The sequence below is a fragment of the Danaus plexippus genome, chromosome 19, assembly GCF_018135715.1.
Source record: "Danaus plexippus chromosome 19, MEX_DaPlex, whole genome shotgun sequence".
Lineage (NCBI taxonomy): Eukaryota > Metazoa > Arthropoda > Insecta > Lepidoptera > Nymphalidae > Danaus > Danaus plexippus.
In genome coordinates, this window is record NC_083549.1 from 8,044,234 (window position 1) to 8,178,513 (window position 134,280).

A 134,280-nucleotide genomic window follows, 5' to 3' on the forward strand; every position below is an offset into this window, starting at 1 on the left:
TGGAAAAAAAGAATCTTCACCTTCATGTAAATGAAGTGGTTTTTAGAGGTCAAAAAGAATTACCGGAGACGATTACCAGATTGGACACACCTTATAAATGTTTCCGTTACTTTATGAACGACGCCCTGTTTGACCATCTTGTTGAACAATCAAATTTGTATGCAAGGCAAAAGAACATAAGAACAAACTTCAGTGTCCAATCCGTTGATTTGCGAAAATTTGTTGGCATTCTATTGTATATGTCGGTTTATCGCTATCCAAATGTGCGATCATATTGGGGAAATAATTCCTTTGAGGCAATTCGCCAAACAATGCCCGTTTTGCGATTTGAAGCAATACGCCGGTACCTCCATTATAACGACAATGCAGCAGTAGTTACACGAGGTGACCCAGGATATGACCGTCTTTATAAAGTTCGTCCCTTGGTAAAACATTTCAATGAAAGATTTCTATCAGTGCCCATGCCTTCTAGGCTGTGCGTAGATGAACAAATGTGTGCCACAAAAATGACGGGATCCCATTTGCGCCAATATATGCCCAATAAGCCACATAAGTGGGGCTTCAAATTTTTTTGTCTTTGTGATACTTCCGGATTTTCGTACTCTTTCGAAGTATACACTGGTGCCGGAGATAACGTGATTTTTGATGGTATGCCAGATCTTGGGGCTGCGTCAAATGTTGTAGTTCGCTTGTCAAAACAAATACCAAATTTCGTAAATCACATCCTATACTTCGATAATTTCTACACGTCCCTTGGCCTGCTTACGTATCTCCGAAGTAGAGGAATTTACAGTTTGGGAACTGTGCGAGTAAACAGAGTACCCAACTGTAAATTGTCTAGCGATGCAATTTTGCAACAGAAAAAGGTTGATCGTGGTTACTCAGAAGAGTTTGTAGGTACTGCATATGGTATTGATATATCCTCTGTGCTATGGAATGATACGAAAACTGTGCGCCTATTGTCTACCTACGTTGGAGTAAAACCATTTGCGTCTAAAAACATAAACAAACAGATTTCAAAAGTAACACGTTGGGATAGAAAAAAGAAAACCCACTATGACATTGACTGTCCACAAATCATCAAAGAATATAATCGGCATATGGGGGGTGTCGATTTGATGGATGGCTTATTAGGCCGTTATCATATTCGTATGAAAACCCGGAAATGGACCAACCGAATTTTTTATCATATGGTCGACGTGGCAATGGTGAATGCTTATATACTTTATCATCGGTTGCATCCCCATGCAGATAAAATTGAGTTGCCAACGTTCAGAACACAAGTCGCAGAATCACTCTGCGTGTGCGGCACTATTCCAGTAAAACGAAGCGTTGGCCGACCATCCAATACGACACCGCCACCAAAGATACCAACAGCGAAACGAGCCTATCTGCCAACCGATGATATTCGTTATGACCAAATTGGCCACTGGTGCGTTTTTAGGGATCGGTCTGGCAAGAAGCAGTGCAAATACCCTAAATGTAAATCGGAAACTCAAGCATACTGCACTAAATGCAATCTATCTTTGTGCAGTTCAACAACAAAGACATGCTTTTATGATTTTCATAACAAATAGTAATTGTAAAATACAGAAAGTCTCACTCAATGTATAATAAAGGAAAAGTTTTTTAATACTACTCACTGCATGCGTCCGCCTAGAGGCGGATGATTGTTTTTTACCTATAACAGCCGCACCTGATAACAAAATCAGTTTTCTTCTTCATATTTGTTGTTCTAAATATGAATCTAAAATTAGCTGAAATTTTCAATACGATAGAAAATTCATGCATTAGAGGGTTAAACTAAATTTCTGTAACAAGTTAAAGTATACAAACTGTATCTATTATTGTCAGTTTCATCCCAAACGTGTGAACTGATTTCGATGCGGTTTTCTTCATTTGAAAGTCAATTTCCTTGCGGTAGGACTCGGTTATGTTTGGTCAATGGTGTAGGAGTAGGACCTCTTTTACAAAATGATGTAAGGAATTTTGGCCTATTAGTACTCGATTAAATGACTGACGCGTGCTAATATAATAGTTAAATCACAATGAATGAGTAGGGAGTTCTTTACTTAATATTTAATCTTTTTTTACTACATACTGATAATATTTTAAATTTTTCCGATCCACAAATAATTTAGCGTTTTTATTTTTTTTTTCACAACGATTTACTCTAATAAAATATAGTTTAGTCGGATACATAGCATTAATTATTCACATTTATCATTAACGGACAACACGATATTAGTTTCATGGTATAGCGACGTAGGGTTACATATATTTATAATATTGCAACACATATATATTTTCATTTCATGCTGACCGGTTAATGAAATATGAAAGGAATTGAAAGTTTTTTTATTACCTCCTTTCCTACCTATTTGAAATTGGCAGCACATTCTCAACTTATTTTCGTTGGAAATATCCGTGGGAAATGAGACTAGTCTCAGGCCAGTAAATCATATGAGAAACTTAAGATATAATTTCATATCAAAATATAAATAAACCTCATAATCATTATTTATGTGGTATTTGAGCAATATTTCAGTAAATGTGTTAATATGTCTATATACTACCATACCATAAAGTAAAAACTTTTAAAATTAGACATATAAAGTTATTGCTCGGTATTTTTTATTTTTGATTTAAAAACTAGTAAACTATAATTATTACTAAAGTTTGTTACTTGTTACAAAACTACTATGTAATGTATCTGTCCTTAAAAAAACTGTTTGTCAAATGTCTTATGTCATGAGCTATTGTCAGACGTCACTATTGTCATGACTTGAGTGATAAAAAATTGTTGAAGTCTTGTCTAAATAAATATATAAACAGACTAGTATTGTTAGGTTTACGACTAACGATTCATTTCCAACGTAATTGTTTCTTTCCCAATTAATGTCTCTGACAGTTTTTCGTTTTGGTTTTTAAGACGATTTGTCACCAATCGGCCGGCTATCTATGTTATGATTGTCAGTGTTCTGTAGGTAGTTATGGCTTCGGTATCAAAAAATGATTTTGTGAACAGATTGTTGAATTTCCGTCTCGAAGAAGGAGCAGGCGAGGAACAGCCACCGCAAAATATGCTGCCCTCGAACCAGCAATCCAGGCAAGGAAGCCACGTCGATGAGGAGACGGGGCACGCGAGCGAACCTATGCCTTCCTCGTCAGCCATCGAGAACCTCCAGCCGACGAACAACAATAATGGCCGTCTTCACAACTGGCAGGCGACTAAAACCACGGTGAAGGAGCGCTTGTCATTTCTGTTCAATAATGAAATACTGTCTGATGTTCACTTCATAGTTGGTAAAGACACAAACCAGCAAGTGATACCTGCCCATAAGTTTGTACTCTCAGTTGGGAGTGCAGTATTTGATGCCATGTTTAATGGGGTGCTAGCAACAAAATCTGATGAAGTAGAACTCCCAGATGTTGAACCAGCAGCATTTCTACATTTACTCAAGTTTCTATACTCAGATGAAGTCAGGATTGGGCCGGAAAGCGTCATGACAACCCTGTACACCGCTAAGAAATATGCTGTTGCAGCACTGGAGGAACATTGTGTTGATTTTCTTAAGAGCAATCTAGGTACGGACAATGCATTTCTATTACTGACCCAGGCAAGACTGTTTGATGAACCACAGCTGGCCGCTCTCTGTCTGGAGATGATCGACAAGAACACAACGGACGCACTAAATGCCGAGGGCTTCACTGACATAGACCAAGATACATTGAATGCCGTATTAGAAAGGTACTTGTTTTTATTTATATTGAAGTAAAATAAACTGATTGTAATATTTCACTGGTATATCTGCAAGGATAGCCTCTGGATATTATTCTGTCAACAAGGTTAGCAATATACATTATAATTAAATACAGTCTTTTATAAGCCATCAACTGTTTAAATTTCATTTTGTCCTTATTAGTAACAAAATATAGTTAAAATCAGTGTTATATTTTTCAACACATCTGTGTGACTGGTCGGAGGCCATCTTGAATATTACCACCAAAATAAACTTTTTTTTTTTAAATATTTCTCTGATTGATATAAATCCTACTTCCAGAGACACTTTACGAATCCGCGAAGCGAAAATCTTTGCTGCGGTGCTTCGGTGGTCGGAGGCGGAGTGTATCCGACGACAGCTGCCTGTCACACCCAGCAACCAGAGGATGGTGCTGGGCAGAGCCTTCCACGCTATCAGATTCCCTCTCATGTCAGTGGAGGAATTTGCGATGGGTCCAGCTCAAAGTGGACTATTGGACGACCGAGAGATAGTCCAATTATTTCTATACTTTACAGTCAATCCCAAACCGAATGTAGGTTTCCTGGACACTCCACGATGTTGCATGACCGGTAAGGAATTGACCGTGAACAGGTTCTCGCAGACTGAATCTCGTTGGGGCTACAGTGGAACGACTGATAGGGTCAGATTCACAGTGGATCAGAGAATTTTTGTCGTTGGTTTTGGGCTGTATGGATCGTATTTCGGACCTTCGGAATATGAAGTGCACTTACAGGTAAGGTTTATATCAATAATAATTCTAGACCTCTCAGTAGCTATTATAAATACCAGTTAAATCAGCCTCGTCCAAATTTTTATCTAGACTATTGTAAGAGGATCAAACGAAACAACTGAATTAAAAAGTTTAGTGTTATCTTGTCTGGTTAAAGTGTAGACGTTGCTCTCGGGCAATGATCAATACAATTATTGATGATTTGTCCTATATTGTACTGGCGTCGATCGCCTCAACGACAAAGAATGATCTTTTGACATATTCTGATTGGGACTTAATCCAGCGATACACATTAAACTCTGTATTAAAATTACTACCAAATAACAACGTCCCTCTCTCGATCTATAACAGATAATTCACCTGGCCACCAAGAAGGTGTGCGGCTCCAACACGACCACGTTCTGCTGTGACGGCTCCGACGACACCTTCCGCGCTATGTTCAAGGAACCGGTCGAGATACTCCCTAACACCTCGTACATAGCCAGCGCTAAACTCAAGGTGACTAGTATACTGACTACATCCAGCTATTACCTAGATACAGACTAAGAACTAACCTAAAACTTACTTGATGAGGGTTAACAGCTCTAAGTACTAACCTTTGAGCTGGAAGCGCCTATGATAACCTTACTTAGACTACTTACTGGATAAACAGTAGTCATCAAGCGAGTAGTTACCCGCCTAGTCTTATATGTGAATGTGGACTTAAGGAGATGTTCACTATTGATGCCATCAGCTTTCACCCACAAGGACATCTATACTTTGAAAAACACAAAAAGCTTAATTCATATTGTTCAGAGAACATTATAAACGATAATAACTCTGGTTAATACTCTACTACACTAGTATCGAATAGAATAAAGGAATTATATACACGCTCGGGAGTATGACACCTGGAGTATGAACAGATCTTTGCATGAGCAGCTGCTATTTACCACCTTGTCTTTAAACTAAGCCTGCAAATAAGTTTAAACTCCAACTGTGACACCTAACACGAACTGTTACAGCCTTAGTCCAAAGTAATATAATGAAAACTTTCCGTCAATCTATATTACCATAAATGATATTTATATTTCCAGGGCACCGACTCGTACTACGGTACTCGCGGCTTGAGGCGAGTCACGGCTGACTGTAACAACGGGGAGAAGGTGGTTTTCCAATTCTCATACGCGGCCGGAAATAACAATGGGACCTCGGTGGAAGACGGACAGATACCGGCCATCATATTCTATATATAATACAGTATTCGACCACATGGTCGGTCTAGACTAGATCTCGTTAGACTAAAGCTCCTTCACATTAGACTTGTTCCCAGAGAGGGTTATATAACGACCGTCTGTGTGGAAACGCACTAATGTTCCTCGCTGTTTTAACATTTCTATCAACTATCATATGTTCTGTAATGTTATGTGTAATGATTACTAAATTACTAATAATCATAATTATATCTTGTATGTATATTAGTTGTTGGACGGAGTGAATGAAATTTTAAAGTTTTACCTTGTAATAAAAAAAAAACAATATGTCTCATGGTCTATAAATGTAAATTTGAAAAATGATTATATTATCAATTTGAAAAAAGAAATATAAATGATAATGTATTTGTATAGATTTAAGTTAATTTTTAAAACATAAAATATATCGTTGGAAATTCATCGAACTCGTATTATGTAATCAAATTGAAACAATCCTTTTATATTAATAAAACTCTTATATACATCAGAACATATACATACATATATATATATATATATGTATAATTTGTACATAATATATCACTACAGTTTCTATCAGCTGTGCCTAAAGGAAGTGCCCACCAAATCACATATTATATATGGATCTAAACACATATATATTTATATATATATATTTCTAGTCATTAATATCTCTGTTGGTGTACGGGGAGCGTTTAGTTTAGACAAGTTCCTTTAGCACATTTAATGTTATGTAGGAATTGAGCCGTGTACTGTGTAAGCATATTTTTCAAAACTTTTATATAGACGCTTAAATTATAATAAAGTATAGAGAATAATTTTTGTTTTCATTTCATAGATATCACTTTGGATGCAAACACGAACTGTATACCATATTTTGTTTTTTTTTATGTCAAAGAGGCAACCGAGCAGGCGGCCTACCTGATGGAGGTAGTACCGTCACCCATGGACCTCCGCAAAAAAATTCACGGATGCGTTGCCACCGTTATGTGGGGAAGAGGGAGAGGAAAGGGTGGGAAAAGGGAAAGAGCATATATTTAAAAAATATATTCAATAAACCTTTTATAATATAAATAATAGTTACTCTACAGGCAATTATTATACACAAGAACACACTGTAGTACCTGCAATGTTCATTAGTGTTATAACACAATTTGAATTAAAGCGAGTGTACCTTTCTGTCTCCATTCAATCAATTAAATTTAACTTAATTCTAAAAAAATTAAGTGAAAATTTAATTAAATTTTCAGTTTCATTAAGTTACTAGTATATCACACGGGAAAATCGAGAATTTGGCAACATTTATAAAAATATGTATTTTTCATTTAGAACAATGCCCTCCCTAATTATTGTATATGCTAGTTGGAACGAAGTATCTGTTTGTGTTTTCAACCTATTAATTTATATATTTTCTTGTTGCAGTTTATGTGTTTTAAAAACTTTGGAAAGAATATCAAGAAAAAGATTTTCCATCACATTTTTGTATTAGTGGAAATCAACATTAAAAATGTGAAAAATATTAGATATTTTGTTGCCATATACATTAGTTTAATTGTTAATGGCACAGCTTATTCGTGAAACCTTATAATAAAGAAATAACCTTGGTATACTAAAAATGCTTTATAATTAACATTTATTGGTATTCATCATCATCATCATCAGCCTATACTGGTCCACTGCTGGACATAGGCCTCTCCAATTGCACGCCACTGAGATCTATTTTCGGCTACTCGCATCCAGCTCCTGCCAGCCATCTTGCGCAAATCGTCACTCCACCTTGCCTGAGGACGTCCTGCACTACGTTTGCCGAGACGCGGTCTCCACTCAAGAACTCGTTTACCCCAACGGTTGTCGGTTCTGCGGCTAATATGGCCAGCCCACTGCCACTTCAGCTCGCTAATCCGGTGGGCTATGTCGATGACCTTGGTTCTCTGCCGAATCACCTCATTTCTGATGCGATCCCTCAGAGAAACTCCGAGCATAGCCCTTTCCATAGCTCGTTGGCGACTTTGAGTTGGTGAACTAGCCGTACCGTTAGTGTCCACGTTTCGGCTCCGTAAGTCATTACGGGAAGGACGCACTGATTGAAAACTTTCGTCTTTAGGCATTGTGGGATCGACGATGTTAAGACTCGGCGTAACTTCCCAAACGCTGCCCGACCCAGCTGAACTCTTCTACTCTATTGGTATTCTGTGCGTCTTAAACAAAAAAAAAAACAAAAATGACAATGTCATTTGTCAACGTAATAGTGACTGTCTTAAATCTTGGCCGCAAACTTCAGTTCACTTCACACAAATGACATTTCTGATAGTTATAAAACAATTGTAAATAATAAACTAACGAATAGAATAATTGTGAAAACGTGATGTTCCAAATTTAAATAAAACTCAAAGGAGTACAATGGATGTAATTATATACAAAACAGTGAAAATTCCTTGACAGAGTGTAAGGATGTATTCAAAGATGACATTAAATAAGTTATGGTGTAACGATCCCTCGGCCGTCAGGCTGATCCCATCTCATTCTGCCAGTCTTCGTGTTTCTTTTCCAGGCTTTTGGAAACGGGCTTCGTCTTTTCTATGGCTGTCAATATATCCGAGAGAGTTATTTTATCCTTGCGACTATTGAAACCTGAAAGGGTTTGCTAAAACTGTTATATTGTCCGTAGAATATATATGAGAGATATAAAAAAATAAATGTCTTAATGAAGAGCCGTCTTTGTAATGGCTCAATAAAGAATATGCGTTTAAATAGATCGAGCATTATCCTGTACACCTTTGACTTGTTTCGTCCCCTTCACATGAATCATGAAAAAAAAAGTTTTATAGTGAAACTCACTCTTGTTCATATGTGGCATCATTTTCCTGACGCCGGCCATGAGAGCCTCCTTGCAGACAAGCTTGATGTCACTCCCTGAATACCCCTCGGTCTTCGCAGCCAACTCTTCGAAGCTAACCTTGGGCACCAGCTCTATGTTGTCGCTACTCAGATACATCTCGAACAGTTCAGTGCGCGTTTTAAAATCTGGCAACGGTATAAATATTCTCTTCTCCAGTCTTCTCAGTATCGCCGGGTCGATTTCCCTTAAAAAATAGGTATTGTGACACTTTTAAGAATAGACGATTTTTTTTAAGTTCCTATGGTATTAAAATGAATCTAATATTTTCGGTTACTTCGCGTTATGTTATATTTTTGTAAAACTACATCCTGCCGACGTTTCGTTTACTTTGCCAAACAAAAACAGGATACTCGACAAATTTTAGGAAGTTATTTAAATTGGTCATTATATTATCTATGAAAATCCCAATCAAAGTCTGAATTATAAGTCAGACTGACAACACTTGTAAAGGCGCCAATTACTGTCTACTGAGCCTATACATTTTTAATAACGATTTTTTTTGTATAATTTCTTATGAAAGCCCTAAATGTTAAATAATAATATTAAAATATTTAAGTAACATTTCGTTCATATCATCATTACATCGTTTTCCCCATGTTTCGTCTACTAACCATGGCATATTACTGGTGAGTAGGACGAACACGCCCCTCCCGCCGGAGACGCCGTCCATCTCGACCAGCAGCTGTGACGTCAGGCGGCGGGAGGCCTCGTGCTGGCCCCGCCGTGACGTCACACACTCAGCCTCATCCATGAAGATGATAGACGGAGCGTAGTAGTTCGCCAGCTCGAATAACACCTGACAAGCGATCATCAGCGCTCAAGCTAGTTTTGCTTTGTTGTGTTAGCCTGTTTTGCAAGCTTTTTGTTTGCATCCGACAGAATAACTTGCCGGAAATACTGATTCAACACATTTATATCGGCGTCTCCTTGTATATACGAAAAGGATTGAAAATATCAGCTAAGGTGTATCAAGATACAGTCTTGGATCATTTAAATGAAACTAATATATTTCGGATTTACTACGCGAATTTTAGTATTTTAAAAAACTACATAATCTCGACGTTTCGGTTTCTTTTCAGCAACCAGTTTAAAATAATAAGATCCGCGTATTATATCCGAAATATATTAGTTTCATTTAAATGAATAAAACTCGCGAAAGTCTTAGATCTCATTAGTCCTAGATAATGTTGTGAAACCTCTAAGCAATAGATTTTTTTTTAAATTTACCGTGGACTTCTCAACAAGACCTGATCTCACGACACAAACCAACCAAGCCTGGCTTTAAACCAACGTTCACCTCTTTAAGAGCTGAAGGTTGGTCCTCATGTAGCCCAGACCTCGGCCTTTTAGACTCTAAATTATAGTCAGTTTTAGAGGACACGCCATGCTCCAAACTAAAAGGTGACATTGAGTTTAAAAAAAAATCTTTGAGCAGTGACGATATTTCCCTTGGAAACAGTGCGTAAATTCAGATTCATGACCACACAGATTGAAGGCCTACATAAAACCGAATTGTGGCCTTTTGGAATAGAATATTTTATGCTAAAGTTTTAATAAATATGTAGGGATGCAATTTAATAATAATACATTAGTTCCTTAAGTAAAAACGCGTTTTCGTTTGTAACGGAACTCATCACTGGACTGCAGTTGTTTTAAACTGAGCAACATGTGTCGCACTCTCGTCGGTCGTTTGACAATCATATTTTATAATCTATTCGAACATAGCTCGCATTGAATCTCATTATGTGATCTACATTAAACTTTTCTCCAAATCTATTAAATGCTTTTTCAATATTAAAGAAAATTTTCAATATAAAATTAACTATTATTTAAAAATTATTAAAAAATTCATATTACAAGGAATGAACTAAGAGGTCCAAGATAAGGGAAATGATTAACAACAAGAAGTCGTCCTGTGTCGCCTCTTTTATGTCCTTTTCCTTTGACCGCTGATCCGCTTTAAACTCGTTGTTATCTTTTGACTTTCCTTACTTCCCGGACGAGTATTAAATTTTATATTTCTTTTAATATTCAAAGCGTTACTTCAGTATATTAAGTTTGAATTAATATATTTAGAAGAAATTAATTAATAATAGATGAAAAATATTTAGACGAAGAAAGTTAATCCTTTTTGAAAGAATAATTTAAATTCGGCAACAAACAATACCGTCCCTAGAATAATACAACAGAGTCTCATTACAACCTGACCGATGGTTTCAGAACGCAAAATTCAGAAAAGAAACGTTTTTTATTTATAAACATAATATAATTAATGAATATTAATCAAAAAATATTCACGCGACTAAAAATAAATTAACTCTAGTAACGAATCCAATGGACTATACTTATATTGAATTCAGATAACAGAGAGATCTAAGACTTTCGCGAGCTTTATTCATTTAAATGAAACGAATATATTTCGGATACACTACGCGTCTACACCTCGTCTGCCCGTCATCACGGTTGCTGAAAGTAACCGAAACGTCGGGATTATGTAGTTTTAATAAAATAAAATTCACGTAGTATATCCGAAATATGTTAGTTTCATTTAAAAGAGATTATAATTTATCCAAGCAACAAAAAATAGTAAAAAAATTGCTGAGCAAAATCTTGATCAAACACTCTGCAACTAAACAGACACACAACAAACATAAGCCTCGAGCTGACTAACCTTCACAATCTTCTCGGACTCGCCCCTCCACTTGTTGATGATGGAGCTGCAGGTTATATTGAAGAAAGTGCACCCCTCCGCGGCCACCGCGCGCGCCAGCAGCGTCTTGCCCGACCCGGGCGGGCCGTGCAGCAGCACGCCGCGCCACGGCTCCAGCAGGCCCGTGAACACCTCGGGGTATCTGATCGCCGAATCATAAACAACGTGCGGTAAAAACGCCGACAGCGCATTTTGTTAAATAAAATATTATTACATCGTTCAGTTTCAGTTAAATCACAACCGTCAGCATCATTGCTAAAGAGAGCCACAGTTTTATGGAGTTAAGAATTAAAAATTCATACTATAAAGTGTCATTTATTAAATCGTGCTAAGTGCGACGTGTCCTCTGTTCGGGGATCACTCGATCTCAACACGCTCCGCGAATACCCTCCCACGTACTTCAAAGGATACACCACACACTCCATGAGTATGGTCTTGGCGTCCTCTAGGCCTTTGATGTCCGCCCAGCTCACGCCGGACACTCTCAGGATGTCCTTGTAGAGATACTCGGCGATATGTTTCTTCTCCGGCGCCATGTCGGCCATCAAACACGCAAGGGGCTTTCTATCCACTGCAGGGATCGCTTGCTCTGTGTTAGCTAAAATGCTCTCCTTAAATATAACAATATATACATATAGTCGTTTATAGACAACCATGTACAACAGTAAGTAGTTTATTATTGTATAATGTATTGATTCCAGTGTCTTTTTAATCATTGCCTTTCTTATATCAACATACAAATTTTCTATTTAAAAGTTTTTTACAGCGTCGAGGAGGTCTCTACTCACACAACACAAGAAAATAACGTTTGAGGAAACAACAGCAGAGACACATATCTTTCATTTCATTGAAGTGGTCATAGAATGAATAGATTTTATTCCTACTGTGAATTTTTAACTACGAATTAGAACATTAACCAAGAATTAAAGAATCCGATAGATTTATTGTTAGAATTTTTAGGTATTATGCTGCAATGAACACACAAGGTATAATAATATAGTACACAAAGTATAGTCACTAACGGAAAATCAAAATATATGAATAACCACTAAATTAATAATCAAGTTGGCACCTTTAATAGCTTGGTGACAGTGAACGTGGCGGGCAGGTCTGTGTCGGGGGCTCCCTGGCCAGGGTCCTGCTCCACCTGGGGCTCCTGTCGCGTCCTCCTGGTGTGAGGTCTCTTCACCGGCCTCTCGTCCACCTTCCGGCAGAACTGCGGCTGTTTGTTGAACCTGATGAGGTAGTAGCTGCAGTAGTCCTTGAACACACGTGTATCCCATATCAGAACCTCAACACATACTAAATCCTAAGAAATATAATAAATAAAACATGATTACTTGTTCTTCCGTCTTTAATTCGTGATCATCAATTGAATAAAATTTTAACAAATAACGATATCTAAGATTTTTTCGAGTACACATTTGAATGATAATAAAAAAGATAGATAGATTTTCATACAGACATATAATAATAAATCAGGCTTAGTATCCGAAAATCTGAGTTCCATTTAAATGTTATCTATACCTATAAAACTCTCAATTGAAACACTTCCAAAATATACATTCTATTTTGTTGTCAGAAAAAAAAAATGGAACAAGTTGTTCAAATATTATTTATATACGTGTCTCCCTCAGTTTATAAAAAAATGTTAAACTAACTGCAGAAGACTAACGCAGTGACAGAAACCAGTTCGACCAGACACAATAACACACACAATAGTGTAAATTAATTCTTAATTATTTCAAATCTAATTACCTGATCTGACTTATTTTAAAAACAAATGTTCATAGAGTCCATATTATTGATAAACGACATGCCATGGCGATGGTTACACTAAACATTTTCAATAATAAAACCTCGTTCGAGATCACGAAAGTTAAATCCATAATTTTCAAACCAAATACGTTGAATTGATTTGAATTGAGAACAATTCTAAAGTAGACCGATTTCAAAAATGTATTGGCGATTTAGTAGAAACGAAATAATACGTTGAATTGATTGGAATTAAGAACAACTCTAAAGCAGACCGACTTGAAAAATTGGCATTCTATTAGAAACGTTTTACTCTCGTCCTTTAAACACCCACTTACTGCATCCAACTAGGTACTAATTGCATACAATCTTTTAAGGTTTTAACCTTTCCTTCGTTCTTTTAACTCAGTAGATTATAGTTCATCATTTTTAAATACAATCCTTATAAATTGTTTGATAAATACGATTAAACGTACAAGAAACAACAAAATAAAAATTATACACCAAATATATTTTTAACACAAATACAAAAGACATATTATTAGTAATAATTGTTATAATAAATTATAACAAGACGCGTGGGATTAATATGAAGGTAGGAATTAGAAACAAAATATACGACTTTGACGTCATCACATTGGCAACACTGAAAACAGAATGAACAATAAACTAAGTCTATATTAAACAGATCTTTAAATGAGACGCGGTATTTATTCAAAAGTATTGGACAAATTAATCAAAATAACTCTCACAATAAGGAATAGTTTTTTAAAACATTAAAAAATATCTTACAATTACTTTCTGTTGCTCGTGAATAAAAACATGGCGCATCTTTGACCTCGTCGATGGAACAAAGAAAAAACGTGAAAGAGAAAATTTATACGAAGCAAAGAATTTCTAGTCATTTGGATTTTTTAACAATCCTAAACAATGCTAACATAATATTATATACGAATAACGGTAAATATGTGCCAATGACGACGCCATTTAAACAACGTTAATTTATAATTCACTAACACGTATTTGAATAGATAGTAATCTTCTAAACACACACATATTATTTTGGCAAATGTAATGTTCAATCAATTTCAAACTCAAAAATCTCGACCGTGTCGCGGCGTCCGCTAGTCTCATTCATACTGGCCGACATCCAATTTTAAAGCACAATGTTATTGTAAATAAAATTGTATTATTTGAACGTCGGTTCAAAAAAGTTAACTGTCTTCACCAACCCTAATGGCCGCCATCAAAAATGCGGTAAAATATTTAAATGACTGCGGCAAATTCCTTTTTTAAATATAACGGATAAGTTCCGTCAACTTCAGTGTTTACATTATAAGATTAAATTTTAAAATGCAAATTGTTAGCGTCGTGGATTCTTTAACAATTGAGCTGAGCTTACTAAGGCATATTGACCTAGTACCTACTTACATGTTTCTACACTATGATGCCAAACTTTGTACATTGCACGAAACGTGTGACCTTAATTCCTATATTCTTTTACGAGCAAAATACTAGGATAATTTTCTCACAACTAAAACCTTTTTCATTGTTCGAGTGGATTTATAAATGGTTTTAATTTAAGTAATACATTCGGACGATCAATTCTGTCAGTTAAAAGTCATTCATTCACTCGTTCGTTCGTTCAGACAAATGTGTCTGGTCGTTGCTTTGATCGTGTGAATGAGTTCCATTGAGGCAGCGTTCATGTCGCGGTAAATGGGTCGTCAAACCAAATTGACTTTGATGTGTGTAGCCTTACCACAAGTCGACACCCTCTGACTACACACGGATAGTTTACAGTTTTTATTCATATACGAATATGAATGTAAAACAAGAAACTGTCTTTAGGTTGACGATTCGACCTCAAACTAACTCCTTAACTATTGTAGGCCTACCACAAATTTACACTGTCTCACTACATACACAGCGTTTTCAGTTTTCATTAAAAAATCTTAGAATATTTTAGTAATACCGGTTATTGAACATGAGACGGGTAAAATAGTAAGCATACTGGTACGGGTTTATCGATGATATAATGGAGACCGTTTTCTTCAAGCACTTCGCGTCTTTTAAAATTATTAATAATCATCCCAAAAAGCTTTTTAAAGGTTCTTGTGATGGATTAGTTGGTATATTCTCAGTTTTGTTGCTTCATAATAAGCGTATGTCTTAAAAACCACCACAAAGACGGAAGCCTATTGACGACAATGTACACATAATATGTAATTATTGCATCTGTCAAATTGTGTAACTATTTTTTTTAATATCAGAGACTTTGATCACCACTTAAGTAAACCTTTATCACCATTTGTCGGCCAAGTCAAACCTTTTTCTATATTTATTTATGTATATTGTGCATTATTATAAAGTTACCTGTAGTATGATGTCCAGGTCGATGTTATCACACAGCACATACTCGTCAGTGATCCCGGCTTCGCTCGTGAAGGCTGCGGCAGTGTTCATATACCCTTCCTGTTTAATGAAACCCAGTACCAAATATTTGAGAATACGCTTTCTAGTGCGGAACAGAGCCTCTTTCTGAAAACATTGTATTATGCTATCAAGACTAATAAAATTTAATAGTATACAATGTATACTATTAAATGTATACTATACATCCATAATGGGCCACAGGTTATATAAATCGACCAAATATTATATATGCAGTGCACAGATTAGTAAAAATAATGTTTATTGAATCTTAATAATACGTAAACCGTAATATTGTAAACGACTGATACTAAAAAAAAAAAACAATTTTATTATTTATACAAACATAATATATTGTAATAGTACGTCTGTATGCAGTCGATATTAGAAGTGTTCGTTCTGAAATTCTAAAACATAAAAACAACGACTGAGCTGAATTCATGCCGACCTTGACCGTTACAAGTTTTGACAAACGAGTGTTCGGGACTTAGGAAAAATGCTGTTTTTAAATAAGTACATTCTTATATAACAACTATTAATAAAAGTATCATAGAGGAGAGAACGAGCAAATAAATTAATATTTTATTAATAATTATATACATACTATATTATTGATTGGGGTTTACTTACAGCCTCCAACTTCCGCATTTGGCTCATAGGTCGATTAACTCCAGTCATTCCGTTAATTATAAAGATATAATATATTATCGTAAATAATCACTGATGCTTTGTCAATAGGCAGTCACCGTAACCAGGGGTTGTTTTTGGTTGCCAAGTGATATGTGCTACTGTTTGACAGCTCACCCTGTTTAGGGGACATTTGAGGTATTCGTTCAATGCACGCGGGGTAAAAATTTTAAATATAACAACACCGAAACAAATGAAATATTATATATATATATATATATATATATATATGTTTCTTTATTATATCGAATAAATATAGATTATCATATTAGCTTTGTAAAATTGAAAGGAATTTCAATGTAATAAAAAATTTGTTACGTATAGTATTTTTTTTATTTAGTCTATGTGAACATTACAAAGATTGAATTTTTAGTTCCTAAAAATAAGTCAAAATTATATATTATAAATATTTTGACCGATTCAGTATGCACTAATGCTTACGAAGCATTATGCCGAACATCGAAAAAGCGTATTCCGTATTCTCTGAAGGACATCTTTGAATTTCATGACCCCGGGTAAGACGGGGCACATATAGTCGTTGACATAATTCTAGCGAATTACCCTAACAGGCTTTAATGATCGGTTTAGGGAGATTAGACTTAAGTTCATACTACATATATTTTTATTTAATATTATAAGTAGATGAAACTAATATTTTCGGATGACTGCGCGTATTTTATTATTTTTAATGCTACACACTCCCGAGACCCGACGTTTCGGTTACTTTGCAGCGACCGTGATCGCGGGCAGGCGAGATGTGAATGTCGTAATATCAGTTTTTAGAAATAATAAAAAACGCATATTAATCCGAGAATATTAGTTTCATTTAAATGAATACTCGCGAAAGTCTTAGATCTCATAAGTAGAGTCTTTGATATTATGAAGATTATGAACATTAAATAGATGGAAGAAATCTTCTTCGCGGTCTGCGCATTTCCGCAATGTCGATCTGCAGTGATGTCATCCCGCTTTACGCATTAACATAAGGAATATGTTAAAATATGAAAGTTTTATATAAATAAGACAGTATATAATACAATTATTACTATATCAGTTATTAATTAATGTTATTATATATCTAGAACAATACTGACATATAAGCACATAGCATTGTGTCACTTACAAGAATGAGAAAATATTAAAAAAAACCTTTTCATTTTACATATATAACCTTCACTAAACCAAAGAGATTAATGTACTGGACGAAGTCGCTAAAAAAACATTAAGGTAAAGATGAAAAGTCGTTGTAATTAAAAAAAAAGTAAATCAAATAAGACGTTTCGTTTTTCACAAAACACTATTGAACTTTTAACGTTTTGTAGTATGTGTGTAATCTTAATATCAAGATGATATTTTGCTTTCGTTCGGATGACAGTGCAATGCTGTCTAATGTAACACAATATGGCGGACAGTCCAGGGTGGCGTGTTCTTAGTAATTCGCTCTGCATTAAACAAATTAACAAATAATATATAAAGTGATTTTTTAACACGGTTTTATTAGCTTGGGTTGTATGAATGTAACGGAATCTTTGAGCTTATTTTTCACCGGTTTCTAGAAGTCTGAATAATTAGAAACTTTGCATACCTGTCAAGGACCGATGACAATGCAATAATTTGATACAAGTTAATCACCTCAAAATAAAATTGTAATAAAATTTAAGTTACTAACAGAATAATTTAATTAAGAGTAAAAAGCTTTGGGTGTTGATATTGAATATTTCAATCACTCCAGTGGCGACTATCCATGAAAGGAAAGATATTTAATTTAATCAAATGCAGCCCACGCTTTTTACTCTGAATGAAGTCAGTCTGTTAACAACTTAAATATTATTATAATTTTACCTTGAGCTGATTAACTATGAATGATTACTTGACCTTCTACTACTGTAATATAATGTCTTTGCAATTGATAATTTTTTTTCTATTTTTTAGTTCGGTTAGCTATAAAAGCGTGTTTTTATTAGTTTTTTAAACTATTATTTAATTTTTATTTATATCGAGGATACGGCAAAATGGCGGATCAATATATATTAATAGTAAGTAGGGCACTTTACAAATATAAATTTATCTCTTGAAGGGAATACCAAAATTTTGTTATTTAATATGTATTTATTATATTATTATTATATGTACATAAAATATCAAATTTTAATACTTAAATATTTATAAGCCGATCTTGATCTTTTTTGTATACAAAGATCAAATACATCAAAATGCAAACGTTCTTGTTGTGAAGTGGTTTCCAATAAATTGTTTAGGCAATCCTACGATTAGGATTCATATATTTAAAGTTACCTGTCAGAGAGTTGAACGACTCTAAACTGTAGTTTTTTAATCTGATAAACCAGCGTTTATCAGATATTTTAATATAAACAATTCAGTCTTAAACTGATCCTAGTCTGCTGCTGCGTGTCCTTCAAAGGACTAGTGATGTCGTCATCAGAAAACCGAGTTGTATGCTTAGTCTAAGCTTCTAATCTATAGATAGGTATATGTAAAAATGTTAAGTTGTTTTGTGTATGCTTCAAAAACTCAAAATTTTCTGCATCGATTCAGCTGAAATTTTGATACGCTATACAACAGGCTTCAAGGATTGTTTTTATAAATTTTTCACGATACTAACATACCCCTTAGTGCGCCTTTAACCAGCCAAAATTCTGCAACGACGCACGACTCGCGGTTAAAAATGATTGAACAAAATAGTGGAATCAATGATTTTAACGGAGCTTTTCAAAGGTGAAGATGTCCTCATTCCTCAAATTCCCACGATCCCGACCGATACACCGTTTCAATATAAAAGACTGCAATGCCCAATTCGATTGGCGTTCCCAGTTACAACTACCAAAGCTCAAGGTCAGCCTTTAGAAACGCGTGCTCCAGATTAGGATGTGGAATGCTTTCCACATGGACAATTCTATGTTGCGTGTTCCCGTGTTGGAAGACCAGCTAGCCTCTATATCTCCCCAAACAGAGAAAACAAAAAATATTGTACACCTACAAGTATTTAAAAATTAAACTTCAATAAAATGTACGCTGTCTTTTGTTGTTCACGGCGAAGCGTGGCAGGGCACGGCTAGTAGTTCACAATTTGTTTGCGGCCTTGGACTTTAACACAAGTTAATACTTAAAATACGCGGTCCTAACTGTCATATAGTAGCCATCCAATATAACGAATTCCCACAACGATGAATAAAAGTAACCTATTATTTTTATGCATACTATATATTAACATCGTCAATAAATACGAAAAATTTTCCGTTTCTCGCCACGTTAAAAGTTAATACTATTTTGTTAACATTAAAGAATTAAACTGAAAACGCTTCGTGTATAGTCTAACGATGTAACTCGGAATAAGAATCTATAAATATAAATAAAATTGGACTGTCTGTTTGTAGGTACTTTGTAATATTGTAATACCGTTTTTAATACATGCATATGAATATGGATATACGGTAGATACACCAAAATTTTTTACCATTTTGTCTGTCTGTTTGTTCCGGCTAAACTCTCAAATGGGTGGACCAATTTTGACGGGACTTTTTTTGGCAGGTAGCCGATGTAATAAGGAGTAACTGAGGCTTTTTATCCCGATCCTGAATCGAAATCGCTAAATAAAGTATATGAGGCTTTCCATTGTTTTTTTCTCTTTTTATGCAGACGGAATCACGGGTAACAGCTAGTAGTTTATATCTTTTAAAAATGACATGTACAATGAATGTATGTAATCCAGTTGAAACGCAAATTAATACAATATATTATATATTTATATATATTATATATATATATATATGCTTGAGTTACTCTATTTGAGAAAATTCCCTCAGTATAAAGCTTACATTAGTGAAACATTCTAGTACTCATAACGATAGCATTGCACGAGGTGTGACGACGTTTACACGTGTAACGAACAAAATACAACCTTAATTTTATTGTGTTAGATTTTATTTTAGTTTGAATTTATGTTTAAAAAATACTTATTCTTAGAGAACTTTACTGATGGGTTAAATTACATTTAAACTAATCACAATGAACTATGATCAATATTGAACTTCGATAATATACATTGTATTAATTTGGGTTTCAACTGGATTACATTCATTCATTCGTTTATTCATTCCTTCATTCGTTTATTCATTCCTTCATTCGTTCATTCATTCCTTCATTCGTTCATTCATTCCTTCATTCCTTCATTCATTCCTTCATTCATTCATTCTACATCACAATTTTAAAAGATATTGCCCTGAACTTCAAGCCGATCGTCCTACTGACCGAAGATAAAGTCATTACGAACTGACAATATTTTCTATTTTACGTACATATAAGTATATATATATGTATAAATGTAAAGATCTCCGAAATATTTAATATATCAAAAATATATTTTAACTCTTAAGTATACGATACGCGTGTTACATGAGTATGTTCTTAATGAATGCAGATTGAATTGAGGGTGAGTGAGGTTTAATGTCGGAGAGTGCTCTCCACCGGACACGACGAATTAATTTAATGCCTAATATTAGTACTCCAGCCTTTGACTCAGCTCACACGAACTCAACGCGCACTCACACGACGTTAAAAGTATTAAAACTGACAGATATACGTTCAGAAATATGTATTCATAAAAATAATTTCGCAGCAGACGGTTAATTTTTTTTTAATTTTAATGTTCATGAATTAGTGCGGTGAAAAGGCTTGTTATATGAATATATTATAGGAGGTACTTTTTTTATTATATGTTTGTGACACGGGTCCTTATCAAACCGATTTGTTATACGTTTTTCTTATTGTATCTTGAAAAATGATTATTAAATAATATTAATAATTCATTCAGTCGCTTATATATTAATAATTTATGTGATTTTAATTATCAAATTCTCTCATTTATTGTATTTCATAATTATTATTATTTTTTTGATAAAAACTCAAAAACCTTTATTATACTGGGCCCCGAAAATAATGTTATGCAATGTTGATTTTCCTGATATTATAAGACAATACAAAGCGGACTTAGCTTAAATACTTTTTAACTCTTCGTAAAATTAAGTAATATTTAAAAAAAAGGCTTTTATTCCAGTTTTGAGAATGCCATTTATTATGAACATTATTAAGCCCTTACATTTATTCTACTTCAAGTCTTTACTCAACTTTTTTTTTCTATCTAACATCTAAAAAATATCGTCTCTAAAATAGACCTCACTTCTTTTAAATTATAAAATAAAAATACAAAACTAAATATAGTATAGAGAGAGAGAGATTGTAATTTTTATACAAACATTAAACAGGTTTCGATAAATTAATGAAAACAACGAATGTATGAATAAAAAATAAATAATATTATCAAAAACATTTCTAGTTTGAATCGAAAGCGATTGTAGAAATTCAGTTTATTGGAAAAGTTTTGGAATATTCACTAACGATGAATTCAGGCGTCTGGAATTCATACAGTAGGTATGGGGAGTTAGCAATCAACTGCACAGTACACGCAGACTATATATATATATATATATATATATATACATATATGTATTAATTTAACATATTTAATGTATTACTTATTATGGTATTAAAAAAGGAGTTTTTATTGAAGAACTGTTTAAATTCTTATATTTTCTTTAAAAAGTATACCTTTAAAGCAGGTTGCTAACAAAAGAGGTATTACATTACATTTGAAAAAGGAGTATTTATGGAGAGATTTTGTTGGCAGGTTGTATAGGAAATAGGAGAGGATTTTAGATTTTTGTCCCTGATTATGAAAATAGTGAACTATAACTAAACAGAATCAAAACTCTTCCAACCATTCAGCTTTGAATTGAAATCAATTTTGTATTACAATATATGTATATATGTATATATGTATACCTTAATTATAAATGTAAAGACCGTAAATATTAACCCATAGCAATTAGCTTAACAGTAACACTATTACAGTCATATAAAGCTTAATTTATAAAAGCTGAAAGCTTAATTCATACAAAGCGTCTGTTTACAGTAAGCTGTTGCCGCGCTACCTCCATACAATGAAGCCGTGAAGTGTGAACCATTGTGCTAGTCGCTAGGGATGGACACGCGCTAATATACGTTAGCGATGTGCTTCTGTGAGATAACAAATTTGTATCACAGCTTTTATGTCGGGCATTACATCCCTTTACTTATATTTAAACTGTTATTTTTTCATTATTCATGTTCAGAAATCAGGGCAAAATATGTATGTATTTTTTGGTTCCATTAAATTTTTTTGATGTAACAATTAATAAAGCAAAATGTTTATATTTTTTTATTAATGAATAGGCATAATGACCTAATGAAATATATCTGAATATTATAATATCTTGTATTACTTTGCAAGTATTTCCGAATAATTTGAAGACAATCACATAAAATCTAAATGATAAAACAAACGTAAGCTGAATAATTCCAAATCCAAAAATGATTTGCGGGAAGCAAACAAACGGAATAAAGCGCGCCGCTGCCGGCGGCGGGCGGCTGCCGCAGTGGGGGGCGCGGGACGGCGGCACGGCAGTCGACTGCGGCCAGCCCGCGGAGCAACATGTCAGGCTCTGCGTTCCACTTCGCCGTCACGCTACTCGCCGCACTCGTCGCGCTCGCCGGTGAGTTACACCTTTCGTTTATTTGACAGTGACATGTGTCAGTTATATTTAGTGACTTTTAATTAAGGACTAGTGATTTTTATTTCAGGAGAAACTTCTTTTTACAATGTCTGTCTGCATTTTATTTTTATATATAATAACAAAAACCTAATTATATAAAATTTTTATAATTTATAACTATTGTTCTTATAAAAAGTATAGAATGAAACAGTGAACCCGGTAGAGATTTTAAAATTCATGTCACCAGTTGAAGAGTCTCTTGACATGAAGTTGAACTACAGCGACACAAACTTTAAATAAAGTTTACATTTTAACCAGAACAATGATACGTTAAATAAGGTAAAATAACTTGAAAATATGGCTCGAATCTCGATATATATACAATAATGTACATCAAATTATTCTACAACAGATAGACATTTTCTTTTATCTCAGGTTGTCTCGAAAACAAGGTTTTATTTAAGTAATATCAGTATATTTTTTAATGTCATAATGTTAAAACATAGATACAGCTTGTAATCCGACTCAAAATGACATTTTATGCATTTAAAAAAACACTTGACCTACAACCTTGGTATCAAGAAGAAAAAGGTCTTACACCTTAAACTCAAAGCCCGTAAAGTTTTTACCTAATTTTCGATTTAAAAAATAACTGAGATCAAAAAAAAGATATTTTTTCAAACTTTTACTTGTAAATAATTTCTTTAGAAAACTTAAATGTCTCAAAAGAATAAATTCATATGAAGTTTCATATTTTTTTATGTAAAAAAAATACAAAGAAAAAATGTTTTTAATAATAAAACGTCTATCTGGAGTTGTATTTAAGTTTATTAAAGACGTATTCGTTTAAATTCTATTTTTAAGTAAATAATTTTTTTTTCTACACATAAGCTTACTGGAGAAGGTTTAAATTAATAGTTACGTTTTTAAATCCGAGTTTCAATGTATTTGAAATTCTTGTATGGAAAATATATCCTAGTTCATAAAATATTTTCTAATACTTACATATTAAGCGATCGTTGGACATGTTCTTTGATAACATTTAATAATAATCAGGAAAAATCTTATTGTAATAAATATTAGACAGTTTTTATATGTATAGTCATCTATTGTTCTAAAATGTTTAAATGATGATTTTTTTTTCTTTAATTATTTAAAAAGCATGATATAGTATTATGAAACCACGGTGAAAGTAAAATTTTCGTCAGGTCATAGTCATATGATTGCAGTTTTCGGCAGAATCACTCCATTTGGAATATTAAAATCGGGTTTTTAACTTAATGATTCGAAATTTTTTACTATAAAAGCGGATTACACACGCATGATATACGGTAAACCAGTGCGAGCCGTGAGCACGGTAATGTTGCCCTTGGTTGCCTTAATGGACTCTACTTTACCCCTACCCCTTGTCCGGCTGTAATGCGACAAACGATAGATAGACGAAAAAAAATTTAGGAGGGTTAAAAAGTTTCGCTTTAAAATATTATATGCGATGGTTCAACTAGAGAAAGATATTTCACCTTTATCGTCAGGTAGGAAGGTATATATTACTGTACATATTTGAAAGTTTTAAAGAAAAATCTATACATTAAGTACATAATTATATTTTCTACTTTTTCATGTATAACACCCGCACTCCTTATAAGCTCCGATTAAATATTTAATTAGCTTTAATATATTGCTGAAAGGTTTCATAAAGGTTGCTGAGGTTTTGTTACAAATAATAACTCCCGTCCCTGCATCCTCATAACTTATTCAACGGTAACCGCTACAGTTATTTCTCCTGTAACTTGTGGTAAGCGATACTCGATAAAGTAAGTTCTAAGTGAATCGCCTTGATGGTTATTGTATGTTATAAATATTGAACACGTTAAATATTTCAGTATGCCTACAAAAAGTTTTTATCAAACTGTTCCGTATTTAGTTTTCATTCATAGATCTTAACACGTATTATTAAATAAGGTTATTGAATAAGAAACGCAAAACGTTTTGTGTGTTGTGTGACAATGCTGACTCGGACTAAGCATACAGATAGCTTAAAATAAACTAAGCACAAGTTAAATTCAAAAATTTCTTTATTCTGAAATGTTGACTAACTCTATAACTTTAGTTATGACGTTTACGTTAGACGGAAATGATTTGCAGTTACAGGTCGCAGGTCATAGTAGATAGCTTTTGAGTTACGGCATTCCAAGACGTAAATCAGAGATTATACGATAAATATGACAATAAGCCAATACATACTATACATTCATAGCTATCAATAAATAGGGAGACACTAGTTAGTGGTACCAATAACCTTACTACAAGTGTTCGTCAAACTAAACGTTCAGTTTTCAGTATTCCATACATATCCCTACGTTTATGGGTGACAAAACTTTTTATACTTGTATACTTGTGTTTATTTCGTCTACGTGAACTCGTATTAAAGTTACAGTATAAAATATATACATACATACATATTTATGACACATTTAGCAAGAAGTATGTGCACCTTTAAACGATACTATTTATATACAATTCTTTTATTATTAAGGACGAGTATATAAAATACAATTTAGTTCTGAAAAAGAAAATTATGTTTGCTACGTGAGAATGCGAATAAGGAATTAACTAAGGTATGTGTGGTTTAAATAACTATTGTTACATGGTTACCTTTATATATATACTAGCTGATAGCAGCGACTCTTCTTGTGTCCTTCCACATGTTAGTGAAGTCACCGTACATGCATGTGCCAATCGTGCATCTCATCACGGATGAAGAAGCGCCATTAAATTAGTTCATTCGTAAAACTTTAATTTGTTTTATAAACGAAATCTATTCAGTGTCTAAATTATATTGCATATATTTACTACCTCATTCAATTCATATACACATATATATGACTTCTTATATATTAGTTACTATGTTGCATTACAATGTAATGTCCTGAGTTACAAGTCCTACAACATACATTCATACGTATAAAGCAAACATCCTCCATAGTTCGAATATAGTACAAGAAGTTTTTCTTATAATTAAATTTAAATTAACATTGTCGTAAATAAGATTACAAGTAAACCGATTGCCGGTATCTTTATAGCGTTTTATCCGAAGCCGCTTTATCGATAACTTGGCCTTGTTGCTTTGCGTACAACACTATGGAGTCATGTGATATGAAGTGATGAAGGCAGAAACAGAAACAATCGGCTATGTGGTGGAAGAGGCGACAGAACTGGGAAGCTGTCGTTTGGGGAGGACCTCCTTAACGTGGGTCCAAACCAACATATTTCGAGCAATGCAACACAAAGACTTTATGACCACCTTCACGATCTACTATCATTGCAAACTTAACACTTGTAGTAATGAGTTTAAACTCACTGCCAGCATCTAACTCTGTGTTTTTTCATATTTTACAAAATAATAGTTCCGCAGAAGAGTAATGAAGGGGAGGTCTTTGTAAGATAAAGTAAGGCTAAAGAGAATTAATTCAACACTGACAACAGTACGTATGTGGAAATATGTTGCTATATATATAATAATTATTATTATTTTCTTATAACATAATGCATAACGTCGTCCTTAATTTTTACTTAATAATGTTTATATTTGTTCAGTTTCAATTAAAAACTATCGATCACGAACAGAATACAATAAAAAAATTACTCTTAAATAATTTATTACCATAAATAGAGAAAACTATACTGATTTATGAACATAATTATTTTTAAACCGGTGATTAAGAAATTGGGGAAATATGTTTTTTAAACCAAACATTTAGAACACCTATCGATGTGTTTGTATCCTTAGCAGGAGTTGTAAAGTTAAACTAAATACCAAATGTTTCATAGTTTTTCATTCATAAATCATATTCAATTTACTTATTCCGTTTGTTAAGTCCTTTCAGAGGCAATTGTTGTTACGGAGATCATGAATTAATTTACAATGTATATAACTATATTATTTACACTGTATAAATATTAATATACACTGTAGAATAAAAAATACATCGCATCGAGAACTATACGAACTGGTAATTATCGGAGAATAACGTTACAATTGCTATAGGCCATTGTGGCTTTACCCGAGTTAGTAAAACAATGGATATAAAGATAGGTTTAACGAAGGAATCACGAGTGGAAACACCAACTACACCAAGATAATGATCTCATACTGATAATAAAACATCACTTAAATTATCACTCCATAATAAAGGCATTAGGAAATATATTCTAACTTGCTGACCCATAATTTACAATGATAATTTTATCAATAAAACTATTTTGTTGCACTCAATTCGTCACAACTTCTCAGTTAACCGATCTATACTAACATTAAAATATAACACAACTGACAAACTACAGTTCTTTACCACTATGGATCATCATCATCAGCATATCGGAGCCCACTGCTGAGCGTAGCCTCTTCTAACATGGAGAAGGTTAGAGCGTCAATCACCACGCTCGCTCAAGGCAGATTGGTCATTTCAAACTTATAATTAGAAGATAAGTCCAGGTTTCCTCACGATGTTTTCCTTCACCGAACTAACTGTATGTATGTATGTCCCCTTATTTAATTAAAATACATATATTATAGTTTTACAATATCGAAATGCATTAAGTGCTGTAAATATTTGGTATTTAATTATATATTAACAGTGAACCGGTTTTAATTTTAATATAAAGTCAAATGTACAGCTTATTAAATTTTAAACACGCAAGGTAATTGTCGTTACTATTTTTTTAAATACTCCTCAAAGCAGAGTTAATATTTTATAAGGAACAAAACTGAAACATTCAAGTTAAGGAACTAAATAAAGAAATATATATAGACCATGTAATGAAAAAACGATCCTTACATGTAGGATTTTTATTTAAATGCTTTTTTTTTTGTTTTTTTGAATAAAATATGAAATCAATAAGATACAATAGTAAATTATTATTAGAACAACCTCCATGCAAATTTTTATCTCACTAAAACCTTCATACTGCATTCACTACTATGCAGTGGTATCCTTAAATGGTTTGAGCGAATACAGAGTAGATACTACACAGACTACACTCAATGTGTTTGCTATCATTACTCTGTGCACGTCAAAAAATAATTTGAAATCTAATTCAATAAGATCTAATATAAAATCTCTTGAATTTTTACATCGATAATCCACTAAACATTTTATTATAAAGATCAAAGACGAGCAGTGATGAGGTCGTGGACTTCATCACTTCATCACTGTTGTTTTAAAAGTACGTTCGGTTAAAATAGGATTACATGGAAAAAGGTTTAAATGGTTACTCATTCACTATTCTTAATGTAATACTTTCTTTCCTTTTAAAAACAAAAAAAAAAAACGTAAATCCACTTTGAATTAAAATCATTTCGTGTCATATTAAATTTATTTTAAAGATGCGTTCATGTTAATTAAATTTTAATAACCTCTAGTTATTTGTCATTAATGAAACCTAATACGGCTTCGTAATCCTTAGTTTATTGAAGATCATATAAATATGAAGCCAATTAAAATTGGATTTTTATGTGAGATGTCGTTTGGGAATGGACAACTTATTCAGCTTTCACAATTTATCTTTTATCAATTAATAATTTGTATTATAATATAATATTTTATATATATATATATATGTTTTTAAAATTTATTAGAAATATTTTCAATTCCTCGTAACATCTTCGTCAATAAATTAATTTTTCTATTAATTTTTCCAATTAACCTCGGACCTAAATTTATTTTGATAGGATAATCTATAGAGGTTATTAAGATTTTACCTGAACCAAAAAATCGATTTTGTTTCATTATAATTATTATAACTTCTTTAATAAGTAGATACTAATATACAATATTAAAACCTCATAAAAATTATATAAAATGAATAATGTTTACAAAAATACATTTTTAATTACTCTTTTAATTAGTTAAGGCAAAAGTCTTCGCCTCATTCTAAGACTTAAATAAAAAAGTTCATCTCGAACATAAATCTCGTATTCCTATGACTGTAATTAATCAGCACATCACCTACTACCAACATCAGACGCTCTGAGTGCTCCCTAATTCACACACATATATGTACATTATGCATATTAATGTAATATGAATATTTTTAATTAAAAGTCTTTTTTCTCTTAGCTTGTATTAGATTGTATATCGGCTATAAAAGAGACAGCATTTATTGAATACCTTCAAATGATTTTCATTCCGGCCTTCCTTAAAAAATGTTTTTTATCTATAACATTTTTTTCTATTTTCCCTTTTATGCATTGGATTCTTGGCATTATGTGATTATTTTTACTTATTATAAATATATAATAATTTCTCGTCATTATTATCTATCTTCATAATGAACCTCTCATCTTCCAAAGATCCAAAAGGTTTTATTATCTTAACAGTTAACCCTATTTAAATTTTGTGTGCACTTTAAAACTTGTTCTCTGTTACAGAAAATTAATGTTCTTTAAGTTTAAAATAGGTTTACGTCTAGAAATTTGTTTATGTTTTTATTTTAATTTTATATTTTCTATTTTTCTAAAAATGTGAAAAATCTTAAATTAAATACTTTGATGATAAAAAATATCCTTTATATCAATAATTAAAAAATATAGAATAAAAACATTATCAAGATGCTGGTGCAAGACGTATGTTTACGACTTCTGGTAAATGGCGTCGCAATAACGTGTTCATTCCCTTGTTATTTCGTATTTTCTAATTTAAATTCTTTCAAGAATTTATTTCATTATCACAACATTATTATAATAATGACTCTAAACATAGTTTTCATGATTGTTATATGAAGATCAACTTTTATAACCAGAAGTATTCCACCATCGTAGTGATCGTAAAAGCTCTGTAACTGTCATTCATACAGATTATACAACATGTATATTATAGATACTGTTTATTTATAGTCTGTGGTCACGAGACCCACATCGGGATTTTATGTTCATTTGACAGAACAATAATGTCATTTGAATTATGTATAAATGTTTTTTTAGATTCATTTCTATATTACGATATTTTTGAATATACATATTTAATTATGCATAAATCAATGCAATTAAAATATTAAATAATTTATGTGCTCAAAATATTTAAATTTAGATAACACAAGTTCACGTAATCACAATCCTTACGAAGTGTCTCTTTTTCTTTATTCAATAATGACTAATCAACGTTTCTGCAGTAATGAGCGAATTCACGTAAGGAAAACGTTTACAGCTGCGTATCTTGACAATGCGGGCTGGGGGTGGGAATACTGTCGTAGACAGGGCACTGTATACAGAACAATGACTGTCAAAAATGGAGATACTATTATCTAGCATATGTGTATATATTTGTAGACTCCATTAATACATATCAAATCTGTGACACGTCTAAGATTCGTAACAGTCATAGCTAGTGTACTTGTCTATCGTAAAGCGTACGACAGTAACGAGTTAGAGGTCGTAATTTTATGATATCCTTTAATCGATACTTGAACCAGTTAAACAAATCGCCGTGCAACTAACACATCGCATGACATACATTGTTGTAACGTAGTTTGATTAACTTGTAATCCAATATTATTGTTTTATGAATCCAGTTGCTTGGGGTCTGGGGATCAGAACGCGATGTTTCTGTAGTCGCGCGTTTGATTGTTGTGTTGAAAGGTTGATTTTTAATAATAAATTTTCTATTTGAATTTTTGTTCATGGCTTCAAGGTTATAGAGATAATTACAAGATTTTTTTGTTATCACTTACATCTTTCACACATTTCTTTATTAAAGCAAGTGCAGTGAACTTTGTGCAATGAAGTTGATATTGAATTCATTCAAAGGTGAAAATAATCCTCTCCATGCCCACGATGACATCAAACAGTTTTTTTTTTTTATAAAAACAGTAATATGTGAAAGAAATGTAGCTAAAGTAAAAATATAAGTTCGTTGAAATAGTGATTTCATTTTCAGTTTACTCTTCAATTCCTCATCGAAATTAACATCGTGATATCCAAATAAACCATAAGTATAAATTATGAGTTCGCAACAAAGTGTAACGTATATACATACATATATAGGGTATATAATTAGATTATGTAGTTTTTTAAATAATAAAAATCCGCGTAGTTTATCCCAAAATTATTAGTTTCATTTAAAGGGTATATAATAGTGTAATCATTTTATATATTTGGCTGATCATCAATATGTACATATCATGAAACAAACTCCCTCGCCATTTCTGTCTGTCTGTCTGTCTGTTCGAGATAAACGGAGAAACTACTGCACCGATTATCAAACAGTTATCACAACTAGCTAGCGTGATTCTCGAGGAAGGTTTTAGTATATCATTTGTTAAGTTTTTGTATTTACTTGTGCGTACATTAACGATATTTGTTTGAAATGTCGGGAAAAAATGAGCCGTCTGAGAGCTTTTAACGAAAACGATGCCTAAAGTCTGTGAGATATAACAAAATAATATATGGTGGAATTGTGTATCTTACATAGGTCTACAGAAAAGTCCGCGTTGGTATATGTCTATACCTACCTTAAGGATAACATACTATATCCCTTTTATAACTTTTAAAAATTCGCATTCCTAAAGCGTTTATTGGAAAGCTATTTACATAAAAACGGTATTAAGCCTTATCAAAATAAATTCCTTCGTTTTCAAGACTGCATCAGTATCTGTAAATATTTTTTTTAATCATTTAAATCGGGCGTACCATTTGAAGGTTATCATAATATAAGTTTAATCATTCTCAAAATTAAATTGGCTATTTTATATTTTTTGTAAAGAGCCCGTGCGAGGCCGAGGCTGATACCTAGTTGCAACTAAATCAAATACATCATTTTTATCAGTGTTACCAGTTACAGAAAGCTTCCTCTGAATGGTCTATGAGTAATAATAGCCAACTCAAAAATATAATAATTTAAAATGCAGCGACAGTATTTTTCCCATTTTTCAGGCAATATCTCAAAGTGGTACAGATCAGATGGTTAGGTAGTCATTGAGCGTGTGTTGTGACGTCACACACGCCTTGCACTTTTTAAACTATGTGTTATCTTATAGTTCTTTTTTTGAATTCTACGTCAAGCGCCTTTCAAGAGTTCAGGTGTTTCTCATTAATCAGAAGGTGTTGTGCATTTTAAGGCCTCTTTTTGTTTTGTTTAAATCTTGAAGAGGTAACACCTCACAATGGACTTTTCTTTGAGAGGCATCATAAAAAGTGTATTTTTAGGGATGTTGAGGAAGTCTAGTTATATTATAACGAATAAAACAATAATTTTTAATGAAGTTTTTTGTATTCTTACGAAGAAAAAAAAATACTCTGCAAAAGATTTCGGTTTCGCAGAAGCTACATAGAACGTAAGGGTAGGTTAGTAGCGCTTGATGTTGCCCCTGTTACAGGTCACTGAACCTTGGATCAGCGTTTACGAAGCAATTCCAATAAACATTAATTATTCTAACATTCGGTTGGTTTACATTTAACTTATATCCTTAATATAGACTAGTAACCATGACCATAGGAACATTAAATGAAAATCCCGTTTCAAATGTTAGGATGTGGTAGTTGTCCAAAAATTAGTTCAGACTACTTTCATCATCTGGATATCTGGATAGCCCCACACGATCGATAGCCGACCATAATTAATCGATTATTTCAGTACAATAGAAATTTAATTAGATATGTTTGACGAAAATCACAAAGCACACATTGAGGAATTTTCACACATTAATGTATTATATGTGTGTATGCGTGTCAGAGTCATGGTAGTGTGTTTTTTTTTTGGTACTTGCTTTGTGCACTTATTTTTGTACGTAGTCTTTGATCGTATTAAATTTTACATTTATCCGTTCGCAGAATTATATTAAAAATAAAACGATGTTTTCGATCCACGTATAAATTTTATATTAAGTAGTGCAATTAACTATTTCGTTACATTTATTTTGTAGATTATATAAACATTATATAAGGTATCTTTGTTATGTAGTTTGTTCCTTAATCATCAATATTTAGTTGTTTTTTTTTACACTAAAACGTCGGAAAGGTTTTTTAAAGTGAAACTTCTTATGCGACTTCCAACAAGGTTGCGTTATACTTTTAACGCTCCTGGGGAGGGGGAGTAGAAAGAGAGGGAGCGAGCGTAAATGAGTGGGTCAATAGTGAATTGTAAGCAATGTTTATAAAGTTTCTCTAAAAGAAACAGTATGAGTTCAGTAAAAGTTGAATTCTTCCCCATCCTTTTTTCATTTTAACATTACGAATTTTCATTTATTTAATAGATTCATTGCAACATAATAATAATTGTCATTTAAATAACAAGTGAGGTCAATTTCGACAAATTTTCACCTATGTAGCAGATTAAAAAAAATAATGCGCGGAGTCCCTCAACGCGGAAGACGTGAAAATTTTAAGTCTGTTTGTTAGTTATCAAATTTGCGTCATTTATACATGCAACTAAAAACGGATTTAAGATCCACCTTTGCCTAGTACTCCTCGATATCTCTTGCAGTGAAAAATAACCACATACTTCTTCTTTTAACTTTTAAAACACCATTTTCATACCCGCTATAAATTCCTTGATGTTTATCTCACACCCGACTTATTCTATGAAAGACTGTGTCGCAGAAAATGAATCTAAGTTGTTTTGATTCAGAGACATAACCACAAGTCTATTTTTTTTAACAAAGCCATGAATTTGTTCTTTAGCAGTGATGACATTTTCATTCGCCCTTGAAGACTTTTGTTCAATATATTTATTTCATTATGCCCAGAATTAACAATGGAAACTTTGAAGTTTTTGATTCCATTTGCAACCTCGTACTTGCGCGAGTTGACATATTCGTCATTGGCCCAAAAAAAAAGCAAGGATAGCAATCGTTTCAATTTGGAAAACGACTTAACTCTGAGTGTAGCGGAAACGGATACACGATGGAAGAAATTGGTGAATGAAAAACAAGCGCAACCTGCGCATTGACGGGCCGCATCAGATTATTACAGTTTTTAGTTTAAAGATAGATCAATGATTGTGATGCATAATATCTCACAAGTGATTATTATTTTTTGTTCATACAAATGATGAAGTACGTCTTTTAGTTAACATTTTTCTTAGTAACATTTAAAAATGTTATTATTTCTTTTTTACTGCTGTACCTTTCCCCATCTTTAGTAACTGCACTAAAAAAGCTTCGCGACCCCTCCTTCGACCCCCCTGGGGGTCGTGACCCACAGATTGAAGAACCCTGCTCTATATTACTTCAATAAAAACATTGATTTCATTACAGATAGGTTTGTCCGCGTATTGAGTGTAACCGTTTCATTCATGTTCGTTAAAAAACCTCTTAAATGAATCGTTTTTGTAATGAGTTAACGGCTCAGACCCACCGAGCCCGCGACTCACTTCAGCGACCACTCATTATAACATCGTTCAGTGATCAAGTATCAGATACGCTACGATAAATAAATTGACCCGGGTCACGGTTTTTATGTACAATGTTATGTCTGATATAAGATTTAGTATATGTATTGAAATGTTAATTTTAAGTCATGTATTTCAATGTGATCAACATACCCCTTGCTTTAAGCTTACATCGTCACTCTACAGAGCCTGTAGCTTTTCATTCATAAATCTTGGCACATTGTAGTATTAATACAGAATATTGAATGAGGAAAGGACAAAGCTTGCTATATAGTATAATGATGGAGACTTGGATTAACATTACTGATTTTAGGTCCTTGGTATTGGTTTGACAAAGAGACCATCTTGAGATTTAATATTATTTAAACAAGTACACACTAAACAAAGTTTAGATACGAAGATTTTCAATTAGCCTTCCTAAATAGATATGTGTATAACTTGTTTCAGACGGTAATAAAATATATTACGGACGGAGAGAAAATGAAATCAATTCTTTATAATTTAATATAAATATGAAATTCAACACAATACAACCTCTACTGTAATGACATCTTTTATATGACTAACGCGATCGAAGTATTCAATGTAGGTACGTGAAAACATTGAACGTACAACTCTAAATGAAAAATAATTAACGCTTAAGGTCAATATCGCTGTTGCTACCGGCAACTAACATTATACATTAGAGAAAAACTGTTAGGATTTCAAATTATAAGTCAAATCGATAATTGCAGAGAACGACTCGCTTGGGAATTAGTTCAATGTTGACACTTGACGTACACGCTGCGTGTCGTTAAACTTTGACAGCTGTCAGTGAAGTTTGCCCCATCAATAAGGTCTAATTTCCAGCGCAAATGAGGCCATAGCATAAAAAAAATGTCTATTACTGTTTGATGACAGCTATTATCTCATTTAAATATATTTTTCATATCTACAATAATTAAGTATACACTCATGATTAATGCATTTCATGTCATGTTGCATAAAAAAACAAGAACAGTTTATAATATTTTATGAAATCTCTAATAACATCAAAATTTTTAAATTTTCTTGTTGGCGTAATTTTTTTTATATATCTATTTTTTTATTTAACACGTAATTAAGCAGACACGCGAGTATCCTTACTTACCTTAAAGCAATATATTCCAGCATATATTTTCCCACTATCGCGATCATCACTACACAGAAATATACACCCATTAAAAATATAATCCACTTTACCGAAAATTTTAACAAATTAATTAAATTTAAAAGAATCCATTATTTTCTAACAAATGAAAAATGGCCTCCATATTGTCAGAACTAATTTCTCTTGTATACGATTAGACAATCAGAGACGGTTTAACACGAAGAGATTCAGTCTCGCGAGTTATATATGATAGTTTATTACACTGTAACATAATAACAATATCACACTACAGTCACTCGTCATAAAAAACTAATAACTGCTATAGTATTATAAAATAATAAATTGTATAGTATTATGTATGACAAGAGTTCTCTCATAATTGTCTGTATATTTCCAGCGTGTGTGGAAGAGGACTGTGAGGACTGGGAGGGTAAGTCCATCCCGCACGGTCTGCTGTACGTTCCTGGACCTGGAGTGTGCTCCATATGCGTCTGTTACCACTCGAAACCCATGTGGTGTAAGGCGATATACTGCGACCCGCCTTATGTAAGTAGATTGACATCCACGAGGGATCACGAGAATAACACTTGACCCCTAACGTTAGGTTAACGGTGAACAGATCGACGGACCCAAGGAATAGATAATCAGATTTTTGCTTTTTCCGGTTGGATTTGAAATAATATCCTTTTTTTGTTAAGTTTAACGATCTCACGTTACCATGGTTACCGTACCACAAATTTGCGACAAAATAAATACGAGTAGCTAATTGCATTTTCATATGATCCGATCAATGAGATCGGAAAGTCCGTATATATTTTGATTTTTCATTGTGGTATCTAGTAGGTTCTTTACAACTTCGTTTAGCTAGAGAAAGGAGCTTGGACAGTGGAGGTGAGCGTTTAACGCGTGTCAGATAGTATCCCCTTAAACCTACACCTGGGTCGCAAGTCCCCAGGCACTGTTGAAGCTCCTCTCCCTGCAACGATGGACCCGGCACCCGCACGGTGAATCTATGGAATGCTGAGAGGTTTCGTCTGATGCCTTAATGAATGTCTTAAACTATCGACAGTTCTGTAAAAACTTCCGCGTGGGTGATCGCTGCTGTGAGTTCGAATGTCTGGACCCCCCGGGACAGGACACCAGGTACCGGGAGAGACAGAGGCTGCGGGCGCTGATCCTGGCCGGGAACTCCTCCGCCTACCAACTCACGAACATCAACAGCTTCACCATCATCGCGGTGGCCGTGGCCAGGCTCGTGTGAACGTAACCCTGGAAGGAGTACATCAAACCCCTCTGCTCTGATCAAAGCTACAAGAGTATCTTCCCAAAATGTACATGTAAACTACCTTACTGTCGCCCGTCGACTGCAAACTCAACTTATAGGTATACAGTTGATGTACTTACAAGAACATCCCTCGCTGTACTAATACAAAGAAGTTTCACGGTAGTAAGTAATAAGAGTACTCTATGATGGTGCGTAAATATTAAACTGGTTATGAGTCGCGAGTTGACTCGAGATCATATTCTTATAATGTTCTGTGATTTCACATTATTCAAGCTTAGTTTTACTATTTATAGTTACCAGTAAGTTACAGTAAGTTACAGTGTAAGCGCTAATCTCTTTTCATAAACAATTTTTCCAATGCCAAAGAACACCATTTACCTCCCTCTCTCTCTCTTTCTCTCTCTCTCGTAATATTTTTATAATCACTTTAGTTTTTATTAAGATAATAATAAATAAAATTTAAATATTACGTAATGCTCATATTAAAATATGTTCATTTTGAAGTGAATGAACGAATGATTTTTTTTTTCAATAGATCCTTAAATGTCGTACGCTTAAAAAACTGGTCGATAAGTAAAGAAAAAAAACGATGTGACATATTCTATACTGTTAGATATTTAAGTGACATTTGCTTTATCTGTGGAGTTGTGTAAAAGTTTTTGAACCTGTATGCTAAATATTGAGTGGGTTTTCAATATATAAGTTAAGGTTTACAAACCTCGTTCTTCGGATTTTCAATAGTTTTATGAAACCAAATCGTTGTTTTACTGCAATTTTACTAAATTTCATGTAACCTATTTATGTAAAGTATTTTTTTTTATAATTTCCAATAAGACCATGGTCTTTTAAGCGTGTGACTTTACTTGAATATAAATATTATTCGAATAGTAAAACTGTAATATAAAAATATATTATTAAACAAAATAAATCACGTGGCTGTATCTAAATATAGACTAATAATTTATGGCACAGATAATAATTAGTAAAAAGATAATTAAATAAACCTTCGGACCAATTTTACGTAAACAAGTAGTATGTATGTTGATTTGATTATTTTGTTCACTGTTTAATGTCTGCCGTCGCGTCCGGTAGATCGTTTGACACGATGCAATCAAATGATTTATTCTCTGTGGTCCACGAAGCGGTACCAAGTGCTCTTTTATGTAAGTTTAGAAAAATGATTTTGCTATTACGTGAGAAATGATAACATTCTATCAAAAGATAAATTATATGCATAAAGGCACTCGCTATGTTTATTCGAATTTCGAGCGAAACATACATCGAGTGTTTAACGAGCATTATGAATTTTATAAATCACGTAAATATGCAAATTCTTTACTAAACGGACCATATTATTTTTATCTTTAATATATAATCTGTATGCGTTCAATAAAGATGAAATAAAACAGTGATATTAGTAACGATATAATGATACGATTGTTATTCACGTCATGTAGTTAGACACTTTAAAATTGTAGCTTTAAATCTTCATATCATCGGCTATTAGGGTTTTGCATAGTGCACGGGACGCGGTGTAGTGCCGGCGAGTTGATAATCGATACATATACTATATGCTCTGCCGTCAAATCCGCCTCTCTAGGGCTTTAGTTTTAAAATATATTCAATAATCTACGCACTATTATAAAATGACATAAGTACCTGGTAGTCATTTAATTCTATCGATATTGCCTTTTATGTAGCTGCTAAATTCACTTATTCTAAATGTGTTTATATAATTCCAAATAAAAATATGTTTATTTAAAGTTTAAACTATATTGAATTTATTTATTAGAATATTCCGTAGGCATAATTCATAAATGCATTACTTCGTAAGCCTGTATGTTCTCTCCTCCTCTCTCTACTCTTGATTGCATGCTGGACTGCTGTTGCCTATGTTAAAACTAGAAGCGGGTAATCCCGGGCGTTATTGATGATTCGACCTAGCGCACGGGAACAGCTGAGCCGGATCCCGCACTAATTGCCTTCGGAAAATAAACCAGAGAGACACTTGGGATCATTAAGCGCCAGTGTCTCAGACTTTGACACATCGTTACTGAAAACCAATGTTTTCTTAAACAGTGATGTCTTTTTAGTCAATAGTGACTTTTTGCTTCACTCTGAGATTTCTGGAATTAGCATAATATTCTAGTTTGTGGATTCATTTAATTCAATTTCGACTAGTAACTGACTTGCTCGATGTGACTCGTAAAAAGTTGTAACACACATATCTTCCATAGTATTACTAAATATTATTTTTCGTCCATCCCTACTGCCTGAACACGCAAAATCCTTACTAGTTTTATACTCGTAGAACTGTCACATTATTTAGTCACTATAGAATTCGTGTAACGAAGATTAAACATACATAATATTCGGAAAAAATAAACACGTAGAGGCGTGTATATTTAAACTAGCACTTCTAATTTATTCATAATCCTATACATAAATAATTCACACGCAAATAAATTGACCGCATTTCGCAAAGTTTTCAAAACTTACAATTTGAACAACACTATATCGAGTGTCAACCAATAAGAACAAAAGAAAAACGTGTTGCATATTACGCTTAAAAAAGATACACTCTGTCAAACTTACTACTAATAAAATCATATTTACAAATTAAACAGAATAGTTATATTTCATTATATAAAAATTTTATTTTTTTATTTTATATCTATTAAAAATTTAATGTTAGAAAATATTTTATTTTTATAATCGTTATCCATATCATGTATTGAGTTAAGTAGTGTATTGTATTAAAGGTTAAGTATAATCTGTCAATCGTGTGTTGCCAGTATGTATTCTTCCGATGTCTCAGATACACTACAGTCCACAGCCTTGATATACAATGTCTTATGATTTTGACTAAGGCGATGGATATTTTATATATTTTTTAAATTATTTCGTCTTTTGAAACATACGTGCAAATAAATATTTAGCTCAAATAAATATTAGGCCAATTAATCGTGTTTCATTTTTCCTTTGAACTCTGGTGACAAAGAAGACGTTCAATCTCGAATGCTTCTTAAATATTATGTGGCATTTGTAAAATTTTCTACCAATATAATATGTCATACACGTCTAGCTCAAATGTATAGAGTGAGAACATTAAATATGAAGTCCAGGGAATAATCAGAAATAAGTAATTACTATTCAAACTTCATTACTTTTACCAGATATATTTCTTCAAGCAATATTTTTTTTATTTCCCTTACATCTTTAATACATTAGTTTTATCTCTCACGCATGTAGTTTTAACCGTTTGGAATACCGCCATCTGTTATATGACAATGTGAACTAAGAATATTTTTAATCATTTACAATTCTTCATTTATATCAACACCATATTAGGTTACGTTTTTTTGTAAAAATTTCTTCATTGTAGGACAAAAATAGGTAAACTAAAGAACATCTCTCACTTTTATATATAAAGTATTTTTAATGCTGTAGTCAAGACACCGTCTTCAAATAATTATGAGACTAAATTTCTCAGATTTTTTCATTCAACTTTATATTTGGAATTTTAATCAGCAATTTAAGAAAATAAATTGTAATTTTTTAATCTTAAACGCTATCATAATAATGATGAGTGATTTTATTTTGGTAGAGTAAATAGTTTATAACTCAACAATTTATACTGGCACAGTATAAAATAGTTCTGTCTAGCAAATGAAATAAAAAAATATCTTAATTTCATAATTGTCGCTCGTTTATTTAACAGTATGTTATAAACCTATGATTATTAATGATTTTATCACAATAATAGGAATGAAAAGAACTTATTTGTTTATATTTTTATTCATTTTGCATGTAAACAGCGTACCCTAGTCATTGCTCATAAAAGAATTAATAAATTCTTACACTTAAAAAAAAAATCCTTGAAAAAGTAAATTTATATTTATCTTAAAAAAATATTTTTTTATCATTATATCTTTCAATTTACAAACACTTAACACATCAGTAATGAATAAAAGGATTTTTTACCTAAACTTAAAATTACATAGTCCATGTATAAATAATTAAAACAACGGAATATTATATAGATCACCATCTAAGTCCCTTATCATGTAAATCCTTTTTAGCCATCGTTATTTCTTTCTGTAGCTCCTCAGCGGCTTCTTTACAGTCGTTGAAAGTGAGTACTCTGTATAGAACGACAACAACAGCGTACAAGCCGAATAAAATTAGAAATATTATGGGTGAAATTATTATAAGTTTCATATTCTCTTCAATGAACTTGTGTTTCACGTAACCGCCGACGAGGGAGTACCACACGGCAAAGAACGCAGACAATATAGATAACCATTCCAGAAGTTTGGTCATCTTTAATACTTATGTATTATCTCTTACGATGCTGCAAACAACACGAATTATCGGATTAGATATTACAGAGTAATCCCTTTGTTATTCTTCTGTGTTATATCTCATTTATAAAAACTAAATAACTTTCGAATATAGGTTTTGTTAAAAGTAGCAAAAATATATAATATTATTTTAATAATTTATAACACCCGAACCTCGTAATTGTGGGTTTTGAAAGATTTATAACAGGTGGCGACGAAGATGACAGTATTTTGTTGTGATAGCTACTGTCAGAAGAAGTCAGATCATAAACGGAAATTATAGAATATACATATTTTAATGCGCTTTTTTTACGATGGATGAAGAATACTAAAGGTACTATTGGAAACTAATCCAATTTTTTAATGAATTAGTTTTAAAATAAAAAAATACTATTTAAAAACATTTAACATTCAAAAATATCAATTTTCTGTATTAGAGTGTCCAGATCACACTGCCATACAAAAATTAACTAGAGGTATAAAATAATACGAGTATATCTATTTTAAAAGAGAAACGATTCATAGCTATTATTTATTATAATATTTCTACCTAATTTTTTAATGGTATATCTCTTTTTAACTTTCCCTTCCACCGTGCAACGTGAACGATGTCTTATCAAAATAATCACATTCTCAAACATTTAATCGATACGTCAATGTCATGTTCTATCTGACTTTATTTGCAAAACAAAGCACTTGTCCAATCTTATGTACATTTGTTTAAATATTAGTTAAGGAGTTAATTTATTACATTTTTAGATTAACGTACTTGTCTTTAAATGGTGGTATACTTAACTTGACCAGTTAAAACATTTAACTGTAATAATGAACGAAGTAGACGACAAATTTTATTATGTGTATAGTTCATCATTGGATTATAAAGTTGAAATAAAGATGTAAGTAAGCAGTACACTACTTGGATATATATTAACTGGTTTATATAAGTTACGTGAACACATCTATCTAAGTTATATCCTGAGATTTGTGTTACAATAACTAAGATCCTATCTTGGTATTCCTTTTTCTTATTTTATTGTGAGAGAAGTACAGTACATCATTCGTGTGATATAATCTAAAGTTGTTCGAACTTGTTGTTAAAATCTTAACAACAAGTTCGAATAAAGGCTGGATGTTTAAGGGTATTGCCTCCTTCATTCAAATTAAAAAAAAGTGTTTATCAAAATCACTATGTTCTATACATCACATCTAACCTAAAATGTTATTAATATTACAATATTAATTTAGATAAACCTAAAATTCAAATTTCTACAATTTTCACTATTAACTTCACCTTCTTATTTCAGTGGTACTCTAGAAGGCAAACGAACTAAGCCAGAATATGACAAGCTTCTCTCCGACCCAATGCTCAAGTTCTCGGGGTTGTATCAAGAAGGCTGTTCTGACCTATATGTGACCTGCCAAGTGTTGTGCGATGGTGTACCACTGGCTTTACCAATCACAACATCTTATAAATCCTTTACTAAGAGATGGAAGTAAGTCTGACATTATAAACTCAGTTTAATTTCGATTTAATGTTTATTTACTAGTTATTAATTTCAATAAAAACTAAAAAAAAATTATTATAACAATTATTTACTATGGAAGTATATTTTGATTGTGATTTTCATTCTGGAAAAGTCAAGGAGTCTTATGGTTGTAGCTTTACTGTCAAGTACACTTAATTGATAAAATTTTAATACTTGGACTATTTTCATTTTCCACCATTGAACATTTTAATAATAATACTATAAACAAGTATTTTTTTATAATATAGTTGGAATGAATGGGTGACTTTGCCAGTATACTATAGTGATTTACCTCGTAATGCAATTCTTGCCATGACAATATATGACTGTGCGGGCCCGGGGAAAGTTTTGGTAGTCGGCGGGACCACTATATCACTATTTGGAAAACATGGCATGCTTAGACAGGTGAGTACCAACTACCAGGCTACTAAAAAGGTTTAAGAAAAAAATATTATATTTTTTTTTTCAATGTTGCCATTTTTATATTCTATAATTTAGATTTCTCATGGTTAATTATAAAATAAGGTAGAGTTCAAATTTATAACTATTTTGTACTAATTGAGTACCCAATGACTAATATCTTATTATAATACAACACATATATCCTTTAATTAGTAACCTTATACATTGGCTGTATGTTGGAGGCAGTTCTTTTTTTTTTTACTTACACCACCACTGACATGTGCAAAGATTTTTTTTATTTTTGGCCTTTATTCAGTGAGTTCATAGAATTTCTTTGACAATGTCAACAGATGTTCAAAATAATAATAGTAATATATATTAAGTAACTTATTTGTAAAATTTAATTCATTTTTAATGTTTTAATGTTATTTGAGAATTAGATTCATAAAAAAAAATAACACTAAAAATGCAGTATACATAATCTTAAATATCAATAATTTAAATAATAATTTGACAACTAAATATAGCAGGTCTTTAGCAGAGAGACAATTTTCCTTATAAGTGTATAGAAGCAAAACTAAAAGTGACAATATATACATAGCTTTACCTATAAGTATTATGTTAATCTGTTTGAACTGGCCAACGACATCATTTTCAACTGTGTATTAAAAACTCCTACTATTTATACATATTGACCTCATCAATAACACAAAATGCAATAAATACAGCAACATAAACAACACAACGGCAGAACAACAAATCATAAATATATTTTTTTCCACCTCAAATGACTTATGACGTTTTGAAACCGTTAGCTGGTCAGTAGTCACTAGTCAGTTGTGTTCGGACCGCGAATGAGAGCGAACGCCTCGAAACTAACTAACAAATTATACGAAAATAAATACCATGCGTGTTATAAAACATCGTGATGCGATGTAAAACCTGTTCCAAAACACCTCCGCGGTGATGGGCGGCTCTGTGAGTTCGTTTGTTGTGTATAAGAAGTTGTTGTTGTACATCGCGCGGTTTCGTAAATATCGTTCGAAGGGTATATTCGATCTGCGAGTGTGGCCCGGTGTGGAAGGCGGCGAAAGGACGCCAGGGAAGGCACCGGACAGGGGCAAGGAGCAGATGCAGAGGCTCGCGAAACTCGCCAAGAGGCATAGAAACGGACACATACCGAAAGTAAGTACTCGATGTTTGTATCATAATAAGTAATAACACACTAAGAAGGTTTAATGCTATTATCGCATTTCTTGTTAATATGGCTGAATAGTTGTGGATCGTCATTTGACGGATCAGGTATAATCCGGAGTGAAAATAACAAAGGCTACCATTGTTAGAATGCACATACGTTTTAAAATATTTTATCGAATAAATCGTCAAAGAATCGGTACATAATTAAAATTAAAAAGTATAAATGACATGTTCGAAAGATGTGATAGCCGTCAATTCATACACGTATACTATAAAAACAAAGGTTTCTCAAAATCTCACTGCCTACATACTAGAATTTTATGATACCAATGGATGGGGAAGAGAATAAAATATAAGTAGGTAACTTACGTTCAAAGGAATTTTAAAGTGTTTAAATAAAATTTTACTCGTAAATCAAAATAAAAACGGATTATCATTTATTTATTTATTTACAATAACTTTATCTCATTTCAAAGACCGGTCGCATGAAAGTCCGATTCACAATCCGAGGGTTCCGTATTTAAATAATATAATATTAATAAATTATTCAATAATATTGGAAATTAATAATATTTTGTGTACTGTCAGATAAATTTAACTTGGTTTTGAACAAGAGTAAGTCCTTTAGTACGATAGCAGTATGTATCAGAATAAAAACACAGCAGAAACAACAAGATAGTAGTACATATGTACATTTAAAAAAAAAAACAGAAAAGTATTAATTTTGCAAAAATTACTGCTCTTTTGTTTGTTTTTTTTTTTTGTTTACAGATATTTTTTTTAACAAACGTCTCGACTCTATATTCGGGGTGATTTATCATTTCCGAGCGTCAAAATAAGTGTGAAAATAATTGATCGATTAAAATGTTTAAGGTTTACATGATTTACAACAGATTTTTCATAGCTCCATATTTTAACTTTGGCTCTAAAACAACTTGATCCGCAGTCAGATAGACAGACACGAAACAAAAATTATAAACAAGGGTTTTACTTTTTGTCGTTAGAGGAACTGAACCCTACGAGAAAAACATCCCACGTTACACCAACTCGTTACCGAATTTAAACGAAACCAGTTTTATTATGAAAGGAACAAAAAAAATAAAAAAATAAAAATGTTCAAATAATAAAAGTATCAATATGAATATATCATATGGAAGTTAATTTATTTATCGTAACACAAAGATAAACCTTAAGTGAGTTAATTACAAGTTTTTTAACCTTTAAATTGAACCAACTAGCTCAGTGGTATTTTAAAATTTAAAATGAATTTATTAAGATAGTTTTTTACGCATTTGAAACAAAAAATATAATTAAATTTTTCCTTTAAATAAAAGTCGCAAGCATCGAGTGTGATCACCCTTGACACTAATAAAAATAAGACAGTAATGAAGGTCGGATACATCGACCTCTTGAAATTATGAAGATCGTTCCTACTAACTATTGGAAAGCACTTCCTGATACATATCTCTATACTATTCACTTTACACAACGCAAAAAATATCTGTTCATGAAATAATTAACACAAAACATTGCAATAACTTTTGTCTTCATTGATAACAGATAAATTAAATTAAAATACGCATCTACATTCGTGAACAAATTCTCACCAACATAATAAATTAATATCGGTCGAAGTATTCTTTAGTGTTACGTTATCTGTGATCAAAACACGTTCTCAAATATTCAAATGCGACCCATCAATTTGTAATTAATTATCTTTTTCTCGCATTTTTATTTTTATACGAAACGCAACAAAAATATCGAAGCTTACTCTAAGTTCGATCGTGACACTATGTGTAACATTTTTTCAATGAATAATATAATATTTAAAAATGAAAAACTATTAACGCTCCGTATATAGTGACGATAGTAACTTAGAGTAAGCATATAGATATTAGGTTACTTATAATTACCGTGGTGAGATTTATGTGTATGTAACGCCCTTGATAGTTAGGACAGCGTCTTGGAAGTACTAACTTGAATTGAACGGTTCAAGGCAGCAGAGCAAATTATGCACGAACTAAATATCGATGAAAATTATTACGACAAGTATTTAAATGAAACTCATATTAAATATCGAATAACGTGTCCGTGTGTAAGCTTGTCAAATGTTGATAAAAATGGGTATTAATTTAGTCATGCAGAAATTTATTAGTTAAATTGAAAAAAAGACTAAAATCATTTTCCAGACTCGCTAACGATGTCCGAGAAACATAAAATAAAACATACATTTGTTTTTTTTTTGTAATACAAGACCGGAAGTCGCGAAAATATATACATTAAAATATATAATCGTGAAAGTGAATAAGAAAAAAATGACGCAACGGAATTGAACCTATGATCCTTGAGGTGTCGGAGCGCCGCTTTTTCAACTGAGATATAAATCACTGTGTTCACATGGACGGATATCAGGCTGGTATTAATGAAATCGGTTTCCAGGTAGACTGGCTGGATAGGCTCACGTTCAGAGAAATAGAGATGATAAACGAGAAGGAGAAAAGAAACTCCAATTACATGTACCTCATGATAGAGTTCCCCACCGTTCAGATCGACGGGATCAACGTAAGTATGGCCAGGGAATACGAAGGAAAGACCTTAAGGAAGGAGAGTTGTTAAGGAATTGTGCCTTTCACTGAACCTATTCAAACTTTATTTTCGTTAAAAGAAAATCTATTCTGAAAACTATAACGACCCAAATAATGCTATGAACTAGCAAGTTGGTTCCTATTTACGTAAAAATTACTAAATGGATTTTAATATATCTTTATAGTAATATAGGTCGAAGGTCAATCACCAGAACAACGTATAGGCTAGAACATTACAATACCTACCCTGTAGTTACCGCGGGAACGCGTCATGACAGTTGTATTTGTATAGACCATAGATGTCGCTACCGATTATCTAAAATATCCATTTTTTAAGCACAAATCATCCTTTTTTTCTGAGTACAATTCAAAAGTCCACGTGAACGAAGTCGCGGGCGAAAGCTAGTGCAACTAAATTATAACATCAGACTATAGACTGTCTCCTCAGTTAGACGGTAGCAGGTGTATATGAGTGAAAGCTCATAGTTGTTATTGAATATATTTTTGTGTGTCTGTCCGTCCAGCACGCTGTAGTGTACTACGAACAAGATGGCGACGAGATGTACCAGTTCAGAGCACAGGCGGAGATCGTTACAGTGCCCGACTATGAAATACTACAGGTAGTGAAAAATTACTAGCAATTTAATGCTGTAATTTTACTTAACTCGGGGAGACCTCAGACGCAACCAGTAAGTGTTCAGGAGTCGGGAGCCCTTGATGGCTCTTTGTGAGAAATATGTCATTTTCTTCCTGGAAGGGGTTCCCACATTTTCTGATCATTTAACAATATAAATAATGAAAACTCAGCCCTTATAAAGTTCCAAAACAAGGACTTATGAGAGTTTAGTGACGTGTCTTCTTGTACACACGGAAACATTATTGATATTTAGAGCGGACGAAGTCGCGGTCATAAGCTAGTAACATATCTTTATAATTTGTAAATATAATTCTACTGTACGTGTGTCTGTCACTGATCTGCTCCAAAACGGCTGAACCGATTTGAGTGAATTTTGTCGTCTGCATTTTTGTGGAGCCCCATATGGTGAAGATTCACAAATCAACCCGGTAGATGGCGCTGAGTTGGTATCTAGGTTATTTAAAGTGAAGAGCGTGCAACCGAGGTTATATTTATGTATTGTTTTAACACAATTTATGTATTCTGTGAGTGTAACTTTGATGTTCGCGGACAAAAACTAGTTTATATGTATACATATATATAAGTTCTCGTTCCCACAATAGCCTTCGGTAACTTCACTTGTTCGCAAAATTCTTATCAAACAATTGACGGTTTGCTTAAACTTAGTCAGTAAACACAGTATAAATTATCCTCAAAATTTTGAGATCTCTATACTAAGTCTAAGTTGTCACCGTCACACTGCAAACGGAGCGTTAAAAGTTTTTCAGTCACAAATCATATCACATTATAGTATTAACGTAGATTATTGAGTGAGAAACTTTAGACGCTTCGTATTCAGTTACGATACAAACTTAAACTACACATACCAGTGGTAATATTGATTGCACTATAATTTATTTTTCATTAAAATAAACTAATAATCTCACTTTATTATAAAAAATTAAGACTATTAATAATACGTCTAAAGGGTCGCGGGTCGATCGTTATCTGACAAATTGTTACACGGAATTCATCAACGTCTTGGCGTGACGTCATTATACAATATAAAGATCGTTCTATATTTAAAAATAGCAAATAATGCTTCATTATTGTTGTTTAAGCGACTTGTATCTGACAATATCGGTGAGTGAAAGACGAATTTTTAAATGAAAGTAATTTGGTTGTGGCTGTTATAAAAAGTTATATAAGAAAAAAATCAGCCTTTTTAAACAGACTCGGATATATATAGAAAAAAATATTACAATTTAATAATAGGTTATTCATAGATAACATGAATCTGACAGATATGGACCGAGTGTGCCGTCTTTAGTGAGAAATACTTTTTTCTTGTTTTTCTTAGAAGCAGATTCTAAGGAAATTTTTGAGTCACAGACTACGTTAAGACTCAGTGTATAAGGTTATAGATACTTAATAAAACAGCACCGCAAGTTGTTGCGATTTTAGAACGACAGATTTCATTGTAGATAAATAATTTACAGTGCGCTTATCCATAGACAATTCGTAGATGTACATGGCATACAGATTATACAGTGACGTATTGTAATAATATTCTTTTAGAACGTAAATATGTATATTAGTAACAGCGGGAATATTTAAGATCTGAGGACGTACAGAAATAGTTTTCAACCATCGTCTCGTGGAGGGAACCTGAATTTATCATCTTGACGGACGGACGGTTTATGAGGACGCGTATGGCGTCAGTTTTTGGAGTCATGTCATTAAATTAGAATATTGAGGATTTTTTGGTAGTTCGTTGTTTGATATTGATAACTAAGAAAATGAGAATCGAGGCCTTTAAGAATAAAAAGCGTCGCAAACTTTGAACGTAAGGTCTATTTCAACAAGATAAATTTCTGTTAGAAGTGCGTCTCCTCTTCTCTGGATGTCACTCCAGGTAAACTTTCCCCCACCTTCTGCTGTTGCGACAACTTCTAAAACTGCCTACCAAGTTTCGTACGTTTTTGAAGTATTCTTTGGCGAATACAAATTTGCCATCTAGTTATTAGCAGTTTCGTAAAATCGGTATCAACACCCCCTCTTATTTGGGACATAAAAAGAACACTCCCGTATGCAACGTCACGGAAATTACGAAAAATAAGTAAAAAATCCTATCAACTTCATAGACGGAGGTACTTCAGAGCTTCAAGTAATAGTTTCCTTTTCATGATTCTTAAGAGCGGAACATTCAAACGAAGTTACTATATTTATAACACTTTGTCACTTATTTCAACGCAACTAATATCTTAGGATGACTGTTAGCTATTTATTATTTTTAATACTACACACTCCGGCGTTTCGGCTACTTTGCATCAACGGTGACCACGGACAGACGAGATGTGAACATTGTCTGCAGAGGAACCGAAACGTCCAGAATATAGTTTTAAAAATAGTAAAATAACTAGCTATATTAGTTTCATTTAAATGAATATTCGCCAAAACCTTAGATCTCATTAATATTCGTCTGTTTGGATGTCTTGATCTAATCGTTCGAACCGTGGCGTTAGGAGAACCTGGTGGAGAGTAAGCAGCATCGGCTGGCTCGCTCCCTGAGGTGCGCGGTGCCGGGCCGGGACGCGAAACCCTCGGCCGCTGAGAGGGACCAGCTGGCGGCGCTGCTCACGGCGCCCGCGGCCCTCGCGCCCCTCGCCGCGGACGAACAGGACCTGCTGTGGAAGTACAGGTGAGGGCTGATGACACCTACCACTGGAACTCGCCGTGGTGCAGATCGATCGTATAGTAATTGTCTGATAAGTCGTTAAATCTAAGGAATTGGCCGACATTAAGGTGAAGTTCTGCAAAACATTTATTACCCTACAATATAAGGTTATATGATGACTAAAGTAGAATGAAAGATATATATATATATATATATATATATATTCCTAACAATATTCTTATCAGTAGTCCAATGCTGTACATCATCATGTTCCAGGTTCTACCTGTCGTCTCACCGCCGCGCACTCACCAAGTTCCTCGCGTGCGTCAATTGGAACAGACCCGGTAACGTCACACACAGATACACAAAATATATCTTGAACCGATATTTTCATTGAACAAACTTGTTGCATCTTAGTCCCCACATCTTAGTTCCTACATCTTAGTCCCCACATCTTAGTTCCCACATCTTAGTTCCCACATCTTAGTCCCCACATCTTAGTTCCCACTTTGGCATTTCTCTTTAGAAGAATTAAAAAGTCTTAAGTTTATCTGAAAATACTCTACATAAAATTATTATAAATTCAAATCAAAAAAGCATAAAATATCATTATAAAGAACGTTTTTATTGCTCTTTATTATTATTATGAAACATATTTTTTGTCCAGCTATACGAGCTCAAGCATGTGTATCTAACAGGAGTCAGGATCAGATTGTTATGTACCTGTCCTTGCTCGGTGTTGTTGAAATAATTCTATTCTGCCCAGTGTGGCGCGGGTAGCTTGGTCTCTGTCACGGCACATACACGGCGGATTTGATATTGTTTTATTGAATTCTACAGAATTATAAGATAATGTTTTCCAGGTGAGGTGCGCCAAGCGCTGGCCATGATGAAGCAGTGGTCACCTGTGGACGTAGAGGACGCGCTGGAACTGTTGACACCCAAGTTCACGCATCCAGCGGTTAGAAAGTTAGTTGATAATAAAATATTGGACAGTTACTAAGCACGCCCCAAAAATTCCTTAAAGCAAGTAATGTTGTGTTCAAGAAGTAACAGGTTATAAATCTGAATTAATTTTAAGAGTTGAAATGTGTCCCGGGTGCCCATGTGCTGAACATTTCTGGAACAAATCTATCAGGATCCGATTCCTTTTATTGTCATCAACAAATATACATGTACATTCCAACATTAATAAAGCAATAGACGATAATTACAGCTATTTATACATTCTAAGGGGAGGTTCATACAAACAAGCTCATCCAATCATCTGTTTTCCCTGAACTATAAGGCTTATCATTATTATTCCCAGATACGCCATATCAAGGTTGAAACAGGCCCCGGACGAAGACCTCCTCCTGTACTTGCTGCAGCTGGTGCAGGCGCTCAAGTACGAGGACTTCAATGAGATAAATGATGGTCAGTACATTGATATAAAACATAATACCACTCATGTAATTTGAAAAGTTTTCACAAATCTCTAATAAAAAGAAATTCACAAGTTTTTCATAAAAAAAAAACCTTTTAAAATATGTTACAACTGGCAACAGCCGGCTAGAATAATATATGTTTGTCTATAAGGTCGTTAACATCATGGTCAGTCATTTCTAATCGATCACATTTGTTTTGTACACCTTAAAGTTATCTTAGATCTGATTATCTTTTATTATCTTTTCCAGAATATCAGCGAGTGTGTGGTAAGGAAGCTGCCGTGTACTCTGATCAAGACGGGAAGTTACTGCAGAGTGGTCACCGAGGCAGTCAGGCCAGCCTCTTGTCTACATCTGGTGCGCCTTCTATAGTCTTTAATCATTTATATTGTCTGTGTCCGTTTGTCTGGTTGCAGATTGATCTCTCAAACTACAGCAAACGGCTCGGTACTAACATATATCATTTTCTATAAATTATTAATGAACTCTCGATGCAAAATGACTCGTCAATAAATTTGGTTATAAGAAGCAGCGCTTTATATAACACACGCCAATATTATCGATTTTGTATGGAGAATAAAAAGCCAGTAGTACTGATTATTGCCACGGCGAACAGAAGGCGGCGCTAGTGGCGGCCGGTCGGAATGTTTCTGTTTACTTTTGATAGATGGCACTGTTATCAAATAAAGAAATCAAATTTAACTGTAAATCTCTGAGCACTAATGTATTAATGAAAGGTAGTTAGTTACTGCTGTATACGTAGAGTAAGCAGTGCTTACTTGAATTAATGGAATACACGATACTGTTTAAGAGATACTAACATCTATCGTCATTTGCTATAAAAAAGAAATATCTCTAATAAACTACTGATAGTTAACATTCCATAACCGTCCCTTTACTCGTTCAGCTGAAAATAAGAACTTAGCTGTAGTTGTTAGTCATTTCATTCAGCCATTTTACATTCGGTCACGTCGTGGCGGGTTTGATTGCAGTGCTGACGAACAGCGAGATGACGTCATCGTCTATAAGTCGCCATTCAGATGTGGAGTCAGAAAACATCTGCATCTCCGGGAGCGGCAACGATCAGGAGTGAGTTAGCTAATCATTTAAGGGAAAATATCGTAAATGGCATCGGCGTTTCCATGACTACAGAACGCTCTATTGTCTATGCCGAACAATTTATCATCTTGCTATCAAAACTATATTGAAGCGTTTTTTTGTCTACCGCCGTTCTATCAAGAAACCAGTTGACTAGGACGCAGATTGTGAATATCCTTTGCATAGATCACAGTCATTAAAATATACTTTGAATAATCAACTGAGTCAAATAGAGTGTTTCAGTAAGTTTCTTCCATAACAGCGACTAATATCAGAATAGGAAACTAAGTAATGTAGAACATAAGATTATAATATTCAGAAAGTTGACCCTCAACAAGGATTACATAAAGAGTAAAGTATGAGAGGACACACAGAAGACCAATAAGAAATAATTTTAATTAAGTTTATTTTAAAGTATCATATGTAAGCATAAAAAGGGATATTTCTGAGTCCTATGTTATTCCAGTATCCCTGAGTCCGAGCAGTTCAGCCTGGCAGGGTTCCTCATCCGACGAGCTCGCTCCAATAGCGTTGTGGCCAACTACCTGTACTGGTACCTGCTAGTGGAGTGTGAGCCCCAGGACTCCGCCCCCGCCTCGCACAGAGACATGTACCTGGCCGTCATGAGGACCTTCAGTACACAGTTGGCTAAGGGTTAGACCTTAGGATAATTACCTCCATACACGATCTCATGGAATAGATCAGTTGGACATACTGTCTGGCATACTATATGATTTTTCATAAAGAAGACTTTGATATTCTCATAGTACCTTATAAAACGCCTACCAGTGGAGGTCACGAGGAAAGAAACGAATATCAAAAGTTTTCGACCGAACATCACATTACGAAATATTTATTACATTATGATCCTCATACTACATTTACTCTGAAAGAAAAAAATATATATCCACAAGTCCAAGGAGGTCCAATAAGGTTGTCACCATCTAATGATCAGGTTCGTCGGAGCAGCAGCGCACTCGGTCGATCTTGGCTCGTCAGCAGCAATTTATCGACCGGCTGGTCCGCCTGGTGAAGACGGTGGCGCGGGAGTCCGGCAACCGGAACCGGAAGGCGGAGAGGCTGCAGCAGCTGCTGGCCGACCAGGACGCCTTCAAGTATAACTTCACTTCCTTCGAACCGATGCCCTTCCCGCTCGACCCGAATGTTAATATCAAGGTAAACTGATTAAGAACATATACCGGCTAGTAGCCATTAGATTGACTGTAGTACTAATAGGCGGTGGGGAAAAAGTCAAAGGGGACGATAGTAATAGTATTGTCACAATCCAGGGTATAGTGGCGAAGAAAGCGAGTTTATTCAAGTCGGCCCTGATGCCGTGCAAGCTGACCTTCCTCACCAGCGAGGGGTCGGAGTACCAGGCCATCTTCAAACACGGGGACGATCTGCGGCAGGATCAGCTCATCCTGCAAATGATCACTCTCATGGACAAGTTACTTAGAAGGTACCCACATACTAGATTTTAATTTGTCTGCAGATGTATGAGAAATGTAATACTAATGAAGCTACTATTTTCGGATTACTACGCGTTATTTTAAATAACATAATCTCGGGGTTTCGGCCACTTCGCAGCTACCGACAGACGAGATTAATTCTCATCTCGTCTGCCGGCGCCTTTAGTAACCTGAAAACATTAGTTTCAGTGAAATGACTACTCGCGAAAGTCTTAGACCTCATTAAATCTTATACTTATCTACCGAGGACTGGTGGTTTATTTTGTCTTAGTAAATTTATTTGGTACTATCCCGGTGTCCTTTCACCGGATGTTGTTTTAAAACATAATTACCAACTCGGTCGATAACAGAGCGATGTAGACATAAACGTGCTATATTTTATTTCTTGTGTAAACATGAAAAAATTTGTATTCATTCTATCCTCAACGTCCGTCCCGGGAAAGATAAATGAATATAAATGTGATAATTAAAACCTTCCAGGGAGAACCTGGACCTCAAGCTGACTCCCTACAAGGTGCTGGCCACCAGTTCCAAGCACGGCTTCCTCCAGTTCATAGAGTCGGTGACGGTGGCGGAAGCCCTGGCCACCGAGGGCAGCATACTCAACTTCTTCAGGAAACACAACCCTTGCGACAACGGACCTTACGGCATCAAACCTGACACAATGGACACTTACATACGGAGCTGTGCTGGCTACTGCGTCATCACGTACCTGCTGGGTGAGTCCCTGGACTTGGAATGCCTCGGAATTGTTAAGTGTGATAATTTAATGATTCCGTACTCCCGTAATGAAGCCTAACCTACTCACATCCATTCGTTATCCAGGGCCGCTCTTGTTGGGGCCACAAACAAAAGTTTTTTTTTTTATATTTCCTGCAATGCCTTTTTTCTAAGTTGTTTTTATTTTTATTGTAGTAAGTTGAGAATGTGAGTGATTTTGCTCGAATTGATCAATACTGTATAAAGTGAAAACCTATACGACTATATAATCTGAACGGACCTGACTGTTGTATGACGTACAACAAGTGTTAGTGTTGGAGATGCATCGATACATTTTTATCGACACGAATACGATATTGACAATGATTTTCTCATTTATTATTTGTGATTCTGACGCGACAGTCACCGCTTGCCAGTGCCAGCTTCCTAAATCACATGACAAGTTTTTCGTAAAATGTATTTTTATCAACTATTTTCTTGTTTTGATTGTAGGTGTGGGCGATCGTCACCTCGACAACTTGCTTCTGACGCGCTCCGGGGCGCTGTTCCACATCGACTTCGGCTACATCCTGGGACGTGATCCAAAACCTCTCCCTCCACCGATGAAACTCAGCAAGGAGATGGTGGAAGCTATGGGCGGCGTCCACTCCGACCACTACCACACGTTCAGGAAGCTATGTTACACGGCTTTCCTACATCTACGCAGGTGACTTACTCGCGAGTGGAAGAACAGTGTTAGGGGACAGGTTAACCAAAGACCACACACAATATAGCCTCACGTAAAACGTCATATAGATATCAGTTGTTTTGAAATCAACGCCATCTCTGGACAGTAATAACTTTGTTTTAATTTCCTTTTTTTTTCTTTTTTTGCTTTCGACCCCCATCAGGCAATAAGTTCTTTGCCTATTTCTCAACCTTCACACACTCGTATACCAATGAACACAGCCTTAAACATATAGACAGTAAGATGTAGTAGTGGCGGTAGTGTATGCAGGCTTTACGCTTGGTCATGTGTTAAGTGTAATTCTGTGCAGACACGCCAACCTCATGCTGAATCTCTTCTCGCTGATGGTGGACGCGTCCGTCCCCGACATCGCCTTGGAACCAGACAAGGCCGTCAAGAAAGTGCTCGACAAACTTAGGTAACTGACAATTATATCTAAATGTAATAACATTCTTGGAAAATTTTAGAGTGATACACTTTTTTTATGCTATCTATGGAAGATTTGGCCAGCGTCGACGTTTTTGTTGGCGGGCGAATTATAATCTTGAATACCGTGTAGAGAAACCACGAAGGAGTTTGTCGAATGGGACACAGACGTTTATTGTTATATACATTAAAGCCTTATAATATTATAAATGAAAAAATCTGAGATCTATGGACGTTCGATGCTCCGGCAAAAATTGTTTAACTGATTTTGGTAAAACTTTAGTGATGTAGACATAACACGTTATGGACTTCACCTAACTCGGGAATCCAATGTAGTTTTCGCTGGCACACGTCACTACAGTTTTATTCAGTATGAAGTCTCATGACACAGAGCATAGATGTCGCTACCTGTTTGTTAACATACACATATATTATATAAAGTTTTTCTTGTTGATATTCACTATATTTTTCCCTTTAGACTGGATCTTGGTGATGAAGAAGCAGTTCACTACTTGCAAAATCTCTTGGATATGTCAGTGACAGCTGTCATGGCGGCTCTAGTCGAACAACTGCACAAGTTTGCACAGTATTGGAGGAAATAATGTGCGCATTGAAACGTCCAATCGTTGTTGAGGATTCTGTTGTTAATTGTATAAATGTCACATTCAACCAATAGCGGAACGCCATCGAGTGGCACGGTTCCCGCCCGGATCAAACTCGAAAGGAATTAGTTGTAATGAGATTGATTGTATAAATTTATTTGTTAATAAAATTAGTAATTATAATTATCATGAAATGACAATATGTTTGAATATTAATAAAAAAAAGGAAGGTCGAGAAGATGCATTCTAAAAAAAATACTGTTGAAAAAAGAATGTTCTTATGTTAATACGGTGTTCGACTTGCTACCAATATTGTTTGTTAGAACAGGACAGATAGTACCTTTAAGTTTTGATAACATTAGGCCTCAATTAATAAATTAAACGCCCGAGTGATTATAGAATTGTATTTGTAATTCTTCACTGTGATATTTACAAATAAATTATTTTCTTAATAAGCGTCATGTAATTTGTGTGCATGTTTGAGTATACTTAATGGACAGACTTACATATTAGCGGCGATCAGGTCGCTGCCGCTCGCTATACAGTCGCTGGCTATAATGATCCTGCTTCCTGTTACGGACTGAATGACGTCACAGGCGGCTACTTCCGCATACGTCACCCCCCCGATCATATAAACCAGCACTGTTCTAGGCTTCAAAGTAAACATTGTTCTGCTGTCTCCTTTCAGCGTCTTTAACAGGGTCTTAGCATCCCTGTAGCCATATTCCGAATCGGTTTTCGTGTTTGAATTCGTTATTTTTTCGTTTAAGCTCTCCATACCTCGTTTCGCTTTGTCTACTGAACTGCCGCCGATTTTAAGATCATCGAGCGCTGATAGTTTCGTCAGGAGTTCAGCTAAGGATTCCGATGTCAATAGTGCGTTACATATAACAGCTACGAGAGGTATGTAGCCGCCGTTGAACACGTAGCTCGGAGACTTTGCACTCTCTGACTTGGTCGGCAATTGTTTCAATTTGTTGGCCACCGTTTGGAACTCAGTCTGCCATTTAGGCAATCTGTCGCTTAAATTGCTGAGATTGGACAATGACAATTTTGGGCTGGAAGGTTGTACGAGTAAACCGGATGTTATCAAATTGTTGAAAACATATAAAAACTTGTAGCCGAATGCTAATAGGTACTTGTGTACAAGCGAATTGTACTCCTCGTAAGTCAGACCTTGGGTTAAACTTAACAAGCACATTAGTCTTAAGGAGTTATGCATGTGGACATCCGTGCCAAAGTGTTCATCGATGTAAGTGAAATTGGCCCTTTTATTTCTATTATTGAGCATTTCACTCTCCGTTAAAGTTAAGTTTTCAAATTTATTGTTCATTTCTGATATTATCGTCTCGCTGGCCAACACGTGATTCACTAGATTCTGCTTGAACAGTGTAACTTGTTGCAATTTAGTCGCAACAAACTGTTTCATTTCTTGTATTCCGAGAGCCTTGATATCCTCGTTCTTGAGAAGCTTCGCCTTTGAACTCAACACGCTTAAAACTTCAGAGAAATGCCTATGCTTTATTTCACCGTACAAATGATCAATAGAGCTGTCTAACGACATGACTGCGGTTTTGGCTGTTTCATCTTTAGATGTGGTAAAATTAAGCTTGCCCTTCTTCAACTTTGTTTCTTTCACATTAAGCTCTAGATGACCACAGTTTATATTGAAAATTTCACTTAACAGTCCACTATAAGTAGCCGGTGTTAGTAGACTGGAAGAATAATCCTGATCTCTATCTATAACGAGAACTGCTCCGATATCATCAGTATTGTTACTAACAAAGTCTCTAGTGAAGGTCTCGTTATATACTTCAAGTAGGTCTAAAACGCTTGATGACATCTTTCCCAATGACATCAAACATTTAGGTTTGCCGATAACATGAAATAAGCTCCACAAAGACATAGCAATACTCGACAACAATGATTGATTTTTTTCCACATACAATTGTTTATAAAGGAAAGGCACCTCCAGGCTCAAGAGCTGATCATCCAACCTCATCAATTCCCATGAGAATGAATGTAGCTTGACTATTTCATATAAACCCTTATTCTCTAATATGGAATCGAAAGTACATACGAATTTAGGCACTATAATAATATTAAAACACTTGGCATCGGCTTGAGCTGGGTTTAGGCTGAGAAGTGATGATATCTGATCCAACACACATTTGTATTTCTTGATACAAGCTGGTATAAAGTATATCCTTCTCGTATTAGATGTAGATCCAAGTTGTGGGTCCATTTTATATATTTTATCTATACCATGTTGCCTACAAAAATATATTTCGTTATATATAATAAGTAAATTTAAGGTAGTAACAACAAAACATTTTAAACTTTGTTAAACTAAAAGAAATCGAATTTAACCTGAGCCAAGTCACTCCACATATTCTCTCCAGTGGCTTTATAAGAACAGGATCAATGATTAAATCGGCTTTTTCCCCGCATTGGGACAGGATGTGCTCCAATTTATACTGGGATATTTGACACAAAGAAGCCAACTTTAAAGAGAGTGGTTGATCCATTGTTTCTTTGTTATTCTTTAAATTTCAAATAAAAATCTCATTTTTTTCAAAATCTACTTTTAAACTAAGAAATATTTGAGACAGGTCGCAAAACTTGTTTACTACTATTGACAAATGACAAATAGCCATTTTATGACAGTGACAACATCTATAAGGAAACCAATGTTATTGGTTTCTATAACGATTCAATTATTCGATCATCTTTTAGTAATATTAATATTTCAGCACTACAAGAGCAAAATAAAATAACTTTAATAGATCTTGTTTTTTTTTTCATTTTATTTATTTAAATAGTATACCGTACAAAACGTAAACTATTGCAGTACTACAATAGACAAGGAGCCACAGCCATAAACAAAAATTATCAAAAAACCATTTATAATAAACATTTTTTTTTACATTAAATTTATAAACTTCAAATAAGATTAAACATTAAATTTAAAACAACATGCATAAAGTTATACCGATTTTTTCAGTGAAAAATCGACCTTGACAGTTATTTCCGGTCATGCGTCGTTGTCTATCTTGCAGTATTCTCCCCCTCCGCCTCTATACCGCGGAGTATCTCTCGTCGGCGTAAAATTAAATTTTGTGAAATGGCAGCGAGAATAATAAGAAAAATCGTAAGTTAGTAGATAGTGTTGGTGTATTTCATTTTATAAAATTAATTGCACGATTCCTCGTTACTAAATTATTGCTCCTGCTCGTTTAATTTCCTTCGCCATCCAAAAATAGACCAGTTATGTCGAAGAATTACATAAATGCTCTTTTGAAGCCTTTTCGTGAGAATAAAGTTGTATCAAGTATACTAAAATTATTCGAGTCGGGCTCAAATAATCCTTCGGGAGGGGTTGTGGGTGTGAAAAATGAGGTTAACATAATTTTTGGTGTGCATTGAATTTAAATTGTGTAGGTTATAAGTTTTAGTATATTGTGTGTAGATCCCCGCGGGCCGGGCTGGTTCCGCTCAATACAGCACGGGGGTCCGTAAGGTGACACTCATCCCTGGACACGGGATCGGCCCCGAGATCACGGTAGCTGTACAGAAAATATTCGAAGCCGCCAAAGTACCCATTGAATGGGACGAGGTGGACGTGACAGCTGTTAGAGTGAGTAAATTATGAAATATATCATTTTTAAATCTTAAACTATTCTAATCATTATTCTTATTTGTGACATATATTCACTGGTTTGTTATATCGTAAATGTTGCGTGGTTATGTTTCTCTATTTTATAAAGAAACCTTACAGAACTTGAATGTAAATATGTGTTAAAGTACTCATCGTTATAATATTTCATGTTATTTTAAAATTTAAGTATGTTTAACATTTTTATAAATCCAATTTTTTTTATTTATAACTCAGGGTCCGGATGGCAAATTCGGTATTCCCCAACGTGCCATTGATTCTGTCAATGCCAACAAGATAGGCCTCAAAGGTCCCCTGATGACCCCAGTGGGTAAAGGATACAGGTCGTTGAACTTGGCTTTAAGAAAAGAGTTTGATCTGTATGCCAATGTGAGGCCTTGCAAGAGTTTAGACGGGTGAGTTATTTGGCAGCTATCGTAAACAAATGTTTATATTGAAATAGGAACAGTAATATTCCTTGTTCATTGACTCAATCACATCATGAGTTTTGTCATGATAAAATGATTAACGCTTTGGTCGAATTAATTCACACATTATAATATTTTTAATTTTAATTGTTATTCTCCGTCGGCAGCAGTACATGAGCCGGCTTGCCAAGTCAACATTGTATTAGATGTTTCTTTTATATTAATAGTAGAACATTTGTTGAGCAATCAAGTATCATTATATGGATTTGGATTAATATAATAAAGTGCTGTACCAATTTTGATGCGGCTTTAGTGTCAACACTAGCTCTGTGTTAAATCTCATCTCATAAATACTTAGCAATATTAGGTAGCCTACCGAGCGACCTTTTCTATACAGATAATAATATTATCTAAGTACATTTAATCTTTTCTCGCTATCAGCAGATTTATTTATTTTTTAATCTCTGAATGTCAAGTATCAAGGATTTGAGGGTCTACCCGTTCTTGGGCATATCTTATCTTTTGAGTCATTATTAATATGTAGTTGCGTTATAATGTTATGTTATGGATTTTTTTTTTATCTGTGATAATTTTAGCGAATTTTCGCCAATTATTAATTACATTATCCTTATTAAAGTTAGATTCACTATACTCTGTTAGGTCTGTGTATTAACCCGTCGCGAGGCCCAATGTCTCGCGTCTATAACAACAAATAATTCAAACAATAAAACTATCATAGTTAGATGGGACTTGTGAAAAAGATTTAAATCACGTGACAATAGCGTAAATTAATTTTGCATGTAAAACACACGGCACATAATATATTACGTAAGTATGTATATGATACTGTGTGTGTATCTGTGTGCACGGACAGCTGATATCGAGTAAATATTAATCAGATTTGTACTGGCGTGATAAGAAATGAAGCATTCGCGATACATTTTATATGAGATAAGTTTAAGTAATGTCATTGTTTGTATTTTTTATTTAAAGCAACGATCAGATTAAAATTCTTATATAGAAAAAATAAGATTAGCGGCCATCTTTATTATGTTTCTTATATAGGATGTTTAATTCACCGTCTCAAGTTGGGACACGATAGCTCAGTTAGTAAAGCACCTGGTACGCGAGACCACGGAGTCGTTGGTTCAGGTCCGAGTGCTACTATTTTAGAGCCATGAATTTTTCTCACAGCATTTTCTAATTCAATGTTATTATTTATCGTATGGTATTAAGTTCCGTTTATTTATTCTAATCAGTGATTTAATCTCTGTTACGATGATTATTTTTGTCTCGCTGTATTTAAGTGTAGCTATTGCAGTAAACAGATTGCTTCTTGCTACCCTGCCATGTAACGCGCATCATGACTGCTCCTATTGTGTGTTTGATAAAGATAAGAAACTGTACCACTTTCTTATTTATCCTGCAGGGTTCGTACACAGACTCTTGTCCGTCCGTCACAAGAACGTATCTCGTGAATCCTGATAATAATCATAGTTGATATTTTTCATAGTTCCTACATGATGCTGTAACAAAAAATACTTAAAAATAAACATACAGTGTTTTTTGTCTTGCTCGTCTTTAGACCCGCAGTTAGACGCCCCTTCTGCTGTTGATTTATTTATATATTACGTTCAATATTTCCAGAATTTGCTTAATTTAATGAAGACCTATACATGATAAAAATAATTATAGTAAAGAATGAACTTGAAACTTAATGAACACAGAAATGGTCCGTACGGTTACCGGTTATTATACAGTACTAATAGTACTAGTTTGGGTCGTCGTTTACACGTGAATGAAACACGTTGAAACTGAACGTGTGTAAGTAAACGGGTCACAGTATAGTTCATCATCCGTTTCACCAGCATCAAGACCCTGTACGACAACGTGGACGTGGTGACCATCAGGGAGAACACGGAGGGAGAGTACTCCGGCATAGAACACGAGATAGTGGACGGCGTGGTTCAGTCCATCAAGCTCATCACAGAGGAGGCCAGCAAGAGAGTGGCGGAGTTTGCGTTCACCTTCGCCAGGGACAACAAGCGGAAGAAGGTCACCGCCGTGCACAAAGCCAACATCATGTGAGACTCCTTATACATCTGAACGACGCATGCATCAAAGCCCCCTTATATATATAGCCTTTAGTCAAGGTTCCAGATATAAGCTATGAACAAAGATCCTCTCTCGACAAATCTTTCAATTCTTATGTACAGTACATTACACGTACTATACGCTATCATGTCAGTTTTGCTTCTAATCTCATTGTAATAAACATGAAAGGTCAACATTTGCATAAAGTTAAGCGAAAATATCTTAGAATCGAATATTAGTACGTATATAGTATTTGTTCGTACTTTGACCTCCGAGGCGTTTCATTAGCGGGGACGTGTGGTATCACATTACACACCCGCTTAGAATCGTTTAGACACTTGACACACATTGACCTCGGGAACTGTCAAAAGTCTCCCGAGAAATAATATATCCCCGAGAAGATCACGGATTCAAAGGCGAAACATGTTGTATGAGGGTAGTTAGTTAAGTGAGGATGTTGTGTGCAGGCGTATGTCGGACGGCCTGTTCCTGCGCTGCTGCCGCGAGCTGGCCACGCAGTTCCCTGACATCAAGTTCGAGGAGCGCTACCTGGACACCGTCTGCCTCAACATGGTCCAGGACCCGTCCAAATTTGACGTACTCGTAAGTATACACATATATACCTTACTTGCACATATATATATAGCAACACTAACATGGTTCATACAAAAAATACTCAGCAATCCAATAATTATGTTTTTAACATAAGAATTATATTGAAATAAATATTTTAATTAACATAGAAAATGCACAAAGCAAGGGACAGAAATGTTCCGAAAGTTTAAAGCTCATATCCTGTTTAATGATGACTTTTTCATTTTAAATTTTAGTTATAGTAACCTCGCCTATATAGTTAATATTGTTGATGTCAACATTGTCCTGTTACCAGCAATAGTTTCCCCTACTATGGTTGTAACTAACTATAGACGTACGTCATTGTAGGTGATACGGTTTGATAACTATCACCTGTTGTGACGTCATTGAGATAACGTACCAGATTTTTACGCATCGCCCCTCACCGTCTAGAAAGTCTATTGTGATTTCTGTGGAATCATAGGTCTCGTAATTTGTTATAACATTTTAATTTTATATACCCGAAACTCTGTCGGCGTAAAAAAAATATGGAGAAACTTTTAAGCGCGGCGTGCACACCGCCCCCCACCACCTACTCTTGTGTGACAACGCTTAATTTCCTAATCGGGATAAAAACTAGCCTTAGTCACTCCTTTTAATATCAGTTACCGGCCAATAAAATTCCCGTCAAATCGGTCCAGCCATTTCAGAGATTCCGTAACAAACAGACAGACAGAAATTGTAAAATGTTATTTTTTTGTAGGTACCGCATATATATTCACATGCGTGACGTAAAAAACGGTTACTTCAATATAACATACGGACAGGCCTATATATATATATATATATAGATCCGTGTCAGTGGAGTACATACTGAGAAAGTGAGAGCTCATTTAAATCCCCCTCCCCCTCCCCGTAAGCCTCGCATTAAGGGCGACATGACATGTAGTGGTGTTACAACCCTTCTAATATTATGTAACCGTACTGTACTTTTCTTTCGTTGAACGTTCGCTCTCTGGAGTCACTGATTAGAAGCTACAATAATATTATTTTCCTAGACAGTGTGTTTATAGAAATAGGCTATGTGAAAACACAATACTAACAGTGACTGAAGCCGCGGTTATATCACTCGCAATTACCAGTACTTAAGGTATTCCGGGTCAAGGGTTCTCAAACTACAAAGATAACATATGCATTTTACTTATAAATTACAAAACAATAAAATATAAATTTTTTTTTGAGGAACCCCGACGTCTTCGGTACGGAACCAAGTTTTAGTGTTCCCGGTCCGGTCGGTGACAATTAGAAACATGTCCTAAGTTCAAACCCCATTACAGTTCTCAAAACACATCATACCTGTTTATTTGACAATCTCACCCAGACAACAAACCATTCAATATTTATGATTCTTGGCTACTTCAAGATTACTGTTAATTGAAAATATTTTTATATAGCGATATAATATTATATTCTTTCAGTTGTACTTTAATAGATATGTATGGAGTCAAGTTTGGGAATCTCTGGCGTATAAAACATGTGACTAATGACATTTTTTATTTTAATATTATATAATTTCAGTAGCACTCTAATAAGTATTTATGGAGTAAAGTTTGGGAATCTCTGGCTTATGATATGATTAATAGGGTTCGTATTCCAGGTGATGCCGAATCTGTACGGAGACATCATGTCGGACATGTGCTCCGGCCTGGTGGGGGGCCTCGGCCTCACGCCGTCCGGGAACATCGGCAAGAACGGAGCCCTGTTTGAATCGGTGAGCGGCACACAACACACACCGTTATAATAAGCAACTAATTATTTCCGTAGTGTATTAGAGCTCCAAACTATTAGACTATTATTTTATATATTTTTTTTAAGTCCATTGCTTTTTCATTTAGCGTAGATTAAAAATATTTATTTTGATTTTTTTTTATGCTCAGTAATTGATCCAATTACATCTGAATGGTAGGGTACACACAGAATATATACATTTTTAACGTTATTAAAGGAATTTATAAAGAAACGAACTTGTAATGTTTTTAAAAATAGACATACGTGTGGCTTCAAGAGTCTTAATTATTTAAATTTGTATGTTAACTAATACACTATAAAAAAAAAGAAACTTCATACAAAAGTGAATTATATCCGTGAACAATGTTCTATTGTTGAAATGAGACAAAAAAAATGTAAAGGCCAGTGACCGAAATGATTATTATGTGATATGGAGAAGAAACGTAAGTTGTGTATACGCTACTACAGATCGTGAACTAACCTGACGCCCCCGCGCTAACACACAGGTACTCCTTGACCGACTTCAATGACAGTATAAATTACTTAAAAATCGGCAATCGGTTTGTGAGAACGCCTGGCACATAAAGACATACACGCACAGTGATGACACATTATATTACTTCTCTGAAGTCGGTCAATGCGTACTCCCTGATGCTGTTCGTGCTCGGTTCCTTCCTTCTGTTCTCTGAACTATCTGTAACCTGGAGCGGTTTCTAATCACTGCCCATTGACTGTAATTTCTAACTTTCGTTTGTCGTATAACTAAAGTAACAATATATCTCCACGGTAGAGCATCTCATTGACTATTATTTTGCTATTCATAGTTCATCTAGAGGTGTGAGCTTCCTGATTATGTATTCATGTGTTTTAGCTTCACAATATATATATGTATATATAGTAGCATGTACTGTGTTGTGTTCATCTCCACTTCCCTGGTCCACGTTACTGATCCGTCACATGTGGTTTGAACATGGAACTTCTGAATACTGTAAACAAAATGGCTGACTTAAAAAAAAATATTCCCCTTTAATTTGAACAATATCCGAAAATTGTACAACATTTCTTGGTATACTAAATTATTTATTATACATTTTTTTATTTTTCCTGGTCTCTCTGTATTAACTTAATCTATAAAAAAAGATAAGCGTTAAAATTATAATTTAAACTGAAAAATATTTTTCGAATTCCGAGCCATTACTAAAATCAGTTTGTGGTATCATATATTGTTCCAGTTGAAGTCACAAACTGTATATACTAACGTACTAACAATTCCAGGTTCATGGCACAGCCCCGGCCATAGCCGGCCAGGATAAGGCCAATCCCACAGCACTCCTCCTGTCCGGAGTCATGATGCTGAGATACATGAAGCTGGAAGACATCGCCGACAGAATAGAAACAGCCTGCTTCACCGTCCTCAAGGAAGGGAGAGTCCTCACCGAGGACCTCGGGGGAAAGAGCTCATGCACGGAGTACACCAACGAGATCATCAAACATCTGTACTAGATGACAAGTTGGCTTGGGGTGTGTGGCGTACGGTGACGAGGAAACTAATAATCTGTGAATGACAAAGTATGGAATTAATAGCTTAAAACTGAATTGTATAGGAAATCAATTGAACTGTAGACGGGTATCTAAAGCTTCCTCATTAGACGTGCTCATGTATGACGAGCATCCAAACCATCACAGAAAATCCAAGAAACAATATAACACATACATGACAGTCACGTATAGAACCTTCTTTATAGGAAACATTAAAAAAAAACATGTGAATGATGAGTATTATAGAATGATTGGTGCTGACATGTTATAGCACCTCTTTGCTGCGTCGGCCTCTCGATGAATGGACTTGGCCACAGTTTATAAAAACATATGTTGGATTGTATAAAAAAAAATTACAATATCTCTACAAGGAATCTGTTTGAAGTTACGAACATTCAACAAGGTCTAATGTTGTAGCAAGATTAGATAGTATTAATATTTTTAATTTAATTATTATGCTGTGAACACTAGTTGTAGCCTTCAGCTGTGATGAAAAGCCCTTCTCGACGGATCTGTTCTGTTCTTTGCATGTACTTTCCTGGAAACTATGTTCTGTTAGTGAAATAAAGACAATACCCATAACCCTGATGAGCTAATGTAATCGGGTGCTAAGTGTTCTTTTTACAAATGTATTTGTTTAATACTTTAAGTTATTTATTGTGTTACCATTAAGATTAATTAGTGAGATGTGGCTGTTTGTGAGTTTGAACCAAATCATAACTCAGTTATAAATATAACTGACTGACTTAAAAAACTCACCCATGACATTGCCTTGTGGACTGTATTAAGAAATCCTTATACAAGGAAACAACCGAGTTGTTAAACAGATATATTAATTTCATTGTGCGAATTAAAACAGAATCAATAAGCGAGTTGCCATGACCGAAACATATTATAAGACGAGTTGGTAGTTTGTTAGTTCCTTTGTTTGTGATGCGTTTGTGTTTTATTCATTTATTAGACAATTTTATATATAATTTAATGTACATTAAACAAAGTATTACACTTGTATTATTTAATTATGACAAAACAGATCTAATCTGTATGTTACCAGGTACATTCCATTTTATTAACTTATTTGTGTTCGTTTTATTCCAATGTAGAAATAAAGTGGTTGGAAGTAAGGTTGTTTTTGTATGTGTTTTCTTCCCAAATTCTTTCTCTGCCGCCAGATATTTTGGAACAAATTAAAATCGGAAAAATTCTTGACAAATATGTGCAGAGAAGTTATAGTTTAAATAGAGAAACATATTATGTTGAGGATGCGTTTTTAAGTGCTTTAAAAGAAAAGTGAGAATGTATCTTACGTTAGTCTATTTAATTATAGGTCCACGGCACGGCCCCGGACATCGCTGGGAAGGATTTGGCCAATCCTACAGCTTTACTCCTCTCCGCTATCATGATGTTAAGGCATTTACAGCTCAACGAACACGCGGATAGAGTCCAAAACGCCTGCCACGAGGTCCTGCGCGAGGGCAAATCTCTCACCGGTGATCTCGGCGGCACAGGAAAATGCAGTGAATTCACTAACGCCATCATATCAAAATTAAAATAAAATTTGCACAGACTATTAAAACGACGTGACATTTTATATTGGCTGTATAGTATATTATGAGATTTTTATTATTCAGTTTTGTAGTCACCCCTAATAACTTAGTAATGATACCAAAGTTATCATGTATTTACTTATATAGTATTATTATTATCAGTTATATAAAAAAAAACATCTTAAACTGTATTGTATTATATTTATTATCGAAACTCTCTTAGATAATATATGTATTAAGTATTAATTGTCAAACAATTACGTAGACAGATTTAATCTAATTAAAGTTTACAAAACAGATTCTCTTTTATTTGTTCTTTCATTTTGTATGTTAATATATTCACGAGTAATAATTAACCGAACTTTTATCCCCATTGAATGAAAGAAAAAATTTTTCCTTACGGGATATTTAAATAGTTTCGTTACTCCATATGTATGTATATTAATTCTGCAATCATAATAAATTTTTGGTAAATAGTCCTTGAATTTATTCCAAAAATAATAGTATTCATCAATAACGTACCTAAGAAGTCAAGAGATGCCTTTCAGCCAGCGCCCTGGAAATACGCTATGCAAAGCATATCCATGCAGAAGTAGATAATATACAAACAGGAATATTTTACGTTCGGAAATAAACCTACACATAAAAAAGACCCAATGAGGTAACTTTTCGTGTTACGAAAAATTACTTTCTATTTATTTATTGATTTGAGAAAATGTTAGCTATTGGCATTAGGTCATGTTCCGCTAGATAATCAATTTTGTAGTGGGATGAGTTTTCCAATCTACATCAACATTACCATCCCTCTTGCCTTCTCCTCTTACTTAGGGTTACACTGTGTGAATGTGCATTCTACAGAGTTATTCTTCTTCGGTTATTTCTTTAAATTTTATTTCAAAAACAATTTAATCTTTAAAAGCGTCACATTGTCTTAAGATGATTCGATCCTTTCATGAAATGATCATAAAAAGAAATCTATAAATTAAAGAACAATGTATTTACAATTCAAATTGTTTTTTGGAAAGTTCTTTTGATATGCGATTGCATTATGTTGCCAATTTTTATCATATTAATATAGTAAAAGAATACCAAAATGAAAATATGTATGTTTTATTACTAAACGACAAGGCGTAGTTAATTTTCCTTGAGGTAAATATCTTCAGCTGCTTATGGAAATTTCAAGGTGTTTAAGGAGTATTACCACAGGAAACTGTAAAAATATGGAAAGGCATTATAGGAATTAACTACAAGGGAAATAGGAGGGCTTCTATTAGTCAAGCCTTGAATGATGTGTTCGTTCTTGCAGCGAGAATCTTGCTACCCTTTATTGTAATATTTCCGTTTCGTTGATCTTTGTAAGCAGGTGGTAAAGGTCTGGTGGAACAGTACTTATACAAGCTGCAGTCTATTGACTAAAGCTCCTATGTCAAAAGCTTTAAAATAGCTTAAATGAAAATAATATATTTCGGATATACTACGCGAATTTTGTTTATATTTTTATACCCGAAACGTCGGGATAATGTAGTTTTAAAATAATAAAATTCGCGTAGTGTATCCGAAATATATTAATTTCATTTAAATGAATAAAACTCGCGAAAGTCTTAGATCTCATTATTTAAAATAGCTTGTTTTCTTTTAAATGACTTATTGTTTAAATTTTTGAATTACTTATATCTTCGAGACGGAAAGCTCTCAAAATGGAAGAAAATATTTGCCTTACAATTATCAAAACAATATTTTAAAAAAGTATCGATAAACTATTATAATACATCTAATTGATTTTTAATTAAATGTCTTCCCATTAATATTTCATAAATAGATGTGTTTATAAAATTTGTGCTATATCAGAACAACAATTTGACTAGGATTAATAGGCAAGTTGAATGATTTATTCATAATATGAAGGGCCGTTAAGAAATATGGTTACTTTATAGTAGGTGTTTCTCAATGTTTAAGTATTATTCTAATTTAAAAAATATACCATACAGCTAAGAGAAAACAAGACTGTTTAGTTTTAATATATATTTTTTTAAAACTTTGGCTAAGGTCATTTACAGAAATGAGAATTACATATAATGAAATCACAATAATAATATTGCATTTTTACTTTAAAGTATTTACATTAAGGAATATTCATCATCTCGAAACATGAACAAAATATCAACATTTAAAAGGAAAGAATAATTATTTAGAAGTAGCAAAATTTCTTAATGTTGGAATAAAAACAAGAAGAGGTAGAAATAGATTTTTAAGGATTTTTTTTTGTGTTTCTTTAAGACAAACTTTATTAACATTTATTGCAATTGATTACCGGCATGCGTTCGAGCGCCACACATCCTCTCTCGATCTGTCCTTTATCCCCCCCCCCCCGAGCGTAAAACGTTTAATGCAACCTTTTTGGAAGCAATGAATTTTCACTTAAAAAAGAACTTGTAGATTATGAAAGAAAACATAGGATAAAACACTTTATAGGAATAGCAATTGTAAACCTGCCATTAGTTTGATTAGTGAAATCGTGTGTGTAGTGTGTCGACGCTTGTAGTGTCACGACGCAAAGTAAAAAAGTAAAAGATTATGCAGGTCACAAAGTTTTTTTTTTTAAATAAGCTATTTCTTCGTTCTCACTGGATAAGTTTAATATTTTGCTAACGTCAACGTTTTTATTTGTTAGAATAAATCTTACTACTTGTTGCCAAATAAAATTCTGACTTTGACAAATGTCACATGTGACATGCATCACATTCATCCAGCGTGTTGTTTACAAAATTATAACCTCTCCTTAAATATTAAACTATGTTTATAAGATCTCAAAAGAAAATATTGAGATAACTTAAAAACGACTTTGGCTCTTTTGCGCATTCACTATACGATGTTATTTTAATGGTAATACATTAAAATTCGTCGGAAGTGTGAGTTTATAAGCACGGATGAAAAAAATTTAAGTTTGAAGAACTTAACTGAACTGAGTCGAATAGTATAACGTAGGTTTATAATAAGAATTTGCAGATGGTTTTACTCGTAAGTGTCTTCTTTTATATCATAGTAAATTTTAAATATTTTATAACCTAGCAATTATATTAAAGATTTTTGATAATTTTAAGGAAATGAGAAATTCAGTGTCAGAGGACGATACCGAATCTAATATTCTGAATGAAAATGGTAAAAGGCCTAAAGATTCCGACGGTCAGGCTAAAAAGCGGATTAAAACTAAAAGTTTATACAGGCAACCGACAGCAAATGAATTGAATCGGCTTCAGGAAACGGAACAGCTTTTCAACTCCAATCTCTTCCGTCTTCAAGTCGAAGAAGTGCTCGAAGAAGTCAAAGTCAAAGAGAAAACCACGAAACGTTTCACGGAATGGTTTAATAATTTGAAAACTTACTTACTTTCAATTACAAATGACGAAACAGAGTACGACTTGAGTGAAAAATCCTTTGAAGACAAATTAAAAATTCACATACCGCTATGCAGAGAGATACAAAAAACAAAAGTCATTTTCAAATTTCACAAATTCCAAGATGTATATGTTGTAGGATCATATGCTCTGGGGTGCGGTATAAAATCAAAATTAATAGTCGATTTGCAAATATCCGTCCCGGCGGAGACATACGCTAAAAACGACTCCATTAATTACAAGTACCATTTAAAACGCGCCGCTTACCTCGCTTATATTGCATCTTATTTGGGTAAATATGAATGTATTGACGAAATAAACTATTCTTATCTTAATAGTGAGACAAAACCAATCATAACGATGAAGCCAAGTGGTAAGCTCGGCAAAGCTATTACTGTAAATCTGGATTTGGTATGTGAGGCGGAAGCTTATAAACTTCATCGCTTTGCACCCGACCGAAATAATTTACGAGAATCTTGGCTTCTGGGAAACGATAAAAAGGATACCAATGAAACACTCACACCCACCCCGTACTATAACAGCAGTGTACTCAGAGATCTCACCGCCAATGTGAATCAGGAATTCTTAAAACAAATAATACTTAATAGTGAAAATTTAAAACAGGCCATTGTTTTACTTAAGATCTGGGTGAGGCAGAGGAAGCTTAAAGTCTCCGGATATATCATTAGTATGTTGGTAGCATATTTTGTTCAAAACAAGAGGGTTAACAACATCATGAGCAGTTACCAGATAGTGAGGAACATCTGGATTGCTTTAAGTGAGTAATTATAATAAATTTACGGGTAAACATCGTTACAATATGGCAACACTGTTATATTAATTGTAATATATACTATATATTATTATATGTATATATAGCTGACATGATTTAATAGCATTTTAAGATCGAAAATATTATAAAAAATAAAAAATAATAATTGTTGACTATAGTGTGATACATAGCGATGTTGTCTTTATCATTATGAGCATATTTCCATGGCTTCATCAGCACTTACTGGTGGAACGGAAATTAAATCCATCCATCCATTGATAACACAAAATACATCATCAAACATGAAAATAAAGACGCCATATATATGTCTGTGTATATTTTACAGAATCATCTGAATGGGATGTCAAAGGAATAACGCTTTGCAAAGAAAATTCGTCTTTGGATGATTTCCACAACCATTTTCCTGTGGTTTTCCTTGATAGGACGGGACGCTATAACATATTGTGGGAATTATGCAAAGGGACTTACTACGCCCTGAGGCGGGAGAGCTGCCTGGCTATCGAGATACTTGACAATGTTAAGATTAATAGTTTTATTCCATTGTTCATGAAGCCGGTGACACCTCTCATTCAATTTGACCATATAATTGGGTACGCTACATTTAAGTATTTAAACGACCTTTAGTATTAAGAAAAATGTATGGAAAATTGTTATACATCAAATCTATTATTAATGTGACATGTTTAATGTATTTTCGTTTGTAAATTACAGTTTTAGAGACTTAAAAATTGTGAAAGATGCTGTTATATCACGAGCTGCGAACACATTGAAGGTGAACTATGGCCTGGATCATTTAATGATGGTTGCAAACATCCTATATGACTTACTGATGAAAGGTCTCGGGCAGAGAGTGGATTTGGTTCTACAATTAGTTGATCATGAATTCTCCTGGCCCATAAATAATGTTATGGAGAGTGCTAAAAAAAATGGGTGAGTACCAATAGAAAGATATATGTAGACACACACGCATATATATATATATGTGTGTGTGTGTGTCTATATATATACATATACATATATATACATACCTTGTGGGATTTATAAGAAATCTTAATTTGTCTTTTTATTAAAATACTACTTCATTATCCTTTTGAATACTTTTCATAACGTTGTTGCATAGCTTGTTTATAGTTTTTTTTTAATTTATAATATATGTAAATTTAGATATAAGGAGCGGCTTTCCTTTGGGTTAATTCTGAATCCTGAGTTGGTGTCGAGTACCGTTGATAGAGGTCCCTCCGCAGACCTGCCTGAGGCTGAGCAGTTCAGGTAAATATATTACTGTGGAAACATAACTTGCAATATTATTATACGAAAAAACATTATTCCATAGAAATTTGTATTCGTAAAAAACATTTAATGTGGTCAGTGGAATAATCATATTAAGAGGGTGTTGTCTGAAATATTAGGGTTGGAGTGTTTAAAAAAAAAGGAATATTTTTTTTATTAAGAAACTGTTGCTTCGAAGAGGCCGCGGAAAAGAGTTTATGTTTCATTAATTTTATAATCATCAGAGACAAGTCACCCGTTATGACGAAACATATTTTTTTACACTTTATTATTTATATTTAAATGTAGAAATGTTATAATATTTTAGAGATTTTTGGGGCGAGAAGTCCGAGCTACGTCGTTTCCAGGACGGGTCTATAACAGAGGCTTGTGTGTGGGACGGCCAGGGGACTGTTCCCAAGCAGATCGTGGATTACCTGATGAAGGTCAAATATGGTGGGTGACGTCACATTTACAGCTGTCACTGGTACATAAAGTTACCAGAGCAAGAGAGAGAAGAAATCTTGATAACCTATGATACTATGCAAGTCGCTGGTGCTACCATCTGAGGTCATGTCTCAGTCTTCCAAAAAGTTCGTCCTAATTCAAGTCGAAGCTTTATTTCGTAGGTTTTATTCCGATAATGCTCTTCATAGGTTTGCTGCGAGACTTTCACATAAGACTAATACCGCAAGAAAAAAAAGTCTTAGGCGGCAAAAAAAAAAAAAAATTACTGAACTTACGCTTACACACTTACAAAGCCGATCAGTTAAAATGGTTACAGAGGTGTCAGACTAGTTTATACACTTATTTAACACATATTTATTACTTGTGTGTGGTGTTCGCGTATTTAGTATAGCGCGTCTCAATGAGTCCATGTTCCTGAGTAGTGAGTGGCGCTAAAGACGAGCAGGTTTCAGTATGTGAGACTGTATTGTGTGTGGTGTTTGGCAAAGGCTGGTGTTAGTATAAGGTCACCTGGTCACTGACTGTGCTATATTGGCTAATTTTCCAGACGTGTTTCCCGTGTTCCACTGGTCGCGCCTGCTGTCTTCTCTCGTGCCGGCTTCATCTTCGTCGGCCGCCGTTCGTTCATCAGCCGCAGTTCTCCGGAGTCATCTCGCGGACCTGGAACTGCCTTTGGACATCAGCTCTGTGCAAGGTTGCCTTCAATGCTATGAACACTTCCGAACTCTAGTTCAGTTTTGAATGAGACTTAATGTGATCTAATTATCTTTAGTTTCTTTCAAATCGTCAAAAAAATTAAAACCTTAATTTTCCATACAAAGACCCAAGTTAGGGATATTGATTTTGAATTGCATACTTTGTGCGATATATTTAAAACCATCTCTAACATGAACTGCAGTGAGCTATTGCTAATATATTTATTAGGCGCAATGAAACAGTTATATCTGGTCATTCTGTTATGAGAACTACACAGACAATAACCACAAAGTTTAAAAGATATCTGGCATAAATGATGACACGCGACACACATGCTGAGATATATATAACACAACCAGGGGTGTCGGCCGTGTTCAGCAGCACGGAGCCCGCCCCTCCAGAGAGACGCGGCGAGCGTAACCCGCGACGCCGCGGAGATTCGTGTCTCATCAAGGACCAGGGTGACTTCAGACTGCCGCCTTACGTGCCCGCCAACAGGATGGTCATAGAACTAAGTGAGTTGTCTATATTGATATAAGAAGAATGTGTCTGAAACTTCTTTATAATATAATTCTATTAATATCAAAAATATCATCATACTGAATTTCCTGCTGTAGCAAGTCCTCACTCTGTATTGATTGATTTGTGAACAGGAGATAGTGTCTCCTAATAATTTATAATTACCGGGAGAACATGTTGATAGGAGCTTCATATTCCAGGTCACAGCGGCAAGTGGCCGGGGGACATCGAGGCGTTCCGCTGTCTGAAAGCGGCGTTTCATTTGCAGATCGCTGAGAAGTTGAAGAGCCAGTTCAATCTGCCGACACACGCGCGTCCCGAGCACCTGGACGTGCTGCAAGATGGGCTGGTGTTCAGGCTGAGGATAGCACACGCTAAGGAGATCACCTTACTGAGGAGGGAGTTGGTGCGCGGAGTCGTCACGTTCAGAGAAACAGACGAGAGCATACAGCTGTACTGTGATACTGTCATCATGCCGAAACTGAGAGGCGCCTTGCACGGGTGAGTTATAGAGAAATCTCATATACTAGCCAGCCAATGAGACAAGATAAGGAATGTAAACAAACTTCCAAACGTCGTTTTTAAATAGAACCCAAAACAAAATATTTCATTACAACTTGTTATTTAATGTCTTCCAACAACTGCTGTTCATATATCGGGCTTTTAGGTTGCTACTAATGTATCGAGCTTTAGGATCTATTCATACACATTTGAATTATCATAATTTCAGTCTAGACCGCAGATACTCGGCCTTCGCCCCCACGGCGTGTCTGTTCAAGCGCTGGTTGTCGGCGCACCTGCTGCAGGTCCCGGGTGCGGTGGCCGAGCTGATGGTCGCCCGCACGTTCCTGGAGCCCGCGCCGCTCGTTCCCCCACGAGACTACGACACCGGACTATACAGGGTGCTGAACCTCCTCGTAGAACATGACTGGGGCAAAGATCCGCTGGTGGTGGACTTCAACGGAGACATGACCCGTGAGCTCTATATATACTAGTTATTCCTCTCGATTTTGATGGTCTGAAATTTTAAATTGACCTCCAAGAAATTTATGGAGTATGTTAAAGATATGGTAAGCAACCGCCAGCGACGTCTATAGCCCGTTTCACTTGTGTTTATACATGTAACCGTGATCCCCTGGAAACTACACGGATTCGGGATAATTCATAGCCCATGTCTTATTCTGATGTCTGAGCTACAACACTGTAAATTTTCATCAAAATCCCTTCAGCAGTTTTTTTTTGTGGAGAACAACAAACACAAGAATACGAACTGATCACTGTCCTCAGGTGAGGAGTTGTCCGAGCTGGAGACCAAGTACCGTGAGATCTCTCCCCGGCCGCACGTGTTCATCGTCACCCCGTTCGACGGCGAGTGTCCTGGAGCCTGCAGCGGGGGACTTGCACCGGAAGTGACGTCACGAGCCGTCTCACTGGCGCGAGCAGCGCTGGAGCACGTGGAGGAGGCGCTGCAGCTGATGAAAGACGATTTATTGGTATGTAGTGTGCGTATAAGCGTTGACAACACGGAAGTAAGTGAGAACCAAAAGTTATTTAGTCCATAAGTCATAAGTATAAGAAGTATGGATTTAATCTCGCTGATGGGTGGCACTAATACACGCGCTGAAGATATAAATAATTAACTATACAATAGATCGTTCATACTTTGTGATTTTATTTATAAATTAATGAAGTGCTGTTTTAATTTCCCAGGGCCTCTTCATCCCCTCCCTGGTGGGCTATGACGTCATCATCCACCTGGTCCCGTCCCTGGTGCCGCGGTACTCCAGCCGTGTAGGCGCCGGCCGCCCACCGCCAGCTCACGATGACCCCGGCTCCGCAGAACTGATACCGGTGGTGGAGTTCAACCCGGTGGAGTTCTATTTGGAGGAACTGAGAGTGAGTCACATCGTGCTTGATATATTTTAGTATAGGGTGTCCCAAATTTAACGCAAGATTTGAATTTGCCGTCATTTGTGCAGTGAAGTGTTGGCAACCCTGAAAAAAAAGCAATTTGACAGCTAACAGTATAGGGTTATTAAAAGTGGAGCGTTACACGATAGAACAACGTGTCTTCATTATTAAAGAATATTTCAAAAATAGTGAAAGCTTGGCGGCTGCAGTTCGAAAATTTCATACAAAATATGGTCGGAATAGTGTTTTAACTTCGTCAACTGTGAAGAGATTAATTGAAAAATTCATGGAGACTGGATCCGTTGGAGACGCCAAACACACTGGTCGTCCAAAAACAAGCCGTTCAAATGTGAATATCGAAGCAGTGCGTGAGAGTGTTGCTGACAATCCAGGAACCTCAATTCGGCGTCGTGGACAAGAATTGCAAATTTCAAGAACCTCTCTACAGCGTATACTCACCAAAGATCTGTGTCTTCATGCTTACAAAATTCAATTAACACAACAATTGAAGCCTAATGACGATGCGCAGAGAAGAGAGTTCGTTGAATGGATTATTGAACATCAACAAATGGACCCTGATTTTTCGAGCAAAATCATCCTAAGCGATGAAACACATTTTCATCTTGATGGCTTTGTCAATCGCCAAAATTGTCGCATTTGGGGTTCGGAGAACCCACATGTGATTGTCGAAAAACAAATGCATCCACAACGCGTGACTGTATGGTGTGGATTTTGGGCTGGAGGCATAATTGGGCCATATGTTTTTGAAAATGATGCTGGTCAAGCAGTGACTGTTACTGGTGCTCGATATCGCGACATGATTACACAGTTCTTTCTGCCAAAATTGGATGATATTGATGTGTCCAATATGTGGTTTCAACAAGACGGTGCCACATGTCATACAGCCCGTGAAACAATTCAATTACTGCATGAGACATTTCCAGGTCGTGTACTTTCTCGTTTCGGTGATCAAAATTGGCCTCCTAGATCGTGTGATTTAACACCATTAGACTTCTTTTTATGGGGTTATTTGAAATCACAAGTCTATGTCAACAACCCCACAACCACCCGTGCATTAAAGGAAGAGTTTCAACGCTGCATCAACGAAATTCTGCCACATTTATGCAGAATGGTCATGGAAAATTTCGACAAAAGAGTGCGCATGTACATGCAAAGCCGTGGAGGTCATTTGTCTGATGTGTTATTCCATACATAACCCTATCCTATGTACTTTATGAGTCAATAAAAATATAACTATCAAAAGACTAAAAACGGCGTTTTCTATTTAATTCAAATCTTGCGTTAATTTTGGGACACCCTTTATATATCTGAGCTGCTCTCATGATCTAAATATATGTACCTTATATTATTTCTACTTTGACATCTTCCACAGAGCGCCTACGATGAGTTCGCTGTGTTCTTCAATGACCCGTACGGCGGTGACGTCATCGCTGTGCTCTGGAGACCGTCTGTTGAAGACGGACGGCATCTGGAGGTAACGCCAGATATATATAATATATATGTCTCAAATAAGCAGTGTCGTGGTTTTACTTAAACACCTCGAAACTGAAACTTCATTCAACTCGCACAAATGTTGCGCATAGTGTAATGCGACATGCAACAGATAGACAAAAATAAAATGAGGCGGTATTTAAAAATAAAACTATAAATAGCTAGAGAACTATTTTAAGCTTATTAGTCTTTGAATATTATAAAATATAATAATAATGTTTTATTTGTGTTTGTTATGACATTCCAAAGAAGCGGGGAATAAAAAAACAAGTTTCTGGTACATGAAACATTTTAATTCACATAACACATGATATCTGCCAGGTACTGAACGCCAACGCACTGAGACCTGCGGCCGGCGGCACAGAGACCCCTTATAGAGTCAACTTGGACGCTATCGTGGAAGACTTTAAGATACTGGGCAGAGGACTCGTCAAGGAAGTTGTTGTTAATAAGAATTAAACTATCATTATATGACATATTTTTTATTTCTTCCTTACGTCTGCCAACCTTCTCATGCCCTGTATATAATAAATTAGATGTGTTAAATCTTTATTTCGCATATAAAGAGGATTGTATGTGCCTTTGATGAGTATGTTCATTAGTGTTCCGACACCAGCCTGCTTCGTCAAACAAAACGGACAGTTGAAAATTTTAATTCAGACATTAACTCTTAAAACTATATTAATTATATATTAGTATAAATAAACACATATCACTACTTAATGTAACATTTCATCTGTTAGCATTCGTGTTAAATAATATTTCTTAACAGCCATTATTTACGTTACGACTGAATTCTCAGATACAGATTATATTAGACGCGACATGACATGTGTCAAATACAAATATAGTTTGTCTTGTGTATTATATCGCGGGGGCGGACGTTCTCACGAAGTAAGGTAGAGTGTCAAGCGGCGCGGGGTAGTCTCTGATCCATTCTCCGCCCGGGTACACCCGGCTCGGGTCCCCTTGAGCCCACCACGAGCCCGGGGGCAGGTACACGTCGCGGACGCGAGCCTCCCTCGCCAGCACCGGCGCCACGAGGATGTCTTCCCCCAACATGTACTCTGTACAACACAAGAGACATCTTGTCAACGTTGCCATATTTTTATTTTTATTATCTTAAATTCTACGGTTCGAATGCTTGCCAGCGTCCGTGATGATGGGCGGACTAGATGAAGGTGTCCGGTTTTCTTTAACATTATATGTATTGTAAAAGTCCATGTAAGCATATAATCGCATGTTCTCACCGTCCCATATCTCCTGCGCGGTGGGGTCTCGCGGTGCCACCCACCACACGGGCGTGTTGACCGGACTGCCCATCGTCACCGCACGGCGACACGCTGCTATTATCGCCGGAGCATATTTTGCGTGAAGGTCGATGAACTTCTTACTAATGGCGATTGTCTGTCAATAAAGTTATTTAAGTTCATTTTCTCTTGAACATGCTGCATAAACATATGTATTTCGATATTTAGAACCGGTCAGCAAGATCCTTTACCTTCATAAAATTATTCATTTCTCTTCTCATAAATGTTTAACACACAAAGTATTTTAAGTTATTAAATTATAACCTCGTTGTCAAAGTCCCACGGTACGTAAGAAAGCTGCATGCTGGGCATGAATGTGTTGGCCTGCAGCCAGCGTATGAACAGTTCCTTGGTGGGAGGGGCGTTATATCCGTTTCCTCCTATCATGTCGGGTAAAACCAGCGGGTAGCCGTTCAAGTTCATCTGAAGCAGAGTCGTGACCACCGTAGGGAGACCGTTCTCGAAGGTCCAGTATGAGTCCTTGTCGATCATTCTAACGAACACGGGAAGGTCCTGGGTTCTGTGAATGTTTTATTTCATGTAATATGTAAATTCGTTCGCTAAGATTCCGTACTTTATTAAATTAAAGTCGTGGTGGCCTGGAGGTTAAAAGCCCGCCTCTCATACGTGAGGGCGCGGGTTCGAAACCTGGCTACTTTCTAAGAGTATTTAGACACCACTGACAGACAGCGATGGAAAACATCGTGAGGAAACCTGGTCTTATAATTTCAAATTATATGATTAAAATCGCCAACCCGTCTTGAGCAAGCGAGGTGATTAATGCTCTAACCTTTTCCATGCGAGAAGGGGCCTTTGCTCAGCAGTGGGGTCCGATAGGTTGATGATGATGATGATGATGAAGATGTTCTTTATGAAATATCTTTAACTTTAATATTCTATACCTGTAACCCGACCGTACTTCAACTAGATCTCCGAACTCAGCTACTGTTCTGACATAAGCTTCTGTGATGCTGACGGGTTGCTCTAGAACATTGCCGTTTAGGACTGGAATCTGAAATATGGCATGTCCATTAAGAAGCGGATTTTAATTTACAGTTTTTTTTTAATTACGTGATTTTTAATCGTTTGATCTAAGCGGTTTGTCTTTCGGTAGCCAGAGCGCCAAAAAAATTTACCACAAACGACCAATCAATAGCTTTTGTTAGAGGAGGCACTAGGGCTATAAAATAAAACGGCAAGATTTCCTTTATCCTTAAAGCGACGCCCGGATTGTACTATAATGATGGACACGTATGAAAACGATATAGAGTCCAGGAGGATATTTGTGAGTAGGCCTCCAGACCAGACATATTTCTGTATTCATAAATTTTAAAGGACGTTCTGTTAAGAGAGCTTACGGTTCCTCGGGTGACCAACATCTCCAAAAGTCATACCATCAAGGTCAATAAGTATTATTAACTCACAAAGAATTGGTTTGCCGAAAATTTATGCACGCTAGAAGTATAACAGAAGTATAACAGTTAAAACTCTCAATAGCATACTAAAAGACCTACGCCTCTGCAGAACTAACATTAATTCATTCTTAGATCGGCCTTTGAAGGCATCTCTAGTAGGTTCGTTTCAAAATTGGTTAGATAGATTTGGATGGTGGAGGTGAGCGTTTAACGCGCGAAAGACAGGAGCCCCTTAAACCTACACCTGGGTCGCAAGTCCCAGTCACTGTAAAAAGCTCCTCTCCCTGCAACGCGATGGATCCGGCACCCGCACGGTGAATCCTTGGAATGCTGTGAACTTTCGTCTCACCTATTTCTATTAACAAACCTGAGGGGACCAGCTCGATTCCCCAGCATCAAATTTAAAGCTGTCAATGCCATAAGCCTGCTGAAGTATCTTCAATCTGTCGACATACCACTTGCGAGCCTCTTCGTTAGAGAAGTCAATGTAAGCAGTGGTTGTACCATTATCGTTCCACCAGCTAGTTTCTACTGAACCAGACTCGGACACCACTAAATACCTGTAACAATTCTCCATCATTTAGTTTTCTATCTTTTTCCCTCTTCCTGTAATATATAAATATATAAAGTCCTTAGAAAGTTTCATGAGTTACAAGCTTACCCCTTTTCTTTAGCTTCGGTGTACCAGGGCTCACAGTCTTTGTTAATAAATGGATGCGTCCACAGTGTTACCCGGAAACCTTTGTCTTTGAGAGCGTCGACGGTGCTCTTCATGTCGGGGAAACGCCGCGCGTCCACCGTTTGAGATCCGTAACATTTTTCCCACAAATCATCAATTTCAATATGACTGTTAGGAAATCCATGTTCAGTTATTTCATCAGCGAATTTCAGAACGACATCGTGGCTGATGTTCCGCTTGTGTCTCGCCCATGTCGACCAGATCGGGTGCGTTAACATTCTTTCGTCGGGATGACCTTTTGGTTTCTTCAGAATTACATCCACGGCGTACTCATGGGCCTGTCTTACATCGTCGAATATACCGATCACGTAATCCAAATCATTGCGATTCCTCCGTTTTGTGTAAGGAGGCTTAATTTCCGCTATGAAACATGCTGCATTTCTTACAATCGTATTTTGATCAACGAATAATGGTACATTTCTGTCAAAGAAGAAGAATGTTCCGCTAGAGCTGAGCCAATATGGCTCTGCGACACCGCAATTGTCTGCTTCCTTCGTTATATAAGAATAGTCTGGAAGAACGAGCTTCTCAATCGGCCAAAATTGACGCTTTTGCTGAGGTCCACCGTACCAATGATTTGAATCTAAAAATTCATATTATCTTAGATCACAAGGCTTCTTAAGATTTAAAAGTTATATATCTTTCGAATACCTAAATTAATGCAGTCTCCTAAGCGTATATCACTAGGCGCTTCCCAGTCAACAAATACTACAACCCCTTTTCTGGGTCGCATAACGTTCGTGGCTGTTATTTTGACTGAGGTGTTATTAGTGAATTTTATAGCAACATTATTTAAGCGCGGATCAACTTCGATTTCAGGGCCCGTAAAATAGCCTATTACTGAGAGCACGGATGCCACACCTCCTGTATAAAGTAAAGTTTAATTTCAGGAAAAATTCATTCTCTAATATTAACTTAATATTTATGTTACTTTCTTTACTAAAATTATGATTATATATATACATATATATCATTGTAACCATTGAAATCATTTCATTTATTTGTTTTTCAAAACTGTACCAATTATGATAAATAAGTATAGGTTTAGTTTCTTACTTCTCTCTGATATAATACTAATGCCTCCGTTAATATTCGTCTCCAAACTTAATCGTAAGCCCGGCTGATTCATCAGAGTGATTTTGATTGATGAGGCGAAGGAAATCGCAACGGAAACTATAACGAAATAAGATAAAATCTGTAACATCATCTATATTAGCAATATCATCAAAAGCATTCAATGTCTATCAATAAAATAATACGTTACTAAGAGGACAAGTAGATTCGTAATGTACTTGCTTTTAAACTTTAGAACACATACCTACATTCAAAATTGAATAATGCTGGTTATGGAAATATAAAGATTATTCTATTTACTTACTGAACAACCATCGCAACATGGTTTGCCTTGAATACTGCTGCGGTGTTTGTCTACAGAGCTTGGCTTTATGTAAGTTTTGTTTACTTGTGTGTGACGCATATAATTATTAAGGTTTGTACACATTGACTGATTGTCGTCTAAATCTCAAATAGCTCTTATGTTTGAAGCTTATCAAATTATTACGATTTTTACAGGTGATTTAAATTTTATTGTTGTCTTAAGCTGAATTTTGTACTACTGTTATAAGGCAAAAAAAATTCATTGTTAACAACACTTTTTAATTTTTTTCCTGCTTTGTTCGTTAAAATAACTCAATAAATGGACCGCATGCTAAGGAAGACGAACACTTCTTCGTTATATCTTTGTCCAAACATAAATTCTTTGCAAAATACAAGTTGCAGTCACGACAACATAAAACTCCAAGTTGCTGTATGACTACCTCTCATTGATTGAAGATTACAGCGGTCTCCTGTAGCTTTCGTAAACAAACACTCAAGATAACGAGATGTGCGCAAACACTTAGATTGCTAAACGATTTATAATAATTAATTAATATAATGTCAATTATTATCAACGTTGTTAAAGTGAAAATTTAAAAAAGAGAAACATAAACAAATAATAAATAGCTTTAGTATTTCTCCGCCGTATGTATCAATGTTTTTTATTTTTTATAGAATTGTTTTAATTTTAATTTATTACATTCACAATCTCGAGCGTAATTACACTACAAGCGATTGTCTTATAATTTGTGTGACATGATAAAATGTCGTAAAATCTTCATTTTTTTTTATAATTTTCTCTCCAGCTGTCAGATTTAATTATAACTTAATTACCTATGAGATGTAACATCATAATCCCTTTACCTCTTTCGTAATTAATGAATAAAACGATCACGTCGAAGCCTCAAAATAATAATCGATTAATCAAAATGATAAATCGATTAACCAGGTTTTGAATTGCAATAAATTTTGTAGGCTTACAAATAAAAAATAAGCTTTTCTTTTATTATTTATTATCTGCTGTGAATGTCACACTTACAATATCCTCTAGTTACATTAAAGATTAAATAGGCATTACGATGAAAGAGCAAATGATATTGAATGGTTATATTTAATAAGGATGTTAAATTTTTAAGCTTATTTTAAGGTTACAACGGAGGTTTTATACTATGTCAATCTAAAAAGATAAGATGGGGTTGGCGATAATGGCTGCAAGGATTAAGAAAACGGAGGCGAGTAGGATGCTCGAGTCGTTGGACTCTTCGGCTTCTCTCACGAAGTACGGCAGCACGTCGATGGGCGCAGGGAAGTTCCTGATCCATATCGGACCTTCAAACACCTTCCCAGGGTCTCCTTCCTCCAACCAGCGGCCAGAAGGAAGATAGATGTCGCGGGATGTCGCCCCTTCACTGAATATTGGAGCCACTATGATATTCTCACCTAAGAGGTACTCTGAAAAGAAATAATAAGTTGTAATTGGTTTTTAAACTTTTAAAAAATGTTATTGAATAGTAAATTTATACTGTAAATGATCTGACATTATATAACTAACAGAAGACTGAGGTCATACGTATGTTATTTACAACAGAGTCATGTAATGTAATCTGCAGAGGCATATTATTCAATGAATGTCACCCACGATCCCAAATAGTGTAAGTCTGCTCGTTGTCAGGGTCGATCCACCAGAGCGGTGCGTTGACCGGGGCCCCGGTCTCCACGGCGGCCTGCATCGCCTCATACACATCGTGCGCGTGCGCAGCGTGAAGCTCCGTATACTTCCGACTTATATCTAAAGTCTGGGAAATATGGATACCATTGGATTAGAAGTAAATTACTTCATTTGAATTCACTAGGACATTTTAAACGTCAATTAACAAATTGCGTCAGGTTCTTTTAACAAACCTTTATAGGTCACAAACATAAGTCGTAGGAGTCGACTTCGAGTACGGATTATATTTACCAAATATTAATAGAAAAATGTATTAAACGATATTATAATTAAGAATGATTGTCATAAATATATATTGAGTATACGAGTATGAAGCTACGAAACAAGATGTGACAAAATTAGATAAAACGAGATTTTTTCATGTCTGTTGATATGTTGGCAATTTTGAAAACGTTCTCATCTTAGAACAGCTTGATATATCACCTCATTATCAAAATTCCAGGGCACATACGAGTACTGCATGACTGGCAAGAAAGTATTCGCTTGCACCCATCGAATGAACAACTCCTTGGTGGGTATGTCGGCTTGCGCGTGGTTCAGGTTGTATCCGTTACCACCGATCATATCCGGCAGAACAAACGGATATCCGTTCAGATTCATCTGAAGAGTCGCGGTCACGATGGTTGGGAGACCGTTGTTCATCCCCCAGATGGAGTCTCTGTCTACCATGCGAACAAATATAGGAAGGTCTTGGGTCCTGCAAAGATAACATGGCAAATAAGTTTCAACGTAGTTTGGACCACTTAGTACAATATTCGTTTTTGTGAATGCAAATCAAAATGCAAGATAAAAATAATGCAATTTCTGTAAACCTATATAATAATGGTTGTTTATTATATCATAAGTATCGTAATTACCGGAAGGCAGATCGGACTTCGATCATATCTCCGAACCTCGCACAGGTCCGAACGTAGGCGTCGACGATGTTGTGAGGGTGAAGATTAATGTCTCCGTGTTGGACGGGAATCTGTAAATATCGTAATGTATATTGTAATGCTCCTTGACCATACAGAAAAGTCTTATTTCACTTTATCTTTTTACAAACAAAACATCAAATTTTATCATTATTTTGTGTCTGATGTTCCTTGAGCGTAAATATATTTTCAGACTTACTTGCGTATATTGGTAATGAGTCGAGATTTAGAATAGCTTACAGTAACAGAGTTTAGAAGATACGATGAACGTATGATCGAATTGTTTTGGAAAAGAAACTTATAGATCAATAACTTAAAAGAAATTTGAGTTTTCATTTAAATATTTGGCTGAAAATAGCTTCATATACAACATTTATAATTAAACATTGTTGGAATTTAGAATCGTGAGGAAACTTGGTCTATAATTTCAAATTTTATAAGATTGAAATCGGCAACCCGTCTTGAGCAAGCGTGGTGATTAATGATCAAACCTTCTCCGTGTTAGAAGAGGCCTTTGCTCAGCAGTGGGCTTCGATAGGTTGATGATGATGATAATGATGATGATGATGATGGAATTTAGAAATCACTATTCATATTCTATTTCGGTCAAATTAAACATAGTTATGTGCAAATTATTCTCTACCTGTGGTGAAAAACTGCTCTCTCCCGCATCAAATTTGATGCTGTCTATGTCGTAAGTGTCGAGGAGGTTTCTGACGCGTGTGTACCACCACTCTGCTGCCGCGGGATTCGTGAAGTCTACCAGACCTGGCTCTGAACCGTTGGTATTCCACCAGTTTGCTTTGGCAGTGCCATCCTCATCGAGTACTAAGTAGCTAAGATAAAGATAGTTCCGAGTGCCGTGACAGAGTGACGATTCATAGAGATTATATTTAATAAACTTACAATAGTTTCATTACTATCTAGTTTTATCTAGTATTGTTAAGTAAAATTGGAAACTTAAAAAATATTTTATTTTATATAGTATAGTATAATATTTCATATGTTTAGAATATATGTCTATAATAGTATAGATTTCCTAAGTATACTAAAATAATTGTAATAGTTATTAATCTAGTCCTCAAGCCTCTCTTAGCATTTTTCTAATCGAGTGCTTGATTACGAACATATTAACGATAACTGACCTAGACAATTTATTTTATTATTGCCTATGAAACTATTTCTGAAGGATGCCGGATATACAGGAATGGAAAATAATTATGGTTTTTATTTCTATTATAATTTGCATACTCTGTGTTTATACTAAAATATTAATTACTCACCCATTGTCAAGAGCTTCAGAGTACCAAGGATTGCAATTACTATTAATGAAGGGGTGGATCCAGATAGTGACGCGGAACCCTAAATCTTTTAGGTTCTTCACTAAATTAGTCATGTTGGGAAACTTGACAGGATCTACTTCCAAGGATCCGTAACATGTCTCCCATAGATCATCAATTTCCATTTGGGAGTTATTAAAACCATTGGCAAGTATTTGTTGAGCAAAATCCATAACCTTCTCCTGCGTAATATCTTGGGAATATTGAGCCCATGTGGACCAAATCGGATGCTCTACCATTCTGAAATCTGGTACACCAGAAGGTTTACCCAAGTAATTTGCAACTGCGTGCTTGTGGGCTTCTTTAACATTGGGTAGGAACCAGATGTCGTAGGTCAGTTCTGTGTGGTTCCTTTTCGTGGAATAGGGATCAGCTATTTGAGCACCGAAGCAGATGTGATTAGGATAAATCTGGTGATAATCAACAAACAGAGGAACTTGGGGATGGACATAAATATATTCTCCCGCTGAGTTCAGCCAGTATCTCTCAACTATCGCTCCATTGTCGTATTCTTGTGAAATATAAGCACTATAATTCTGCTGACCAGCCTCAAGCGGGTAAATCTGGTTAATTTGCATTTTTCCTCCATACCAGTGCTTGGAACCTCAAAATATAAAACATTATTTTCAAACATCAAATTAGACAAAAGTGCAACACCAATATATACTCTATTTCTCTCATCCTCATAATATCAACATAAAAATTATTGAAAATTAATTACCAAAATCAAAACAGTCCTCGAACCGTAAGGTATCTTCAGTGTTCCACCTGATTTTTATTCCCCTGGCTTTGGCTCGTTCATCAGCGACGGTGTGGATGGTGAGCTCGACGTTGCCCATTTGTACTAGCACCCCTCCCTCCACGTTCTCAGTTGTGAATGCTGAGTACAGAGTGCGTCCGATGTGGCCGTATACTACTCTTTCTTCATCTAAATATAAAAAATCGGACTATACAATCGCATATAAGAGCTATATATAAAAAAATAGATAAAATAATTTTTCATCAAAAAAAAATATTTTATCTATTTTTTTATCATTTTTCAAAACAATTTTGATACACAATTTTTCGTGTTATATTTACATTTTTTTCAATATCAATGTTTTTTTGATTAGTTCTAGAAAAATCTAGAAATGAGTATGGATAATTTTTTAGACATGTTTGGACCCGATAACAAATGTATACGAGCTGTAAATACACGGTTTAAAAAAATTACGAGATAATATTTTTAATGGCACATGTTACTGCAAAGCAAATTTAATATTTTCAGTTTGATCTTGGCTTATATAGATAAAGATGATATATTTTGTGAATTGATAGAGACTGTCAGACATGTAACTTTATCAATAATGTAAGAAATAAAATTAAATAAAAAGGACCAAGTTCGGTTAACGACAATGCGACAATTTTGTTCGTGGCTTCAGTCCTTACAGCTGTCATTTGAATATCTGAGCTTATCTTATAATTGAATATACCTTGTGTGAGAACTACTAAGAATCCTCCTGTGATTTGAGGTTCCAAAGTGATCTCAACATCATCAGCTCGGAGGGAGAGGTCCGCAGTGAACACACGAGCACCCAACGTCAGCACTCCTGTAACCAAGAATTTTTGACTTATTATTATTGTATTGAAATGAGAAAAATTCTACTTTACACAGATTTTTTCCGCTTAGTAAAACCGAAAGTTATGTCGTGCAGATGTTTTAGATTTAATGTAATATAAAAAATATTATTTTATTAATGTAAGGATGCACAATATATATAGTCGTTTTACCCAATACTATCCTCAAGGCGGCCATCGCACTTGAAACTGCTACAGAAACTGAACTTGTAACATTTCTCTCTGTTACCAAATAGTTTTATCTCTTATCAATGTTGAAGATTTTTTTAGAAAACTTTAGATTAGGTCTTATCTCTTTCTGATCAGTGAAGTAGACCAGAAGTGGTAGGTATTTTATCTGAAACTTCTGGTTCTATTGATATATTTAAATATAATTAAGTACCTATATACATAGTGAAATATTTATAAATAATCTACGTTATCATTTAAAATTTAAAGTTAAGTGAATATGTATTTCTTATATATACGTATGTATAAAGGTAATTATAATGTTTAATCAAAGAATTTAAACCCAATATGCTACGAACCTTAAGACTTGTTGAAAATTCGTTGCGAAACATTTAATTGAAACGGAGCTCTTTTATATCAGGTTTTTATGAATACTGTGTGAGGGAAGACAAACCTTTAAGGGAACTACTTTATACTCGGATCAGTGATACTGAAACATTCGCTTCTTTCAACTAGCAGATTACATTATTGTACATTGAATGTATAAAGTAAAAGCAAATCAATATAACAAATAGACTCTTCTGGAATTATTTATTTCCGAGATTTATTCCGTAAACAAGATTGTATAGCATTGACTTGCTGGGGGATTTGCTAAAACATTCTACTTATTAAAAGTACAGGAAATTCTTGGAGCTTGTTATATTATGAATACCTAGTTAATGAAATGTTTTTAAATTATGATGAGATAAATGTCGTTGTAACTACCCCCATATTAATATTACGAGCGACATACACTCCGTTTATATGTGCTTTTTAACTTTTTTTTATGAGAAAAGTGGCAAACGAGCAGACGGCCTACTTGATGGTCAGTAGTGACCGTCGCCCATGGACATCCGCAACGTAGATGCTGCCAACCTTGATTGTTGAGGATAAGGATGGGGTGGGAATAAAGAAATGGCAGGAATGGGTTGAAGCAGGGAAAGGGCAACTGCTTTTTAATCGTGAAAGAAGACTATCACATTCTAACACGTAGGCATGTTTTCATTGAGTTATTTTAACTATTATAATGCTTTTGAACTTTTATCTAATTCATCTTCATTCATACGCATTGTGACTTTGTGGTTCCAATCAACTTTAAGGAATCCAAAAAGAGTCTTCAAAAAAACTAATAGTCATGTGGTTTTGAGGAATTTTTATATAAGTTATTATTTAGAATTAGAAATTATTGCTTAACCGTAATTCAGTCGTCTCGTAACCATATAACAAATATTTTAAGTGTGTATAAGACGAACAATCTTAAAAGAAAGTAATGAATCGAAACATCTTTTAGGACAATATTTATTACGTTATTCCTGTCATTATCAACAAGAAATAAAAGCGTATTTACAATTTAAATAATGTTTAATAGTTTGACAACATATTTTTGGAAAACTTAGACGTGTTTCTCTTCCAAGACGAAGTATGGCAACACGTCTAGCGGTGCGGGGTAATCCCGCAGCCACTGGGGGCCGGTGATCATCTCACCACTGTTACCGTCCCTCCAGAGACCCTTGGGCAGGTAGATGTCTCGGGACACCGCCCCCTCTTCTAACACAGGGGCTGACAAAACACTTTCACCGAGTAGGAATTCTGAAAAATATTTTTAATTCTAAAGATCTCTCATTGATATCATGACATAAAGATGAATTAGTCTAACACAATTATTTTAAAACTATCAAGAATAACAATAATGAAATCTTGTAAAAGAAACGTTTCAGGATATTTCAAGAATAGTTTGTCCCAAGAAAAAGATACAAAAATGTTTCTTTCCTTTCTTTCGTATCAACAATTTAGTTTTCAATTAGTACTAGTTTCTTTGGTTTGACGTTTCTCGTCTTGGCTCGTCGAATGTAATCTTTATCTCATAGGATTTTTTTTAAATAATGGTCTTCCTATACTAGAGTCTAGCCGTGACATTGTTCGCGAGAGTGAAATTGAATCTATCTTTTATAGAAAACTTTCTGTATAATACGGACAGTTTCTACATAGCATACCACTCGGAACCCTTGTCTGTACTTAAATTTATTGGTTGAAGTTCTTTTAGCAGTTAAATAGCAATTCAATCTTTCCTTAATGTTTCCTATAGTATGATAATTTAATATTAACCATCCCATATCTCCAAGGCGTCCTTGTCCTGAGGGTCGAGCCACCAGATTGGTGCGTTGACGGGTTCCCCGCGCTCTACGGCCGCTTCCATCGCCTCCAGAATCAGCGGGGAGTACTCCGCGTGCAGCTGGGTATAGCGACGACAGATCTCGACCGCCTGAAGAAAGGAGGTGATAGAAGTACTCGTTTCATTATTAATTTTACATGGTATATAAATTTGCACACAAAAATGCAGATTTGTTACGTATTTGGATGTTTTTTAAAAGATAATTTAATTGTTATTTTATATACTCTATGTTATTTTGTGCAAAATATTTGAGTGTTATTCAGGTTTTATGTTTTACATATGATGATAATGTTAACAATTTTGGTATACTGAAAAGAACATTGATACATGAACTGATCACTTGTATGAATAGAAGTTTGAAGTATTATTTGCATTTCTGAATACTCACTTCTTCATCATGGTCCCAAGGGACGAATGAGTATTGCAGCGTTGGCATGAATACGTTGGCTTGAAGCCACCTCACGAACAGCTCCTTGCTGGGCTTCTCGTTGTACCCGTTGCCCCCGATCATGTCAGGCAGCACCAGGCCGTAGCCGTTCATGTTCATCTGTAGGAGAGTGGTGACCAGAGTCGCCAGGCCGTTGTTGAAGTCCCATAGGGTATCCTTGTCCACCATACGAATGAACACTGGCAGATCTTGAGTTCTGGAAAATGTTATTATGTATATTTCTTCTGCGTATAGTCTTAAGTTATATAATTATTTTACTATTGCATCGTACCTCATCCCAGATCGTATCTCAATCATGGGTCCGAACTGGGCGACTGTCCTCACGTAAGATTGAACGATGTGACCTGGATGGAGTTCTATGTCACCATTTTGTACTGGAATCTGTAACAAATATAGATAGTGACTAAAATATATATGCATTTATATATTTCATTGACGCTGTGTTTTAAATAAATAATAATTTGGTACATCTAAACACGATCTCTAGCAAATTTTGAGTAAATCTTAAGGTTTTAATGAGAACTTAAATGCAGTTAATATTTCCAATCACTTTTATATATGTCTGTGTATATAATAAAGTGCCTCAAACGAAGCTCTTAACGTTTCGCTGTTCTAAATAATCAATTTACTGCTAACCTGAGGCGACCAGCTCGACTCTCCGGCATCAAATTTCAAGCTGTCGATGTCGTATGTTTCAATAAGATTCCGGATCCTGGAGCTGTACCACTCTGCAGCCTCAGGGTTGGTGAAGTCGATGTATCCAGGAACGGAGCCGTTGTTGTTCCACCAGCTCGAGTCAGGACTGCCTTCCTCGTTGAGGACTAGATAGCTATTAGAATTAAAGAATTAAAAACCTGATAACAAACATTAAACAAACGTATATGACAACCGAGATGTTTGTATAACAATCTTACGAATACAGAATAAGTGTCAAAATATAGACTCGAAAAGAGAAAAAACAGATTATCAGGTAAGTATATTTTGTAATACTCAGTTCATGTCATTTTTCTGTTTGGAATTGCAAATGATTTAAAGACATTAAATATTACTATAGATGTATCAGTGTATATGTAGTTGTCAACCTACGCAGAACTTACCCTTTTCCTAATGCCTCTGAATACCATGGTTCACAATCTTTATTGATAAACGGATGTACCCATATGGTCACCCTGAAGTCTAGAGCTTTTATGTCTTGTATAAGCTGTTTGAAATCAGGCAATTTCCTTTCATCGACCGTCAAAGAACCGTAACAAACTTCCCATAGATCATCGATTTCGAATTGTGCGTTGGGGAAACCACTGTCCTTAATTTCGTTTGCGAAAGTCCATAGATTTTCTTGGTCAATCTCCCTAGAGTACCTCGCCCACGTCGACCAAACTGGGTATTGGATCATTCTGTAATCGGGAACTCCTGATGGTTTTCCTAAATAGGTATGTACAGCGTGCATGTGAGCATCTTTAGGAGTATCGAAGAACCATAGGTCATATTTCAGGACGTTCCTCGGGCGTTTGCTGGAGTAGGGATCGGCAACCTCGGCCACAAAACAAATGTGGTTATCGAGGATGTTGTGATGATCAACAAAAAGCGGTACCTCTGGTTGAATGTAGACGTACCAGCCGGCGGAGTTCACCCAGTACCTTTCAGACACAGCTGCGTTATCTGCTTCTTTGGATATGATGGAGTACTTCTCGAGTTTAGATTTTTGAATGGGCCAGTACTGTTCTTTCTGCTCTGGGCCTCCGTACCATTGTCTGTCACCTAAGTAACGTGTTAATACCGATTTTTAAAAACTCTTTTGTACAATTCTTAATATAATTATTATTTCATACCAAAATCTAAACAATCCTCGAAGACGACCGAGCTCGGTCCCTCCCACGAGATCGTTACATGGTAGCCGCCACTCTCCTCATCTCGCTCTTCGTACATCTCAAAACTAATGTCGTCATGGTTTAAGGAAACTTTTCTTCCGATTTCACCAAGCACAACCCGCCTGCCCTCTGACAAAGACAGCAAAAAATTGTTACTGATGGTTTTATATTTACTACTCGGTTCAAATTATTTGGAATAAATATTACTGTTATTGGTAAAATAAACATTTAGTGACCTTGTTCGTAGTTAACTATATAATTTTGAATACCTGTTAAAACAATCAGGGTAAAAGCATCGTTATCCGCTTCTTCTAAGAAGAAGTCACGGGCTGTTGGTTTTCGTGGCACGGCTCCCAGCGCCACCGCCAGAACTGAGAACAGAATAAATAAGATCAGATCAGAAGATCATAATGATATTTCCTAAACACGGAACATTTAAAGAGAATCAGGATATTGAAATTAGTACGCAGCAGATAAAGAAAGTATCTTCTGTTGAACATTATTTTTAGCGTAATATTGATTTTTAAGTCTTTTTGTACGAGAAAATATAATATTCAATACATGTATGAATCACGTTACAATTTGTTTTACCTGTTATAAGCACAAACCACTTCATCTTGTCGCTAACTGCGCGGCTGTGACTGGTCCATGGTACGGATCACCTTATATTATTTCTACTATCATTTATCTTCGCTCTCCCAAACGGATAATACTTGTCATTGCGCTATCACAATCCAATGTGACTGTGATAAAACGTAAAATAGTTGAAGTTACGTAACTTTTTTTAAGATGGAAATTATGTTCTTGATAACTATCTATATCATATGTCCCCTAGTAGATTTACTACTAATAAGAACACTATTTGATTATTTTATTTCAATGTATTTGGTCCAGCAGCGTATTATTTATGGAATACATACCAATGCAAGTCTAGATAGTTAATTTTATATCAAAATGTTCTTGACTAACCCTTCAACGCCCTGTTTAAACTTTCAAAAGTCTGTATGCTTTCTGTGAATAGGTACTCCTAAAATTTTCATTACAAAAAGAGAACATTCTTCATGTTCATTTATTTTTTCTGTTTTAATTATTTTCTGCCTTTATTATAACATACGGGTATATCCAAGACGAGGTAGGAAGTCTTCTGGTTCAAAAACTGGTTGAATTCTTTACTATGGAATCTCTTAGCGTGAGTTACACTGCACTATAACTTTGAAATTTAATTATACTAAAGCCAGAAGTTGTTACTAATGTAAATTTTAGGCTTTATGCGTTTTATTCTGTGGGTATCATTCAAGGGAAGCGTTTTACTTTGAAAGAAATGAAAAAACATTCATCTTTTTTCTTTTTTCTACGAAAGGAATGACATTGTACTCTAATTTTATTTTTTACATCTTTTTCAGTAAAAATAAAAGAAAACTTTAAATGCAGCCCCAAATTTAAGTTTCTCTGTGCCTAATTGCTATATTTCATGTACAAAGTCGACAAACAACAATACTCTATACCTAAGGAAAGGTTCATAAAGATATGAAATAAATTCAAACAATATAGTATAGCTAAGTATATAGAATTGTATATAATATTGAAATTTTTGAATATTAAGATCAATAATGGAATCTTCTTCACAGGAAACTGTGTGTATCTCTCTTTTGAAAATATAAACTTGTTTTGATTAAATATTGAATTGGTAGTGTAATAGTATCTCTGAGGTAACCAGAGATGATAAGATACAGTCAAGTGTATCAAGTAGTTTGTTTGGTAGGATCGGGTCGTATTTTTAAATTTATATCACGGAAAGAAACATTATTTTTGTAGAAAACGGAACAAATTAAATCGCTTATATTTAAATGACAGCAATCGTTGATTTTTCCGTCTGTCATTCAATATGAAGTCATACTGAGTATATTCTTATGTACCTTATTCGGAGTAATTGTTTCAGGGAGACATGTTATTGGACTTTTTGAGTTCATAAGCAATTTTTTGTTGGTAGATATTGTTATCAAAAATTATCCTATAATGCTGTCTAATAAGACGACAAAGTAACCGTTTACTTGCCTGGTGGAGTATCCTGCCGCTATGTTTGATATCTTTTTAGGTGATATTTGGACACATGTTTGTATGATGTCATGATCCCGGCATCTCTTGAGGAAATTCAAGGTTGGCAATAATTTAGCTTTCTTCGTCTAGAGGTACTCCAACAGGCGTATGTTGTTGGCAATTTCCAGCCCATACTGGTTCAAATAATGAGATCTAAGACTTTCGCGAGTATTCATTTGAATGAAACTAATATTTTTATAATAATTTTTTATTCTGTTGAAAATCTTATCATAAATATCTTATTAAAATACATACATATTATGTCATGACATTGTCGCTTTTACATACTCATATATAAAGCTGAAAAATAAATGACCCTTATATTAATTATAATATAAACCCTACATAGACAAATATATCTACCTACACATTCATCTCCTGTGCACTTGATCACAGTTGCTGTAAACTACTGTAAAGGAATCGAAATGTCGGGATAATATTCCTACTTATGAAATTATAGAATACGCAAAGTATCTGAAAAACTTAATATCAAACCTTATAGCTTCAACCCTACTCGTTAAATGACAATTAATGCGTATTGGCTTATATTAAACTTTATAAAATTATCAGTTATTTGATTGGACCTTTCATCGTGTTCAGTATATTTCACCAATATCTAGAAGTTGCAAACAGACCGAAACAACAAAGATTAAAAAGATATTGTGTTTTCTACACGACTCTGGCAGAATATACTGTGCACGTCCCTGCACGGATGAAGGCCATATTATAAAAAAAAAGATATTGTGTTGACAACTTGTTCGACGAAATGAAATATTTTTTAATTTGCCCAAATTAGAAAGGAAACTATTCTCTTCTCTTTTTTTCCAAAATTCAATTTTTAACAACTAAAACCGCATACCACCTTGATTACGGTTTTCGGTTTTTCTATATATAAATTATTTCTAAATACGCAACAGATTTTTCCTTTTTTCGACGATCTTGTCACCTCTCCCACAAATTGAAAATTACCTATTCATAGAAAATCTGTTCTTTAAAAAAAAAACTAAGCGTAGAGCATTGAAATCACAGCCGTGAATGACCAATTCTATCTAGTTTTTTTTTAACCGTTAGGTTTAATTTGTTCTATTACCAAAAAAAAAACTTCTGATTTACTGGTTTAGTTTCGTAGACGCACCTTCAATACCGAACTCTCCAAGTTCGCACAAATTGAAACCAAAATCGCCTTTTATTGGTCACATATTTTTAAAATAGTTTGCAATAAATCTTTGACCTTATACCAAAATCATTTTTTAAGTGACTTTGTCGCACATAATTCACTATTGAAATTGACTAATATTTATTTTAAAAGCGGATCCAATTCTTCATATCTTCGCACCCGTAATTTGAAAGCGATTATAAGCTTTATCATAATAATTTCTCACAAATCGTTCGAAACTTACAAATCCATCTCCTTAAAGGTTCGACACGTTTTAAATGCCTCTCAAGAGTTGTTTATTATGCATTTAACATCATTGTAATTTTCCGTGGTGTTATGCGATGTTCCGCTTGATTAAGACTTTAATTTCATCGTTATTAAGTCCGGATCCTTTGTCTGAACGTCAGTATTATATAGGGTTTTCCAATAGGGACGCTTGAACTTTGACAGCTGCTTGCGGCCATGTTGTTTGAGTGACAGCTGTCAAATGCAGTGTGTTATATTCATTCCGTCCTCCCAAACCACCATGGCAGGTTACAGTGTCGAGCAGCACGTGCAAATCATAAAATTGTTTTATGAAAATGGGTCTTCAGTTCGAGCAACGTTCCGCGCACTTCGCCCGTTTTACGGTCGCGATGATCGTCCTGCCGAGTCGACTATCCGTCGATTGGTGGACAAATTCGAGTCAACCGGGTCAGTTAATCATCAGCCGGTTCCCGTGCGTCAACGTAACGCGAGATCTGCCGAGAATATCGCCGCTGTGCGCGACAGTGTCCTCGAAAACCCGCGGCAGTCAATTCCGCGTCGCGCACAGGAACTCGGCCTTTCGCAGACGACAACTTGGCGAATTTTGCTTTGTGACTTGAGCCTGCACCCGTACAAGATCCAGCTGACCCAAGAGCTCAAGGTTAATGACCATGGACAGCGCCGTGTGTTCGCTGACTGGGCATTAGAGCAGTTGGAAGTTGACGCCGATTTTGGCAAAAAAATCATCTTCAGCGACGAGGCGCATTTTTGGATGAATGGCTATGTCAACAAGCAAAATTGCCGTATTTGGGACGAGACCAATCCACACGAGGTTCACCAAGTGGCAATGCACCCGCAGAAAGTGACTGTTTGGTGCGGATTTTGGGCCGGAGGCGTGATTGGTCCGTATTTTTTCGAAAACGATAATGGTGTGGCCGTCACCGTCAATGGTGAGCGATACCGGTCGATGATAACCAACTTCTTTTGGCCTGAAATCGAGAATATGGATCTGGACAACATGTGGTTTCAACAGGACGGCGCTACGTGCCACACAGCACACGCTACGAAGGAAGTTCTGCACGAGCAATTTCTGGACATGGTCATCTCGCGCGGAGGCGACGTGAACTGGCCACCGAGATCGTGCGATTTGACCCCGCTGGACTTTTTCTTGTGGGGTTTTCTTAAGTCGCAGGTCTATGCCAACAAGCCGCAAACCACCGATGCCCTCAAAGTCAACATACGCCACGCCATCGATCAAATACAGCCCGATTTGTGCGCCAGAGTCATCGAAAATTGGACCTTTCGTGTGCGCGCCACCAACCGAAGCCGTGGCGGTCATTTGAATGATGTCATATTCCATACATAATGGGGTCGATAGACCTTCCAAGTAAAAAAAAAATTTCGCAAATATCTTTCCTACATGTATTTTTTTTTGCATTTCAAAGATCAAGCGCCCTTAATGGAAAACCCTATATAAAAAAAAAATTGAGAACGTAATTTTGTAACCAATTTTGAATTTCCTTTCTTTTAAGGCTTCATTATTGTAATTACACATTGAGTAACTTTTTGATTATTTGCACTGACATCGTTCATAAGTGGTTTTTATAAGACATTTTTTTATTTTTGGTTACTCTAAATTATATATGATAATCGCAATTCATATAAACATAACATTTATAATAAAAAATATATAAAATCAATTCAAACAGCTAATTTGTAAGTAGGTGTTGGAATTTATTAAATGTCATCTAGTTTATATTCATTCTGTGGATTCAAAACTACCGTCAGCAACTTTTGTTCATTATATATTTAGAAAATATTTTTATAAATCGGCAGTCTCTTAAAAAAAACTAGATTTGTATAAGAATGAAAATGACAAAATGCTCGATTAAAACATATTAATTAATGAACATGTTAAAATACATTTATTGCAAATACAAAGTCTATAGCGTATAAATTCATTCCTAATACAGTAAAATAAAGTTATACCTTATGTCAGAAACAATTTGACAAATGATTCATCGCGAAAACAAAAGCCGCTTGCAGTTGTGTCAAACGGCATAAAGAAAGTAGTTTTTTGATTACGACCATGGCAGATCCTCGAATTCGTCAAATAAAGATTAAAACGGGTGTCGTAAAGAGGATTGCTAAAGAAAAAGTAGTTTACGAGAAGGAGGCCGAGCAACAAAAGAATAGAATAGAGAAGTTAAAAGCTGAAGGACAAGACGAGCATACCATAAGAAAACAAGAGGAGGTTTTACAGGAGTCGCTTATGATGGTCCCTGACTGCCAGAGAAGGTAATAAGTGTTTCTATTCAAAATTTCCACAGCCAAAACTCTTTTGAAGTAGTGATTTTGTTGTAAAGAATTGTATTTCATGTATAAATTGTCGGTAAATTGACATGTGTTGTTAAGGTTATGTTATTTTAAATAACTCTAATGAATTTTATAAACCATGTATTTTGGTGTTCCTTACAGACTGGCGAAAGCATTTGCGGATCTAAAAAGCACTCTCGAAACAGAACAAGATCTAAAAGAAAGCGAAGATTACGCAGCCGCTGAGCAAGTATTAAAGGACGCGGAGTGCCAACTCTCCACAACATAACTATATTAACTCTTCCTTTTATATTAGTTTTAACCCTTATACAAATCATGTCTTATAATCGCTTTTACACAAATTACCAAGGGGGCAATGTTGCATTCCATGACTTCCGATACCCTCCACCAGTTCACCCCGTGGCCTTCACCAAAGAAATATCTGATGAGGAGTTTATCAAGAATTTTGAATCATTCATTCCACAAGCTCCAGCAAGAAAAAAATTCTCAGCTTCTAAAATATATCCAATAAAAGAAAAATTGATATCATTAGTTTCTTTGTACAACGACATTCAGGAAGAAGAGAAGAAGTTGTCAGAAAGTGTAACAGAACTGACCGACAATGAATGGCAGTCGGCATTTGATAGCATAATGAATAAAAAGAATGGAATTAAAGACCACATTAGTGCATTATACAGCTCTCAGCTTGATCTAGGAAAGAAACTCATAGCCAAGAGATTAGCAAAACGGCTTCGCTTAAAGAGACTCAAAGAAGAAAGAAAAAAGGAGAAGGAAGAAATAAAGAGAGAATTAGCAGAGAAATCTAGAAAGATCGATGAGAACTTACAGAAGATTCAAGATGACATCCAGAGAGCAAAACAAGTCAGTATAGTTATTTTATTCTGTCAATATGTGTATAATATAACTTGCCTCTTGTGAGAAGATATATATTACGATGGCAAGATAAAATACCAACTCTTGAAATAAAAACTGTCATACGAACATTATCATAGATGATCTGTATTTAATAGCTGCTTTAGTATTTATATCAAACTAATTCCAGGCTGAAGAAGATAAATTGCAGGCTGACGCAGTGTTACGAGAAACACTGAGGAAGAAACTGGATGCTAGGAGAAGTATTATGAAGTTGGAAGCTCTCATTAAACTGAGACAGGCGAGACTCAACACTGCCAAGGGAATGGGAAAAACTGTCTCGGAAGCCGAAACAACACAGTTCCTGGACAATATCGGTGAGTATTCATGAATTCCTCAACTAAATATGTTTTTAAATGATTTCAGTTCAATAAAATATTTTTTTGTCTGAAACTCTTTCAGATAAACTCAGGAAATTGTGGGAATATAAAGCTATAATGTATCAAAAAGAAGAGAAAGATCTGCGAGACAAGTTGGAACAGAACAGTAGACAGAATATTAATGTGTGTAAATCAGATGTCGCGGACAATATAATGAAGTGGAAGGTGGCTATGTTCGGTGAGGATGTGCAACCGCAAGTGGATTTCAACGGGAATGTTGATTGGTTCATAGCTGTTAGGTTCGTATTCACGGATTATGTTTTAAGAAGTTCAGTATTTAGAACTGTGTGGTATAAAAATTAATGGAATGTCTTTCGTATGGGATTCATTTGTCAAGAGACTGGACACTTAAAAGTATTTTAAATAAAAGCATTGTAATATAGATGAGCATTACCATGACACAAGTCCAAATCACACAAATTTTATATTTTTGGACAAATAATTCTAATGAGATCTAAGACTTTCGCGAGTTTTATTCATTTAAATGAAATTAATATATTTTCGGATACACTACGCAGATTTTATTATTTTAAAACTACATAATCCCGACGTTTCGGTTACTTTCAGCAACCGTGATGACGGGCAGACGAGGTGTAGACGCGTAGTGTATCCGAAATATATTAGTTTCATTTAAACAAATAATTCTTCTGGGATCATTATCATCGGGAACGGCATCTGCAAACAGCTGTAAAATATACTGAAATATCGTCCCGTCAATGTTTTAATCTTTGTCCATTAATTATTTAATGTAACAGAATTACATAAACATACAGCAGTTATTGACGTACAAGATTTTTCTTGGAAACATTTCAATTAATTAAGATGTGAGATCTCGAGTCATTAATATTTTTTTATCTACTTATTATGTAATCAATGATATATTTGGTTACTCAGCTCCAGCGTTTCCAGCTTCCATATAAGACTAATGTTTCCAGGTCGTCATGGGATCGCTACATTGACTCTGGCCCCGATGCCAGCTCAGTGCCGATGGGCTGGCTCACAGCTTCATAATTTGCTATGTTATTATAATTTAATACTATTTCGAACATTAAACTATTTGATAGAAGCTCTAGTTTTGTATGATTCACTTATAAATAAAATAAAATAAACTAACTCGGCTTATTAAAATCTTTATTTTATATTTTTCAGTTGGTAAGAAACTCCTTCTCGTACAAACACAATACTTTCAACGTCAATTCTAAACTCGTTTCTTAAATAAGGCAATGTACAGAGCGTTTTTTTTTTTTAATTACTTCTACACGAAACAAAACGGTTACAGTATATATTTTTTTTATATTTACATAAACTTACAGATATACAAGTTTCGAAGGCGAACACTACTTACATTGAGACCCAAAAAAATAAAGAAATATATATAAAACGAAAATCCTAGAAAAATATTATCCTACATAAACCTAATAAGGCTGCGTCTACACCGGCTTTAGATTTTCCAAACTTCAGTGCAGACGCACCTTTAACGTTAACTCTAGAAACTACGCTTCGAATTATAGTGAGGTAATTCGGCACTTCATACGTAATCACTCGCGACATGACGTACTTAACGTAGATATACAATGTGTGTGTGGGTGTGTGTGTGTGTGGGGGTGTGTGGATGTGTGTGGGTGTGGGGGTGTGTGTGACCATCACTACAAATTATATATGACCAAATGAAAAACATCAGGGATTTTCTGTAAAAATAAACATTGCATTGTTTTTTTCCACACGAAACAGATTAATGTGATAAATGAGATCCCTTCCTGTGTGTACGGGATAGCGTGTGTGTGTGTGTGCGCCTTTATTTCTTCAATCTCCCGTCTCCTGAAGGTGACGTATTGTTCCTACTGCCAGAGGCCGGCGTAGTTCCCGACGAGCGGCGCCGGCAGCGGCCCGCCCGCCGTGAAGATGCGCGTGCCCGAGTCGTCGTAGCAGTGAGTGTATATCGCTGGCACGTACTTGCCTTGGTTGAAACCATCCGCTTCCTCGTCCGGGAACTGGAATGTGAGGTCGAATGATAAAGAATGAGGGAGCGGAATGATCGAGGGCATGACAGGTTGACTGGTGAAACGACTACACAGTAAGCAGACCTGCCGGAGGTCGCAGATTCGGTTCCTGCTCGTGGTCATTTTAAGTTCCAATATCGGGCAAACGTTGCTTTAGTTAGCCACATAATACGAATGTTATATTTACCACGTAGCCCCTGGACGCTTTGAGGGTGACGATTTTCGACGAGTGAATGTTGCTTTCCAGATATTTCCCGGCTCGCAGGTCGTAGAACATCAGAAGACCTGGAAAGGTTCACGTTAACGATCTTCCTTCTAATGCACATCTCTCAAGGCCGGCTACTCACCGAGGCCTGTTCCTATAGTGAGCATATCGCCCCTGAAGCTCGCGGAGCGGATGCCGCAGCCGTTGTACCTCGAGGTTATCTTCTTGACGGACTGCAGCGTGCGGCAGTCTAGCAGCAGGGTGTAGGACTTGCAGCCGATCGCGTAGATGCCGCTTTCCTTGAATACCAGCATGTTAAGATCGCGCAGGAAATGGTTTGCATGTATGGGTCGGCGAGTTGCCCCGTACCTGTGTAGCGAGACACACCAGGTCCTGGCACGAGGGCAGTTTCCGTGAGAGCGTCTGCCGGAAGGAGTGCGCGCTGAACACGTGGATGTAGCCGTTCAGGGTGAGGGCGGCGATCTCACGCCACTTGGCGTTGAAGGTCAACGCGCGGACCTTCTGACCTGTTGGAACGGTGGAACACATCACGAGGGCCGTTCAACACCAAATATATGCTTGTCATCTTGCTTCATATACATCCGCAGCTCTGACTAACGTCTGCGTCCTTAATGAGATCTAAGATTTTCGCGAGAACTCGTTGAAATCAAACTAATATTTTCTGACTTACTTTGCTTTTATAATTATATCTAACAACAGCGATAGTGATGACGGACAGGCGAGATGTGCGCATGTTCAGAGAATCCGAAAAATATAGGTTTTGTAACAATAGCTAATCTTCATTTCCGTTCTCAGTGCACCCAACGGTTACTGAGCATGTCTGTTACCAACCAGCGCGGCACTCTCTGACGGCGACCGGCGCTACGTAGTGTTGATGGGCGGCGGGCCCTGGGCGGGCGAGCGGGCTGGGCGGTGCGCGCCACAGAGCCAGGCGCGAGTCCCGGGAACCCGTCACCAGGAACTCGTCGTCCAGCCAACACATGTCCAGGATCTGGACAATACCACATAGTGAGAGTAGTCCAATAAAAATCTGACTTTCAATTGTCAAGCAAATCCCGCCTTAACCTGTGATGTAGCTTTCGTATGACATAGTTACAAAAGACCTAAAAGGAGTTTTCCTTAATAAAATTGGCTGAACATTTAGTAATCATTTAGGACAGGTTGTGGCTATAGATAAAAAAAATCATGTGTACATTATGTCAGTGATAGTTCCATACCCAGTCTTTGTGAGCTTCCCCTACACACACGGGGTCGAGGGTCGGCAGGCTGTAGATGGCCAGCTCGCACGAGTTCCGGGCTCCCGTCGCTAGCAGAGTACTGGACACGAGAGAATATATCATGGAGATGATTCAAATTAAACACGTCGCTCATGATTGGCGTCGTCTTCATACCGGGAGGGGTTGATCTGGAGCGCGTGTATGCCTGTCTGGTGCTCCGCCCCCGGCCAGGGAGCCCTCGGCCTCAGAGTGGGGATCGCGTCCAGGGACCGCGAGCGGACGTCATACACCATCAGCTATTATAAAGAAAGCCCAAGTGTGAATCAAATGTTGTTTCTCCCTGTATGTATGTGTGTGTACGTACCTTGTTACACTTGGTGCCGAACACGACCTGCCTGTCGGAGAGCCACTGTGAACAGAACACCTTGTTCATGTTGCCGAGGTTGACGGGCGTCTCGCGGAACATGTCGTGTGTGAGCATGTGGCGGGTGGCGTACGACGGTTCAACAGTGCGAGGCTGACGGAACAAACACTATACTTGCAGTAAGAGTTGAAGGGACTCTTTAGTAATGATGAAGTTATAACACTTTTGAAACTTTGTTGATTTAAAAATTATATATTTATAAGTGATAAGTCTTATGGGAAGGCAATCCGCTCCGTAACGTAACGCGTAACGCGTAACGCCGGTTACGGTAAGACTCGGCGAGTCTATTTTCCCTTTCTCTCACGTTACGGCATCAGTATCACACTCATGCGGCAAAAGTGTTCCCAGTATTATATTGTATTCATAAACATTATCAATTTAATGTATATAAAATTTAATTAATACCTAAACTTTTCTTTTGTTACACAATCTCATTAATATATATTTTATGTTATCACTTCCGGCGAGCGTAAATATGTTAATGAGCACGTATTAGTAGAGGTGTATCCGTAGACACTCATTTATTTATTTACATAAAATAATGTATAAATATGATTTGAATTTTAATAAATTCAACATTCTATCTACTTCTGACAATAATCACGAGACGGGCAATGTTTTTTTTAATTACTGTAAAGACAAGACTGTTGTTGATAAGACAAAGGAATTTTGCATTAGTTTAAAATGAATAATAAAGTATGTAAAATCAATAATACATCTATATCAGGATTCGAATCTGCGACCTCCGGGATACAGCGTGCCAGTTCCGTAACAATTGAACTACCGTGTATAGAAACAACTGAAAGGAATTATTACGATAAGATATGTTTTGGGGTAAACTCAATTCACAAATAGACATTAATGATAAAAGAAATAAAAATGTACAATGTAAAACGCATATTACACGTCACTGTTTATCAAATTCGAGATAACTTATGTATCATAAAAACTAATGCATTTTACTGTGACGTATTTATTGGGGAAAGGTCATTTAAATATCGTGTAGATTAATCGCTTTCTTGTTTATAAATGTGTTGCGTACGCGCTACATATTAAAAAACAAATGAGCATCGCCGGGGTAACATAGTTGTACGGATAAAACATCATATAACGAGTGACGCCGCCGACTCCGCGGAACCAACACCAAGCCGTGTGAACCAGAAGATTCCTGATACCACACAAGCTATGGAATGGCATTGCTATCCTAACATCGGGGCAATCATGTAGTGTAGGTATAGGTTATAAGTTTTAATATGTAATTTTGATTATAATATACATATAATTTCAAAATCGTCCTGATTTGAAAGCTACTGTAATGACGTGACGCGTGATCAGGATGCAGGATCTCAGTGTATTAGCAAGTTTGAGTGGCATTATACATGGGACATTTTACGCAGAATCGATCGCTGATGATTGAGATCTATTTCTATATTACGGAGGGGTCAATGACCTGCAGTGAACTGGTTATGAATGAATGACTGGAAAACGAGATTCAAATTAAACAAGACAAAGACCATGTCCTCTCGTCCTTACGCGATCAGGTTTGTGTAAACTCAAGGGATTGCACATACGATATATATGATTTGCTTTAAATGTAATTTTCACGAATTATCCTACAAATTATAAATCTGTATCCGCGCCGTTCTAAAACTTAACAAATATATATTCTGTGTTCCATTTCTACTGAGCTCGGACATCAAGACGAATTTCTTTTGAATTATTCCCCGGTCTGCGCTCCAGAAAATTATTTTAAAATCAAAGACAATGAAATTTTTCTCAGATACAATAAAGTATTTTATTCTAAAGAATCCGTCTTCCGTCCGAAACGTTCAAACCGGACCAGGTCGCGGTAGTGCCCTAAAATTTATGAAAACATTTCAACTCTAATAAACACGGGAACACTTTTGCATTTTAATTATTTTGACCCTTTTTTTTAAATCTCGTCTATGGAGAAACACCAAGTAAATAGAACACTGTTAAAACTATTCGTCATGCTATAAGTAAATGTTTACGAAATATCCTCGGATATATCCTCAGACCTACCTCGGGCGCCTGTATCTCCCGTGACCGAACATAGTCCACGAAGTTGTATGACGTGGACAGAATCCTGTGCTGCTGGGCGGGAGTCTCCTCTTCAGAATCACTGTCCGAGTAACACACGAAGTCCTCCGGCTTGTCTGGCTTACGTTGTTGTTCCAGTCTACATACAGACATACATATATACATATACACAGACACACATATTTTGGATATTGTATAAAAACCTTTATTAAATATTGTTGCCAGTGTAGAAAATTATTATATATTCTATAATTAGTGTATAGTGTAAACAACCTAATGGGAAAACAATAGCTTAATAAAGAGATGTTGACCTCTTCCAGCCGTTAGTAGATTATCATAGTGAAGTAAACATAATATATATAATAAGCTGATGAAATACTATTTTCACATATATTAAATAATAATATTTTAATGTATAACAAAAATATTGTCATAGCATTAGTAGTAGTGTTTAAAATAGCTATTTTAGTAAAAAAAAACCTCTTCAAAAAGTGTGAGTGAAAGTCGACTATAGGGGACTGTTTCTCTTGATCCCTGTTCTGGCTTTACTGACATAGTTTATACAAAAAATGTGTAGTTCCCATTAGATTTAAGATTTATAATATATGATGACTTATGAATAAGATATTTTTTTACTTTATGACTAAAACATTTTGTTTAAAGTTTTAAGCCCATTAAAAGAGGTGAATGCTGTTTAAAATGTGGATTGGTTAGTCTCTTATAGACTACCACACCACAGATTAGAGCTAAGGATTTAATTTTTATATAAATCTATAGAGATAAGCAACATTTTAGGACCCACTAAATTGATTATACTGATTATCTCCAATTACGATATTAAAAATATGAAATTTCCAAATTATAAGACCATGCATTCATTGTCCCATGAATTTATTATCAAAAGCAAAACTTAAATAAGCATAGATAGCAGGTTGAACACACATACAATCAAATTAGTAAGCGGAGATTGTGAATCAAATACATTACAAGGAAAAAACTGTCCAATGTTTAATAAGCAAAAAATAACTGATTAAGAAATTGTTAACACACCTTAAATACATTTTAAAATAATTTTATACTATTGAATATTTGTTTTCGTGATGCATCTTCAATGAAGAAACAAAACATGAAACATCGGGTATTCAGTCCGATATAATCAAAAACATAATTAACTAAGTAAATGACACTTAGAATAACTCTTACTACAAGTTATCAAAATAAATACATGTGGTTTTGAGTATTTACATGCATCAACCGAACACTGTAGTCATATAAAGATATATGAATGAGTAACCGTAACTTCAATGGTTAGAAGACGATCCCAAGTAGTTTAAGTATTGCTTCATAAAAAAATAATCAATTTTAAATGTTCCTGAAATGTTGCATTAAAATGAGTGTTGCCTATAGTAATATATTTTCAACACTCATCATACAATTAAACTAAAATAAAGGCCGAGCACACAAAATATGGTGAGGGTGTGAAACTGAAATAAAGCGAAAAGCCGAGAAGCAAAATTAATACACTTGTATATGACCGAGTTGAAACTAATATAAGCATGAAACAGTGTGATGTAGTTAGACAGAAACTATTCATGGAATAGTTACTTTATGAAACACAAAATTTAACATTTTACTCTCTCATAAGACCACAGACCAGAGCTTGAAAATTAATAAAGACTTTCTTCATTGACAGCTTATTTTATATAAAGAGATTATTTAAATTATGATAATAATCTAAGATCACATCCCTGTGGAAAGCAAACAATTTTTATATTATATAATTTGTTTTTCTAGCAGTGTCCATGTTGCTTTAATTCAAGATAATATTGTTGTATATAGGAAAGAACAACACTCTTATACATTATGTTTTTTAAGTTGGTATGCGTTCTAAAACTGATTACATAATAGTTTGATAAATATAATAAAAGAAACGAAATGATGTGCCTTAGATCCAACAGTCATATAAGAAAAATGAAAGAGAAGAGGTTTAGACTTATATATGTAAGGACATGATGTAAACAAAATAGTTAACTAATCATGAGTAAAATGTGTTAGTATTGAATTTATTCACAATGATGTGTTCAAAGTTAAACATTGTGACATTGAATGAGTCTTTATCATTCCGATCGATACGACATAATGATAAATAATTAGCATCTCCCTTACCTCAGGGCTCTCGCCTTGGCTCTTCTTTCCTTTATTCTACTAGGTATATAACACGAGGGATACCTCCCTTCGATGGCGCGTCGCACAGTCTGCGCCATTTTAAAAACTAAATGCGATAATCTAACCAAATAATCACTAAATAACACGGTCAACTAGTCACTTTCGTTTTGTTCTGTTGTATATGGAACCACAATGCGACGACATATTTCATACTTCTCACGCAGTTCCACCATACACGTGGCAAGCAAGAAGTCAACTACACTTCTTGCATCGTCAAAACACCAACAAACAAACAAGTTTTGTAATGAGCCACGATTAAAAGATTTTAATTTTCAAGAAAATAATGCATGACGGAAACCTATCTGTCTAGCTGTCAATTATGTTGCTGTTCATAAAAATTTACACGCACCTAAATTACATTGCCAGAATTAAAAAATAATCCGGTTTTGTATTAATATAAGTAGTTAACCTACTTAAAAGTCCATGCTTCTTATTCATGAATCTCTTTCTTAAGTTAAAAAATCGCACATTAATTAAAACTTAAAAAAAATAATTAAGGTATAGAATCGTTTCGTAAGAGAATATGTTATAATATTTCAATTTTAATTTCTAGTGTCTAGTTAACTAGCTTTACTACCTAGTTATAGAAAATTATATTATTTTTTATGCATACAGAATCTATAAGGGTTGTCATCTCATAGGTCATCGTTTCAGTAAGACAATTTGGTGAAAGGGTATATCTAACGCTGTCAAACGACCTAATAGCAGTTGACAATGTAATTTAATAAAAGTCGAATTCGTTAATCGCCAGGTTAAAGGGGGAATCATCAAGAAATTAACATTTAAATGTACGTTTTAAAGTTGAATGAACAGTAATGCTTTATCCTTTAATGTTTGCAATGAAGGACAGTATGAACTAATATTTTAATAATTTTTTTCATTATTTTTGGAGCAGTTTGAAATTCGCTAATTGATATTCTAATTACATAACACTAACTTCATTTCTTTTCTATGTAAATATAAATTTAAACATTTCGTAACTATTCAGTATGAGGTATATTATACTGCAACTTGTATTTCTTACAAAATAATGCATCTTATTGCCTTGTAATAAAGGTTATATTAGCCATTGTCATAGATATGAATCGGTTTTATTAGGTTTCTTTTGTGAGTAAAAGCCAAGAACGAGCGGTCAGGGCCGTGTCGCAGCGCGTCAAATAAGTCAAAGATATGAAAAATTAATGTTATTTTTTGAAAACTAAAAACTAATTGATTGACCGAGATGGTTAATGTCAAAAAAATGTTACCAATTTAACCATTATTAAGAACAGAACACGTTATTACAGTTATAGGAAGTTATAAGGATTTTTAAATTTAAAAAAGAATAATTGGTAATATAGATAATTTTTATTGACAGTAGAAATATATGAAAAAGTTTCATAGTCCAAATTAATATTAATTTATTAAATACTAAGTATAAAATGCCTTAATAGCAATGTGATTAGAAATAAAAGATAATAACGTGATGTTTCATAATTATATGTAAGTCAGGTAAAAGTAACGATTTTCATGCTGGGAGAGTAACGAGAGAAATTTATAATCGTTCGATGTTGTAAAAATTTACATTTTACAACCGAGTACATCGTAAAATGAGCTTTTACTGCTTAAAATATAATTTAGATAAATTTAAATTTTCATACAATTTTATACAGCTAAACAATTGTGTACCGATGGTAAAGTAATGATTGTAATAAAATAATATTATTCATTTATATTTGTTTTTGGTCGGCTTTCTCTTATATTTCTACGTTGTATTTAATTTTGTTGTTTAAACAAACTCTGATGGAGACACTATAACTTACGGATCCGTCATTGTTTATATTTATAAGAGTTATTAGTATCTAAAGTTTTGGAGCAGTTTGCATACACAGTTAAAAAAATTACATACGCTTTTAAAGTATTTACAACAGTTGCTATTTATGTTAATTTCTACTATGAAGAAAATTATTGATTTATTTTTACAAAATACAAATAAAAAGATCATAAATCTACCTAAAATTTTCACTATTATTCTAGTATTAAATATTGAGACGTTCTGGTTTTTAAAAATATAGATATATTTTATTATATTGCCCCGGTCCAAGCTTTCCAAAACGAGCTGCGTTCATTAATTTCAATTGACGTTTTGACATTGACAGCTAAAAAACTATCGATACTCGAAAACATCAGTCGATTTTTTTATTTACCAAGATTTCTTATTTATTGACGAAATTTTTATCATCCATATATCATTTATGTTAAACATATTAGTTTCAATAATATTAAATACTGGTACATGATAATTTGTTCATTATTAAAGATTTTTGTTTGTAATTTATTTCTTCAATTACCTTCAGTAGTTATTCCATTAGTTACATAATACTTAATTTATTTATATATTTTTTAATTATTAATTAATAATATTTGTTAGGTTGTTAAGTTAGAAATGTTTACTTACTAATTGGTTAGTAAATAATAATAAAAAAAAACTAAAATATTTTGTATAAACATAATAAAACTTTAAGAACCGAAGAATATAGAGTAAAGTAGAACGAGTTAAATTAATTAAATGAAATTTTCATGTGTGATATATTTTATTTAAGATATAAAGTAGGTTAACGCAAAAGCAAATGGCCAACACCCGGGCTGGAAATAATAAAAGAGATTAATGTTTATGGTAATGTTGTACTTTTTAAAACAATATCTACAATTTAATTCAAAAACCTGAATGTGTTTAAAATACTTAAATCACGGACCAAAGACGATTTTAATTTTATTTTTTACCGGTTTTTTGACGGAAGTTACAGCTAAATCACTAATAATTTTACAATGGCATTTAAATCGATTGCCATTATCGTAATGGTAGCGAGTTTCATATCGTCTGGGAGCACGACAGGGCCAAGACGAGCAAAAAAACCCGTACGGCCGTACCGACCTTTTCTGGAAGATGTTATAGTTTTTCAAAAACTTATCTAAAAATATTACTGCCATAATTTAGATGTCTTATATGACTGTATAATCTGAATCACGTCGGTCGTTAAGTTTTTATTTTTAATTCTTTCTAAGTATTTAGGTATAACTTGTCTATTGTCAATTTTATAAATATAAGAAAAGTGACGTATTTGGATGTTCATTAATTCGTAGACATTAAAGTGTAAATTTAATGAAATTATCGTTTTAGACGATTTTATTGTGTTTTTTTTTCACAATAATTAAATGGAACAAAAATCGAACTCAGCGTCCAAAATTATTCAAACATGCGATAGATGGAGTAAAAATTTCAGGGCGATGCAACCAAATTTTCAGTTTACCACGTGCTAGGCTTAATCAGCTAGTAACGCGATATGTTATTAGGGAATATGTATTTAATATATACTTAAATAAACACATTTATTCCATTCGACAAACTCCTTCGTAATTTCTCTACAATTCTTCCGACAAATAAAAACGTTGACATTAGCAAAATATTCCACAATTCCAGTGCGAATGAAACCGTAATCCAGTCAACAATACTGACGTCAACTCAGCAAGTAGGTATATGTTTAGTACAATACAAAAATAAAATCAAAACAAAACTGTTTTAATATATATTCTGAGTTTTAACTTAGAGTTTTCATTCCTTTTTTCACAATAATAATCTTCAGAGGAAATTCATGCGGATAATCCGTTAGAATATAATTTTCCCCTATCAACTTTCCGTAACGCAACTCACTAACTGGGTTTTGGAGTTGTTATTTTTCTTTGAACGAAACAAACTTTCCATTCCGCTCCAAACAATATCAGCTTTCGTTAAAAATCAAACGACAAAGTTACTAACGTAACTTTACGTTCGTATATGTCGTTAAGGAGCCTGAATTCGCAATCAGAGCGGTGCCATAATAGAGCTCGAGATATGCCCGAGCCGGCCTGTGATTACGTTAGGTCAGGCCTCGTGTGCCCGTGATTACGGTCGGAGAAAACTAGCGAGCGTAAACAAAATAAGTAGGATGTTTTGTGGTCTCGTGATTTCATTATAAACTTTTATAATTAATATGCTGTTTTTCTAAAACTTCATGAGTTCGTTTTGATTTAAAATATCGTAAAAAAATTTGCTACGAGTTGGATATTATTATTAATTGTTCAGTCAGGTATTTCTAGCGTCCGGTTCAATATATAACTTATTACAATTATATATAGAACATTTTGCTTTGTACACATTCTATTTGAAAACCATTTATAAAGCCGTGTTGACACGTTCGTATCGCTAATGTATTCTGACATCGAAGCAAAAAAGAAGTAAAAGCAACACAATATAAAGATAAAAATAAGAAAGATGTGATAAGGTCACGTCGATAACATCTATTTAGTTAGCAAAGTTAAAATAAAAATATATATATTATTTTTGGTACACGAACATTACGCCTGTCAAAATAAAATGGCGGTCGCTTATGTTTACAAAAAAGTTATTATACGTCTCTGGCAATAATACATGTAGATTTAGCTTAGAAAGTGAGTAATATCAGCGGATGTAATATCTGATCAGTGAGTTTCAGCTGCATCTCCTGGCAATCATACTGCAATCTGAACATCAAATAACGTATTCAAATACGGATTTGAAAACGTTATTTGTGTTATAAAAACATTTCCTACTAATTGTGTTATATGTTACGAAATTTCTTTGTTAAAATTTGACTTATTAACAAATAAAATTTTCAAATATTTTAAGTATTTGAGAGTAAAACTTCTATAATAATAGTTAAATATAATTTAAGCGACCTCAAAACGTATTTTTATAAAGTAATAAATCCTGTTAGTTTTGTATTTGACTATAAAAGCAGTATAAGTGTTCCATTCACCTTTTAGTCGACATGAATCTATTGTGTCTATTATAATAACCGCTTATTTCAAATCTTTTCATTCTTCCGCATTGTTTGTCTGTATAAATTAAAATTAAGTAAATTAATTTTTGCTTTGAGTAAGGATCTTCACGCTTCTATTATATATTTCATACTGAGAATATTTTATGTAATGTATTTGTGGAATCGACATTAACAACCGGATTATATTATATAAGAAAAATATTGTAATTATAAAAAAAACTAAGTATGTGATATAAAAAAGTTACTTTATTGCGAAATATTGTGCTAAATTCCATGACTCTGCCGCACTACGGCAGGTCGCTGACCTCCTCGTAAAGAGGGCAGGTGTCCAAATAAAGTATGGCAACACTGTGATTTAAACAAACGACATTTTGTTTACAATACATGATTAATGGACGTTTTTAATTAAAACTATTTATTATTATTTATATTAAATTTGCTTGCCGGAATATAGTTACTAAATAAAAGTTATATTTACAATATTTCTGCTATAAAAGTGAAGAGATTACGCGATAAAATACACTAGAATACGAAAATTAGAATTACTAAATATAGAAAAAAAAATTAATTAAACAAATGTTACGGTAAAATATTCATAAATGTTCAACTTTGCCAAAAAACTTTCTATAAAAAAAATAGAATTACATTTTACATTGAATTTAGAATTTCTCTTGATTTAAGATACAGAATGAACTATACACGATGTAAATTTTTATAGAGATAGTTTTAAAACAAATATTTTTTTTTGACATACATCCAACTAGTGCTCACTAAATACTAAACATACATTTATTTCATAGATTTTAATAAAAATTCTTATTTGATTTAACAGTGAACCTTTGCTTGGATGAAAACAGATTTATATTGAAAAGTGGTAACATTAAATGAAGTTAAGTACAAACATTCATAAAATCTGTACAGCCGACAGAAATTTCCTTTATAAGACAGTTAAAATTCTATTAGTGACTGAATCCTTTTGTATTTTGTTTGTGTCCCAAATTCACGATGCTTTTTATCTACATTGCTCGACAGTTTGGATGGCGGCCATCTTGAGAAGTCGTTGACGGAAATTATTTAATTTAAAGAAACTTTCTCATACTAGATTTTGAGATAACTAATGTAAGAAGAAAAATTTAAATGATCTCTAGTAAAAACAACTAGATTATAGCTAAGAATGGTTGAGATGAGATCTAATAAATACTAAGTGATTGGCGAAGTGTGCTGTCCACGACACTTTCCCTACTGGTGGGAGATGAACATGATAAATTAAAAAACTAAACGGAACTGATCTTATTTTTTGTAAATAAATTATTGATTATTTCACTTGTATAACTTTGTATGATATTCTTATTATTCTCACACTGCATAGATAGCAATACATCCATACTCATATATTTTAATTTTATGTCCTTTTATACTATTTATTTCTTTTGTTTATAGTAAAAAAAACATGTTTATATGTAACAGGTTGTATTGTTGCATCCTACGTATTGTACTCAGAAGCGGGTCACTAATTAAACATCATGTAATACTCGGTCTTAACAGTATCCCATAAGATTAATAGCTTACCAGATGTTGAAACGTGGATCTGTTTACGAGACTGTCATCAGTTAAACCTCTGGCTCGGATGTAAAGGGGTTTACTTACTATTGTTGGAAGATTCTCAGCTAATATTTTTTCGTGAAAGCTTACATCGAGTTCTAGAAATTACTAAATATTTAAGCAAAATGGCTTCCTAGCTGTATTTTTGAAGTGAAACTTCTTGTGCGACTTCTAACAAGGTCGCGTTAAACGTTCTATGATCCGGGTGAGGGGGGAGGCTGATAAAAGGAGACAGAGCGAGAGAGAATGCGTCACATGCGGGCAACCAATTGTGACTTGTAAGTAGTGTTAATAAAGTTTGCCTTAAAGAGACATCTAAAAGTTGCTTAAAAATCAACTTCTACGCCTTCCTGCTTTCATTCCAACCTTACGATGTTCCACTTCTCCCACGCGGAGGGACTCCACGCACTGTTCATTTTTAATGTATATTGCGCCTTGATACGTATTTAGTGAGGAACTTAATGTGATATAATCCGACAGTGTTATTGAATATTTATGTTCAGACCAAAAAAGTTAGTTTGTTATTTATTCGATAGTAATTGCTTTATCCAGGACACTGCGGCTGGCGGTCGGCCAGTATGTACCTACGTTTTATTTGCTATTCTGTATTGGTTTTTAAACTACACGTATAATATAAATACTGGCCTATAATATATATGTCTCTTTCAATAATATTATCGTATTAAATGTTAGAGATTACATTTAGGCGAATTAGGCTTCATATTCCAATGGTGTTGCGTATTATTTTGAAATATTTTTATATATTTTATAGTTTTTTATATTAATATCACAGGAGATTTAAATGAAACTAGTGTTATTCGGATTTATCATCTACCGCCATCGATTTCTTAATTTTCTGGCGTAAGAAATCGATGGCGGTAGATGATAAATAACAAGGACCAACTGACAGACATTCACACCTCGTCTGCCCGTGATCACGGTTGCTGCAAAGTAACCGAAACGTCGGGATTATGTAGTTTTTAAATAATAAAATCCGCGTAGTAAATCCGAATAACACTAGTTTCATTTAAATGAATACTCGCGAAAATCTTAGATCTCATTATCACAGGATATACTTGCGCAAAGATATTTTGATGCGGTAACTGCAGTGAGGTTTTATATTCTCATTTCAAAGAAGAATCATCAGTCGCGCTTGTTTAATGAAAATTATAAAATAGATTGATTTATTTAAAGAGTCGCCATAGTTTATCACGAATCTTATTTTTGATGTTATTTTATAGACTGTGGCATAGGATTTAGGAACGTGTGTGACAGAGTAGTGTCAAATGTAGGGACCGTTTAGTCTTTAGACTAGCTTTTTGATAATGGCGTTTAGGGCTGGTGTTCATCTGGAACATTGAGTCAGCACATCACTTGTGGATTACAGAGGTCACTGATAGATGTGAGCTTCCTGGAACGTGCGTGATCTGCTCCAAAAGCGATACAACTCCAACACCGCCCGGAATGAGTTATAGTGTTGAATGCGGAGGCCACTGTATGCGTTCCTTTACTCGTTAACTCATAGAATATTAATATATGTGTAGTAAAAATTATTAGCATATGTTATACAAATACATAACCGATTCTTCAACGAAGTTTTGGTCAATTATCACGTGATGTTTGTCCACACCTAAGTAACAGAATTTTATATCTTTTGTCTATCTCCCCTTAATTTATTATTTTTGTAACTTCTAATCTTTAAACTACCTTTCATTTAAAATTTATATATTATTAAGGATGAAGAAAACTTCTCAGCATTCCATGGATTCACGGTGCGGGTGCCGGCTCCATCGCGTTGCTGGGAGAGAAGCTTCAACAGTGCCTGGGACTTGCGACTCAGGTGTAGGTTTAAGGGGCCCCTATCTAACGCGAGTTAAACTCTCACCTCTGCCGTCCAAGCTTCTCTCTCTCTAACCAAATTTAAAAAGAACCAACTATCGCTGTCTTCGAAGTTCGTTTTAAGAACGAATTGATGATAGTTCTGGACAGGCCCAAGTCTTCAAGTAGGTTGTGGAGGATTTAGCTGCTACAACTCTCGCTCCCACTTCTACCGCGTACAAATTTACGACGAGCCTATTCTTAGTATTATTGTGTTTGATTTTATGAATTTTAATTTGTATGAAAACAAAACGAATTTATTTATCTAATTAGTAAATTTGACTTTCACAAAATAAGGAGTCCTGAATAAATAATGGTTTTTTATTATATAAACTCACAATTTAAATTCGGATGTCTTGTCTAAACTAGATTTCCGATTATTTCAAACGCATCTGAGCCGCTAATCGTTGAGCTAAATAAAAAAAAATAATTTAAATTTCCAAACATAAATAATTGTATGTAAAACAGACAACGCATCGGAAAAATAATATTTGCTTTTCATTTTCAGTGTAACTCTATAATATGAAACTTTTACTATTTTTAATAACATATGTAAGGATATTATTATGAAAGTGTAAACAAACATCTGAATGGTTTTGCCACATTTTTCAGCTGAGACTTAGTGAAATCTTTAGGTACATTGTTTAAATCTAACTTGAAATATATATACATATATATAAAATAATTGAATCCGAAAAATAATATATAGAAGTATATAAATTATGTATTTAGTTCTCTTAAATAATGGTACTATATCAAAAAATTCTCGATTTTAAAATCCTTAGCTGAATCTATGAATATAATAAAAATAATATTTTAATAACATTTAAAACTTTAGATACAACTGGTTTCCATGAGTATCCAATAGATGGCGCTCACAAGCTCTAATCTGTTACAAACACGTTAAAATCGTCTCACTTATATACAAAATATTTTACATCACATGTATCGGTGGTGAGCCTATCCTCAATCACTGTAGCACAGAAGTTAATTCAAAGTCAATTATGTCCAATAAGATTTCCCTTGCTCTATACTACAATACTATTTAATTTAAAGAAAGTACAGTTGTATCGTAATAAACAGTCCGTTTATTAAATCACTTTTTTATGTCATTAAAACTATACTTCAAAGTTTTCAGATCCGAGCCGAGTATTAAACAAATCAAACAAGTTTCTTCAACAGTAGGTATTAGTCAGAACTTTGTGCGGAGGCTTTCAGTACCAAACTGTGGCGTACGCCAAATATTGTGTCGGAATTAGTTAGTTGTGGGTACACTCAGACTATCGTTTCAACTTTATTATAGTTGACCGTAAATAATTACAATTTAAACGTGCAATATATTATTTATTTCAATGACTGTTTGTTTTTCAATGTATTAATGTTTGATACGTTTTGTTATAAGGATATTTTATGTAGTTATATACAATCTGTGGTTCTGTCAGTTGTATATTGTCAGAACTCCTTTCGCCTCATGTTCGTGTCACGCTCCAAGTGTATTTGATGTATATAGTGAATAAGAGGCCTCATATCTTTCATTGCTGTATCATTATTATAATAAGTATAATAATAATCTATTTATTCATAAAATATTTCAGCTCTTCATGAAGATACTACATACGATCTGAACTCTGTTTAGTAATATTTCACAACAACACGCACATACACACATGCACACGCACACTAACACGTACCCTTCGTCCCACATCCGCGGTCGTTGACCTCAAGGTCAGCTGATCGATAAACCTTCGAAGGGTTCAGTTAAGGGATGGTTGTATGAATCAGCTGAGTCTAAGGTTACTACACTGGTAACAATTACGGTTTGGATTCGAAGTACTAAGGAATTTAACCAATAAATGTTTAACATATTAATATATGTATGTATAATCTGTGTAACCGTTCTGTACCTACTACGTGAAGATAAATAAATATTTATATGCATATATCTATATTGAATTAGCTATAAACGTATTGAAAACAGTCCATTCAGATTGAAACGAACAAAATATCTTACGTTTAATGTATTTTAAATCATTTCAACGCCATTAAAGTATCACAGATGAAGCTAACAAGTATAATAAACTAACATACATATATCCTCTATTCCCAATGAATCCTCAAGTCGCAGGCTGTGCTGCAACTCGTCCAATTTTCTGATTGGACTACTTCAAGATCCGCCTCGTTGAATGCTACACGGTTACTGCGCTCCGTGAAATACATACGCTAATGTATTTTATGTTTTAAATTGTGTGATTAATGTACTGAATTACACTGGAGTGAAGCTTTTATTTTTATTTAAGTAAAAGATAAAGATAAATAACATTTAAATAAAAATAATATTATAAAATTTACTATCGTGACCACGGGTGCTGCGAGGTTACCGAAACGGGAGTATGTAGTATTTAAAAATAATAAAATGGCGTGTAGTAATCCGAAAATATTAGTTTTATTTAAATGAATACTCACGAAAGTCTCAGATCTCATCAGATGTCATTAAAGTAATTTTCGTTAACAGAATGTGAATCATCTTGGACATTCTTGTTTGTCTTTGTGTCTGTTTTGTTATTAATTAAATTGTTTTCATAAATGCGTGTTCATACAAGGACAGTAAGCGGTAGTTCCTTTAAGCTTATTCTTAACATTAAATCTATATTAATCTATATTTAAATTAACATTTAAATCAAATATAGAGAAAAACAGATGGTCTGTTCGAATCCTGTTCGCGTCGATATAATCTTCATTGCATATTTTGTTATTGAATTTTCATCCAAGGTTTAAATCGTACAAAACTTTTGTTTAAAAATAACATAATTATTTTTTTTAATCACAAAAACATACTATATTAGACGAAAGAATGTAGGACAATTATTGTTATAAAGTGTATATAAGGATATTTTAACGAGTAACGGAAAGGCTAGTTTTAGCAATTATGTATAATATTAATGATTATATTAATAAAGTTTAATATACATAGCAGTTTTACCTGCAGAGTGTTACGAGATATGTACCCAATGTTAAGTCAGACGGCGCCATGAAGGAAGTGACGTTATGTTTGGTGCAGTGTTGCCTTGGCGAGTTGCCTACTTATACTTATTCTAGCTGAATGAATTGCAGTGATTTGTATCCTGGATTTTTATTATGGGATTTGTGAAGTGAAACTTCTTCTGCGACCTTTAACAAGGTTTTGTTAAACGTGTAACCCTTTGGGGGGAGGGGGATTAAAGAGATAGGTAAAGCGACAGAGAATGCGTGGCGCTCAAAAGCATGCGGGCATTTAATTGTGACTTGTAAATAAAGTCTGCCCTAAAGAAATACAAAAAAAACCGTAACAATCAATGTCTACCCCTCCCTGTTTTGATTCCAACATAACGAAGTTTCACTTCACTTCAGAGGGACTCCACGCACTATTATTATTCCTGTGATGTGATGTGATGTGATCTTCTATCAAAATATTACAGGAGTTTGATATCAATAGAATCATACCCGAGCAGGGTTTAAACCCACAACCTTCGGAACATAGCGTTTAAGTTGCTGCACCAAGCAAGCTGTTGCGTCCTGACTCGAGTTCGTATGTTGAGCATTATATTTAGTCGTCACATCAGGACGGACAGCTCATTCCGTATATTCTCATTTGCATTTTAATTGACATAAGTTTGACATGTGTATATTCATGACTCTATTTAACTGCATTGGATTAAATACTATTGATTAAACCTGGCGAAAAAAAACAGGTAAGATAGCTTCTCTTCTTCTCTTTCTCAATACGCAGAGCAAGAGATTGGAACAGTTGGCCCTCGTGTGTGGTTCCTTCGAGTTATAATTTGAGTTTCTTCAAGAAAATGGTGAATAGGCTGATACTGAGGTAGAGCGTTCACCACCTACGACTCCATTTCGACCTCCCAACACGTGGGGTCAAACATCCAGTTGAATTTAAAAATATATATATTTCAAAATCAATTTAAATACTTTACATGAATATGTGTTAATGTTTGTAAAATGCGTCTTTAAGTTTGTGATATCTCAAGAGTCATTAAATACTATTTTTGACACTTTATGATAGTAATTGTTTTTGTTAATAGGTCATTATCAATAACGAAGCAAAGCAAAACTATGTTTCTATGGGATATATACATAGGATTGTAACTGTAACGATCTGGTTACTTAAATGTAAAAGGTTAGGAAACAAATGTTATATGTTACATGTATTAGAATATTTGGCTGAAAATGAGCAGAGAGTGATTTAAAAAATATAAATGGTACATGGGTAAGGTTTTGTTAGTTTGTAATATAACAAAAAATATATCCTTATTAACTTTCACAGCACAAAATATAGCATCATTCTCAGTTACACTTAATAGTTGCAAATGGCTTGTCGATTTACTGTATAGATAGCTAATACAATCCCTTCCCTCTCGTAGGTTGAGCTGTCTAGCTGAGAATATTATCAAACAGTTAATGGTTTTTCTTTAATCCCGTAAAACCTTCACTAAAATCCCTGCTGAACTTTTTTTGTTTGTACTCCGTTTTTTGCTAGAAACTCTACAACTTGCCTCGCGTCTATAATCTCACTGGTTAGTGAGATCGGATTTTAACAGTTTTAATTTAAAGTTTAATATATTGCTTTTAAAAACACTCTTCAGAGAGTAGAAAATACTTAAAGTTTCTCAACAAACCGAACTTTAATGGACCCTTAAAGTCATAGCTAGATGTAAGCTGATGTATGCCCTGTTTGTATCCAAAACTGTTCAAAAATATGTCATATATATATAATCAATAAACAAGTATAAATATCGACTATACACAACAAAAAGCATTGAAGCGTTCGTCACCCTACAAGGGACGATTTTAGAAGCTATCAATCTATATTGCCCTTATACAGAATTAATTGTCCCTTTTAATGAAGACGATACGAAGCTTTTGGTTTCAAGAGACTAATGAATATTTAAAGAATTGTTTCATTGCATTCTTAAGGAGTAGCTTTGTCAAGAATTAATAAAAAAAAATTATATATAGTTGTGTTAGTTACGTATTGGTTTTATTTAAAACCATTTTTTTATTATTCACTGAGCGTTTCATACATGGCAGTATATAGCAAGTCGTGGTTCAGGGTACAATAGACATGAGATCCCTGAATGTCAAAGGCAGATAGGAACCGGTATTTATTATACGAGAATACGTATTGTACGAGCATTCACAGCGAGATATTATAAATTAAATATAAAGAATTTATTTTTTTCAATAAATCCCAAACGAATATTTTTCTGGTAATCGGATTCAGTCCGTTGGATTTTTTAAATCAATTTTAAAATTCATACATCCGATGTTATAGAAAGGAGAAATAATTTTATAAACAACATAGTCTTAAACGAATCAATTACAGTTACATATTGTAATCAATTTATTTGTCACTAACCGAAATTTGATAAATTCGTGTATAATGTGACAGATCGATAGAAGAATGAGGAAAAACACTGAACCGATATCAGTGAAACTTTCGAATGATATATTAATATTGATAGATTATACTTTAACTAGAGAATCTAATAACTAAATGAAACGTGTAACACATATTGATATAACATCGATTTTCGATAATTTTGTTATACAATATATTTTTTTGTACCTTAATCAATTTATGGTAAGGTAAACTTATTAAATGTACCTTGTGTACCTTTCCATATAATCGGATTTATGTAGGCTAAGGTTGTAGTTCTAATTTTCTTTATTAAATATATTAAAAGTAACACTATCTGTGAGTTTCCATTAAGTATTCAGGCTGTTAACTCTCCAGCGGAAAAGGTCATGAAAGCCTCGTCAAAATTAATGCAAATAGATTTAAGTGTCATCATTTCTTGACTTTAAATTTTCTTATAAAAGACTTTAAAATAAATATGAAGGATTTGATGGAACAAAATTACTATCGTATCGGATTAATTCTCCTGTTATTGGAAGATTTATCAAAAGTAATATAAATTTAGTTTTATATCATTTAATTTATTACTTATGTTTAATTACTTACCTGATCTATATTGCTAATTTGAGCTGCCACATATTCCATATAAATTTAAGTATCTTCTTAAAGTTCTAGACCGAGCTTTATAACACTTACCCTCAGGTAAACAAGGAACGGTAACTTATAACAAAACCAATAAAGTCTCTAGAGGGAGGAGTTTTAATGGCGCGTGTAAAATATAAGCAGGTGCAAAGGTTTTGACCATTTATTCTTGATTATATATTATGTTAATAATAGGATATGATTCTTATCTCCGTCCAGTTCATTCAAGATAAAACCACAAGTTCAGCTTAAATGAATTTTGCGTATAATTTGATGAAGCAATCAACATCCGGTATTGACGGAGCTTGGTTAAAATCTATTCAATCGCTCTAAACGTTACATACGTATTTTATTTTAGGTCAATTCAATGGGTAGTTTCAGTTTGTTTTTCTTTGTCAAAGAAATCTTTGTTAGTTACGATATTATAAACATTCGAGGGGAAAATCAAATCGAAGATCGAATACCGCCTTAATATATATATACATATATTAATCTGCATTTAAAATTTCGTCATAAAATACTGAACATTAAATTCGGTGAGAGTCACAAAGATCAATAGTAGAGTGCTATCTGCAAGCAAATAGAAAGACTAGTTCCGCGTCGGAAATAACTTTGGATTGACGATTCGCAATAAGGGCAAAGTTCACGGCTTCTCTGTAGTAGATAGTGACAGGCCATTAGAACCGCGAGTTTGTTGAATAGATTTTAAAATAAGTTTCTAGTAATTTAGGATTTAACTCTATGTTATTAGATTTATAATTAAATATTACTAAAGTGTAAGTATTTCCCTGTTCACATATTGCATATATTGAGGTGTCTCAAGTTATTTAATTTAATTTAATGAGTAAATCACGTAACTGTTGCTTATTATATTATATATAAAGTTACGATAGATAGGAATGTCTATTTTTATACACACTGTGTTTCTATAAAATTTAAACTATATCTAGATTTTTTATTTTTTTCGTAACTTATTGTGTGAAAAATTATGACTATTTAGCAGTTAACAGCGGCAATTGCGGTTGAAACAAAGAAAAATATTTGGTTTTACTTTCGAATTTTTTAAATCAAAGTTGGTTTTATTTACCATAAAAGATAATTATAGTCAATAATATTTAAAACTCATATAAATGCTGTGTATAAAACAGTGTATATTTGTTAAAACGCAGTTTTAGTGGGCTAGGAATTCTGTTTGTTTCGATATGGGCTGGGATCACGCGAGTCCGCGGCGCGTGGTGTAATGTCGCGGCCGTGTCGGTTTCAGCCAACATCATTATTATAACATAATAAGCACAGATTAGAATATTCCACTTGTTTATTTCAACCTGTCTTTAATATTTGTTCATAAAACCAAAGCAAACGTGAAGTTTCTCTTTAGTATCTCGGTTATGTTACAGTTAATAAAAATGCTAATATAAGCTGACAAGAACAAAGAAAAATTATCTTCTTTCTAATTGAGTTAAATTTCTTAATTAACAATTTATTCTTTCATAATTTTTTAATTTTTTTTTATAAGATTTTTAAATAGCTTTAGAAATTCTCATAAATGTCTCTCGAAAGATATTATTTTTAAGAAGAATTTTATTTTTCAATTTCAAGTTTTTTCAATTTCATGTTTACTTTACATTTAAGGGACACGGCAGGGTTGACACTTATATTAAGTAAGGTTTAATATACATTTAGACAGATTAAAAAAAAAGTTTTTTGGACAATTTTAATGATCGTTTTCCAATCCTATATTTTATGAAGTAATATAATTAAGATAAGAATTTCTTATAATTAATAGCTCCAGCGTTTCCCCTTCTAATCTGAAACAAAGGACCAAAAGAAAACTGTTGATAATAAAAAAAATTAACTGCTTTAAAAATAATTCCGGCTCAAATTTTTATGACGATAATTTTATGAACAGCGACAGTCCTGTAGGTGGGACGCTGAGAGGGAATTGTAACACGATTAGGTCTTCAGAATATTTGATTACCATACTTATATGTTGATGTAAACAACGGATTGTTTACTGAAAGCTATTTACATACATAACTTACTCCACATAGGTTTGTTGGAACTGATGTTTGATATAATCAATACATTTAATAATTCAATATAGCATTCGTATGAATGAGGCCCGCTGGTATATTGTATATATATATTGTATCTACTAGTATAAGATTAAAATATAGGCTTTAAAGTAAAACATATATATTAGAATTATAATAATATATTATTTATATACTTTATAAAGTAGGTCAATATATTTTAGATCATTTTTTTTCAATTGATAGGAGTAAAATGTATCAACGAAAATGTTGGAAATATGTAATTAAATCAACTCAATATTGTTTGTTAAAGATCTGAGCGTTTCGTGCCTCTCAGGGGGTAGAAGGTCTTATACGCGGCGATATTGTTTGACAATAATAATACTAGCATTGATTGATGGATACATAAGGTTGTTATATTACATAGATTATATTTATTATTGATTTGGAACCCTTTTTCTAATTAATTAATGCATTTTGTTAAACTAAAAAACAGTTAGTAACACAAAAGTTCAAATTGCAAGTATTCAAACAAAGATAAATCGTGAAGCTGATTGCGGAATTGTTTACGACGAATTAAACAAGACCCATTCGCAGCGCTACGTTAAAGTCCGGCGTAGGACGTCGTAGGAACGTAGGCTACGCGGCTACGAATGACTGCGCCGATACGCAACATGGAACCCATTATGTTTATTTACTGACTTTGACATATATTTTTAAATTAAATTTTATATATTTTATTTAAAAAAAAAATATTAATCCTAAGTGATATTTGTTTATCTAAAGAATCTCTTTTTATTTATAGCCAGAAACATATATATCTGTATTATAAAATAAATACCTTTCTTCTTCTTATAAACTATAATAACACTTAGTAGTTAGTTGTTTATATGGAAGTTCTTAATGACTGAACGCAAGATGAGCATCTGTATATTAACACAATTACATCTACGCTCAACCACTGCTCTATGCAATCGCCTTTAAAAATGTTAATTTAGCCCATCAAGCTCTCCTTCATACAATAAAACGTCGCAAACCAACTATGAATTAAATCCCTCGCAGCCTCTGACAACACTCTGTATTCAAACTGAATACGAAGCCTCTCATTCTGAATGACTGTTAATTTCGCTACTGTTTAATGATTTTCATTAAAGGCACGTCTCCGCGGCTGTTCTCATGAATTGAACCTGATTGTGCACAGTTGTCTGTTAAAAATATTACAGGTTCCTACTAATATATAAATGGTAAAGTTTGCGAGTGTATTCGTTATTTTCTCGCGCAAAATCTACTGACAGGATTTTAATGAGACTGGAATAAAGATCAGATATAGGCGTGACGTCACTGTAATTTATGTCGTAATTCCTTACAGTTTCTGCGGCGAAACATTATCTATGTACTTCATAGGAAATCTCTGACACAGACGACAGATGTCGCTACCAGTTAGTTGACATGTATTTTTTGAGATACATCACTGATTTCTGTGTGAATCTAATGCTGAAAACCAGACCAATAAAGCTGGCACACTCACATTGACCAATCGACTGAATCATTTCAATTCATTTGATTTAAACCGTCTAAACCTGATCTCCGGCGTAAGGGAGGTTCCATTAATACGGATGTCAGTTTGGATGGACGGTACATCATTACCGCCAGGTCAGCAGAAGGGAACCTGAGACCCCGGCTAGATTAATGTATGCTATCGGTCGCCTGTCTGATGGGGAATGTTTTGTACTGGGGTCGACTGTGAGTCGGGGTTACTTGGCGGTTGTGGGATTCTATCAGAGATTGTTTTGCAGAGATATCTTGGTTTTGGATTGTTACGTATAAAACATTGTGAGGTCATTTCCAGTTTCATCTCTCTCGCCATGTACCAAGCTTAGAATCGAATTTTATCGTTTTAGGGACTTGAAGACAAAAGTACCGTGTGTAAGTGAGATTGATATTTAAAAAATATATTCTCAAGTTTTTAGACAGCAGTAATACTGTTGTTTATATACTTATATATTAATTAAAACAAGGGATATTGATTTCACCAGATGGTTTATTTTAGGACACAATATGAGTTAGGATTTCATATTTCTAATAGCCATTTTTTTCAGATAATATCTCTCGAATTGGTTAAATGAAGTACGTTAAATAAATTTTTATCTCATAGAAAAGTCTTACAATTTTTCATAGGTTCCCTCGATTGCTCTAGTCTGCCATCATCAGACCCTAGTTTCCATATCATGGGACCACCTTTAAAATATCTACTTTCCAATATAAAATACAATCATTAAAATCTGTTCATAAACGACGAAGTTATCGAATTGAGAAACCTCCTTTTTGAAGTCGGTTAAAAATGAATTTGTTTCATAATATACGATGCTAGTAAAGCATTAATACTATTTATTTGTGAATATTTAATAGATGAAACGGGATAGCAAAATATTATTCACAAATATTGAGATTCGGTAGACTTTTACAACGACTTTCATGAGATAATTTAAAGCACTGATTAGTCTTCAATTCTTATTTTTGTTTTGCTCTCCTGATGTTGTAATCTTCTGAAGAATTTTCTCTATTTAGAGCGGTTTTATTAGTTTGATTTTCTTAGAGGAGTCGTAAATGATGATGTTTTTATTTTACCTTAATGGGAAATGTCGGGAAAATGTAAAAATAAAATTATATTATTTTTGCATTTTCGTAAATATTCGAAAAACATACTTATGTTCTTAATACTAATGAAAGTTCATTTGATTGAGAATTTGTTTGGGAATAGTACCTTGGTGACGTTTTTATAGTACCTTACGACATTCGACTATGCCACCCTCATTACTTTGCACAAAAGCACATGCGAAGTCTGAAATTAAATTCCTCTTAAACATTTTACTGAGAACTGAAATATGTTTTTTTTAATTCCATTGCATGTTTTGATCCCTTCTTGATACTTTTTCTTTAAACCATAGAAATAAACTGAGATACACACACAACTGTAATTTTAGTACAATTGCAGTTATAAATAAAACAAAGGTTTGAGATAATGTATACGTGTGCCTTATAATGGTTATAATTATTTTAATTGAAACATTTCATACACATTGTAGGATTTTTATTACTTTATTTTGAGATTGTAATGTTAGAACAAAACAATAAATGAATCGATCCCAGCTTTACAATGTAACACAATTGATTTAAACAATATTAACTACACACGAAGCGTATTCGAAAGCGTATAGCGAACGGTTAGACTATTTGCACGTTCTTGGTTCATATAACAAATAACACATAGTAAAAATATACAAATACTATTTCAATGAATTATATAAGGTGGCAACCGGAGGTTCCAGGAAAACTACGAAACATACTTATATGTATATTATAATAAAAATTACATATTAAAACTTATAACCTATACCTAGGACTACATGATTGCCCCGATGTTAGGATAGCAATGCCACTCCATTGCTTGTGTGGTATCAGGAATCTTCTGGTTCACACGGCTTGGTGTTCGTTCCGCGGAGTCAGCGGCGTCACCAGTTATATGATATTTTATCCATACAACGATGTTGCCCCGGCGATGTTCATTTATTTTATAATATGTAGCGCGTACGTAACAAATGTATAAATATTATATTATATAAAAGATTGTTTTATGTTTATTAATAGAAATATTCGCTGGCGTGACAATATTACTGAGAAAATTATGCAAGAAATGTAACGGTTTGTATTGTGGATACTTGAGACGCTTTCTGGTTGTAGAGTATGATGCGTCTAGCTAAATATATTCTTATATTTTATACGTGAGTGAAGAAACTGAATACTATATTTTATGTTTATACGTTTTGTACATTATTTCGTCTAAAATATACATTTTTTTCGCTTACATTTTAAAAAATATGTTTCCATACCACCATATTCTCCAATACCGTGTGTTATTAATCACTGCTAACGAAATTGCTTTGTAACAGTAAAGGCCTAAATTGTGTTTCCGATTATTGGTTTTTAGATGAGGATAAATAAAAAGGTTATTGCTTTGAATTAATATATCATTTTACTTTTACGTATCGATATATTTTGATATGTTTTGTATAAAATATAATTTTTAAATCGGCTGAATGCAGTATCGATATGATTTTAAAGAAATTTCATGTTACTATATAGATCTATCCTATTGTAAATACACGAAATAACATATTAAATTGAAAATCAAAGTCAATAACACGTTAACATAGTTTAGGCTTCACTCTACGCGAAGGAGTTCGAGGAAAATTCAATAATATATATATTCATAGCCAATGAAAATCAATCGGCTGTGAGAGGCTTTGAAGTAAACCAAATCTATGTACAGCTTTTTAGAACTTACTGAACGATCAAGTCGCTATTAAACCATGGAGGTTTTACGGTTTTCTATAGAAATATTCGAATTATCTGTTGCATAACCCGAGAAAGGGTAGTTTAAATTAGCAACATAATGTTATCTTTTGAAACTTTTATTTGATATGAAGGCGAGGTAACCGTTTATTAATTGATATTGAAGACGAATAATTCCAATTGAAAATAGTTGAAATAAAACAAAAGTCACTCGGTCAAAATCTTTTTCGATGTTACAATATTTTACGCAATGAGCGCATAACAATTCAAATCATAAAAATTATCTTCAATTACATAACTTAGATTTTCCACTGATTTCTAAAAATGACGAGGTTATCAATTCGTCTGTATTTTTGTTTGTTTGTTACCTCATAATTTTGGATTTGGTGAAGAGAGGTTAAGGATTTTATTTAGTTGAAAGCTGGTGCTTCCTCTTTGGTCCGATTTCAATTTGGTCCAGTTCTGACAATGGCAACCATGAGAAAACCATTTAAAGCTTGAAGCATATAAGTCCCCAATGCGCTTTTTGGATGACACTGAAGACGCTGTGCTGTATTTCTTTATTATTCTTCCAACACCCTTTTTTGTTAATCAGACTCCTGAGCTCGACTCTCTCTTAAACGAGATGCCTGTAATTAAGGTCTCCCCAGCTTGAAAGCTACCCTATCCTACGTACCTATTTATAATTAGACTAAAAAGCAAGAAATAAAATTATTTTTAAGTATAAAAAGAACTGACTCAAAAAAAACACAATACACTTTAATACTATTTCCCGACTTACCTATCTTATAATAAATTCTAAATAACAGCACCAAATTCGACTAAACACCAAATGTAGATAAACGAACACTCCTTTATTTGATTTCCAATAATCTAATTTAATACTTTACTTAATATATACAATTCCTTAATATCAAATCACCTTTTGAAGTCGCTTAAGTTATTGTAATAAATTTTCAGTTCCATTAACACTGAGGGAGCTGTACATTAGTGTTTTTAATTACTACAAAATAAATAATTAAAACATTTAAATAATTTCAACATCCTGACGCTTTTGTCTGTGTATATTTTAATCGAACTGTTTTTTTAAAGTCACGGCTTCATTCAGTTTTTATTTGTGGACGAATTATAATCTTGACTTCAGTTTGGAGGAAATACGAAGGAGTTTGTCGAAAGGAAAAAAGCGTTTATTTTTTTTTTTTTTTAATGAAGACCACTTATATTCTTACCAGCACCTAATTCGCACTGGTTGAACGTCAAGTCACACCTGGCAATTATTTCATGTTCTGTCAAATAAAAACCTTTGAATATTTTAATGAATTCATATAAATTTTTTGCAGGCTATATTTAAAACAACCAGCCAACCATAAACTTCTTGCATTGTAAACGTTTTTTAAACTGTTAATTTAAAAAGATAAGAATATAGTGTTCAGATCTTAAAACATGGCACATTTAAGTACTGTGCATCTTATATTAGATTTAGACCTTCGATATTTTCAGGTAAATGGAAATTTAACTTTTAAAAGTATCCTCAAATCAACTAAAAGGATCCCTAAGTCGCTTATTTTTTTTAAATTTACTTAATCCTGTTACAAAAAAAATTTCAACTAGCTGCTTGCCCCAGCCCTGCTTGGATTTATTGCTTATATTTACTTTTCTATAATAATAAAATATACATATCGAGTGTAAGTATAAATATGATTTTATAAGAAAAGAATTTCTTAACACTGTATCTGTCTTTGTAGCTTTGACATTTCCTCTATTTCTCTGAGTATTTTTGCACGCTAAACTTCAAAAGTGGAGGATGTATCTCAACGCGTATTTTTTTTTATCCTATATGGCGTTATCTCACAGGATTTAACATCGTTTGTCATGTAAACGATGCTTTATTCTTTTCAGACTTTTCAATAAAAACTGCTTGTGAATCGTTTGAATGAACCTAAGGTTTTCGGATAATACACGTTTTTTTATTTTTTTGTATCAACATAATCCCGACGTTTTGGTATCTTTATAGCAACCGTGATCATGGGCAGACGAGATGCATTGGACTTTCAGAATTACGTGGTTATAAAATAATAAAACACGCGTAGTGTCCCAAAAACTTACTTTAATTTAAATGAGTAACTCGCAAAAGACTAAAACATGTTCGAGGATCAGTTGTATAGTTGAAGAGTGTTTGTTAAATAAATAAATTTCTTAGGTTTATGGGAAACATTCACTGTTTGTCAATATTAATAAAATATTTACCGTAATAATTTGGTCGTTCAAGGACGAAAGAAAAAATTGAGTTAGATCAATAGTGGCTCGTTGGAAATCTAAAAATAAATAACCATGACCGATAAATTCGGAACTTTATATAATAAATTAGTTTATTCGTCCTTCGCTCGAGTTACAAATACACGTTTTTGACAACCCCTTGATGTAGGTTATACATTAAAAGCAACATGAAAAGACCTGCAGCCAAACCCAGCAGTCGATAGTTTGGTAACGTTTAGTTTGTTTCAGTCATAAACAAACTACGAAGATCTGTGGCATTATTAATACAAGTATCATTACTGTTAATTAATTAAATTTATATCTTTATAATAACATGATTGTCACTCTCGCAAAGTGATTTAGTTACCACTAAACGAAATATTACACGTAAAATGTACGCATAATTTGCTCTGTTTAATAAACTCTGAACATAAGAGAGTTAGTTTTATTTTAAGATAAAAATAATTTGTTTAATTGAAACTAAACGCGAACAAAACCGCAGATTTCGAGTATGTGTTCTACGTAATTAATTGTTACCAACACGTGAGGATCTTCCCACGTGAATTCTATAGGCACAATACATTAAACCTATGTCGTGTTGCCTAAAATTATAAGCCATATGATTATGTTAATAAAACGCCTTAACCGTAAATTCTTCGCTTATGCGGTAAATCTAAATAGTATGCAAATGGATGCTTCGAGTGTTCCACGCGCCACTCGGCTTATAAAGTTTTCGGAGGAAACATTAAAAGTACATTTGTAATTTGTTGGATACCTCGAATATTGTGAAGGTCTGAGTATTACTGTGTATGAATCAATCACGTAACGTATAATGTATTTTATGTGAAAGTTAAAGATGCAAATAATTACTAGAATTTTGTTAAATTCATACATCAAGTCAAAGAAAATTAGTTATTATATAAAATTCCACTTAGAATTTGAAGTTCTTTAAGATAAGAGTGAATTTTCTTTTACTGATATAGTTCGCTTACAATCAACTTCACGATTCTAGCCTACCATCGGATGGCAAATTATCTTGGCTAATAACATGTATACTATAACTATTTTATTTTAAGTTATTACTCGAATATATCTTGGTAACATAAAAAAACTATTTCAAGACTATCTTGAGAGTATATCAATATAAATGTTGAAGTGAAGTGCTTGCTGTAGTTAGTTATTTTCATTAGTAGTCAGTTGTTCAGCCGTCAGTTTGACCGCGATTCAATCTACAATCTAGATTAGACGCGACCTACATTTAAAGGCTTCATATTTACGAAATTAACTATTCGGTCTTTATAATCCTAAGAGATCGTGTTACAATTTTGGTAAAACTTGCTTGATCTTCAATAATATAATCGCTAATTCAATATAAATAAATTAGCTTCCTTATCGCTGACAAATATAAGAATAAGTTAGACCTTTTACGTATTAATGCGCTGATAAAATGTTTATTAAAAGGTCTTGAATTGTTGATTCTGATCGAAGCTATGCTCCTACGGCTGTTATCTCCAAACGTTTTATTTTATTAAACCAGTAGTTATGTTTAACCGTGTCGTGTAATAACACTAACTTTGGACTTTATAATGGTTTACAAACGTAACTATGGAATTATTTATTGTACCAATCAATGGTTTCCAATAAATTTATAGTATCGTGTTTTAGAAATCTCTACTCGTCAAGTTGAGGAAATACAAGAATATTGAGAAAAGTAATACGATGGATGACTTAGGAAATAGTTTTTGTAATTAGAAACATTTATAAAATGAACCGTATATAGTTAAGATAAGATCGTATTTTAGATGGCTTAAATGTTTTTTAATATGCCTATGAATTAATTATCGAGAAATTAGTTGATGTCTGTACTGATATCATGAGACCATTCAGGACATTTTATTAACTAAAGTAATTGTCGTTTAGTTCACCGTTTTCTGGTTTACAAATATTAGAATATTCGAAAAACATTATTGTTAATGTATTTTATGTAAAGCGACGTTTCTCTTCTCACATCTTAAAATTGTCCTGAGTGCGAAAATTCCCGAAGGGCGTACTGCGTTGTAAGTTACAAGCGGTGGCTGTGAAGCGCCCAATTTAATAAAATTTAAATATAACCTTAATATTTGATAAGTGTATGTTATCCTTTAGTGATAACCGGAATACACAATGATAAGAAAGCACTCACGCTACGATTGAGACGCTCTTATATTATGGTCAATATTTTGTATGAA

The 134,280-nt window shown here is 34.4% G+C and overlaps 14 protein-coding genes and 1 long non-coding RNA gene across 20 annotated transcripts; 7 read left to right on the forward strand and 8 right to left on the reverse strand.

The window, feature by feature from the left end:
* The first annotated feature begins 2,760 nt into the window (after nucleotides 1-2,760).
* On the forward strand, nucleotides 2,761-6,544 carry LOC116768046 (BTB/POZ domain-containing protein 2-like). Its single transcript, XM_032658664.2, has 4 exons — nucleotides 2,761-3,751; nucleotides 4,065-4,518; nucleotides 4,867-5,013; nucleotides 5,592-6,544. The coding sequence occupies exons 1-4, from the start codon at nucleotides 2,994-2,996 to the stop codon at nucleotides 5,748-5,750; spliced, it is 1,518 nt and encodes a 505-aa protein (XP_032514555.1). The 5' UTR covers nucleotides 2,761-2,993; the 3' UTR covers nucleotides 5,751-6,544.
* A 1,579-nt stretch (nucleotides 6,545-8,123) lies between these two features.
* LOC116768165 (katanin p60 ATPase-containing subunit A-like 2) lies at nucleotides 8,124-16,342 on the reverse strand. Its single transcript, XM_032658827.2, has 8 exons — nucleotides 16,154-16,342; nucleotides 15,467-15,631; nucleotides 12,408-12,596; nucleotides 11,735-11,946; nucleotides 11,297-11,477; nucleotides 9,237-9,421; nucleotides 8,565-8,809; nucleotides 8,124-8,357 (listed from the first exon to the last, which is right to left on the reverse strand). Exons 1-8 carry the CDS (start codon nucleotides 16,199-16,201, stop codon nucleotides 8,230-8,232), a joined length of 1,353 nt encoding a protein of 450 aa, XP_032514718.2. The 5' UTR covers nucleotides 16,202-16,342; the 3' UTR covers nucleotides 8,124-8,229.
* Nucleotides 16,343-22,690: 6,348 nt separating this feature from the next.
* On the forward strand, nucleotides 22,691-39,580 carry LOC116767977 (integral membrane protein DGCR2/IDD-like). Its single transcript, XM_032658582.2, has 3 exons — nucleotides 22,691-22,818; nucleotides 35,729-35,877; nucleotides 36,401-39,580. The coding sequence occupies exons 1-3, from the start codon at nucleotides 22,758-22,760 to the stop codon at nucleotides 36,590-36,592; spliced, it is 402 nt and encodes a 133-aa protein (XP_032514473.1). The 5' UTR covers nucleotides 22,691-22,757; the 3' UTR covers nucleotides 36,593-39,580.
* A 723-nt stretch (nucleotides 39,581-40,303) lies between these two features.
* Nucleotides 40,304-41,222, reverse strand: LOC116767955 (dolichol-phosphate mannosyltransferase subunit 3). Its single transcript, XM_032658552.2, has 2 exons — nucleotides 41,134-41,222; nucleotides 40,304-40,970 (listed from the first exon to the last, which is right to left on the reverse strand). Exon 2 carries the CDS (start codon nucleotides 40,937-40,939, stop codon nucleotides 40,661-40,663), a length of 279 nt encoding a protein of 92 aa, XP_032514443.1. The 5' UTR covers nucleotides 40,940-40,970; nucleotides 41,134-41,222; the 3' UTR covers nucleotides 40,304-40,660.
* Nucleotides 41,223-41,623: 401 nt separating this feature from the next.
* Nucleotides 41,624-56,890, forward strand: LOC116767837 (phosphatidylinositol 3-kinase catalytic subunit type 3). Of its 2 annotated transcripts, XM_032658323.2 has the most exons (19): nucleotides 41,624-41,855; nucleotides 42,264-42,452; nucleotides 42,734-42,890; nucleotides 43,935-44,072; nucleotides 46,524-46,646; nucleotides 47,194-47,289; nucleotides 49,811-49,986; nucleotides 50,239-50,306; nucleotides 50,826-50,931; nucleotides 51,272-51,378; nucleotides 51,639-51,746; nucleotides 52,382-52,478; nucleotides 52,954-53,141; nucleotides 53,443-53,663; nucleotides 53,777-53,949; nucleotides 54,440-54,678; nucleotides 55,172-55,385; nucleotides 55,717-55,824; nucleotides 56,311-56,890. In XM_032658323.2, the coding sequence occupies exons 1-19, from the start codon at nucleotides 41,785-41,787 to the stop codon at nucleotides 56,432-56,434; spliced, it is 2,703 nt and encodes a 900-aa protein (XP_032514214.1). In that variant the 5' UTR covers nucleotides 41,624-41,784; the 3' UTR covers nucleotides 56,435-56,890. The 2 variants fall into 2 exon arrangements, with proteins under 2 accessions (XP_032514214.1, XP_061379405.1); XM_061523421.1 differs by lacking the exons at nucleotides 46,524-46,646; nucleotides 47,194-47,289.
* On the reverse strand, nucleotides 53,772-59,082 carry LOC116767838 (vacuolar protein sorting-associated protein 33B). 2 transcript variants are annotated; one of them, XM_032658324.2, is made up of 3 exons: nucleotides 58,805-59,082; nucleotides 56,941-58,707; nucleotides 53,772-53,911 (listed from the first exon to the last, which is right to left on the reverse strand). In XM_032658324.2, the coding sequence occupies exons 1-3, from the start codon at nucleotides 58,960-58,962 to the stop codon at nucleotides 53,902-53,904; spliced, it is 1,935 nt and encodes a 644-aa protein (XP_032514215.2). In that variant the 5' UTR covers nucleotides 58,963-59,082; the 3' UTR covers nucleotides 53,772-53,901. The 2 variants fall into 2 exon arrangements, with proteins under 2 accessions (XP_032514215.2, XP_061379406.1); XM_061523422.1 differs by lacking the exon at nucleotides 53,772-53,911 and adding an exon at nucleotides 55,979-56,240.
* Nucleotides 59,083-59,426: 344 nt separating this feature from the next.
* On the forward strand, nucleotides 59,427-68,355 carry LOC116768132 (probable isocitrate dehydrogenase [NAD] subunit alpha, mitochondrial). Of its 3 annotated transcripts, none has more exons than XM_032658782.2 (7): nucleotides 59,427-59,585; nucleotides 59,904-60,071; nucleotides 60,327-60,505; nucleotides 62,386-62,601; nucleotides 63,079-63,214; nucleotides 64,842-64,955; nucleotides 67,839-68,355. In XM_032658782.2, exons 1-7 carry the CDS (start codon nucleotides 59,559-59,561, stop codon nucleotides 68,064-68,066), a joined length of 1,068 nt encoding a protein of 355 aa, XP_032514673.1. In that variant the 5' UTR covers nucleotides 59,427-59,558; the 3' UTR covers nucleotides 68,067-68,355. The 3 variants fall into 3 exon arrangements, with proteins under 3 accessions (XP_032514673.1, XP_032514672.1, XP_032514671.1); XM_032658781.2 differs by lacking the exons at nucleotides 59,427-59,585; nucleotides 67,839-68,355 and adding exons at nucleotides 59,658-59,833; nucleotides 66,248-67,642; XM_032658780.2 differs by lacking the exon at nucleotides 59,427-59,585 and adding an exon at nucleotides 59,675-59,833.
* Nucleotides 64,954-67,958, reverse strand: LOC116768134 (uncharacterized). 2 transcript variants are annotated; one of them, XR_009753027.1, is made up of 3 exons: nucleotides 67,819-67,958; nucleotides 66,240-66,527; nucleotides 64,954-65,958 (listed from the first exon to the last, which is right to left on the reverse strand). It is a non-coding gene; the product is annotated as an uncharacterized LOC116768134 (long non-coding RNA). The 2 variants fall into 2 exon arrangements; XR_004353359.2 differs by having other exon boundaries at nucleotides 66,232-66,527.
* Nucleotides 68,356-70,794: 2,439 nt separating the features above from the next.
* Nucleotides 70,795-79,095, forward strand: LOC116768131 (nucleolar protein 6). Its single transcript, XM_061523645.1, has 14 exons — nucleotides 70,795-71,076; nucleotides 71,160-72,231; nucleotides 72,572-72,836; nucleotides 72,958-73,176; nucleotides 73,411-73,515; nucleotides 73,844-73,971; nucleotides 74,531-74,677; nucleotides 75,039-75,194; nucleotides 75,399-75,699; nucleotides 75,929-76,173; nucleotides 76,486-76,691; nucleotides 76,909-77,094; nucleotides 78,503-78,604; nucleotides 78,943-79,095. Exons 1-14 carry the CDS (start codon nucleotides 71,065-71,067, stop codon nucleotides 79,078-79,080), a joined length of 3,282 nt encoding a protein of 1,093 aa, XP_061379629.1. The 5' UTR covers nucleotides 70,795-71,064; the 3' UTR covers nucleotides 79,081-79,095.
* On the reverse strand, nucleotides 78,893-83,531 carry LOC116768129 (myogenesis-regulating glycosidase-like). The gene is made up of 9 exons (XM_032658778.2): nucleotides 83,464-83,531; nucleotides 83,142-83,258; nucleotides 82,737-82,949; nucleotides 82,008-82,668; nucleotides 81,714-81,906; nucleotides 80,834-80,943; nucleotides 80,196-80,451; nucleotides 79,872-80,028; nucleotides 78,893-79,688 (listed from the first exon to the last, which is right to left on the reverse strand). Exons 1-9 carry the CDS (start codon nucleotides 83,480-83,482, stop codon nucleotides 79,486-79,488), a joined length of 1,929 nt encoding a protein of 642 aa, XP_032514669.2. The 5' UTR covers nucleotides 83,483-83,531; the 3' UTR covers nucleotides 78,893-79,485.
* Nucleotides 83,532-84,468: 937 nt separating this feature from the next.
* On the reverse strand, nucleotides 84,469-89,277 carry LOC116768161 (myogenesis-regulating glycosidase-like). Its single transcript, XM_032658823.2, has 9 exons — nucleotides 89,216-89,277; nucleotides 88,918-89,034; nucleotides 88,167-88,373; nucleotides 87,389-88,049; nucleotides 86,749-86,941; nucleotides 86,049-86,158; nucleotides 85,615-85,888; nucleotides 85,102-85,258; nucleotides 84,469-84,914 (listed from the first exon to the last, which is right to left on the reverse strand). Exons 1-9 carry the CDS (start codon nucleotides 89,238-89,240, stop codon nucleotides 84,640-84,642), a joined length of 2,019 nt encoding a protein of 672 aa, XP_032514714.2. The 5' UTR covers nucleotides 89,241-89,277; the 3' UTR covers nucleotides 84,469-84,639.
* Nucleotides 89,278-90,554: 1,277 nt separating this feature from the next.
* On the reverse strand, nucleotides 90,555-94,484 carry LOC116768149 (myogenesis-regulating glycosidase-like). The gene is made up of 9 exons (XM_032658800.2): nucleotides 94,350-94,484; nucleotides 94,028-94,129; nucleotides 93,720-93,887; nucleotides 92,988-93,648; nucleotides 92,527-92,719; nucleotides 92,162-92,271; nucleotides 91,831-92,086; nucleotides 91,376-91,532; nucleotides 90,555-90,859 (listed from the first exon to the last, which is right to left on the reverse strand). The coding sequence occupies exons 1-9, from the start codon at nucleotides 94,372-94,374 to the stop codon at nucleotides 90,663-90,665; spliced, it is 1,869 nt and encodes a 622-aa protein (XP_032514691.2). The 5' UTR covers nucleotides 94,375-94,484; the 3' UTR covers nucleotides 90,555-90,662.
* Nucleotides 94,485-99,265: 4,781 nt separating this feature from the next.
* On the forward strand, nucleotides 99,266-100,418 carry LOC116768032 (tubulin-specific chaperone A). Its single transcript, XM_032658646.2, has 2 exons — nucleotides 99,266-99,555; nucleotides 99,736-100,418. The coding sequence occupies exons 1-2, from the start codon at nucleotides 99,347-99,349 to the stop codon at nucleotides 99,860-99,862; spliced, it is 336 nt and encodes a 111-aa protein (XP_032514537.1). The 5' UTR covers nucleotides 99,266-99,346; the 3' UTR covers nucleotides 99,863-100,418.
* LOC116768031 (programmed cell death protein 7-like) lies at nucleotides 99,910-101,952 on the forward strand. The gene is made up of 4 exons (XM_032658645.2): nucleotides 99,910-100,455; nucleotides 100,637-100,823; nucleotides 100,909-101,125; nucleotides 101,822-101,952. Exons 1-4 carry the CDS (start codon nucleotides 99,910-99,912, stop codon nucleotides 101,895-101,897), a joined length of 1,026 nt encoding a protein of 341 aa, XP_032514536.2. The 3' UTR covers nucleotides 101,898-101,952.
* A 48-nt stretch (nucleotides 101,953-102,000) lies between these two features.
* LOC116768033 (DDB1- and CUL4-associated factor 12 homolog) lies at nucleotides 102,001-109,376 on the reverse strand. The gene is made up of 10 exons (XM_061523466.1): nucleotides 108,981-109,376; nucleotides 106,797-106,953; nucleotides 104,694-104,846; nucleotides 104,504-104,625; nucleotides 104,330-104,429; nucleotides 103,944-104,103; nucleotides 103,461-103,618; nucleotides 103,234-103,390; nucleotides 103,074-103,171; nucleotides 102,001-102,877 (listed from the first exon to the last, which is right to left on the reverse strand). The coding sequence occupies exons 1-10, from the start codon at nucleotides 109,076-109,078 to the stop codon at nucleotides 102,725-102,727; spliced, it is 1,356 nt and encodes a 451-aa protein (XP_061379450.1). The 5' UTR covers nucleotides 109,079-109,376; the 3' UTR covers nucleotides 102,001-102,724.
* Between the last annotated feature and the right edge of the window lie 24,904 nt (nucleotides 109,377-134,280).

Bases quoted from the DNA above. Each gene is read 5' to 3' on its own strand.
- LOC116767837 (XM_032658323.2), top strand. From the start codon at position 41,785: ATGAACGAAGTAGACGACAAATTTTATTATGTGTATAGTTCATCATTG. The intron at 44,073-46,523 runs GTAAGTACTCGA...ATCGGTTTCCAG, and splicing joins GAAACGGACACATACCGAAA to GTAGACTGGCTGGATAGGCT. The intron at 54,679-55,171 runs GTGAGTCCCTGG...TTTTGATTGTAG, and splicing joins CGTCATCACGTACCTGCTGG to GTGTGGGCGATCGTCACCTC.
- LOC116768129 (XM_032658778.2), bottom strand. The intron at 81,907-82,007 runs GTAAGCTTGTAA...GAATTGTTACAG, and splicing joins ACCGAAGCTAAAGAAAAGGG to GTATTTAGTGGTGTCCGAGT. The intron at 79,689-79,871 runs GTGAGAACATGC...TGTGTTGTACAG, and splicing joins CGCGCAGGAGATATGGGACG to AGTACATGTTGGGGGAAGAC.
- LOC116767955 (XM_032658552.2), bottom strand. From the start codon at position 40,939: ATGACCAAACTTCTGGAATGGTTATCTATATTGTCTGCGTTCTTTGCC.
- LOC116768031 (XM_032658645.2), top strand. From the start codon at position 99,910: ATGTCTTATAATCGCTTTTACACAAATTACCAAGGGGGCAATGTTGCA. The intron at 100,456-100,636 runs GTCAGTATAGTT...AACTAATTCCAG, and splicing joins ACATCCAGAGAGCAAAACAA to GCTGAAGAAGATAAATTGCA. The intron at 101,126-101,821 runs GTTCGTATTCAC...TAATGTTTCCAG, and splicing joins GATTGGTTCATAGCTGTTAG to GTCGTCATGGGATCGCTACA.
- LOC116767838 (XM_032658324.2), bottom strand. From the start codon at position 58,962: ATGGATCAACCACTCTCTTTAAAGTTGGCTTCTTTGTGTCAAATATCC. The intron at 58,708-58,804 runs GTTAAATTCGAT...ATATTTTTGTAG, and splicing joins TGTGGAGTGACTTGGCTCAG to GCAACATGGTATAGATAAAA.
- LOC116768165 (XM_032658827.2), bottom strand. From the start codon at position 16,201: ATGACTGGAGTTAATCGACCTATGAGCCAAATGCGGAAGTTGGAGGCT. The intron at 12,597-15,466 runs GTAACTTTATAA...CGTGTGTTCAAG, and splicing joins ACCTGGACATCATACTACAG to GACTACTGCAGCTACTACCT. The intron at 11,947-12,407 runs GTGCCAACTTGA...GTTATATTTAAG, and splicing joins CTGTCACCAAGCTATTAAAG to GAGAGCATTTTAGCTAACAC.
- LOC116768032 (XM_032658646.2), top strand. From the start codon at position 99,347: ATGGCAGATCCTCGAATTCGTCAAATAAAGATTAAAACGGGTGTCGTA. The intron at 99,556-99,735 runs GTAATAAGTGTT...TGTTCCTTACAG, and splicing joins GTCCCTGACTGCCAGAGAAG to ACTGGCGAAAGCATTTGCGG.
- LOC116767977 (XM_032658582.2), top strand. From the start codon at position 22,758: ATGTCAGGCTCTGCGTTCCACTTCGCCGTCACGCTACTCGCCGCACTC. The intron at 22,819-35,728 runs GTGAGTTACACC...GTATATTTCCAG, and splicing joins CGCACTCGTCGCGCTCGCCG to CGTGTGTGGAAGAGGACTGT. The intron at 35,878-36,400 runs GTAAGTAGATTG...AACTATCGACAG, and splicing joins TATACTGCGACCCGCCTTAT to TTCTGTAAAAACTTCCGCGT.
- LOC116768149 (XM_032658800.2), bottom strand. From the start codon at position 94,374: ATGAAGTGGTTTGTGCTTATAACAG. The intron at 94,130-94,349 runs GTAAAACAAATT...TTCTGTTCTCAG, and splicing joins GTGGTTTGTGCTTATAACAG to TTCTGGCGGTGGCGCTGGGA. The intron at 93,649-93,719 runs GTATGAAATAAT...CACGTTACTTAG, and splicing joins CGAGGATTGTTTAGATTTTG to GTGACAGACAATGGTACGGA.
- LOC116768132 (XM_032658781.2), top strand. From the start codon at position 59,705: ATGTCGAAGAATTACATAAATGCTCTTTTGAAGCCTTTTCGTGAGAAT. The intron at 60,506-62,385 runs GTGAGTTATTTG...CCGTTTCACCAG, and splicing joins CCTTGCAAGAGTTTAGACGG to CATCAAGACCCTGTACGACA. The intron at 62,602-63,078 runs GTGAGACTCCTT...TGTTGTGTGCAG, and splicing joins GTGCACAAAGCCAACATCAT to GCGTATGTCGGACGGCCTGT.
- LOC116768033 (XM_061523466.1), bottom strand. From the start codon at position 109,078: ATGGCGCAGACTGTGCGACGCGCCATCGAAGGGAGGTATCCCTCGTGT. The intron at 106,954-108,980 runs GTAAGGGAGATG...GTCTGTATGTAG, and splicing joins GCCAAGGCGAGAGCCCTGAG to ACTGGAACAACAACGTAAGC. The intron at 104,104-104,329 runs GTATGGAACTAT...GGTATTGTCCAG, and splicing joins GGGAAGCTCACAAAGACTGG to ATCCTGGACATGTGTTGGCT.
- LOC116768046 (XM_032658664.2), top strand. From the start codon at position 2,994: ATGGCTTCGGTATCAAAAAATGATTTTGTGAACAGATTGTTGAATTTC. The intron at 3,752-4,064 runs GTACTTGTTTTT...TCCTACTTCCAG, and splicing joins TTGAATGCCGTATTAGAAAG to AGACACTTTACGAATCCGCG. The intron at 5,014-5,591 runs GTGACTAGTATA...TTATATTTCCAG, and splicing joins TAGCCAGCGCTAAACTCAAG to GGCACCGACTCGTACTACGG.
- LOC116768161 (XM_032658823.2), bottom strand. From the start codon at position 89,240: ATGGCCGCCTTGAGGATAGTATTGG. The intron at 85,889-86,048 runs GTAATTACGATA...TTATCTTTGCAG, and splicing joins GAAGTCCGATCTGCCTTCCG to GACCCAAGACCTTCCTATAT. The intron at 85,259-85,614 runs GTGATATATCAA...CATATTTCCCAG, and splicing joins CCTGGAATTTTGATAATGAG to ACTTTAGATATAAGTCGGAA.
- LOC116768131 (XM_061523645.1), top strand. The intron at 73,516-73,843 runs GTAAATATATTA...ATAATATTTTAG, and splicing joins CCTGAGGCTGAGCAGTTCAG to AGATTTTTGGGGCGAGAAGT. The intron at 76,174-76,485 runs GTGAGCTCTATA...CACTGTCCTCAG, and splicing joins CTTCAACGGAGACATGACCC to GTGAGGAGTTGTCCGAGCTG.